General features: G+C 40.7%; 3 protein-coding genes, 2 long non-coding RNA genes, 1 other non-coding gene and 9 pseudogenes across 7 annotated transcripts; 7 read left to right on the forward strand and 8 right to left on the reverse strand.

Moving 5' to 3' along the window:
* Nucleotides 1-8,126: 8,126 nt before the first annotated feature.
* On the forward strand, nt 8,127-31,993 carry LOC149109600 (uncharacterized). The gene is made up of 2 exons (XM_089293866.1): nt 8,127-8,282; nt 30,905-31,993. The coding sequence occupies exon 2, from the start codon at nt 30,905-30,907 to the stop codon at nt 31,334-31,336; it is 432 nt and encodes a 143-aa protein (XP_089149992.1). The 5' UTR covers nt 8,127-8,282; the 3' UTR covers nt 31,337-31,993.
* On the reverse strand, nt 13,069-15,608 carry LOC149109601 (uncharacterized; annotated as a pseudogene). The gene is made up of 2 exons (XR_016208505.1): nt 15,181-15,608; nt 13,069-14,267 (listed from the first exon to the last, which is right to left on the reverse strand). The product of XR_016208505.1 is annotated as an uncharacterized LOC149109601 (transcript).
* An 8,912-nt stretch (nt 31,994-40,905) lies between the features above and the next one.
* On the forward strand, nt 40,906-42,018 carry LOC149109602 (uncharacterized; annotated as a pseudogene).
* A 973-nt stretch (nt 42,019-42,991) lies between these two features.
* On the forward strand, nt 42,992-45,198 carry LOC149109603 (uncharacterized; annotated as a pseudogene).
* Nucleotides 45,199-45,272: 74 nt separating this feature from the next.
* On the forward strand, nt 45,273-47,199 carry LOC149109604 (uncharacterized). The gene is made up of 2 exons (XR_016208699.1): nt 45,273-45,829; nt 46,619-47,199. It is a non-coding gene; the product is annotated as an uncharacterized LOC149109604 (long non-coding RNA).
* A 7,915-nt stretch (nt 47,200-55,114) lies between these two features.
* LOC149109605 (uncharacterized) lies at nt 55,115-56,149 on the reverse strand. The gene has a single exon (XM_089295049.1). The coding sequence runs from the start codon at nt 56,147-56,149 to the stop codon at nt 55,367-55,369; it is 783 nt and encodes a 260-aa protein (XP_089151175.1). The 3' UTR covers nt 55,115-55,366.
* A 1,059-nt stretch (nt 56,150-57,208) lies between these two features.
* Nucleotides 57,209-59,021, reverse strand: LOC110058027 (uncharacterized; annotated as a pseudogene).
* Nucleotides 59,022-64,421: 5,400 nt separating this feature from the next.
* Nucleotides 64,422-65,191, reverse strand: LOC149109606 (uncharacterized; annotated as a pseudogene).
* Nucleotides 65,192-65,811: 620 nt separating this feature from the next.
* Nucleotides 65,812-67,502, reverse strand: LOC149109607 (uncharacterized protein F54H12.2-like; annotated as a pseudogene).
* A 3,589-nt stretch (nt 67,503-71,091) lies between these two features.
* Trnam-cau (transfer RNA methionine (anticodon CAU)) lies at nt 71,092-71,164 on the reverse strand. Its single transcript has one exon. It is a non-coding gene; the product is annotated as a tRNA-Met (tRNA).
* An 11,172-nt stretch (nt 71,165-82,336) lies between these two features.
* LOC149109608 (uncharacterized) lies at nt 82,337-83,418 on the reverse strand. The gene is made up of 2 exons (XR_016208229.1): nt 83,286-83,418; nt 82,337-82,859 (listed from the first exon to the last, which is right to left on the reverse strand). It is a non-coding gene; the product is annotated as an uncharacterized LOC149109608 (long non-coding RNA).
* Nucleotides 83,419-85,658: 2,240 nt separating this feature from the next.
* LOC149109609 (uncharacterized) lies at nt 85,659-87,548 on the forward strand (annotated as a pseudogene).
* Nucleotides 87,549-96,752: 9,204 nt separating this feature from the next.
* On the forward strand, nt 96,753-99,543 carry LOC149109610 (uncharacterized; annotated as a pseudogene).
* A 6,071-nt stretch (nt 99,544-105,614) lies between these two features.
* On the forward strand, nt 105,615-111,891 carry LOC149109611 (uncharacterized; annotated as a pseudogene).
* A 4,396-nt stretch (nt 111,892-116,287) lies between these two features.
* LOC149109612 (uncharacterized) lies at nt 116,288-117,627 on the reverse strand. The gene has a single exon (XM_089294145.1). The coding sequence runs from the start codon at nt 117,549-117,551 to the stop codon at nt 116,607-116,609; it is 945 nt and encodes a 314-aa protein (XP_089150271.1). The 5' UTR covers nt 117,552-117,627; the 3' UTR covers nt 116,288-116,606.
* Between the last annotated feature and the right edge of the window lie 10,312 nt (nt 117,628-127,939).

Genomic DNA, 127,939 nt, shown 5'->3' on the forward strand with positions numbered 1-127,939 from the left:
TAAACGCACAAAACACATACACGACAATCAAGCGCTTCCACAAAATTGCTCACCCTTCCCCGACTGTCCTGCCGCTTTGGAAACGCTGCTACAGAGAGAAAGTGTGGAGAAATTTCAACAAGAGACTGAGCAAACTGTGAAGTATCTGTATTCCAAAGGTAACCGATGCTCGGGAGTGCCACTGAGTAATCGAAGAGAAAGGATTCGAGAAAAAGAGCACAAAAGGCAGACACGTCTGAGGGGGGCGTTGAACGTGTTTCGCAGCGTAATACCCGATTACTTTTTGAGAGGGAGTGCCCGGAGACAGGCTGTCAAGAATTCAAACTCTTAGACTGGCAAAAAAGTACATTGCTACATTACATGAATTGTTAGCTAGAGACATTTTGATACTATTTAATGCATTGTTGCCTTTGTTAATGTATTGTGTGCCGTTCTACAGTATTCACCAGATGTTCTACATCGCCAAAAATGTTAGCGACAGTAATTAGTTCTTTGTTCTTTTTTGCTTATTGGATTTTTGTTCATAACTTAGATTTAGTGTTTGAACCACGTTTTTCAATGATTTTCCACTGCACCTATCGTATCTACTAGATATACAAATGTATGTGGAAGTCAACATGTAATATCCCGCATTAACTCATCGGAAAAACATTTGGTATCCATACATGTCCTTACGCTGAACTGCTGCTCTCTTAAATATATATCTGAGCGATTTGGCAAAAACATGCCGGCTAGGTTTTCGCCAAGATTCGGGTGCAGCCCGAATCCAGGCGAAAATCCAGGCGAATCCAGCTAGCGACTTTACACCCAAGGAGCGGGTTCCGTAACGGCCAGGCTGGGCACATGGCCCAGGCTGACTGGCTTATCTGCTGGTGGTTTGCTGACGGCCAGCTGTCAAGAGTAGGGGGAAGGGAGGGTGTCTTGTACTGACATCCCCAGCTAGCTAGAGTTTTCAGCGTTAAGTTCCTATTTTTTCTATTTTTTTGAAACAAGAGTTTCCTATTTCCGTATTTTTCTAAACAACCATGCTGCTGCACACACTGTCAGTGTCAAAATTAAACTTATGCTATAATATTTGATTGATTTCAGTTAACTGGAAGTGCTTAATTGATTGATTGAATTGTTTATACTTCCTGGTCATTTTTATTAATAACATTAATATTGTCTGTGATCAAACAAATTGTTTTAATATAGCGCATTTATTAATAACCAGTGCATTACAACACAAGCTTTGCGTTGACCTACTACTGTAACAACAGCCATAAGCAATTATTAACTTACTTTAACAACACACGATTGAATAGTGCACCTTATCATGAAAACACATAATCAATTGCTCGAAGATGTTGAAGGATATATTAAATTATAATATTGTTTTTCCGGTACTTTTGTCAAGTGGCAAATCACTGAGCTGGATTTTTTTCTGGCGAGTATTGTTTCAAGAAAATAGCGAGGAAAACACAGGGCCAAACCAAAAAAGCTCTGAATGATTTCTAAATATCTCGGAAACTTCTGAATATCCAAACGGGCTATGCTTATTTTGCCAAATTATTGGAACGATAAAAGGATTCATTTACAGACTTCCTTACGACACGACTCTGTCAAAACAGACAAATGGTTATAAGTAATGGTAACAGGACTGAATGGAGTCCAATTCGGTCTGTTATCATAAGAGTGATAACAAAATCGGACGACCGCGCAATGGGAGTCCGAAATGTTTATCACGAGCATGATTACAGACCGAATTAGACAACACGAAGTCTTATTACCAATTAATCATAAAAATTACAATTTCTGAGAAAAGAAAAATAGCCAAGTTATGAAAGAAGGGGAAAATTTGCATTAAAATACCTACAAAGGAGGTGTAAACATTTTAAGGCCACCGCGCCTCCTACCGGCAATTAGGCGCCAAAAACACAAAAGCAAGCGCGCGCGCGCACGCACGTAACCACAACTTTGAATGTGACTGGTTGATTTAAACTACAACTTTGAATGTGATTGGCTTATTGAACTGCCCGATAACAACTTGGCATGTGAATTAGTGGAAAATAGGAGTTTTTTAAACCAATCGCAATCGAGGAAATTGTAATTTTTAATATTTTAATTGGTAGAAACAATGGAACGGTGAACAAACAATAACAGCGAACACGGTATTGCTAAATAAACACGATACTTTAGATGTAGACGTGTGCAAATAAAAAAGAACGTCTACCGTTCTTAATCAATATTTACGGGGAAGTGAGGCGGTGAAAATACTCAACGTGATCGAGACGATAAAGTGGGCGGTGTGTAAAAAGGTCATAAAAGCTATCGACATAACAGGTACGTTGAAAACAAAAAATAACATTTAAAAAAATATATAAAAAAGGGCAGAAGTTGCCACAACGGTCGGGCTTTATGTACGAAAAACTACCAATTAAAATCGTTAAAACTAGATGAACTATTAAAGCAGCTTGGTCACTGTAATTAAACAGTAGTCATTTACATGAAAGTGTAAAAACCATCAAAAAAAAATCTCGCGATAAACGTACGCGCAACTTAAGGACTGTGCCTACTTTTGTTAGTGCCCACACCTTCTGCGCATCACGCAAGCCATGGTTTAAGCGCCATGCGCGCGCTGGGTTGACATTGACGCAATCAACTATTCTACCAAGTACACGACTAAAATGAAAGCAAAGTTTTCCTACTGTGACCAAATCAAGCTTAATAAACCTGTACTTAAACCAAGAACACCAGAATAGCAGCATATCGCCAACCACTAACTGTTAACGTCTTCCAGCTGAAAACCTATCTGTTATCTGCCGAAAATTATACTGAAATCTAACTGTAAACATGTACCTGCAGATGGTGTAGTGCGCGTGCAAAAAAAGTGCGAGATACGCAAATGTCTTACTTACTGGGGAGGTGACAGGAAAAAATGTAATGGGCACCGTAAAAGTTTTCAAAAAAGATCAATAACTTAAAAAAAAAAAACGCGTGGTTACCCCTACATGTTATGTTATGAAATGGAAGTGGCAAGCCTATTTAGCACGTGATTAGTTTCTGGTTGTGAGCAAAATGTATTTAGAGTAGTTTTTTAGCTGTACCAGAGTAAGCTGTCAGAGACGCTAAAAGCGCTGTTGCAACGATTTGGTTATCAAAAACATACCAAAAATGGTCCTAATGTTACCATTTGCCATGTAGCTTAAAGATCTTTTTCAATGTGTTTGCTTTTCTGTATGTAAAGGCCACTTCCAAGGAAACCTGTGAAGAAATATCGTTTCCTTCTTTATTCAGAAAAATGCTGATGTCAGCATTTAATTGAGATTCAAGGCTAATTATCTCGAAAAAATGCGTGGCTACCAGCATTTTTCTTTGTGGATTCCAATAGCCCTCGCAAAGACCCACTTTTTCCGCGGGATCCTAATCTGGCGCAGAAATCTTTGTATATAGTAGGCATCGTTCTTAAATTCAAAATATTTCTGTGCACGCGCACTCTTCGCGCGTTACGCCATTTCGGAATTATCTTCTTAACATTTTCCTCCTCCCTACACTGAGGGTTCTAGTATTTTTTTCTAAATAACTGACTAACAATTTATCTTAAGCGGAATCAGTTTGGCAATTGGTGTCACGGCAGTCTTCAGCTACACGGGTGTGGCCATCACGTCCACGATACACTTCAGTAACTCGCTCCCCTAACGACAACGTCCTCTTGGAGAATCGGGCTGAATCACTAGAACTACATCGTCAACTTTTAGATCTCCGTTTTCTGAGATCCACTTCGGCCAGCTGCTCAGGACAGGAACACATTCTCTGAGCCATCTTCTCCACACTTGTGAAATAATGTCCCGAACCTTTCGCCATCGTTGACTTGGTTAAAAAGAAGCGGTCCCAACAGATGCAGGCGCCAACTGTGAGGGTCGTCCAATGCACACAAACAGAGTCCAGTGGAATGGTACTCAATCCAGTTGTGTTCCATTGGTGAAATGCATCTCATTATGGCCGACATTTTTTTTTTTTTTTTTCTTGCCATTAGAAAGTCTGGTAACCATTTTGTAAGAGATTATGGAGGGTTCTCTTTCACGTGTCATTCTAAACTGAGGATGGGAGACAATGGTAGCTCAGAATTCCATACATTCACATTTTTATCTGCATTTCTGTAGAGACAATTACTTGACAACTGAACTGGTATTTTATTTTGATTTTCAAACTGCTCGGGTATTGTAGGATTACCTTCGATAATCAATTGTTCCTGACCTTGGTGTATTTCAGGTGGTACTCAGCAGGTAACAGATCATCTGTTTGGCATTTATTTGTTGTTTGATATTTTGTATTTGTTATGGTATTTGTTATTTGGCGTATATTGTATTTAGCATTTGTTTGGCAGTTGTGTTCAATCTCTACAGCTTGTCGCAGTTGTGGCATTTAAGTCCCAGCGAGAGGGGAACTTGACGAAAGCTTCATCGATCTCCTTTGTCATGTGACATTTTCCGAACAGCTTCCTAGCGAATTGCGAAATATTAAAAGCGCATTTAATTTTAAATCATACGTCTGGCGAGTATTTTTAGAAAATTCAAAATGCAATACAGTAGAAGGAGGGCAGCTTACCTTTTTCCCCAGACCATAAAGCATTCATTTCGAATAGTTCGTTTTGTGCATTCTACTCCTCGTCATCCAAATGTATCTTGGAGACATCGTCACTTTTAAGACTTTAAAACCCATTTCTTTCCACTCGAGCTTTCTTGAGCACATTTCCTGTTCGTTTGTGAGGTCTTCAAACGTGTACTCTGATCAAAGATGGAGCGAAAGGAAAGAAAATTCGCCTTGACAATTTTTGCGCCGGGCTCGACACAACAGACGCCATTTTGTAAACATGTACTGCCACCTATGTCCCACCCGCTCCCCCCACGTATATGAACATAAAACAATGACACGACTTTGTGACAAAACCAAACCTAGTATGGGGGACAGGGGGAAACGTGTTTAATTAATGTTTAATGCGGATTTAATGCATAAATTAATTGTCTAACGGGAATGGAGTGACAAATCCAACCATCACTATACCTCATGGTATGAAGTACATACCATGAGGTAAAAATGAAACGGCTTTTTGTTTCTTTTTCCCGCTTCTCGTACCTGTTTACAGCCTCGACAAGACCTTTTTTGTACCTTATCTTTGGCCCAGTCAAGTAAAATATTCATTATCTAAATTCTGACAACTTTCCTCCATTTTAAAAAACAGAGGGAAAGTGTTTGTTATATTGACGTCATATATGTATGTCTGTTCTGTCCTCTAATAGATCATAGGTGAAAACCAATCAAAATGAGAGAATAATTTTGAATTATTATATAAATATTAATTGATGTGTTCATTGTAGTTTGTAAAAAAAAAAAAATGACGTCAGTTTTTCATGCGTCTGCTCAGTTATTGACAACGAATTTCTTCATAACATTGTTAAAGTAGTCTGCGGATCCACCGTCGGCTTATGGCCTGTGGATCCACAGCTACTTTGACAATGCTATGACCAGCTTCATGATCAATAATAGGACAGACGGATAAAAACTGGCGTCAATTTGTTAAACAAAACTTGTATCTGCAGAGCAAATGTTCACACACCATAACTCAGTCACTAGAAGTCTTCACACGAAGAACCTGTGTTCCAAGCATTCGAGCACTTGGTTTATGTTTTCAAGTTTCCTTCTGGGTTCAAAGGGCTCGATTGGTCTCCGAGTTTCACTTGGACGTTTGACACTTCCTGTTTGGTCGTTAATTGTACCAGGTGTAGTGCAGAGGGGAAGTGGGAGGGGCGTAATCAACACCACTGAATATCGATTTAGATGCGTTTACATGCGTCATGGTAGACTCGAAAAAAATACTCCTTGTCGTCCCAGAGCTAAACGGACCGAAGGAACGGAGATGCTCGTTGTTTTTCTTGGGGTGTGAAAAGGAGGTTTTGGAACGCATTAGTTAATTAATCAATTAGTTGGTGTTTCCTGGACAAAATGTCGCAGAGTATAATAACCGTTAAAAAGTCATTTTGAATTTCAGTTGACGTTTAATTTGTGATCTCCGATACCCATTGTGTTTGTAGGGTGTAACTCGATTTTGTTACGTTTGCATGCGTCGTGGAAGACTCGCCAGAATACTCCTTCTTGTCCCCAGAGCCACGAGGACCGAAGGAACGAAGATGCTCGTCGTCTTCCTTAGGGTGTGAAAAAAAGATTTTGGAACGTAATAGTTCATCAATTAGTTGATGTTTCTTGGATAAAATGTCGCCGAATATATTAACCGTTAAAAAAATCATTTTGAATTTTGACGTTTGTAATCTCCGATACCCATTGTGTTTGTATGGTGTAACTCGCTAAAAAGTTACTGACTTTAGAACCATCCTTTACTGTTTTGGACTGACGTTACACGAACCGCGCCTAGATAAGAGCACACCTGGTGAGGGGAACTAGGTCGAGGGGTAGCAGTTTATTTTCTTCCCATGCCCTTACCCTTTTTTTTTGTTTGTTTGTTTGTTTGTTTTTTACTTTGCGGCGGCAGGCTGTGATCTTTGTTGAAATTTTTATGATTAAAAAGTCAGTGAAAAGACCACAAGGTTGATCTTGAATCAAACCAGCTGGTCTGTTTGCACGATCAATTTGGTAAAAGGCCACTGGACCTTCGGGCAATCAGTAAGATAAGATAAGATGAGAACTTTATTAACGTGTCGAAGTCGCTAGCATACAATGTATACTAACTGGGGACACCTAACTACAATTCCTTATCTAATAATTAATAAAATATGAAATACATGTACGTATGTAACAGTTACAAATGTAACAGTTCCAAATTCCTACGTATGTAACAGTTACAAACACCTGGGAGAATTCAGTTCATGAACGAACAAACTGCTTTGAAAGTTGTATCTAAGGACTAAGTTTGCTGATCTCGCTCAGTTGCAACGTGGGCAGGGCGAAAAGACGGCAAAGGTTCTTCAATGTCTTAATTTAACTCTCATTTTTTATCTTTCAGCAAACGAACACACTTTATTAACTGTCCTAAGAGCGGATAAAACAAGAGCATTCAATTCAAGAAGCATTTGGCTATCCTCATGAGCTCGCCCTGGGTGTGAGCAGACCTGTAGCGTTATTCTCAGCACCTGCACGCGTTCATTTATTTATCCACGATAAAAAATATCCGGCAACGCTGAGAGGGTCGTGTTTAAGAATTGAAAACCAAACGAAACCCATTCATAGCCAGATAATGAGTTTTCCCACACAACACATTGTCTACCCCTCTCAATAGAACAATTGGTTGAAATTTTATGATTAAAAAGTCAGTGAAAAGACCACGAGGTTGATCTTGAATCAAACCAGCTGGTCTGTTTGCACGATCATTTGGTAAAAGGCCATTGGACCTTCGGGCACTGAGTTACAAATACCTGAGAGAATTCAGTTCATGACCGAATAAATTGCTTTGGAAGTTGTATCTAAGGGCTAAGCTTGCTGATCTCGCTCAGGCGCAACATGGGCGGGGCTAAAAGACAGCAAAGGTTCTTAAATGTTTTAATTAAACTCTCATTTTTTTTATCTTTCAGCAAACGAACATACTTTATTAACTGTCCTGAGATGCGATAAAAAAAGAACGTTCAATTCAAGAAGCATTTGGCAATCCTCATGAGCTCGCGTTGGGTGTGAGTAGATCTGTATCGTTCTTCTCAGCACCTACACACGTTCATTTATCTATCATGATAAAAATACCCGGCAACGCCACCACACCACATTGTTTACCCCTCTCAATAGAACAGAATAAGAGTCTGACCTTTTGAGAGGTTATGTCAGTATGGCAGACTACTGTTTTCAGGCATGCATCACGGAAGAATTCGCAAAATTCGTCCACTAGTATTTTCCCCCAGAAAAAGCCCTATAATGCCGCGGCAATGTAGAAATATTAAAGAATGGACCAACAAGGGCGAAAAAAAAAATAGCTGTGTACTCTGTAACCGTTCAGTTATACAAAACGGAAACCGCATTGTCCTTCAGGCTCTTAAACTAATGACCTGTAAAGAATAACTTGCTATTGTAGTACATACAACATGGCTGAGCGACTAGAAACAACAGCTGACAGAATAGCACAATATTACGTAAGGCCACTATTTAACCATACTAATTAATGTTGATCAAAATTTAATTTCACTTTATCGATCTGCAGTAACTGGCTTAAGTGGTTTTCGAGCTCCTCACAACAAGCTAGTACGGATACTCAGGCACCTTCTTAGCGACTGAGGGACAAAGAACAGTTTGTACGACAAGCGAAGGTGAATAACTTTGAAATTGTTGTTTTTAAAACATTCTTAACTAAATGCCCTGAAGTGTGAAATTTTCACATATTTTCGAGAGAAAGTGTTATTCAAACTTTTGAAGAGTGTTCTATGTTTTCTTGGAAATGCTAAGCAATTCCACAAATCACTTCGGTCTAAGATGAAATCACCATGTTCTCGACACTAAGGAAATTCATGGCTGGACTCTCAGAGAGAGACTATATGACAGTTTGGAGAAAAAGGCACATTCAAACGTCCTGAGAGCACCTTACGTGTATTAAGAAACGTCGGTTTATTTCTAGAATTACTTTAATATGTAGCGATGATAGACGAATCTTTTGAGCTGGGCATTCTATCAATTCGCCAAGTCCAATTCCGTCAGGCTCAAATGTGCTATACACGCGGCAGTCAGAAGTTGTTACATAATTGCCACGGAATGAATTCCTCAAACACCTGAGAAGTTCTGTAAGGAATTCTTCCCAGCTACTTGATGGGCATATAATCACTACATTGAACTTCATAGCCTCCTGATCGAGCAGTCCATATTTAAGAGCTAGAAAGAGATCCTGTGTTATGTTCCTGAGAAATCACAGCTTATCTCTCCACTCAGATATTTTGAAAATGGAAATTTCGTGGAATAGCAAAAAAACCAGTACAACTGAGCCCAGGAACTTTTGTGATACTTAGCCGCAACTAAAATAGCGTTTACGGTAGACTGTAATTCTCAAAGTGTGAAATAGTGCGTGTACGGGTGAACAGGTCTTGGACCATCTTCAATACGTCTTCAATAGCTTTTCTAACCCGACAAACCATCAATAAGTAAGTTAGTAAAGACTTTATTTAAAGGGGGTAAAAGTAGCTGAAAAGCAGAGCGAACAATGATGTCCTTGCTCCTAGTCTATTTATCTTAAAGAAAGTTCTACAATTTATAAAATATCGTACGGCCTACTGAATTTTTAACTTCTTCGCCTATAAGACGGTCTAAAAATACATTTTTCTTTAAAGGTTTGCGGCTAACTCAATAGCATCCTTCGTTTTCAAAGAGAAGTTTTTTAATGTAGTTCAGTGCACCACTAACAACATAACAAAAGCTGCAAGAAGGCAGCCATGTATGAATGTTAAAAAACTAATTATCCGGAGACGTTTACTAGTTTAAACAGTTAACTTGTTAGAACAAGAGTTTATTCTAGTTGTTCTTTTTGATTTCCGGCCACAATATTAGTGTCCTTTCGTAGAACACAAAGATGGCGTTTCAATACTGCACTCTTTACATTTGCTTGGATAACTTGAATACGGAATATCACACTGACCTGTCATGAAACTCCGAAAAAAGGTCATCTTTTAATATCTTATGTATTTCAAATTCCTGATTTCTTTTATTCAGTGGTTTAGATTTTGCTATTGTGAAAATGACGCTGAAAACCGTCAGTTGACCTTGACAAATGTACTAGCTATTTAGTTTTTGCCTATTTTGGTGAAGGTGAATGGGAATCTTTCATCAAAATCATTTTTCTCTTTGGTAGCTTGGTCAGTCACTTGAAGCAAGTACGTGTTTGGAAAAATAACGCATGCATCGCTTGTGCACGTTTAAAATTGCACGTGAAGCTATTCTTGCTCAACGATACATCAGGAGAAGAATAATGAGTTGAATTGACACGCCAATCTACCCAAAGCGTCGCTTGGTGAGACCCATGTCTACGTCTGTGTAATTTTGCACGAGCAATACGAGTTTGAAAAAGCGTCTTGTTCTTTGTAACGTTACCTCGTCCAGTACGTTAATACAGAGAAAGCTCGTATTATGTGCGGGAACGCTTATCTCGTAGGCTACGCAAGATCCTGTGTAAGAAAATAAAGCGCATGTATCGCTAGCGTGCATTCAAAATCTCACATTTAACTATATAATTGTTCCGGCGGTACATCAATAAGATAAGATAAGATATGAACTGTCATAGTGTCTTGGGTTTTGTCAGCAGACCTAACGAACGAAGCTCCTGAATGGTGCGGCATGGTAAAGTGTGATTGACAAATATGTCAAATTCGCTTGAATGATTTCAACAAACTGACATGGAAGATTAGTTAACTTGTGCTAGACCCAAACAAAGTTTTGTCTTTGAACTCAATGGTATCCAGTTTTACTCTGGACACCTTCCATTTTACGGTAAAGACGTGTTGTTGTTTTAAAACAATATCTGGAGTGTAATATCAACCAGAAGAATCTATTCTTCATGTGGATATAATTGTTAACACAAGGCTATATCCGGATTTATAATCATTGCTTTCTTGCAAGATACACGACTCTTTGTAACCTTCAAGGCACAGTGGAATCTGATTATATCACCTTTTTTTACCGAGCCACTGCTTGTTAACTATACTATACTGGCTGTATCACCTCTTCCAGAAATTAAATTAAAAATACGTCCTTAGCGCAGTGGGAGTAATTGTCGGCTTTGCTTGGTCGGATAGGCGCCCTTTTTGGTCAAGATTCAATTTGTTTTGCAATTGCACAGTGAATTTGGGCGGAATTTAGCTTATCCAACAACACAGAAGTTTGGTCAACGTTGTTTTATTGTTGGAGGTTAGAACTACACTTTGTAGAAGTATCATGTCATTTCTCGTTGTTTCTAGCTTGCAACAAGTTATCAAACTTGATGTATATTATTACCACAAATTTGAATACTTTTCATTGTCTGACAGGTTGATTGACATATCTCATAAACAGTAGACAGTTGAACCAAACCGTTTCACTTGGTTAATGTATTAGTGATGTTGTACAAGTGTGCCAAGTTTCAGGGGAATCAGTGATGTGCGCTGTAGATTTGCCTACATGGCCCTCAGGTGGAATCTCTCACATTTCTTCACAATTGCACCGTGAATTTAGGCGGAATTTAGCTTATCCAACAAGACTTCTGTGTAAATTGGACTGAAATATTCTTCACTTTGCCGCACTCTACTGCACTTGTTGTTTCTGGTGAAACACGCGGTAACTGGCAATTTTTTTATTTGTTTGTCAATGAATTTTCCTGCCAATGTTGACTCAGCATTTTACTGACATAGAGAAACGTGAAGAGAATCTTGTACGTTTCTCAACGATATACAATCATAGCCTGGGAGCTGGGGGATTGGGATGGGAACTCCACTTAAGTTACGTAACAGCGATACGGAGAAGACGTTGTAGCTTTTGGAGTTGAAAATTTGTGTCTGTTTCGCTTCAGTGGTTGATCAGTTTGATATAGTGTCCGATAAAGCTCGCCGTAAGCTGTAGTGGGCTACACTTTGTTCGCTAATGTGCCCTGAAACGGACCGGAACATTCGCGTCGGAAAGCAAGGTCATGTGCTTATTTTAACTGATTTTAAGAGGTGGTGTTGTGATGTTTCATCCCTGACATCAGTCTGTGTCAACAATTATTTTCAGACAAAGAAAAAATGGATTTTTTTAAATAAATTTATCTCATAAACATCTTGCTTTTTGGGTTTGCTAAATTCGAGACAAAGCAATGGTTTATTACCTTGAAGTAAGCTTAATTTTAAGACCAATTTTGTGTTTGGCTTAGTTTCGTTCGACTAAAGACTACTCGAGTCATTTTCTAGGAAAAGAAACTGCATTTTCTTTCTTCTTCCTGCTTTTCCAAGTTGTTCACAGCCTCGACAAGACCTTCTTGTACCTCATATTTCGCCTAGTCTCGCAAAATATTATCTAAATTCGGAAACCTTAGGGGAAGTGTTTCATTGGCGTCATCTATGCGTGTGTCCTCAATAGATCATAGGTGAGAACCAGTCAAAATGCGAGAATAATTTGACTTACTATTGCGTTCGACGCTAGGAGAACGCATACTAATCGCGTCATTCTCGCGGGTTTATGTCCCGCGATTTTCCGCGATGCCAGATGATTTCAGGGTTTGGACGCCATTTTGGACTGGCTTTTTGGCACACATAGCCTCGGTCTGATGTGATGCCTCGCTTTGAATAATAGTGAGGTCTTACACGAAGTGCTACCCGTGCATTTCCGTGTGCTTTTCTTCGCTCGTTGTTCTATGTAGGAATCGTCGCAGTTTTCCCCAAGGTTAGTGAAGTTTAGGCCTCACGGAATGGTATGCAGTACATCAGCAGGAAAAAATTTATGACATGCGCAGTCGAACGGTTTCTCGGAAACACTTGCTCCAGTCAAATTATTGTAAACTTCTTGGCTGAATATCGTCTTCCAACGCGAAGTTTTTGGCCCATAGACATGAAAAGAAGGAAGAATGGGGCACAGCTGAAAGTTCTACCGTTTTAATTTTTTCTCTTTCGTCGCGTAAGTGGCAGAAATACGTATTTTTTTGCTTTTTTGCCGTCCTCAGCGGGCAGAGGCGGTGATATCGAAAAACCGAAACGGTGAAATTCGAGATTTGCCTTCTAGTTTCCTGGATAATGAAGGTCTAGAGGCCTAGACTGATTGCTCTTGAAGTTATTTCAACTTTTTCCCCGCGCGCCCAAGATATTGTAGTGGAATAAATATCGAATGCACTAAGCGCACGGAGACAGCTTGGGAGACGTTAAATTCGAGGCTACGAGAGGTGAGTTCACGCTCCATTCTTTCAGGTAAATGCAAGTAGTTACCCCCTGCTAGTATTGATTAGTAAGCCACAAAAACTGTTTGGTATTCCAGTAATGATTTTTTTTCCAACATAATAGGCTCTTTCATTTTTAATGATCTGAATAAAGGTGGTCTTGTTTAGACATCCCGCTGTTGATAATATTTTCATGAAATTTTGGGAGGGAATTAAATTATTCAGTCTATTGTGCGTTTTATCAGGTACATGAGGTTTTAATAAACACTGCTCTGCTTTACATTCCACTATATTAAGTTACTTTCGATTCCTTTCAACCTTGTTACTGTGAAAATTATGCGGCTTACTTATCATGCTAGTTTTAAACAACAGCCCCATATGAATGATAATGAAAAACAATTATGTATGTTCAAATTCATTGTAAACTGCCGACTGTACAACTTTACAGCAATCATGCATTATAATCACTCAGAAGTATTTTTATTTTCACATTCACTGTAAACTGCTGACTGTACAACTCTACAGTAATCATGTATTACATTATAATCACTCAGAAGTATTTTGATATTTATGATCACTATTATTTACACTGCAATAATTTGTATTTTACAAATAGCTAAGACTCCTCACAAACTAATTACTTTACCTGAATCTCAGATAGAACATAGTTGAACCACATTTATTTAGTTTGAAATTCTTACAACTGAAAATAATCTTTTTACAAAAATACATTTTTAGAAAGAGCCACCCCATATTTGACTTTCATTCTTCTTGCATAGGTAACTGGGTGGTATTCATGTCCAAAGTGGATGGAAGATCAATGTTCAAAGACTGTACAATGTTGACAAACTGTTACCAAGGACATATGCCCTGGGTTTATTGATCTCTGGGCACCAGTTGTGGACACCTACAATGTGCTGCTCTTCGCCAGCTTTGTTGGAGTCATCACTCCATACATGGAAATCATATTGGCTACTTGCAAATCTTTTGCATAATATCAGTTTATTGGCCTCCCCCTATAGGATATATCAGTCGGCCAGTGTGGATGGCGAGACAACAACATTTGTTGGGGGGCTACAGTTGAATAAAATACTGAAAATTAGATGTAATGCAATGGGTGCCTTTTGGCTAGAAAGCAAACATGCATGCTGTAAACATCTCATGCAGGCCATAAACATGACTGTTCTATGATTTGTTCCATTTTTGCCATGAGAAAATGTATCCACGAGGGAATACCTAGGTTTCTTTACATTTTCATCATTTTCCTTTAATTGTCTTTTCAGCTTTGTGGAAGCAGATTTTGTCCATCGTAGTTTGTTACCGACTTGTTTCGTTTTCAATTCAGTAGACTTCAAAGTTCTTTCATGCTTCTTTGCTTCACTTTGTAACTTCAAGACATCTTTCCTTAGGTCATTGTTAATTCTTCTCAAAAATACTGTAAATATGACAATGTCGTTATTAAAAACTGTTCCTTACTATGATAATAGGGCCTTACAAGTTTTATGAGAGTACAAACTTGTATTTTGTGTTATTTAAATAATAAATTTAAGGATAGAAAAACTAAAGTATACAGTGTGTTTGTGTGGATTTCTGAAAGTTACTGTTTCCTCAGCGGTCCGCTTATATCGATTCGAGATGTTGACTTGCTAATTTACAAAACGAAAGGCAGGCAAACCCTTTGGGGGAAAATGCATTCTCACAAAATTTACGACTAAACTAAAATTTGTCGGTCGCTTTTGGTTAAAAGGCTGTTTTTTTTTTTAACATGAACCTACGAAAGTACCTGAAGTACTGGCGTAATATAAAATTAAAAATAACCTAAATATCTATCTAATTTTGAACATTTTGCAATGGTTCGAGCAAGCAGACTTTTTCAAAAGAGCATTTAGCTGCGATTCAAATCTTGTTTACAGCGTACCCAGCTATGAAGGAGCCTTTTTTTTTTTGTGAAGCGCTGATATCCAGTCCAGAGTTTGTTATTAAATTTTTGTCTGCCTCGGAACTCAACGTCCAACTCGATCGCCAAAATCGCCGCTTCAAGTTTGGTATTTTGACACAGCCGTGTCCTATGTGACCATACCATTTAGTTTGCTTCATTTTACAAACTTTTTAAAACTATTTTCCTTTTAAGTATTCCTTGAGCCCTTGTGGTGGTAATATATTATTACGTTAAATAAGTTTGAATTTAAAAATTTTAGTAACAACATCGAAACTCGCACTAATTGACATCGCCACGAATTTTTAATGTGTTTGTGGGAAAGCGGCTTTTACTGGCAATTCAAAAACTTTAAGAACCACTTTTTAGGAGATTTATAGACGGCTTGATGACTACTTGAGCAGACACTCACCTATACTTCGTCGTAGAGTTTGTATTGTCCTCTTCAGGCCGGGCACTTTCACACTGTAGGCGTTTACAGCCTCGCTCGAGTTTGTCGATTTTTTCCTCGCTCGACAGGTTTTTCAATTCTACTCGGACACTGCTTGCAGCTATTTTTTTCACATTTTCATTGGTAATTTAATTCTTTCTTCTTCTTTACTGATGGTTGATTTAACCGGGAAAAATGACTGCCGTGAACTCTTTTTCGTCCCATCAGCTCGACATTTTGTTGCAATTTTAAAATAATTTGCTTGACTGAGCTTGAATGTAAACATTAGCGAGTTCAGCCCGCGTATCCCTAAGAACAGCAGTTTCCCAAAAGAAAGTACTCTGCGCATGTCTCAAAAAATTGGGCATCAGGGGTCCAAGGGGGAGGATACCGTTCCGTGAGGCCTAAAGTTGTTTTGATTTATTCGAACTATTACTAGCTAAAATGCCTAAAGTTACTTATCTAAGCACCAGAAAGCTGTGTAGTGCTGTACTTTCTCCGAAACTGGGTGGATAACATCGATTTGTGATCTGTGTCGTTCTTCAGGAGTCAGCTGCTTTTCTCGGCGATTCACCTTCTCTGTGAGAATGAAGTTGCAACACTCACTCATCCTCATCGGACCCATGAGGACTCTTGAGGCCGGAATGAAGTTGCAAGGCTCGACCGTAATAGCTCGAATAAATCAACACGATTTCATTGATCATGGGAAAGACAGCAAATATTCCAACGTAGCACAGCAAACGACGAAAAAAAATGGCAATGCACCCCACTCAAGGGTTTCCACTGCAGGTCATCTTAATAGGCTCTGAATTGATGTAAGCCGGGTGTAAGCTTGCACATGAACTTAAGTGAAAAACGTTCATGTTTGGAAATAAAGTTTCATATACTGTTATTCTTTTCTATTGTTATACACAGTACCAGAAACATATTTAACCTTACTAAACGATGGGCCGGCTAGAGCTATGTGACATGTGATGCTAATAAAGGACACAAGAATTAAACAACACCCTGAAGAATACACAACTTGGAAAACCCTGAAAGCGGAAGGACATAAATGGGCTTTAGTATGCGCTGCTGTCAAGGGTATGCTTTTCCAGCAGTTTGCTTTGGGTATAGGAATCAGGATCTGGCAAAACAGTCGTGGATCTTGATATAAAAAGAATTGAGTTTCTGATTTGTTTTTATTAAATATAGTATGCAATATTATTTAGCATGAAATATTAATAGATAAGGTATTTCTGGTACTAAGCCTACAATTAGATGTCCAAATACTAACTGAATATCCGCTGCTATATCCCAATCAAAGGAGACCTATGGCCAAACTCGTGGATTAAGTAATCTAGGGATGAAACATGTTGGCGAACGTGCAATTATTGGTGTATTATTAAAGGTGGTTAAAACATGCTGGGTTTGTACCACGCAAGGTCACACTTATCTCACAAAGCGTAGGCTTTTTTCGTTGGCTTTTGTTGCACACATATTACAAACACATACGTCCAGAATAGCTAAGGTGGCAAAATTGCAGCTGAACATGAAGTGGTAAAGCTTAAGGGTTCTTGGGTAACAGAGGACACTCCTACCAAAAAATTCATAGAGTACTCTTTGTCTGTCTGCTGGGAAAATTTCCATGTATTCAGGTCGTACGAGCTTACACGCCTTTTTCATTGCATTTCACTCAAGGCTATAGGTAAGGTTTCTTACGAGAGAGCACTTCTTTTCCAATGTGGGACTGCTTGTCTCTCTATATATTGCATGTAAAATACATCAAAATAAGTAGCCTCTTTTGCAAGCATCTTCAGTGTTGATCCAAAAAATCTGTCGATCCATAAATACGTGTTCCAACAAGCTCACAGAGGGTTTCTTTCCCTTTGTTATATTTTCAGTCAGGAAGCAAAAGTATAAACAAAGGAAAGGGTAAAAATCATTTAAGCATATCAAAATTAAGTATTTGGAAATTTTTTCTCCAAGCCGGTTTATGTGCATTTCACATCCCACTCAGAGTTCAGGTCAATGTACTAAAATAAACAAGACAAGCATAGAGAACACAACTTTAATCTAAACTTAAGGTAATTCCTCTGAGATAAAAGTGACAATAGATTTTTGTTCAAACTTTGTCCACTGAATATTTGTCATATGATAACTTCAATTTTGAAATAAAAAGGGGGGGGGGGTGCCCATGGTCATTAAGGAGCAATGAGGCATTGAAAGTGCCCCATTTTGGCATTATTTAATGCTTATCATAAGAACGCATTCCCAGTAATTGTAACATCTTTGTGAGCCCGGACCCGGACACGCATTAAACTACGGTCAATACAATGTGTCGGACACAAATAAACGTTTTAAGTTTGATTCAGACGGAAAGCTAAATCCTTGATTAAAAATTTGAACCAAATTTCTTTACGTGGTTACCGACTGCAAAATAGAAAAGACCACAGTGTATCTGCTATTTTTCTTATTTATTCAATTTTCAGCAATAGAAATTAAATCAGTCTTTTCTCACGCAAAGCTTATGATTAGTTGATTACAATGACTGGAAAAAAAATTGGGGTGCCCGTGCTCGTTGGTGAGCTAGAGCCATTTTTCAACTGACAGAGCTCAATATCAAGGCAAATCCGTCATGTTTTCAATGTGCGCGTGCACGAGCCCGCGCTAATGACGCCATAAATTATGCGCAGTAAGGATGCGCAATGCAAATGTGAGGAATGACCTTAACTCGATGTCCGTTGAACATGGACAACTCAACATGAAAAACTTAAGTGCTATAAACTACAAAGCAGTGAACGAAGGTCCTGCTTGATTAAACGCTGGATCTCACAGGAGATCTAATCAGCCAAACTTGAAAAATAAGACGATAATACGTCAAAGACTACTGCAAGACTGGCTCAACGTCCTATATTCAAAACAATATTTCGGCAGGCCTCAGGTTTAGATGTTACTAAAATATAATCAAAGGAGACCTATGGCCAAACTCGTGGATTAAGTAATCTAGAGATGAAACATATTGGTGAAGTTCCAATTACTGGTGTATTATTATATGCTGTTAAAACAGGCCGGGTTTGTACCATGCAAGGTCGCAATTAGCTCACACAGTGAAGGTTTTTTTTTTCGTTGGCTTTTTTTGCATACATATTACAAGGAGATACGTCCAGAATAGCTAGGGTGGCAAAATTGCAGCAGAACGTGGAGTGGTAAAGGCTAAGGGTTCTTAGGTTACAGAGGACACTCCTGCCCAACAAATCATAGAGTATTCTCCCCCCTTCCCCTCCCCCCTTCCCTCACACCCAGATCTTGATGTTGATCTGCCTGCTGGAAAAATTTGCATGTATTCAAGTCGTACGAGCTCACAAACGTTTTTCACTGCATTTCATTCAAGGCTACAGCTAGGTAAGGTTTTTTTTGAGACAGCACTTTTTTTTCAATGTGGAACCACTTGCCTCTATATATATTGCACGTAAAATACATCAAAATAAGTAGACTCTTTTGCAAGCATTTTCAGTGTTGATCCGACAAATCTGTCGACCCATAAATATGTGTTCCAACAATAATAATAACAGCTTTATTGAAATGTCAATGCATTTAGTATTAACTAATAATTGGGGGCAAGCTCACAGGGGTTTTCTTTCCCTTTGCTATCTTTTCAATCAGGAAGCAAAAGTGTAGAAACAAAAACAAAAACAAACAAACAAACAAAAAACAAAAACAAAAACAAAAAGACTTTGTTTAACGAGGGTAACATAATTTACTGGTTGCCCAGTAGTTTACAATATGGTCCTCCCTAATATTAAGTGTAAACAAAAGACAGGGTAAAAATCATTTAAGCTTATCAAAATCAAGTATTTGGGGATTTCTTTCCAAGTTTATGTGCATTTCACATCCCACTTAGAGTTCAGATCAATGTACTAAAATAATCGAGACAACTATAGAGAACACAACTTTAATCTAAACTTGACTCGATGCCGGTTGAACATCGACAACTCAACATGAAAAACTTAAGTGTTTAAACTGCAAAGCTGTGAACGAAGGTCCTGCTTGATTGAACGTTGGATCTCACAGGAGATCTAATCAGCCAAACTTGAAAAGTGAAACGATAATACGTCACTACTGCAAGGCTGACGCAACGTCGTAGAGTTAAAACAATATTTCGGCTGGCCTCAGGTTTAGATGTTACTAAATTATAAAAATGAAATTACAATATTATACAATGGTGCCGATGTTTGTCCTGTTTTCAATAGCTGTTTCGTTCATTAAAAGTTGTTCGTTTCGCTCATATAAGTTCATTAAGGTCGAGGAATAGGACACATTCTCATCAAAACTTACCACATCAGCATAAGATTTAATCATTCTCAGGTCACTTTCCAGCAAACAAATGCACATCTCCTGGTCATTTTGAACGCCTGGACGACTTAAATGCTCATGAAATTCAGCCTTCAAGTTAGCCATACAGTACAGCCCAAAAATAATGCACGCGCAAGAACTTTTTTTTGCGTCCGGAAGCCGTCAACTTCTTGCGGCTTCTTGCGGGCCGCTTGCGCTTGGATCCTGCAAGACGCAAGAACTTCTTTGCGGTTAGGAGTTAAAACCGCAAGAACTTCTTTGCGGTTGGATTTTCGATACGCAAGAACTTCTTTGCGGTAGGATTTTCAACCCGCAAGAACTTCTTTGCGCTAACACTCTTAGCACGCGAAAATCCGTATCAAGACAGTACCGTCTTGGCGACGGGTTCTAAAAAACACAACTAACAGACACAACGAAAAAAACATAACTAGCGCCGCAATTACCGTAAGAAGCATTAAAACGACAAATTCTTAGCTCTTGACAATTTAGACTCTAAAGCTCAGTTCAGACAACGAACTTTTCATGAGTCTAACTTAATTCGAATTTGGACCGATCCCCGGGAACGACCAAAGAAAAAGTAATGAACGGATGCGCGTTTGATGAAACTGCGAATTCGTTGATCGGCGTGAGCTGCTGTTTACATCTTCCACAAAGCTGTATTTCAATCCATCAAAACGTAAACAAATATAGCAGAAGAAGAAGTTGATTCTCAGCCGTACCGGCTAACAAACAAATCGTCGACCTTAATACGTATACGGCTACCGTTACACAGGAGATCTTCGGAAGCTTCTTAATGATGTGACTAATATTATAAGTTCTAAAGTGTAAGCCATATAAAGTCTAAACGCTGTTGAGGTCGTCCTTGGAGAGAGTTTTCGTTCGCGAATAAATCAGTCGGTAGATTTTATCTCTGACAGTGGGAAGGTTTTGGTCACGTGCTAAGCAACCTGTGAATCGAGAGTGTCTCAAAATAACTTTTCAGATTGAGACAGAGATAAGGCCTTTGTCTTTTTGTTGGTCTATAATTATTTTCATCAGTTTAGTCACAGTACATGTTTTATCGGTTGGTTCTGAATTAGAAACTGGGTTCACTTTGTTTTGCTTTCCGGCGACATAGAGGCGCGAAATGAGTTTATTTGAAATGGCTTTTTCTGTCCGGGACAAAGGTTATAAAAACACATATTTCCTGGGGAGTAACTTCCAAGTGTAACTCAAATTTTGAAACAAGCAAGTTTCTCAGTCGGCGAAAACAAGCACAGGACTACATGCATGCATGACAAAAGCGTGACTTTTCACGCGTCAGTAATGTTTGAAGAGTTTATGCAAATTCAAGGCGTCACAACAACATGATTGTTATCAGTGCATGCTGTCTTGAAAGATATCGTTCAATGGGATTCTCTTCGAAATAAGAGGAATGCATAAGGCAAACTCATGAGATTTCGCTGTTCAGAAGATCATTTATGTGCTTATCACAACCATAGTTATACCGGTAGTTCGCCTCCATAGGCGACTTTCAAGTTTCCTTGATTACTGTTTGTTTAGAAACACAAAATATATTTTCTGCAAGGGCTTTTCGCCTGTAATACTAATTCTGCGAAAAGTTCTTAAAGAAACTTACAACATCGTAGTGCACACGCAGTCTTTGCGATTCAGTGTGCGATTTGAACGAAAGTTGTCTTCGCTCACATATCCGCAAGAAGAAGACAACACTTCTGAATGATAATGAATTTTGCATTCAGAAGCAAAAAGCGTTGGACCCCAGACTAACTACATCGTAGTTCGATTTTTCTACGTGGACTGTTTCTTCATGAGCTTCATTACTTGGAGACGTTTTGTGATTGTCGCATAGTCTGCCAGCAGACTGTTCAAGTGATCGAAGGGCTTTTTTCCCGTAGGTATCATGAACACGCGAGTGCGTTCGATATTATTTTCACAGTATAAGCAAACATAAATCCAGATCTGGTCTCAGCTGTTGGAAATATATCTCTTCCCACTGCAGTGACATATCTTATGGATAACATTGCGAGCAAACGCTGAGCATTTCGACCACCAACATGGCACTTATAAACGAACAGACCGTTTGACCTGCAACAACTTCTTGCGCCTTCTTGCGGCTTGCGGTAAGATTCATAAGTTCTTGCGGCTTCTTGCGGTTAGATTTTCAACTTCTTGCGGCTTCTTGCGGTTAGACTTACAACTTCTTGCGTTTCGAATGTTTTTGCGGGTAAACCGCAAAAACACGACATTTTTACTTCTTGCGGCGGTTTGCGTGTTCTTGCCTCGCAAGAACTTCTTGCGCCACTTCTTGCGCGTGCATTATTTTTGGGGTGTACTGTAGTACTAATTCGAACATTCGAAGTCAACTCCACTTCAATTTAGCGAAACACATAATATTAATGGTCGTGTAAAAGCTACAAAATCATCAATATTCGGGCTGGCACGATGCATGCATTGAGTAGCAGTCTCGCACTGACTGCACGGTTACTATTCCAATATGGCGTTGGTCTCGGGCGCTCTCGTTCGGGCCGACTAATTACGAACAGTGTCTAAACCTGAGTGAGTGAGTGAGTGAGTGAGTGAGTGAGTGAGTGAGTGAGTGAGTGAGTGACACATTTGCTTATCGGAGTCCCCGCAACAAACACGTTTCTACGCTTCGCGTAGCCACGAGTTTAAAAAATTAAATTCCAATATTATACAATGGTGCCGATGTTTGTCCTGTTTTAAATAGCTGTTTCGTTCATTAAAAATTGTTCGTTTCCCTCATATAAGTCATATAAGTTCATTAAGGTCGACGCACAAGACACATTCTCATCAAAGCTTACTACAATAGCGTGAGACTAACTCATTTTCAGGTCACTTTCCAGCAAACAAATGCACATCTCCTGGTCATTTTTAACGGCTGAACGAGTCAGATGCTCACGAAATTCAGCCTTCAAGTTGGCCATATTACTACTTCGAACATTCGAAGTCACCTCCACTTCAATTTAGCGAAAGATCTAATTTTAATGGTCGTGTAAAAGCTACAAAATCATCAATATTCGGGCTGGCACGATGCACACATTGAGTGGTAACCGCGCAAACACGATAGCGAGGCTCTCAGTGACTGCACGGTTACTATTCCAATATGGCGTCGGGCGCGGCGTCGGGCTCGGTTACTATTCCAACATGGCGTCAGGCTCGGGCGCTCTCGTTCGGGCCGACTAATTACGAACAGTGTCTACACCTGAGTGAGTGAGTGAGTGAGTGAGTGAGTGAGTGAGTGAGTGAGTGAGTGACACATTTGCATATCGGAGTCCCCGCAACAAACACGTTTCTACGCTTCGCGTATCCACGAGTTTAAAAATGTCACGTTCCTAGCAGCACACCCTATCGACAAATTGCTATAGTAACCCCTTCCTCCCTCCAGGTATCGAACGCACTTCACTAATCTCTGATTACTACTAGTATAAATATTAATTCAAGTGATCAAAACAAATTGATGTCAGTTCTTCATGCATCTGTCCTGTTATTGACAATGAAATTCTTCATAACATTGTCAAAGTAGTCTACGGATAAGACGGCTATCGCCTCGTGGAGGCCACAGCTACTTTGACAATGTTATAACCAAATTTATGTTCAAAAGCAGGATACTAATCAACAATGATTTAGATAAACATATACAGGCAAAAACTAACGATAGATAAATCCGACGTTTCGGCGACATCTTGGCGCCATTGTCAAGGGAAACTAATTAAATATGCGATTTCAAGGGTAACTAAGAGTTCAGAGTTTCTAATTTGCATAAGTTAGACAAAGACTTTAGCGCGAACTGAGTCTGATTGTACATTTAAACACGGTCGTAATTGTTTAATGAGTAACATCTCATTAATGAGACAATCAAACTTGTTGTGGCATTTTTTCAACACGCTAAAACAATTGCGAAGGTCATCCGGAATCCTGCCTGCGTGTCTACTATCATAGTGATTGCGTACTGACGAGGTCTTGCTTCTATGTCCATCAACGCGTACGAACAGATGGCCACGGGTGTAACCGACATAACCAGCATCGCACTGGTCACACTTGAAGTTATACACAACGCATTGTTGATCAATGAGTTGAGGCTTAGGTTCGCTTGTCGGGAACTCCTGGGCAATCTTGCGGCTCGTAAACACCGGTTGAACACTGGTCTGCAGCTTCACACTGAGATCTTTCAACTGTGTCTTCACGATATTAGCAGACTCCTGGTCTTTAAAGGGTATGACAACCCGAGTAGTGTTTTCTGTCGTAGATCTGGACCGTAATGAGGGCTGGTCAGCGACCTTTAAATTTAGGAAGGTTTTGACAGTGGAGTCAACAAGGTGCTTGGGATATTTCAGTTTAGAGAAAACAGACTTCAGTCGTTCGCACTCCTCAGTGAAGTAGGACCATGACGAAGACAGGCGATGTGCGCGATCGAGCATAGTTGTCAATAGTCCGCGCTTGTACCTATTATCGACATGACTGTGGTAATGGAGAAACAGACCACTGTTTGTTGGCTTCACAAACACTTTAGTTTCAATACGAGGCGCTCTGTTTAGGAGTTGAGTACCGAGAAAGGGAAGCATTCCATCATTTTCGACCTCCATAGTAAAGTTGATGGCGGGGTGAGCGTGGTTGAGGGTGTTAAGAAAGTCCCTAGCTGTAGACAAATCGGGCATCACAGTGAATGTGTCGTCAACATATCGACGATAGTAAGGTGGCAGTTTGCCGTCAACATCTAATTTCTCTTCAATAGACGACATGAATACGTTGGCTAGCAAGGGCCCAAGGGGGGACCCCATCGCTACTCCGTCGATCTGTTCATACAGGGATCCATTAAATTGGAAAAGCTGCCCCTTGGTGGCCACACCCAAAAGATCAATAAGGTCTTGCTTTGAAATGTTCAAATCATACTCGGAATTAAACCAGTTGTTTAATAAGCCAGTTGTTTTTTAAGCAGGATAGACGCTTAAAAAAAGTTACGTCAATTTGTTAAAGAAAACTTGTACATGCAAAGCAAAAATTCACATACCATAACTCATCACTAGACTTTTTCAAACGAAGAACCTGTGTTTACAAGCATTCGAGCACATGGATTAGGTTTTTACGTTTCCTTTTGGGTTCAGTGGGCTGGATTGGCCTCCGAATATTACTTGGACGTTTAATACTTCCTGTTTGTTCGTTTATTGCACCAGGTGTAGTGCAGAGGGGAAGTGGGAGGGGCGTAATCAACACCACTGAATATCGATTTAGATGCGTTTACATGCGTCATGGTAGACTCGAAAAAAATACTCCTTGTCGTCCCCAGACCTACGCGGACCGAAGGAACGGAGATGCTCGTCGTTTTTCTTAGGGTGTAAAAAGGAGGTTTTGGAACGCATTAGTTAATTAATCAATTAGTTGGTGTTTCCTTGACAAAATGTCGCAGAGTATAATAACCGTTAAAATGTCATTTTGAATTTTAATTGACGTTTAATTTGTGATCTCCGATACCCATTGTGTTTGTGGGGTGTAACTCGTTAAAAAGTACCGACTTAAGAATCATCCTTTACTGTTTTGGACTGACGTTAGACGACCCGCGCCTGGATAAGAGCCCACCTGGCGAGGGGGACTAGGTCGAGGTGGAGTTCTTTGTTTTCTTCTCATTCCCTTATCCTTGTTTTTTTGTTTTCTATTTTGCGGCGGTAGGCTGGGATGCTTGTTGAAATTCTTCAATAGTGAAAGGTCAGTGAAAAGACCACGAGGTTGACCTTGAATCAAGCCAGCTGGTCTGTTTGCACAATCATTTTAATAAAATACCACTAGACCTTCGGGCAATCGAATTCAAATACTCGGGAGAATTCAGTTCATGAACGAACAAATTGTTTTCATGATTTGTGTCTAAGGGCTAAGCTTGCTGATCTCGCTCAGATGCACCGTAGGCTGGAATAAAGGACAGCAAAGGTTCTTCATTGTTGTATTTAACTCTCATCTGTTTATCTTTGAGCAAACAAACACACCACATTACTTGTCTTAAGATCCGATAAACATAGAACATTCATTTCAAGAAGCATTTGACTATCCTCGTAAACTCGCGCTGGGTGTGAGCAGATCAGTATCATTATTCTCATTACCTACACACCTGATGAGGAGATTAATTACGTCCCCCAAAAGCGTCATTGATAAGTGACCACGACACTTGAAATAATACTTACAGTGGACATATATCGTAATGCTTCCAATATACAAAAGGGAAGGGAAAGCATTGGTGTCTTTATAGACGATAAAACTATAAAAGCAACACTGCTTTCTCACATACCACACGGTCTACCCCTCTTTAATAGAACAAAATAACAGTATGACTTTACGAGATGTTATCTCAACATGGAAGACTTCTGTTTTCAGGGTAACATATACAGCACGGAAGAATTCCCAAAATTCGTTGATTACTATATTCTCCCCCACAAAATACCTCTATAATGCCGCAACAATTAGGACAATTATATCATGGGCAAACAAAGCCGAATAAATACTAATCGTTCAGTTACACAAAACGGAGTATTGTAGCACATACCACACGGCTGAGCGACGACTCGAAACAACAGCAGGCAGAATAGCACAATATAACGAACTGCGGCTATTACCATATCAGTTAATGTCGATCAAAGTTCAATTTCATCCCATCGATTTTTTGCGATATGTGGCTCAGGTGGTTTTCAAGTTCTTCACAACGAGCTACAACTGATACAGATCAGAGTTGCCTTATTGCCGTTGAAGGACAAAGACCAGTTTGCATGACTAGTGAAGGTGAATAACTTGTTCTTGACATTTTGAAATTGTTATTAACATAATTTGAGCCTGACACTGACACATTACTATTTATAATACGTCTTAACTAGCTAAATGCTCTGCAGTCTGAAATTTTCCCAGATTATCAATAGAAAGTCTTATTCAAACCTCTTAAGAGTGTTTTATGGTTGCTCGGAAATACTAAGCAATTCCACAAATCATTTCGGTCCACTATAAAATCACCATGCTCTCGACACTTTCTCGACACTTTCTCGACACTTTTTCCCAACACAAATTTATAGCTGAATTTTCTGATAGAAACTTTGACAATTTCGAGAAAAAGACGCATCCAAATGTCCTGAGAGTACTCTATGTTTATTAAGAAATGTCAATCGATTCCTATAATTACTTTCAATTGATACGTAGTATTGACAAATCTTTGGATCTTGGGCATGATATCAGTTTGCCAATGATGTCTCTTTCGGGCTGAGCTTAAGAGTGCTAAATGCCTGGCTCTCAGAAATTGTTACAGAATTGCAACGGAGCAAATTCCTTAATTCTCTGAAAAGTGCTGTATGAAATTCACAACCATTTAAAGGGCTGTTTTGGTTTTTCCATTTGACGAAATTTCTAAGTTTTAGCATGCCATGCTTTGTGGTCAGACGTTTCCGAACAAACATAGAATAGGATAAGGGCATATGGTCACTGCGTAGAACTTCATAGTTCCCTGATCGAGAAGTCCATATCGAAGAACTATAGCAAGCACTCCCCTGTTGTGTTCCTGAGAATTCACAGCTTCTTTCTCCACTCAGAAACTTTCAGAATGGAAAATTCTTAGCATAACAAAAACCAGCAGAACTGAGCAAAAAAATATCATGTGATACGTGAAACTGTAATTCTCAAAGTGTGAAATAGTGCGTGTACAACAGGCGTGAGAGAGATATGTATATTTTTATTTTTAATTTTTTTTTTTTTTTTTTTTTTTTTTTTTTTTTATGGAGTTCTTGCACCACTGACAACATCACAAAAGTTGCAAGAAGGGTACCATGTATGTTAAAAAAAAACTAATTTTGCAATAACTTTTACTAGTACTAGTTAAAGATGTCCGAACAGTTAACTTGTTCAGAATAATTAGAACAAGAGTTCATAGCAGTTGTTGTCGTTGATTTTCGGCCCGTACATTAGGGTCCTTCCGCATGACACAAAGATGGTGTTTCCATACTGACCTCTATGAATTTGCTTGGATATCACAAAGACCTGGAACTTAACCTGGGAGATCAGCTTTTAATCATCTATAATATTTCAAATTCCTGACCCCTTTTCTTCAGTGGTTTGGATTTTACAGTTGTCAAAATGACAGTGAAAACCGTCAGTTGAATTTAACAAATACACTATTTAGTTGTGGGCTACCTTAAAGAAGGTGAAAGTAAGCTTTTAATGAAAATCAATGAGTTGATCGATGAATTGGCATCTCAATCTACCCAAAGCGCCGCTTGTGGAGACACATGTCTGAATCACGCATGGCTAATAATAATAATAATCACTTTATTTAAGTGTCGGTGTATTTTGCATGTCTGATACCATTTTGACAAAGCCCATGTTTCTTAATTACCAAAGAGCATGAGAGAGGCCACATCTCTCAGCACTTTTAAGACGAACATCAGAAATCTCAACAATCTTGATGCATTACTAGATGATGGCTGCAGAGGCTGTCCCCTCTGCTCCTCCTAAAGAACTTTTTTTTAAGTATGTATTATTGTATTATAAAATCCACTGTACATAGTCCCATAACATCTTTTAACTTGGATTTAAATTTTACTATTGTAAATAGCTATAGGTTTTTTTTTTTTTTTTTTCTAATTTAACTCGTTTTTGTTATGTCCCCGTATTAGTAGGGGAGTTTTTCCCCAGCTAGGTGGTTGATGACATTCTTAATAAAGTTTCTATCTATCTATTATTAAGCTCCTCAGTGCTCAGACAAGGGACGACGTAGCCTCGTCCAGCCCCTAAATACAGAGAAAGCTCTTATTAGGTGCGGGAATGCTTGCCGCGCGGGCTACACAAGATCCTGTGTTGTAAAATAGCGTTGTATCGCTTGCGTGCCCTCAAAATCGCACATTCAACTATATCCTTGTTTTGGCGTTTTATCAGCGGCAAATAAGATATCATAAAATATAAACATTCACAGTGTTAAGCTCTGACAGGAGAGCAAACGAACGAAGCTCCTGAATGGTGCGGCGTAGTAATGTTGATTAAACAGTATGTCAAATTCGCTTGAATGATTCCAAAAAATTGACGGTAGGGGAAGATAAGTTAACTCGCGCTAGAACCCAGTGAAGCTTTATCAGAGCTGAACTCAATGGTATCCAGTTTTACTCTGAAGACACCTCCTTTTCAAGGGTAGAGACTTCTTGTTGTTTGAACAGTATCGGAATTGCAATATGAGTCAGGTGATATCTTGGATTTAGTTGCAAAAGTCTAAATTCGGATTCATAATCGTTGCTTTCTTGCAAGATAAGGAGAAAACACATCTCTTTGTAATCTTCAGAGCACAGATGACTCTGATTATATCGCCTTTTTCACCAAGCCATCGCTTGTTAACTATACTATACCTGAGTGTATCACCTCATCCAGAAATCTCTTAAATATCCTCCCGCACTTGTTATTTCTGGTGAAACACGTGGTACCTGGCAACGTAGGATACGTGTAATAGTTTCAGGTAGGGAAGTTTATTTGGATTTTTTTGCGTTTTTCAAAGAATTTTCTTGCTGACTTTGACTCAGCGTCTTTATGGACATAAAGAAACCCGAAAAATAGATTGCGCGTTTCTCTGAGGCTTATAACCATGGCCTAAGAGCTGGGGGGGGGGGGGGGGGGAGATGGGAACTCCACATCAGTTACGTAACAGCGACGGAGGTAGTCGTCGTAGCTTTTGGGGGTTAAACTTTGCGCCTTGGTTTCGCTTATGGTGTTTTTAAAATCAAAAACAAATACCCATAGAGTTATCTTTAAGGTTACAGTATACCTTCAGATCGGCAATTTTCTTCAAATTTGGATTTTTGGTTCAAACTAATGGTTGAAGAGTAATCTCTAATTTCTGAAAACAAAATTGAAAAAAACCTAATATTGGCGGAGAAATGGATGTTTTACGTTATGGCCGGAAGTAAAAGTTCCCTCTTGATTGACAGCCCTATAACGTGTATGCAATCATCCGAGACTACTTTCGCGGGAATATTACCGATATTGATACCACGAATTGGCTGGCTACTCAGTTAATCAGCATTGTTAATCCAAGCATTTTTCGTGTTAGATGTAATTCTATTAAGTTATAAGTAAACATGGACCACGGAAAACTCCGTTTACCAGTTCGAAAGAGCGAAGAATGAATAAAAATACATCAATGAGTGAAGAAGCGAAAGTTGGCCTCGCGGATGAAGCTACGGACGTATCAAGCGGGCAAAAAGATCGAGTCAAGAGAAGAGAAAGGTTGTGTAAAATTTGGGAACTCGACAGCGATAACAGCGATGTTTACAGTGACTCTTTTGTTGAGTTCGATACCGATGAATCGTCCAACTCATTGAGATCCATTGTAATATTATCCATGCACATTTGCTCTTCCGCGCTTTCTTTTGTTTGTTCTCGTCGCCCAGCTACTCTAACGTTCGTATCCTTTTTCGTCTTCCCCATTTTGCCAAACCAGCTTCAAGAAAAACCCAGCTGCAGAAAAATTATCTCTCCGCCTTGAGCGCATTGCGAAACGCAAGGTTTTTTTTTTGCAGAGTCACGCGTAAATTTCACCGCGAGTTAATGGTAGTAAATTTTCCAAGCGCTGATTGGCTCAGTGATCTGAGAACCCAGTTGAAGGCGTTTGTGGGCGGAGTTTGTTTGCGAAGTAAGATATTTTTCTTAGCGCTGTTTTCTCGGATAAATTTTTTCACTTGAAGCAGACACTTTAAAGAGTTACAACTCAAACGGAATTTGTTTGTTTGTCCTCAAATTTGGACAGTAGCTAGATTAACATATCAAAAACAAAAACGTGACTGCGAATTGTTTATTTCGAAATATTTTTTTCTCCGAGAGCGATTTTTGTACGATCACTTCACATTTTTTTAATCCTATTTCGAAAATGTTCTGTAACTTTTTACTACAATTGAATATGGAAAAACGCAGACACCTTTTTTAGCGCTTTTTGTCCTGAAACCGAGGGAAAAAATAAATTGGCGAAAAACAAAATTCGCTTTGACTTGTAGCTTCCAAAAGGTGATTAGGACGCTTGCATTTGGTGACCGTGAAAAAATTGGCAATTCATTCTATTTCAAAATTTTTGGTATGGTTTGATAGCCAGCTCTATAAGCTTTAATGTGATATAGGGGCTGAGGTATCTACAGCTTAAACCGGACGCGCTACATCGCTTGGACGCGAGACACCCCTGAAGGTATACGGTAACCTTAAGATATCTCGGTACCTTCTGGGTCCACAAAACGACATTTTGGTTGCTTTTCAAGGGTCATTTATAATTATACGAAAGTCATCCCCGTCAATTTTATTTTTGACTCCCACCAAGCACTGTCGATTAATTTACTGATCCCTTCTCAATTCCCTGCAGATGCAGTTCAACCAAACGTCTGTTACCGACGAGGCACCACCACAAGTGAATAAACACATGGAACAAATATACTACAATCAAGTGCTGCTACAAAATTGCTCGCCCTTCCCCGACAGTCCTGCCTCTTGGGACACACAGCTACAGAGAGAAAGTGTGGAGGAATTTGAACAAGAGACTAAGAAAACTATGAACAACCTGTATTCCATACGTCACCGCTCCTCGGGAATGCCTTTGACTAATCGAAGAGAACTGAACCGAGAAAGAGAGCGCAAAAGGCAGACGCGTCTGAAGAGAGCGTTTAACGTGCTTCGCAGCGTAATACCAAATTACTTTTCCGAGAGAGAGCCCGGAGACAGGCTGTCAAGAATCCAAACGCTAAGACTGGCAAAGAAGTACATCGCTACATTACATGAATTGTTAGAGACATGTTAGTACTATTTTAGGCGCTGTTGCCTTTGTTAATACATTGTGTGCCGCCCTAAAGTATTCAACAGACACCAACGTAGGAGACAAGAAAATGACGATGTTTTTCGCACTAAGTTACACATTTTTAGGGGATTTAATTCGTTGTGCTGGCTTTAGCATTTTAAAATTGACTTTGCCATGGTAGGTAACGCTATTATTGTTAGAACATTGTGTCACGCTATAGGTTATGCTAATTAGGGCGCTTTTGTCATTTTAGGCGACTTGTTCACTTTAGGTTAAGCTATGTTCGACGATTTTGTGACTCTAGGTTACGCTCATATAAGCGATTTTGTAATACCAGGTTTAATTTTAAAAAGAACTCCAGGCCCGGTATTATAAAGGGTGGAAAAAGCTATATACAGATCACACACTATCCAGTACAGAAACGTTCATAAAATCAGCAATGTCGTCCATCATATAGTAACTTAGCTGGTGGAAAAGGCTAGTATCCATCGCTTGAAAAACGTTGCTTTTCTTAAGAGTGATCGCTTTTAAGCATGTTGGAGCTACTATAGCAGTTCCAACAAACAGTGTCGAGGAGCAGTTAAAAAGTCAAGAACTTTTATTAAATTGTAGGCTTTGTTATAAAAATACTTAAATAAAACATTCTGGTGTTTGCACCGATCATGGTTTATTTGGTGCGAATGAACAGAGCCCAATCCCTATCCCATAAGGCACATCAGGCTTTAATATCTTCTTTTCGTTCATTTAATTGTTGCTGGGTCTCCCAGGGCTTATAGAGCAGGGGAACAGGGACATTTATTTAAGTGGAACAAGGAATATTGTCAAACTACTTTCAGGGAACAAGAGATCAGAACTCCTGATTAGATTTTTGGGATCAAGGGAACACTAATCTACATTCAATTACTGAGGGATGCCCTTGACAAACAACTGCAATGTAAGTAAGCAAGCCGGCTCTAGGAAAGACAAATCTTGCATAGACCATGCTGCCACCCTAAGGATAAGATTTCGTAGAACAGTCTAATGAATGGCAGACGCCATTATAAATGAACTTTATTGATTTCGAAAACACATTGTTGACACAGGAACTTCATATGGAAGCATATACACCACTACAGAATTCCATTAAAGTTCATTAAGTTGCTCTACGACTTCTCCGAACCCTCATCTTGTCAAGTCAGCCACAGTGGAAAACAGTCTGAATCTTCGAAATGAGTACAGGAGTCCGGTAAGGCTGCTTGCTGTCCCTCATGATCTTTATTATCTTTGTGGACTAGATCATGAGAGAGGTGGAGGATAACGGTGAGACAGGGATACAGTGGACACTAACAACTCAGCTATATGACCTACATTTTGCAGATGACTCTATGCCTCCTTTCTCAGAAACTGCAACATATGCAAGCCAAGACCAATAACTTGGAGCTCATCGCAGAGAGCACTGACCTCAGGATAAGCAAAGAGAAAACGAAAGTTATGCAGCAAAAGGATAAAATCAAGTTGAGCGGCGATTCGAATTCGAAGATCTGGAAGATGTAGAAAGGTTCACCATATCTGGGTAGCGCCATCAAAGTCACCGGCGGTGCTTAGGAGGGTGTGAAGAGCAGATTAGGCTAAACCAGACTGGCCTTCAACACGCTTAGACCAGTCTGGAATGCCTCGTCGATTTCTAGCAAAATCAAATTGCAGATCTTAACTGCAAATGTTAAAGCTACTCTCCTAGGGATCGTTCATTTTTTATAAGGTAGGGGGGGGCTGGTGGGATTGGGGGGGGCATGCGAAAAAAAATGGCTTTCGAGGGGGGGCCATCCCAAAAAAATAAGGGAAAAAGGGGGGTCACGTGAAATATTTTAGAAAAACTTTAACATGACATAATGTTTGAATATCAAAACAATTGCTATAGAATAAACATAGAAGGCAGGATGCAAATTTATTACAAACTTTCCTTCTGCTTTAAAAAAACGTTTGGCGACAAAAAGCATTTGTAGCTACTGAAAAGAAGTATTTAACACTGTTATTTTCGAATGCAACTTTCACTGGCACTCATCTTCATCTTCGCTGTCGTCGAGTTCTTCGTCGCCGCTTGTGGTGCTATGGGAGTCTCTTTCACCAATGCTGCAAGAAGCAGCAATGCTTTCCGTCAGAGTGTACTCTTCAGGGTACATGAAGGTGTAAACATAATCTCTGACTTCCTGCTCAAGGTTTGTGGTGATTCTGCTTCTTGCAGCATCGGTGAAATAATTCCCTTCCAAGAGCTGTGCGATGTATGGCCCATCTCTTCTAAATAACGAAGTGGCAACATCCTCAACTTTAATACACTCTTCCGGGACGGCCGTTCTAGGAGGGTACACAAGGCATTGTGGAAGATCATTTCCTTGCGGGTTTCCAACACAGATTCCATAAACTCGTTGGACGTTGTTTTCAGTCCGCTTCCTCTTTCTTTCATTTGACTTTCTGCGGTTTTCTTTTTGCCTTCTCCTTTTGTTGATGTGCTGTTTGAGTATGCCCTTGAATATGCTGTTATAATTGCTCTTCTTATTTTCTAGTGCTTCCATGTCCTGCGTGACCTTCGTCAACTTAGCTTCTATACATTTGATCGGTTTTAGATTAAAACTGTGAGCAAATTCTTCGCCCTGCTTTAAAGCAAGCCCATTGGACTGAAAGAGTGTGGAATCGTGTTCCTTTACATCTTTCATCTTTAGCTTTTTGTTTTACCTGCACAGGGCAACATTTATACATGCCTATCACTAGAGTAGAGGTAAAAACCTTCCAAATAGAGACATCTGTAAATTAAATGTAAGAATCTGTTTCACACAACACATCAACAGATTTCCAGTTTTTTCACAACACTTCGTACTTGGTTCAGTATCACAATGCAGGATCAAGGAAAGACTGTTCCAGGCCACTGTTACTTCGGTAAGATTGAGAAGTTTATGAATGAGCACTATGAGGAGGGGGAGAACTACAGGGAGTTTCTAAAGTTGTCCTGTCAAGAAAAGCTAGGAGAAATTTGTTCTTTTTGTTGTGAATGGACTGGACCACCCATAGAAAGATACCCTAAACCAGTTCCTGACCATTCCCGCCTACCGGAATACCACTACCTCTCCTACCAGAAGACCCCAAAAGAAGGGCGGGATCCAGATGACTGGCAGCCAAGGGTCCAAGCGAAGAAAAAGCATGGAAGTGGCAGGCTGGTTTTATCTGACCCAGAGAGCGTTGCTCTATTTGCAGATAAGTTTATTGTCAAATCAAAGTTTGTGGTGGATTATCTTCAGCATCTTGATGCGCTGGAATTTAAAAGGAAAAAGAAGAAGAGAAGAGCAGAAGAAAAGGCAAAGTTAAGTAGGGACGCGAAAGGTAAATCATATGAGGATTATCCTTGGACTGAGTTGTGCGAAGATCTAACCAAGTTTAAAAAGCTACGTGTTCCAGAACTAAACAAGTACTTGAGCCACCACGGGCTGAAGCAGCATTTGAAAAGCAGCAAGAGTGAGAAAGTAAAGACAATTGTAAGACATTCATGCTTGCAGCAGAAGAGCCCTCTCAGAGCTGGCCAACCAACACTGAGAAATGCCAGGACATTGACACAAAATGACAACAGGGCAAGTGCTGACAGCAGTGAAACGGATGAAAGTGACAATGATGAGTATGACAGTGATGCCATTGACTCTGGGGGAGAAGATGACTCAAGTGACGTCATTCTTGCATTCATCAATTCAGATGAGGAAGATGCCAATGAGAGGCCAAATGCCACACGCTCAGGGTGAGCCATAACTAGGAGATCCGAAATTGACTTCTCTTTCTTTTGATTTGTTTTTTAAGCAACAGCTGTCTGTAGTATAGGGATTGTAAATATTGTCATCATAGTGAGCACAATAACGTGAAGTAGGGGGATAATAGAGAAATTTTCAAAAAGTTGAAATCTAAATATTGTTTGTTCATTTTTTTTTGGGGGGGGGGTCATCCCAAAAAATGACCGCTATAGGGGGGGGGGGGCATGTGAAAAAATTGGTAAGCTGAGGGGGCATCATGCGATTTTTAAATGGTACTTCCCAAATCCCACCAGCCCCCCCCCCCCCTCCCTCATAAAAAATGAACGGTCCCCTATGTGGATCAGATATCTGGAAAGTGACACAAGCTCTATCGAACCAGCTGCAAAGCTTTGTTTTTAAATGTCTCAGAAAGATCCTTGGCCGGAAAAAATTAGTAACCAGGAACTGTGGACTGACAGTACGGGACAAGAGCACTGACACACCAACCGACATAGCAAGACGGAGATGGTTTTGGATACGCTACAGGCTGCGAAAACGAGCCACTGAAACGACTAAGCAGGCCTTGAAGTGGATTCTGTTAAGACATGGATAAGGTCGACTGAGGACGAGATGAAGATGGTACAAGACAGAGTCCGCTGGCGGTGCACTGTCGAAGCTCTTTGTTCCGCTAGGAGCCTAAAGGATTAAGTCAGTTACCACTGAATACAGCATTAAACGTCTTTTAACGCTTATTGTCGAAAACAGATTTTCAGAAATGAGAAGTGGTACCTGTTTGAACTATCACAGATTCAGCAGGGCAACCAAGGAACGGTTGAAAAGGCAATGTTTTACACCATTTGCTTACTTCACAGCACCCAAGTCCTACTACCCACAGGTTTTCATTTCACCACATTACAAGGATTTACCCAGGTTTCGCCCTCCAAAGGCGCTTTAAGTAACCATTTGAGCACCAATGAGTATTACGAGGAATTTTACACAATTTGGACTTCATTTCAAGGAGGTAAAGTGAGCAATGAAAAGACACCCCAAATACAGATTATAGAGGACTTTATTTTGATTCAATGAACTCTTGGCTTTGCAAGGACGGCCGGAAATTTGGCGGAATGCTCAAGTGTGTGTCGTTTGCCAATTCGTGTTTTATTCTTTGTGTAGAGCCCCTATGAAGTGGACCGATGAACATGAAGTGCACACACGTGTATAATGGTGACTCTGGATCAAGGAAGTCTCGGCCTTATAAGACGCCTCGCTTTGCTCGGCGTCTTAGAGGCCCAGTTGTTTGACTCCAGAATCACCATTATACATGTGTGTAAGGCGGGTGTGATTGCTGATCCAGAATTTTTTTCCAGTTGAACATACCGTGTGCCTTGGTATAAACAACCATGGCCGCGTCAAGTTTTTCATCGATCTGACGTGGTGGAGATGTTCCATCGCCCTATCCCGCGTGAAGAGAACGTGAGAAATGGCAGTCCCAGAAGCCTATAAATTCAAAGCCGACCTTCTGAAATTCGCACAAAACACGAAATCAAGATTTGCCGAAGTTGTAGACAATGAAATCCGCTCGAGCTTGTCAATATTCTCTTCTCAAAAGAAATGTAAACAGAGGCACAGGTAATGCAGTCACACACAACTGCATATATAGAACATTCAAGAAGGTTATTGCATTCCTGAGCGCCCTAAGAAAATCAGTCCTTGAGTTAAAAATTTTATTTTTTCGATTTTACTTTTTAGGGCGCAAAGGAATGCAGGTTGTTAAGGCGCACAGGTATGCAATCTATTGTTTTACACGTACACACCTATTGTTATTTGACGTAAAAAAATTAATAGGCGCGTGATATTCGTCTTTCCGTACCAACCAACATTAAATTACTGCGTGCTTGAAACGTGAGGAACTAATGTATTGAAACAAGGGGGTTTCCCAAGAAAGACAAAAGCCTCTCTCTTCTAGCATGGCAGCGACGATCTCGCGTGTGATATCAAGTACGTTTCTCTGCCACTCAGGCGTGAAATATCCATTGATAAGAAACGCAATCAAGGGAACACCTGCAATCATGTTTTTATAATATACAAACGTAGCCATGAATTTTCAAATGTTAATTCGAACGGGCGACGAGAGCAGTAATTTTTTGAAATATATATACAAGACCTGTCAAGGCGGCGAGAATGCAGTTTGATCCCAAGGCTGTAAGAGAAATAATGTGGCAGGGGATGACAGAAGATGAGTGCAGAAATGCACAAGAGCCTATTGAAGAGGTGTTTGACGAGGCAGGAAGATCGTGCGTGCGGTTGTTGTGGGCCGCGTTGGCAAGCGAGTTTGGTAAAAAAAAAGGCGCAGGTGGCGAACACAACGTCGAATTTAAGTTTTATCGAAGCCGTCATCAACTTTTTTTTCTATTAAACGAATGCAACTCTTGGGGTTAACAAAATGGACCGAGGACAAACTTGCGACATCGTTGACACACCACCAAAAGATAGGTGCTACCGGCCAGCAATCGAAGACTTCCAAGAGCGAGAAGAAGTCATCAGATGGCGCGATATCCAGCAAGGTATATACAAGGTGCATGAAGTCCAAGATCGTGGACGCAATAAATACGGACCATCGGTCGTGTTGAAACTGGAACATGAAAATGGGCCAATAATGTTCCTGTGGGCGCCGCCTTCGCTAGCGTACGCGTTGCAAAACAGACAGCGCACGGATTATATCTTCAACATTGGAATGGGACAATCAAAAAATGGCAACATGTATTATGATTTCAAGCTGTTCTAAACAACAAAACGCTACACTGGAATGAGACAACAAGAAAAAGGCAACATGTGTTACGATTTCAAGCTGTTCTGAACAACAAAATGCCTACTTTGGCCTGAAAAAATTTGTGAACCGAGAGTTGGCAGAAAGCAAAGGTTTTATTTTTTGTAACCCAAACCAAGTTTTTGTTTTGAATTGATAGCGTTTCGCGCGAGTGCATGCTCCCGTTGTCTTTTTTCCACGGAACAGAATCAAGAGACTTGACCATTGTACGGTCTGCGGCGTTTATGCATTTTCTCTCGTTTTCACCATATTTTTGTTTACGAAAAGCGCAACTACTGTAATCAACGTCATGTTGCATAGCTACAGCGTCAGTAGAGCCAGTGGGCTGTTGATATATTTCACTGATTTCTCCTGTTTCTGGATTATATTTCAGTTGTTGTTCAAGATGATTGTATGGGCCGGTATAATTGTGCCCAGGCAAGGTTCAACCGGCAGGGAGCTTTCCACTCGCCGAATGAATTTCAAAACCCACGCCATCAAGTTCAGCTCTATCAGTCTTGTATCAGTGGTTTGGCCTCACTTTTGGTGAAAGCTGGTCAAGCAACTCGCGCCCAACTTTTTCAATCGCAGGCCGAGCTTTTTTTCATGCCATAGTTTATTGCTTTCTTTTGCAACGCAGGATTTCTCATTGCCTCAGAAGCATAATATCTGCCAGCCTCGACGCCATTTTTTGCGAGAAAGAGGATATCTTTTGAGATAAACAGCTCGAGCCCGGTGTCGGCGACGCTGCTTAAGATTCCAGAGCCCTCTGCGCGAGAGGGCACCGTCAGTTTCCCGACAAAAAAAAACGGGTATTGGTGATTCCGCACACAGCGCACTTGGCTTTGAGCATTTTGCGATTGTTTTTTGTCAAAACTATTTTTTCTGTACCTTCGACACTCGGTGTCACACGCCTGTCTTTCTCGCAGTAGCCATCCATGTTCGTATATTAAGAGAAATAATTCTTACAATTCGTTCGTTTTCATGCACGTTGTCAGAAAACATGCCGAGGATGTCTTTGAAACTTTTGCTTTTGTTTCTTTCATTCAGAAAAAGCAAACAATAATATCCATATCTTACGCTCCCAACCCACTGCAGCTGGTTGTCATTACGAAGAAAGGTCTTCTTTCCTAATTTTTTTCAGCTCTAATTCCCGCTCTTTCGGCGGCGGCAGTCCGGAAGAGTCGAAATATTCATGTTCACCGTTTTTCGCACGCCAGCAAAAAACCCAGTGTGTGCCCATGCTTCCGAAATCGTCCAGGTTGATGATACACGGTGAATGGAGAAGACGTGTTTCCTCATTGCGCGAAAACACCCCTTTGACAGGGATTTTTAAGGTATTTGCACCAGTTTGTTAAACCAAAATTGGAAAGCGGAACGTCTTCGAACATCATTTTCTTTATAATCTTCCCAACTGCCGAAGAGAGGCGAAGGGTTTATGTGCATCCCTTTTCCACTTTTAAGAGGAGGTAATGAACGCCGCTGCTGTGGAGGGAGCCCGGCCTGCAGCCCTTTGCCGAACATTTTGCTTATCAAGTCAAGGGCAATAGGCACGCCAATGGAAGCTAGTATTCCAAGAAATCCACCGCATTACGCTGTTCCGCCGCCACGAACCATCCCTTGCCCAATAAGAACGTTTTCAACAGCCTTTTTCTGTTCTGGAGACATCTTCTGAACAGGTTTGTAGAGCTTTATTTCTCTTCCCCCGTAACCGTTGCCGAAGATTTTCTTAAGCGCTTTTTCTGCACTAAAACTAAGCCCCGCGCTTGCCAAAGCCTTAACCGTCGGCTTGATTAAGGGTCTAGCCAGCCCAAGCAGAGTGGAGAAAATGCTGCCGCCACGTTGGGCGGTTTTTTCAGTCTGTGTCTTGCTCATTTTGAGATCAGCGCCTTTTTTCTCACTGGCTGCTTTTCTTAATCGGTTAATTTGAGTGCTGGTCAAAAGGAGCTCGTCTCCTCGGCCGATTTGATCTGGCTTGACGCGTAGTGTTACAGCCGATTTTTTAGGGAAATCGTTTTGAAATTTTTTGTTTTGCCAGTCAGTCAGTGCAATCTCGTGCGGAGGGTAAGTCGTCGCCATCTTATATCAAGGTACAAAAATTTTCCGTTTTTCAGACAACGACCAGTTCATTTCCAATCTGTTTCACCACAACGTCTTCGTCGTTCAGGACCACAGCGTAGATCGAGTAATCTTCAGCATTGGCTGCTTCGTTTAGCCAGTAATGCAAAGTCAAACTCTTGGGATCACCTGTTACACTTTCTTTGACTGATCTGAGGTCAAAGTAAACGATGGGGTAAATTTTTGAGAAGTTGGCGATTTGTAGCTGGGTACCCGAGTTGTAGTCATTTTTTCTGTATCGGAAGTTTATCAGATGGTTGAGGATTCGCAATTTGAAGTCGCTTTCACAGTCCAGCTTGGGGTAGTAACTGGTCCCATACTGCAGGCGGCAAGAAGACAGATTTGCTGTGCTGTCTCCATCGAGGTCAAAAGTGTCGAAGATGTAGGGATTGTGTTCTAGGGATTTTTTGTTTTTGAGTCTGCTGAAAGAAGACGAACACATGTTTGGGGTTTTTGACGTCCGAGGTTATCAAACAAGAGCCCACTGCATCCTTTCGGCTTGAGCTAGGGTGCAGCGTTTCTTTTAAATAACTCCATTGAGTCGGTTTTAAGAAATTTTCGTTGACTTGCTTTTGACCTTCAGATGCCAGCGTCAGCTGTGGAATCCACAATTCAAACTTTCGGACAACAATCCTACGCCCCGTGCCGTCATTTCGAAAAATCATTTCTTCGTCATCTTGCAGCATAATCTCAAACTCAAGCTGCATTAGAGACAAAAGTCTGTCAGACAGTTCTTCAAAGAACGAATAGCGGTTGAGAAGAATGATAGTTTCAAATGTAGCGCCTCCGTGTGAAAACAGCCCGCGCGCACAGATTTCAAGGTTTGTTGCGGCGACGGCTGTTACATTTGTAGCATCGCTGTCAAGATACCAAAACTGGCTTTTCGCCACACTTCTTGCATAATGGTCAGAATAATCCAGCAAGTTTTTGATCAATATGACGTTGTGTATGTTGTCAGCTTTGTAAAAGGAGTTTACCAGCAGATTTGACGGTCAAGCTTTTTATCAGAAAAAAAGCACCGTTGATTGGAGCTGACCGTGTGTCGCCTGCATCATTAGCGCCATCTGCGAGGGGCTCAAAGGTGAAATTAACACGGAAATAGGCGTTGTACCAGTCATAGATGTTGTCCCTGTCCTTCACCGAGAACTTCTGACCGCTTTTTTGTTGGTGCTGATTGTTGCCCGGAAACGTGAGCGGTGTATCCAGATTGCTTTATATGTAATTTACCTTTTCGAGAAAGCGCGGTGTCCTGAACATCGTAGTTCGTACATTTGTTGAGAAAAATTTTGCTAGTTTTGAATTTAAGGTGGCTCTATATAGTTTTTTTGGCGCGCGAAGCATGGGTACGAATGGCGCGAGCGCGCGAGTTTAAAAGAAAAGAAAAAAACAAAAATAAACATGGCGGCGAGACTTTTATCGCGAGTCGCGTTCCACTTACCGCTATCCTTTTTGTCCGGAACAAGTGTTCATAAAAAAACGCCTAGAAATGTGTTCAAAAATACACTTCTTTCGTCTTCTCCTGACGTGGTTAAACTGAGAAGCCAATTCGCAGCACTTATCGCGCCGACATCAGAGAGAGAAGACGGTCGTGATCGCACGCGAAGGAAGTCGCAGAGTGGTCACGGTGTACTTTTTATGGTCGGAGGCTTCGCTTTGAGTTCCCTGGACGAAGAAACACTGAAAACAGCTGGACTGTCTGTAGAGGCGCAACTGACACCGGAAACACAACAACCATTGAGTGACGAGAAGGGTCGGTTCTCACGAAAGAAACCACTCAAAGTGGAAACACGGACGACAGGACTCGTGGGATAAAGGAGTGGAGGGCAAAGAGGAAATCAGAGTTTCAAGGAATGGTCGATAATTAGTCCCCACCGAAGAGAAGAACTATATGCATAATAAATGTATGGGGTTACACGGAAATCTTGCCTCAAAATCTTGTTTTCGCCATACGTGGCACTATGCAATTCCCTAAAAGTTTTAAGACAAGTGCTTCATCAAGACTTTCTTTGCTCTGAAATAGTTCTCAATTTGAACTTTTGTATTATAGCACAGGTAGTTCATAGCAAATTGTCAACATGATTGTACCTGAACATTTTGACATTTCATTTCAAAATTCCAACAAATTTTTTGTTACAGTTACAACCTAATAATTACCATTTTATGGCAAGTACACACAGCTTTAAGGCTATAAAGTTAACAGGTTTCCAAAAAACAATTATGAGGTTGATTATACATGTATATCTTCAATACATTAAAAAACATCTCATATGCAATCAGCCATGAAAAGCCTGGGGTTGGTCCTTAAATTTTTGGGCAAGTTCTGAAACCCTTACCCTCATAATTACCCTATAACAAGCGTCACACAATTGTTTGTCTATTGTTAGAAACAAAAATGTTTTCGGTAAATTTGGAACAAACAAGCAGTTGTAAATTTTCCACAGACCACAAATTGCATTCGCTGCATTTTGAAATGCTGTTAGTTTTTGCAAATATTTACTTGTGCTCATTTACTCCAAATTAAAGGAGAAAACACACTGCCAGAATTAAGTATCAGATCTTTCTGAGTATCAATATATTTACTTTATTTTCAGCCAATTTGTCATTGTTGAACATAACAGCAGAAAAAAAAAATGTGGGTTAGTCTCAGTGTTTATTTTCAGTTACCTGTGCAGTGTGTGGTACAGAGAATGTTGTCAAGACCTCCAATGAACACAGGAGCGGTCAAAGAGGTCCACTCATTCAGGATGTTAATTCAAGAGCTGTTCTTGGGTGTCTACATACAGCAATCGGTGAAACCCACCTAAATAATTTACTGTGTACATTAAATATTCCCTCTATGAACCAGTAACTTTCAAGAGTAGAGAAAACGAGATTGGGCATACAGTAGAGCAAGTAACAAAGAAAAGTTGCAAAACTGCAAAGTTAGAAGAAAGAAGTGCTGCCATCGAAAAGGGTGTAAAAGCAGATGACTAAGGCTGCATCAATATCCCCTGCTCATATGACATGGGTTGGCAAAAATGGGGAAAAGGGCATAACTTGTCAACTGGTCATGCTGCAGTCATTGGTTTAACTTATGGGAAGATTATGGATTATACTACGAGAACAAAATCCTGTAGGGTTTGCACAAATGCTAAAAAAAACTGGAAAACAAGCCAAGCAACACAATTGTCGACTCAATCATACAGCATCATCAAAAGCAATGGAGCCTATGGCAGCAGTCCATTTGCTCACTGAAAACCTAAATTCTAATGTCAAACTATCTGTTTATGTCGGGGATGAAGACTCCACAACAGCTGCACATATAATAGAGAAGGTCCCTTATCCTGTAGAAAAGTCGACAGACATTGTGCATGCCAAAAGATCCCTTACTACGAGGCTGTATAACCTAAGCCAACGTGGGAAATTTGCAAATTCATCAACTCTCTCACAGAAAGTTATCCACTACTTGGTCAAATGTTTTGCTTATAGCGTGTCTCAAAATAAGGGAACTCCAACAGCCCTTCAAAAATCCTTAAAAAGCATTCTACCACATTCGTTTGGACACCACAAAAATTGCAATGAATCATGGTGTGGTGCCAAGAAAGACCCTATTAACTATAAACACTCTGACTAACCCTATGGCAAAGATCTCTATGGCGATGACTTAAGGAAAGCTTTGGAGAGAACTTTTGATGAATATTGTACTGACATAGCAGTTGCAAAGTTATCACCTGGGTCAAATTTGCAGAGAAATGAGGCCCTAAACAGTGTTATAGGCTCAAAAAATCCCAGAATTAGATACCACGGTGGAAGTAAACGTAATGACTTCCGAGTGGCCTGTGGCATCTCGCAAGTAAACCTTGGATATCAGTACATTAGTCAAACGCTTGAGAGCCTCAACATTGAACCTGGCATACACTGTATCAGCTACATTGAAAGGATGGATCACAAGGCTACCCAAGACAAACTAAGAAAAAATAGCATTAATTTCAAACGCCGAAGAGTTCAGCTACATAAGCATAAGTTAAATCTTGATGGTTAAAAACAAGCTAAGGAAGGAAACACATACCAAAGTGGACTAGAACTTAACCTGGATCCAAACAATTCTATCAAACTGATTCAAGAATTCGACATCATCAATTTGAAAATTTCAAATGAGGAGCTGAAAAACGTTGAAACATGCATTCCTGAATTAACGATCAGACCAGTGGCGGAGGAATTTCCCTATGACAGAAACACTGTTTACAATTTCATCATTTACGATATTGAAACAAACACGTCTGGAAAAACCGCAGAAATATGGCAACTTTCAGCAGTTGATCAATCAGGTTTGCACTGTTTCAACGATTATATATTGCCTTTGAGGGATGTAGATATTCATGCTACAAGGGTAAATGGTTTAAGTGTCCGAGCAGTCAGAGGCGTCAGGACCCTGTTCAAAGACAATCAACCAGTCGAAACTGTGTCACTTGGAAAGTCACTCGAAAATTTTCTAATCTACTTTAATAGAGAAAACTGTCAGGCGTGTGGAAAGCGATCATAATATTTATACTGCTTTAATCGGGCACAACTCTCAGGTTTTCGATAGTCCAACTCTTCTTCGTCAAGGGGGACATCAACTTTGTGAAAGACTTTCCTGTCTTAACGTTTTCTTTTCTGGCACTCTCCCTGTGATGAAGAACTTGGTCAAACGTCCCTCTCTGGTCTTACCGGATGGTTCCACAGTTAAATTAAATCAACAATCCATTTATCAGACACTTTTCCATAAACCTTTCCCCGCACACGATGCAATGGAGAATGTTAGAGCTTTAAGAAGAATAGTCTTTGACTCCCGTTTGAACATATCAGAGGACATGTTGACAGAGAACATGTCAACAACACAGTACGCAGAAAATGACATGAAATACCTTGATCGTCGCTACGAACTCCTGCAGACGTTCCGAGAACTCTTTATCATCCAACAAACGCGGAATTCCCCATCAAGCAACAGATTGCTGAAAAAATAGCCGGAAGTGGCATTTCATATCGAGATCTTAAGAATGTTTTCGAGAAGTTCGGAGCAAAAGGGCTTGTTGGCGTATTGTCTCTGCCTCCATCTTAAGCAACTAGCAAGGCCCGCGAGTGACAAAAACAACCCGTATTCTAGCCAAGATCGTTGAGCACTTCAAAGCAGTGGAGGAAACCACAAGTTAAAACGCATTTCCATAAGTATTACAACACTTAGGTATACTTTTCGCCGTAGTGGGGAAAAATAAGCTTCTACATCTCGACTAATTTCCAAGTAGCACGTCATTCTCGTCCCCAGTGCTACTCGTCTTAAAATGTCGTTGACGAGTAGCTCTGGACGCACCCAAAAATTCGAATTTTTTCATTGGCTGACAAAAAATGAATGCGCAGCAGAAATGAAAATTACAAAGCTCGACGCATTCCATTTTACTTCCGGCCCGGATGGCGGCACCTTCGCTCAGTTGACACAGGCGCGCTTTACGAAAAAAACAAATGGTGACCTTTCCCGTTCGATCCGAAGGAATCGTTAAAGTTTCCACATAACCAAAGGAGTACGTCGCCTGCAACGATGTCATTCACGATCGTAATCATCGTCCTTTGTTGTAGCAGCGGAGAAGGTGGGAAGAAACGTTTAGAACTCTGAGAATCAACCAGCTAATACAACAATTACTTTGTCGCTGACCATACCCCAAGAAATCATAAAATTAACTTCGAATCGGCAGTGGGTTTTAAGAAACGTTTGTCTTCCTTTATGAAAAGCTCAAAAGGAAACTTAGAGCCAGGTGAAAAGACGAAGAAATACCACTCTTGCTAAGCAAATGTGGCACTGGAAATGCGAAGGTGAGTGTGTTTTTCTCTCTCTGAAAGATCCAGGAGATCAGATTCTAGCAGTCCAAAATGTATTGATATTAAATTGATAAAATGAGTCAAAGGTCCGTGTTATAATACTCTGCTACGTACCTGGATGATGTAGCAAATGGTCTGAACATGAAGTTTGGTTTGTTTCTTCCACATATTGTTATGTAGTATCTTTTACTATCTGTTAAGAAGCTTCTGCTGTTATAGATATATATAATATCTTTTTTTTTAGCTCCCCTTTCTTTATTATTGAGACCTCCCCTATAGTCTCCCCCAAAAAAACACGAACAAACCTTTTGTGGTCAGGCAAGAGTTAAGTTTCCTTTAGAGCCTTCACCCAAATTTATTTATTTTTTTATAATTTACTTGTGGAAATGACGTGTAAAGGAAAATAACCATAGATAACCATAGCTGAAATTTGAGGCCCTTTCCTCTCTCCCCACTTTAGTTAGGAAGCAACTGCAACTGGCAAAACTTTATTCCGTCACAATAACATTAATCAGTAAATAACAATAATTTATCATCCATGCAAATAACTGTGAACAAATATAAGAGACAATTATTTATACATGTATAACTGATAACGAATCATCAGGACTAGTGGGTTTCCAAATGTAATGTGGGAATTATCTCTACTAAAAACAAATAAAACATTAAAGGTGTACAGAGTTACATTAATATCCCCATAAGAAAAATGTCATAATCTTTTTGTTAGCCTTTGAAAGATAATTTATTTCCTACCATTATTTACTATTCTTTGTTAATTTTCAGACCATAATAGTGCTACATAAATTCCTCAAAGGATGACCATTTATGGATAATTCAAATAGGAATGTTGCTCTTGCAGTTAAATAAATAATACTGGAAAAAAAGGAGATGGAGAAAGAACGATTGTTGATAGTAAAGCTATGTGGCTGATGTTCTGATCAACCACAAGACGTAGAAAGTATACATTGAGATTTCTTGTTGCACATGGTTGTATAACAGGCTGAAGAGCCTTATTACCATGAAGTAACATGAATTGTAAAAGAGCGATGACATTGCATTGTTTCCCATTCATTTTGTTCATGCAGTTTCCTAAAAAAAAATCTTCCTTAATGTACATTGAGGCACACCAATATGAATCACTCTCTTCACATCAGGAACCTCTACATGTATACTAATGCCAGATACTAATGTTATAGTTACATCATTTTAGCTGTATTATATTTTTGGTAACACTATGTACTCATATGGGAATACTGAAATAAATTGGTGTTGTTGTTGTTGTTGTTGAAAGCACCCAAAAGATTAAGCTTTATATAAGCTGGTTGAAAGGTATAAAATGAACAAAAACAATTACATCGACAAAAGCAGTGGGGGATGGGGGACAAAATGGTGGAATAGCCCTATATCTAGTTTTGTAATGTCTACAGGCTTTTCTCAAGCCTGAATGTACAAAAATCATCATTAGATGTTCCAGATAAGCTAATTAAAATTGCTGCAGAGCCATTATGGAAGCCCCCAGCACACATATATAACCACTCGATAACAACTGGCATAGGACTTTTATTTTTTTTCTTGGCGTTTTTCTTAACAAGGTAGTAACCACTTCAAAAGGCCAATTGCTACCCTATACCCTGGTTACCACACACATATTTTTTTTATTCTTTCCATAGCCATATGCAAAATAGATTTCTCTTCTCATATTTATTTAATTATAATACTGATGTAAATTAATTCTGTAAATAACGCACAATAAAAGTTGATCGATTGATTTAATTTGACAGTTTAATGATCTGTTGATTGTGTAAGACCCTTTTTTGTAAAAAAAAAAAAAATAGAACAGAATGGGGTTACTTGAAAAAATGAGGACATGAAAGATCATATGAAAGTGAGCACCTTTATTACATTCCTTGCAAGGAAACACGAGCAAAACTCCAATACAACAAAACTTTCCTGAGTTCAACAGATTTTTATTCTGCTGCAGCTTACAAACCTATGTAAATAACCAGGAAGTAAACAGTTCTTACCATTAAAAAAATTTTCCCTTCATCTATCAGCACGGCTTATATTTAAATCCTCTGGTAAGTGATGCAATTTCCACGGCTGATTTCCACAAACACTTCCGTGTGTCCATAAACAAATTTTACCGTGACATCGATAGACGTAATACATGCCGTATCCTGATTACGTTGCTTGAAAGCTTTCGCAACTGCACCTCGCTCTTTAAACTTCTCCTTTTTATCGAATATGAAGAGAAGAAACAACAAGAACACAGCTATCGATTTCTGAATTTTTCTAGACGGTCCACCACAAAATGCACCGCGAAACCCGTTGGTAAAATATTACACAAGCTAGCAATCGTGTTTGAAGCGGCGACGGCATTTAAGGCCGCTTTCTACTCTCTTTTTAACTCTAAATCACCTAACTTCAGCGAAGTGAAAACACATGTCAGCGTTCCGATCTGTTTATATCTGAAGAATACTCTCTATTCCTCTCTCCCCTCCCTCAGGATTAGTTTCTGAGCATGAGCAGATATGCAGGCCAAAATTACGTATGCGTTACCGGATGTCCGTGATTTACGGACATCCGGTAATGGCTGCTACCAGAGCCCTCCGTTTCTCCGACCACGAGACCAAAAGAAACGGAGGCTCTGGGGACGAGAATGAGTAGCACGTGCGAAGAAAGCGAACCGTGAGCATGCGCAGTACCGTAACTTGAAGAAATTCTATTTTGATGACGTCACGAAAAAACAGAGGTCTTTGAGTGATCTAAAACGCATATTAAGCGCGTTCCAGACGGTGAATTTTTTTAAAAATTGGCACATGGATAGGATTTTTCTTTTTCTCGCTGTTAAGAAAAAATCATCAAATTTTATACATACATTAATGTAATACGCGTCAAAAACGAAAATTGCGAATTCCTCCGAAAATTATGTACAAATTCTCTTGTAGCTTTGTCGGTTGAAAATCCTTGTATGTTTACTCTGTTTCCCCCAAAACAAAGAAAATTCACCGTGTAGAAACCTAGAAACACCGTCTAGAAGTCAGGTAGATTAAAGAAACAAGCAAAGCATTTCTATCAGTAGTTGCCATAGCAACAACATTTAGGTTCTGAAAGTGTCTTCCATACGTAGTCTAAGGCTGTAGGTTTTTATTATTGACCTTCTACCGGGTGCTATGTTGTAAACATTTGCCAAGGGAGAAATTAATTGTGCATATGTAGTATCCAAAGCTTTGTGAAATACTATTGTCGTGAGCCCAAGTACCAAACTGATTCCACTTGAAACAAATTGTTAGTCAGTTATTTAGAAACGTACTAGGCCCTCGATGTGGTTAGGAGGAAAATGTTAAGAACACAATTCCAAAGTGGCGTGACACGCGAGTAGAAATATTCAGAAATATTTTGAATTTAAGTTGCGCGTACGTTTATCGCGAGATTTCTTTGACAGTTTTTACAATTTCCTATAAGCGACTACTGTTTAATTACGGTGACCACGCTGCTTTAACAGTTCATCTAATTTTAATGATTTTAATTAGTGGTTTTTCGTACATCTATCCCGCACCTGTTATGTCGAAAGCTTTTATGGCCCTTTTCCGCACCGCCCACTCTATCGTCCCGATCACGCTGAGTAGTTTCACAGTCTCACTTCCGCGTAAATATTGATTAAGAACGATACACGTTCTTTTTTATTTGCACACGTCCACATCTAAAGTATCGTGTTTATCAGGCAATACCGTGTTCGCTGTTATTGTTTGTTCACCCTTCTGTTGTTTCCACCAGTTATTAGAGCCGCGATCTGTTTTGACAGAGTCGTGTCGTAAGCAAATCTGTAAATCACTCCTTTTATCGTCCCAATAATTTGGCAAAATTAGCATAGCCCGTGCGGATATCTAGAAGTTTCCGAGATATTTAGAAATCATTCAGAACTTTTTCGGTTTAGCCCTGTGTTTTCCTCCTTATTTTCTTGCAACAATACTATGCCAGAAAAAATCCAGTTCAGCAATTTGCCACTTGACAAATGTACCGGCAAAACAATATTATAATTTAATATATCCTTTGGCATCTTCATGCAATTGATTATGTCTTTTCATGATCGGGTGCGCTATTTTAACCGTGTGTGGTTCAAGTAAGTTAAGACGGAATCCACCAGAAATTCGAGTAACGAGTGGACAAAAACCTAGTACCAAGATTATTTACATCGTATTGCAAACTTCTGTACGACTGTTTTAAATATCTTCTCAAAAAAAAAATCATTTCTAGCAACACCAAACGTCGAAAATGAATGTTGAACTTCGTATGAAACACTTGAAAGTGCTGACTGGTGAAATGAAACTGATGATGAAATTTTGCCTGTGTTTGCACAATTTCTCTGAACTTTGAAATTTATTTTTTCTCGTTCCCATGGGAAATTGTTTCCGGTGTTATTTCAGGCAATTAGTTATGTATTTACCTTTAAGAAAATGTAAAAATGACTGTAAAATACTTAAAACTATTCTGGGACCAAATTTGTGTCTACTAAAACCTGAAACTGCTCGATTTTCTACTGGATTTCGTCTTAATAATTTGCTTATGCCTGTTGTTACAGTTGTAGGTCACCGCAAAGCTCGTGTTGTAATGCACTGGTTATTAATAAATATGCCATGTTAAAACAATTTGTATGGTCCTAGACAACACTAACGTTATTAATGAAAATGACCACGAAGTATAAACATTTCAATCAATCAATTAAACACTTCCAATCACTCAACTGAAATCAATCAAATATTATAGCATAAGTTTAATTTTGACACTGACAGTGTGTCCAGCATCATGGTTGTTCAAAAAAATAGGAAAATAGGAAATTCGTGTTTCAAAAAAATAGGAAAAATAGGAACTTTCTCTCCAAAAAATAGGAAAATCCTTGCTACATGCAAATGTAGCATTGTAAATGTGTAAGTTATGTACATACATCTGTATGACAATACAAGCATTTATTTTTTAAAGTTTTTCTTAGCGCTCATTGTGATAACAACATCAGTTTATTTAACAATAGATTTTAAAAAGAAAACAAATGATTGAAGGGAAATCGGCAAACAATAACTGTCAAATTGAAATTTGAATATTTTTTTAGAAACAAGACTAGTGATTCCACAATGAATTAATCCACTCGAAATCCCTGGTTTTAACGGTACTTCAGTAACAACTGAACTACGCCACCTTCACCTTGTTCAGAAACTACCCTGGCTTTTCAAAACTTTAGCATCAAACCAGCAGATAATGGCAAACAGAACAAATCCATAGTGAAGACTAATAACAACACTTCACTCTTAACTTCACTTAAAACGATAGTTCACCCTTAATTTGACTTTAAAACGACAGTTCACCCATAATTATTGGATTTAAGACAACAGTTCACCTTTAATATGGCTTAAAAACGACAGTTCACCCTTAATTTGGCTTTTTATTTCGTTGAAGGAGAAGCAGAGATATCATTTAATTAGTTAGTGCTTTTTTTTCCGGTAGATGATCATATTTATAATATACAGTGAGCAGCCGTTCAGCGGCGTAAGGACATGTATGGATACCGCAATGTATTTTCGATGGGTTAGTGCAGAATATTATCCATTTAGCTCAACATAATCACCTGAACTAGAGTTATATAACTAGTAGATACAATAGGTGCAGTGGAAAATCATTGAAAAGCATGGTTCAAACAGTAAATGTAAGTTTTGAACAGAAATCCAATAAGCAACAGAAAACAAACAATGAATTACTGTTGCTAACATATTGTTGATTTAGAACATCTGGTGAATACTTTAGAACGGCGCACAATGCATTAGCAAAGGCAATAGAACCATGTCCCTAACAATTCATGCAATGTAGCGATGTACTTCTTTACCTGAGTTTTAGAGTTTGGATTCTTGACAGCCTGTCTCCGGGCTCTCTCTTGGAAAAGTAATCGGGTATTACGCTGCGAAGCACGTTAAACGCTTCCTCAGACGCGTCTGCCTTTTGCGCTCTCTTTCTCGGTTCAGATCTCTTCGATTGGTCAATGACATTCCCGAGGAGCGGTGACGTTTGGAATACAGGTTGTTCATAGTTTCCTTAGTCTTTTGTTCAAATTCCTCCATACTTTGTCTGTGTAGCAGTGTGTCCCAAGAGGCAGGACAGTCGGGGAAGGGCAAGCAATTTTGTAGCAGCACTTGACTGTTGTATATTTGTTCCATGGGTTTATTCACTTGTACTGATACTTCGTCGGGAATATACGTTTGGTTGAACTGCATCTGCAGGGAATTAAGAAGGGATCAGTAAATTAATCGACAATGCCCAGTGCGAGTCAAAAATAAAAGTGACGGGGATGAGTTTCGGATAATTGTAAATGACCCTTGAAAAGCTACCAAAATGTCATTCGGAGACCCAGAAGGCACCGAGATTAAGGGCGACTTGTCTTAGTATTAACACCTTAAGCAATAAGCGAAACCGAGGCACAAACTTTAATTCTCAAAAGAAACGACGACTACCCTCCTCGCTGTTACGTAACTGATAGGGAGTTCCCATCCCCTTTCCCACAGCTCTGAGGCTATGATGAAAAGCCCCAGAGAAACTCCAGACAAGCCTTTTTTCAGGTTTCTCTATGTCTGTAAAACGCTGAGTCGAAACTGGCAGGAAAATTCATTGACAAACGCAAGAAAAATTCCAAATAAACCTGCGAACATTAAAATATTTGTGTCCTAAGTTGGCAGTTACCACGTGTTTCACCAGAAACAACAGCTGCAGTAGAGTGCGGCAAAGTGAAGAATGTTTCAGTGCAATTTCTAAAAGGGCCAGTACTGTTGGATGAGATAGTTATAACATAGCGCGTGCGCTGGTCGCACCTAATTTCTATTGAGCCATCATGAAAACAATCCCTATTCACGCACGGCCTGTGTAAATAACATGACGTGTGTAGGTTCATTTTAGCTGCAACATTTCCGTGCAGTTAAGACGCGAGTTCCTTTTGTTAAAGTTTCCGCAATGTGAACATCATTCTGAACAATCCAAACCCTACTTTGAGTCTTTGACTTTTGCCAAGCTAAGATGGTTATTAAAACTTGAGTATTTTGACTTTGTTTGCCCACATTTCCATTGTGTATTTCTGAATTTGTTTTCGTATATTTTCATCAAGTCGAAGAAGCGAATGTTTCATTGAGAAGTTAGGAACCAGATAAACGTTTCGTCGTTCTGAACTGTTGCTCGACTGATTGTGGCGTGTTTTTAACCAGCCAATAGGATCCTTTGTTTTCCTTCACCGTGCATTGTGAGAACTTTGTAGTTAATCACAAAAAAACAAAACAAAACAAAACAAAAAAAAAACATGTTCTAGCGTTCAATATGTTGTCCCTATGTTATAAAAGAGTTTGTTCACGCTTTCATTAGCTGTGCGTATATCGAGTTGTGGATGCACTTGGGTAGTTTGGAGAGCACTCCAGAAGCTAGAGTTACTGTCGGCTGCACCTCTAAAAACTCTTGCGCCTCCCTCGTGCTAGTTCTCGAAACTTCCCACGTGCATCCATAATTCGATGTACGCACGCTAAGCAGCAACCAATTCTTTAATGTGCCCTGAACATTACAAAGAGTCGTGTTTTATCCTGTATCTTACAAGAAAGCAACGATTATGAATCCGGATTATAATTGTTTTGTAATTAAATCCACGTGGAGAATGGATTCTTCTGGTTGATATAACTCTTCCGATATTCTCTTAAACAACAAAAAGGCTGGACCTCAAAAGATGGTGTCTTCAGAGTAAAACTGGATACCATTGACTTCAACTGTGACAAAATTTTACTTGGGGCTACCACGAGTTAACTAATCTTCCCATGTTGTGACTGATCTTCCATGTCAATTTGTGATGGAATCTTGACATATTTGTCAATCAACATTACCAAGCCGCACCATTCAGGAGCTTCGTTTCTTTGGTCTGCTGACAAATATCAAGACTGTGACTATTTATTATTATCTTCTTTGTCGCTTGATATACGCCAACTGCAATAATATAGTTAAATGTGCGAATTTGAACGCACGATAGCGATACATGCGCTATATGTTTTCTCACAAAGGATCTTGCGTAGCCTGCGCGGCAAGCGTTTCCAGACGAAATACGAGCTTTTTCTGTGCTTTGGCGGCTGGACGAGATAACGTCGTCCCCTGCCTGAGCATCAGGAGTCTAGTCACAAAGGAACAGACCCTTGCCAAGGTCGTATCGCACGTGCAAAATTAGACATTCGTGATTTAGTCATGTGTCTCCACAAACGACGCTTTATGTAGATTGGCATGCCAACTGAACTCATTGTTGTTCGCCTGATGTATCCCTGAGCAAGGATAGCTTCCTTCATGTGCAATTTAAACGCGCGCCAGCTAGTACTAGTACAAATCTCAGAATTATGCATCCTTCCTTCTTGCGGCTATTGTGATGTCGTCAGTGGTGCAGCGAACTCCATATACAAATTTTAAAAAAACCTTTTCCTCAAACACACAGGATGCTATTACTAATAGCATCCTGCGTTTTTGAGGAAAAGGTTATCTGAAAAAACTGGTTAGAAAATGCATATTGAGGGCGTCTTATAGCGTCTTCAGACATCTTATAAAAATTTTGGGTGAGTTTTTGTAAAACTTTAGAATATTCTTTAACATAAAAGACTGGGAGTAAAGAAAACATTCACGGCTCGCCGCACTTTTCGATAAGCTCTACCCTCTTTAAATAGTCTTTACTTATTTACATACTTACTTACTGATGGTTTGGCACTCTCTGACTTTTGTCGGGTTAGAAAAGCCATGTAGGCTTCACCTTCGATCTTGGCCCCTCTTCAGTGTTGAAGACACATTGAAGATGGTCCAAGACCTCTCATGCCTGTTATACATGCACTATTTTAAACACTTTGAGAATTAAAGTCCACAGTAATGGCTAGTTTCGTTGTATGTCTCACAGAGCACATGAGGCTTTTTGCTCAGTTTTACTGGGTTTTTTTGTTATCCCCCCAAATTTTCCATTTTCAAAGTGTCTCAATGAAGAGATAAGCTGTGATTTCCCATGAACATAACAGAGGAGCTCTTTCTAGCTCTTAAATATGGACTGTTTGATCAGGGGGCTATGAAGTTCAACGTAGTGACCATATGCCCGTCAAGTAGCTGGGAAAGGTCTTAAATTGGCTAAATTCCCAGCAGCCTAAAATTTCCATCGATTTTTAAATTCAAATTCTTTTCAATGTTTGCACCGGAAATGTCTGACCACAAATTTCTCAGAATTGAAGACAAGCAATATATGGCAGTAGTATAGGGGGGCGGTTTGAGACCCAACCAATCAGAGCGCGTTATTTTGTTCACGTGACGCGTCTGGACCAATCAGCGTGCAGGATTTTCGGCTCAGGTCAGCGGTTGCACTAATGCTTTTTAGCGAGGTCTGGGGCGAGCCCGGCCAAACGTGGCCGCACGGGGTTGGACGCGAGGTCGTGAGGGTCTGGGGACCGGAAGTGACGTCACACAGACACAGACCACGTGATCAGATTTCAAATTTTTTATTTACAATTCTAGTAAATGATTGACATTGTCAATGTCGATATCATCGATGTCGGCTCGGGTGTATCCGTAAGGATACGATAGGAAGGTGTCGGGATCCACGACGCGTTTGTCGAAGACGACTTTGTATCGTTTGTTTTCTTCGATCGTTTCTAGTGTTTTGGTTTGGACATTGCGTTTAATCTTGTGTGGATTGTGTACGCTGATTTCCCGTGGTTCTTCGCGGGGCTCCGTGACCTCGTTGATGACGTTTTCTTTTAACAGGTCAAAGTTCAATTGTGCTTGACCACGTGTGTTGAAGATGAAACCGCGTACCTTGCATTCGACTTTACCGTCGTTGGTTTGGTAACCGTAATTCTTGGGGCCAGCGGCAGCAAACTCCACGATGTGAGTGCCTGGTTTCAATTCGCTGGTGTATTCGCCAAGATGATCGCCTAAGGGTGGCATGGGTTGACCTTCTCGATGCGAGAAGATGATGGAGTCTGTGTCGAAGTACATGACTTGTTCGGGTTGGAGTTGACTGAGTCCTTCTCGGTAGAGTTTGAGTCTGGCCCAGCAGGTGGTGAAGCACGCCACGAAAATGTTGATGTTGACTTGAACGGCTTCTTCGTCTTGGACGTGTTTGTAGACCAATTCGATCATCTCGTCGTTCATGACACGAAGGGTTTGAATTTCTCGACTGTCATCGGTCAGCAGGGCATGAAGTCTGGCGGGTGATGAAATGGCTTCGACTTGGCTCTTGTTACCTTGTTGACCGTACTTGCCCCAGAAGCTGTTTAGCATCATTTTGGCCAGAGACCGTCGACCGGGATTTTTTTCAATTTTGTCGGCCTCGAGTTGAATGCCTTCCTTGGCTAGGTAGTCGTCTAGTTACTGCTGGCGTTTCTCGACATCGTCACCCACCCAATCGGGCCAGCCGCTGGCTTCTTGCTTGATCTTGAGAAAGGTGTTTACGTAGAAAGAGAACAAGTCGTTGGAATTGCGCGAGAAGTGCCAAATTTCGTACACGTGTTGGATGGCGTACCCTTGATGAAGGGCTTCTTGCAACTCGGGGGTGGGCCACGTACCCACAAGACATCGCTCATGCTCGTTGTGGATGCAGCGATGACTGCGTTCGGTCAGCGGTTTGGGTTGCTCTGTTTCCACGCAAGTTCTGCAAAGTGGAAAGGTGAGTTTGCCCCCACTGCGGTGGGCTAAGACGGGGTGATACAATCCAAAGGGTGGTAGGATCTTGCATTTGACCAGACCGAAGTAACTGGAAATGTCGGTGCCTTCGGGTTGGTGAATGATGACGGGATGACCCACGGGGTAGGGACAGTTTTTGTTGGTCCAGGGGTAGAGAGAGGTGAAATCCAGGTAATGGACCTTTTCTCCGTTGTCGACTCGGTGGTAAAGTTTGATGGCGTTGGTGCGTCCACCGTAGAACGCGTCTCTGGGTTTGAGTCTGAAGACCAGGTCAAAGGATTGGACCAGGCTCCGCAGGTGCTCGTCGTCTTGCTTGAGTTGTTCCCATTCGCATTGCCACATGACCACGACGCTGTAGCCAGCAGCCAAGAGACTCTCTTCTTTGAGTTTGGTGGCTTCGTAGACGTCGCGCATGGTCTGATCACACATTTTGTGACGTGTGCGGTCGCGGTCGGGGTAACACTTGGGACACCCGTGCCAGAAGCAACCGTGAAATTCGTACACGGTACGGGTGACTTCGTCGTACCCATCCACGAAGAAGGTTTTGTCTCCGCGTAGGATCACGTGTTTGCCTCCGTTGAGGGCGTGTCGAATGTGGTGATCGGGTTTTCGGTTCAAGTAGGTCAACCATTCAAGGGATGCGAGGGAATGCAGTTTGACTTAGGCATGCCATCCGGCGATGGGTTTCGAGGCGATGGTACGTTCTGGCATGTGTTTGGTGCGGTAGAAGAGATTGCAGGCGGAGGCGATGGTGAGACAGCGTTGGAGAGGATTGAAGCCGCTGATGGCTTCGAATTCTTGGCAGAACACTTCGCATGCACCTTTGAGTAACAGCACGTCGGATTCACAGTAGGCCCCGAGTTCTGCTTGGAAATCGAAGATCAGGCCGGACTTGGCGAGTTGTTGGGCATACCATCGTTCGAACTCTTGTGCTCGTTCGGTGGACATGCCTTGGGGGTCGTAATGTTCTTTAGCGGGTAGAGGTCCCATGTAATCCTGATGGTCGGGGGTGTTGAAGAAGTGGGGGAAGAAACCTTTCTTTTGTTCGATCAGTCCGAAGGCTTTGGGAAAATTGGTCAGCGGCATTTGAAAGAAGCAGAGAGAATCTTTGAAAACAATGTCTCCTCCGTTGATGGACAAAGACATAATCTTGGCGCATTTGACCACTTGCTCGGGCACCACGTATTGTTGGTAGAGTTCATCCAGTATCAAGTAAGAATCGAACCCTTGGGAATTGTGGGCTAGGACGGTGAGGGTACAATCCTGAGCTAAAGCTGTCAACCAATCCAAGAAATCTCGAATGCAGGTGGTGCCTTCAAAATGAAAGAGTGTGTCGCAGTTGGAAGTGGCGGCGCATACCAGGTTGGGGACGTGGACACCCGTGTCTTGCATGGTTTCGCTGTCCCAGTAGACGAAGAGATGGTCTTTGGTGTGCACGCTCTGCGAACCGTCAGCCTTTCGTTTTCTAGATTTCAACATTTTTCGCTTTTCTTCCAACTTGGTGGGATTCTGTATGAAGCATTGATGTTGGTAGAGATTGTGATACTCCTTGCAGGAGGGACATTCGGCGGTGCCGCACACGTGACGCATTTCCATTTCGAGAGGTCTGAGTAATCTATTGCACCGAGGACACTTGCGTAGGGAACTGCAGACATTTTTTATTTTTTTTGGCGGCATTGGCTTTGGTGCCATCCGTCTTGGAGTAAACGTGGTGATTGGCCAAGCACTGTTCTCCGAAGAATGCACGGTGACAACGAGGGCAGGTGTGTGTGGTGTCGCTGGATCGAGGACGATCTTCACACTGGGTTTGACAACAAGCGCGACATTTCTTACCGTTGCAGGGATGGTGAGAGATGTCATCGGTCTGGTAGCTTTTTTCACACTCGATGCAAAAGTTGCTTTGTCCGAGGAAGGCTGAGAGAGAATTGCAACCGTGATAATGTTCACCCGCTTTGATGAGGACGATTTGTTTGTTACGTGGTGGACCTTTGAAAATGATTTGATAATTATGATCTAGGGAAAGCGCCACGATCTGATAATCGGTGAGATGACGTTGGAAGGTGTGGAGTTCGTCGAGACCGCAAGGTCCTTCGGGGACACCCGCAGCCTGATGGAGTGCCTTGGCCTTTCTGGCTTGAGCGGGTTTACCTTGTCGTAGGTTGACGTAGTCGGGATGTCTACTGCCTACATCGCAGTAGGCTTGCATGGTGACCAGGGCCCATGCACAACAGAGTTCATCGTCGTTGTTGATTTTGATGACGCTCTTTTTGAGATCGAGTAGCTTGTCGAGCGCTAAGCTGGCTTTGCGAAGTCGCTGTTTGCCGCTACCACGTCCAGGATCTCGGATATGTGAAATGTGTAACGAGAAGGTGTCATCCAATTGGAACTGTTCGTTGGAGTTTAACATCTTGGAAATTTGTTGCATGATTTCTTGAGCTCTGAGATCATTGTTCATCCATTCTCTGACGCGCATGCGAGCCGAGTGATAGGAGTGTCTCAATCGGTTGGAATTGATGTTGATGAGAAAGTGATTGTTGGGATTGACTTCGGGATCTTGCAAGACTTGCTCTCGTATGGCGCGTTGGAGGGCTTGTTCTATTTGACGCGGTAAGATTTGTCGTTGGCGGGTGGAGAGAGGTGCGGCGCCACCGCGTTGCATTAATCGTCCCACGTAATTTCTGTGTCTGACGCCTAAATGGCGAACGCGCCGATCCAAGTGAGGCGTTACGAGAAAATCGAAGCCTTGTTCAATGTCATCCAAATGTTGGGCTAAGAGGGCGTTGTCTTCTTCGTCATCCAGGTCGAAATCGTCTCTATGGAAGCGAAACATGATGAGACTGATGGGATGAGCAGAGTCGACTTGGTTTTAATCGTGTGAGTCAACCAATGAGAAAAAAGTACTTTTTCAACACGGGAAAAATTGCCCCGACCAGGAATCGAACCTGAGTCTTCGCGGCCACAACGCGACGTCTTAACCACTAGACCATCGAAGCATGAGTTCGAGGGATCGACGTTTATAGGGTGGGTGTTCCCGCCCTTTTTTTAATGACGTCAGGACTGAGGGGGTACCCCTCATCCCCCCTCTGGTGACGTCACGTCACGTGTCGTGATTCAACGTGTATAAAAATGGCGCGCCTTGGCGGCGGTGGCTCGACTGATGAAGCTTGAAGTGAGTGTGTCGTTTGTGAGTGTCACTTTGGAGGTGGACGTTTTTTCGCTTGCTATCATCGGAATAGTTATCATTGAAGTTTTCAAGAAATAGTGGAGGTGAGTTAGAAATGGATACCTTGAGTAGATGTAACGAGAAGATGGTAACTTTGTTAAAGTGTGTCAACGAGTGGAAGGAGAGAGAAAAAGAAAATTGCGGGAGTTTTTTATACAGTGACTTGCGGAACCTGTCGGGTTTCATTGGTGTGGTGCTGCATGACACTTATCGTTTTTTCCTGGAACAGCAGCTGGGCTTTTTGAGGGAGATGGATCTCAAAGAATTGCGAAGAGACGTGAACTGGGCACCTAAAGCCTACAAAAACTTGTTTTAATTTGTTTTTTAAGTCATGTTCAGTCATTGCGATCGTGTACCGTTTGAACTGCAATGTTACATTATGGACTTAAAGTATAGACGGGAACGAATGGACGCGTTGACAGTGCGACGAAAGGGATTGTGTCAAGAAATGAGATTGTATCATGTTGTGAAAGATAAATGGAGTATAGGTCGTGTGGCGTGTGAGCCTCATTTTTGTTCTCTTTGTTATGCTTTTCATGCGAAAGTGTATGGTCATTATCGCGGTCAACGCATTATGTTAGGTTACTCCTTAAAGCAAGCTATAAGCAATGTAGTAGTTGCCAAGCAGGTTATGTTGAGGAAGAGAATCAATTTTGTTTTTGTTTTGTAGAATGTTAAGTCATTGGGATTGTCTTCCGCTCGAAATTCAAATGTACATTCTCGATTCGAAGCTGCGACAGGAACGAATTGACATGGTGACAGATCAACAAAAAGAGCTGTGTAAATTGATTCGAATGTATCATCGCGTGAAATGTAAATGGAACCTAGGTCACGTGAGATGTCGACCTTTTAAGTGTTTTATTTGTAACGGAGTGAATTGGAAGTACGTAAATGTAACGTCTGACACCGTCTATCATGAAAAAGTGTTTGGTTGTTATAACGGTCGAGCGGTGATGTTAGGTAATTGTTTGCAACAAGTTTTACATTTTATAGATGACGTTAAAGAAAATATGACAATCTTTCTTCCTTAGAAAAATGGATCTGAAGACCAAAGTAAAATTGAGTCGAGAAATTGACTTGGACCGACTAGTCGGTTTGACTTTTGATGACTTGTTTCAACAAGTTTTCCAAGGGACTGTCCAGGGCTTCTTCATCTGGCGCAGGGGCACCCACACCAGCCCGTGGGGCACCTCCTGTGCGAATCCGTTTGGTCAATCGAGTCTGTTCACGAGCCAGGGGTTTGGCCATCTTCACGGCAGTGGCATCGGGAATGGTGGGATTCCCCAAGATCAATTGTTTTTCGGCGCCTAGTCGTGCTGCTTTGTTTAACAGTGCACTTTGGGAAATTTGTCCTTTGTAGTAATCTTGCAAACGTTCGAATTCACTGACCGGAACCATCATGACCTCTTCCGTCATATTGCAACGCGGTTTCAAAACAGTCTTGCCAGTAACGGGCTTCTTGGCGGGCTTTTTCCAATTTCAATTGCAGACTCTTGATGGTCTCCTCCGGGTTGGCATAGGTCTTGCAGGGGATGATGACGTCTTCCACGTCGTCTTGGACTCGTATGCAATCGTCGCACCTGTTATCGTATTTTAAAGCCAAATGTTCCTGTTCGAGAACTCGATATTTTCTTAACAGACGCTCGTGGACTACTTTGAGTTGTTCTTCTCTATGATTGGCTTCTTGTAACAATCCAATGAGCTTAGACAGGTTGTCTTTGATTTCGACTAGTTTTCTGTTCTCGCTCACGCATTCAGGCACCACATCGATGCCCTGCAAGGGGTAACCGTCTGCGTCTCGAGTCTTTAATGACATACTCCGTAACACTCTTTTAAACCTTGCCAGAATCCACTCCCTGTTTGATCCAACAGATGTTGACGCCTCGTCTTCAGTGAATTTCTGCGCTTCCCGACTTCGCGCAACACGTTCTTATGGCGTTGAAGTTTTCGAAGCGTCTGAGGCTTGACGGGAATTCTCTTTTTCAACAAATTCAGAACCATTTCACTGACGGCATTGATCTGGTCCGCGTTGGCGTGTTCCAACATCTCTTGACGTTTGAAACGATTGGCTTCTTGGAGAATACTGGTCAAGAACGGACGTTGTCACCGTAATCGATTCATCGTCTCTTTCTGAATCGGTAGCGAGGGTTAAAGTCTTTTATGCCTTGAATCGACTCCACCACTTTCGCACCCGCTGGAACACGGAACGCGGTCTTGCGTTTTTTCTTGACAGGTTTGAGGGTGGATTGATATGGTATTTTGCGAATGGCACGTTCCAACTTGGGTCGGTTCTTTTGAATCTGTTTGTCCACAAACTTCGCTGCAGCACCCAGAGGACCGAGTGCTGTGAAAATATCTCCACCTCGATGCAGTATCTTGGGTCGGGAGAGCCTGGATAGTTTACCTCGTCGTCTTGCCATGTTTTGAATGTGGGTGGAGTTTTTTTCTCATCGCCTTTTATAGAGCCAAGGTTGTTTGCGATGACGATAGGTGCTTTGAGCCGCGCCTGTCAAACCCATGCGTCGGTAATCCTTACGTTTTCCCAAGGTGTAGCCCATTTTGGCGGCACTGGCAAAGATGTTCCCTCCACTTTGTCGTTTCTTTCTCTTCTTCTTACCAATGGCTTGCAAGGCTCTTTTGGCTCCGTAACTGGCTGCTCCGGAAGCCGTCCCCAAGCCGACGGCTTTACCCAGTGCCATACCCGCTGGTACTAGGGCGGCCAAAGGCAGGACACCACCTTTTTGTTTCTTCTTCTTCTGACGTCTTCTTCTCATCATGAGCGCGATCCCCGCGGCCGGGATGAGGGACGCAGGTAGGTTACCACCCTTCTGTTTCATGGTGAACAATGAACCCTAATAGGCTTAGGTCCTCTAATTTATGCTCTTTTTGGTATGGAATGTAACGAAATTTCAGGTCATACTGCTTGACGTAGACATCCTTGATGGGTTGGGTCAAATCCGTGATGGTGTCGTCCATTGTTTGTAACTTGATGAGGAAGCCTTCGAACTCATCCAAGGGAAACCCTCGCACATAGGTTCTCAATTCGATCAAGGTCTTTTCATGCGTGGTGAAAACGAAACGACTCATGTCCATCTTCATGGAAAAATTCTTGAAATCATTCCATCCCTTGACAAAGGTTCCTAAGGCGGTTAAGATGGCCACGACGACATGTTGTTGTTCCCAAAGCAAGCCTATGATCATGCTCAAAGCCATGATGAGTAAGGCCAGTCCATTGAGAAAACAGAACTACATTTTGAAATGGTAAAACATTTGTTTTCGATACCACCATTGTCGATGATAATATTTGTATAATCCATCCACAATCCAACATGTTGTTGTTCCCAAAGCAAGCCTATGATCATGCTCAAAGCCATGATGAGTAAGGCCAGTCCATTGAGAAAACAGAACTACATTTTGAAATGGTAAAACATTTGTTTTCGATACCACCATTGTCGATGATAATATTTGTATAATCCATCCAATCGCGACAACGATTCCTCTTCCACACTATTTCTGTAAGCACCGTTGAGTAAAGTCACGTCGATCGTCATGACTGTTCAGTTCGAGACACTGGTCGAATTGCGAGTCACTTGGGGTCTTCCTCCGTCTTTGTATGTGGTAGTGATGGTGTTGGTGGTTGTGATACCAGCGATGCGTCGTCCCCGAGCGGTTTGACGTTGATCGTTCAACAAAATTTGCAATTGACGTTGTAAACTGTCTTGATCCATGCGTCTGGGTGTGGAAACGGCACTGCTTTCGTCGTCATCGTCATCGTCGTCATCATCCTCGTCATCGTCTCCATCACCACTACCTCCACCACCACCACCTCTACCAGGACCGCCTCTACCAGGACCACCTCTACCTCTACCCGGACCGCCGAAACCGCGTCTGGGTTGCTTCCCACCTCGACCTCGTCTGGGTTGCTTGCCACCTGTCCTAGGTCTGGCTGGTGTCTTGTATCCCACGGTAGACCTACCGGTGGTTGTACGAGCCAGATACCCTCGTCCGGTCGGTGTGGGTGCTCTACCTGGTACGTCTCGACGAGTGCTCAAACCTGAGGGACCCGCTCGGGCTGGGGGAGGACTTGCACCGACTCCAGCCACACTACCCGTGGAGCGGGGACTACTTTGAGCCGATGCACTACGTCGTGGCGTACTTTGAGCCACAGCACGAGGTCCTGCGGTGCCTGCCCCAGCGGGGGGTGTATTCATTAGGGGTGGAGTGGTGGATGTACCCACTCCCGGACTCAAACTTTGAATGTACTGAGACAAAAAGTCGTCGTTGTAAGCGTAGGCCAAGTCGATGTCCTCCAGAGGTGAAAGAGGTGAAGGTAATGCTTGAGCGATGATATTGGGAGCGGTGCCCACGCCAGCTGGAGAGGTATAATAACTACTCATCGTAGATAACTAGGATCTTTCTTTTCTCGAGCCACCAGTCTTTGTGCCAACAGCAGTTTATATTTAATATGATCTGTGAAATTATCGTCGTTATATGCGTTTAAAAAGGCTTGCACTTCGCGTTTGCCGGTGCACTGCAAGACCTGTTTCATGGCTTGGTATTCGACATCTCCCTCACTCATGCACCAGTCCAATTGCGATTGACAAATGTCTATGAATCGCTGGAACCATTCGACTTCACTGCGTAGCATCTTCACTTCAACTGATGCATTCGCATGCAACCCTCTTCTTTTAGCAGATGACTGAGGATACGTTGATCGTCCCGGCTTTTAGGGTGTAAATCCAACAAGAGATAACCAAACGGTCGATCGGTCACCTTTCGAAAGGTGTCTTACACATCTTGCCATCGCGAAGGAAAGGCTTGTAACAACAAATTTCGCATCCCCAGTTGATCTCTAGGGTTCTTGAATCCCACGATATAATGGGCGTTTCTTGAGATACTCTTGGAAAATTTACCGGGCGGAAAAATGTCTTGCGATAAATAGATCACCGTGATGTTTCGATGGTGAGAATCTTTGGTGAAGAGATCCAAAACGCGTTTATCGTTGCCTCCTTCTTCCATCAGATCATCCAACACCAGTAAGCCACCCTTAGGAAACCAGATGGGTAAGAGATCGGAGTCGGGAATGCCGTGATGGAATTTCACACCATACTCTTTCATGAGTTTGAATCCGTCTTGCCAGGAACCATAACAGTAATAAATGTGTTTGGGTGGTGTCTCGAACAAATGGAGATTGTCCACCAATAATTTGGTGGTGAAAACCGTTTTACCCGATCCCGACGGACCCACCACCATTATGCTAGAAGGCGTGTTAAATCGAAACGCTTCGCGTCGTTCCATGGTCAAGTCCCATATGGATGAGAAAAAAGGAGTTCGTTTCATATATAAACCACATGGGGTACCTTATTGAAAACCGTGAGGTCCGGATAGACAGGATTCCCTTTCCTGCACGCAGGAGCCATAGATCAACACGCACTTGTCTTGACACCTTGACTTCACATTTTTCAAACTTTATTACAATAAATGTCTTACACCGCAACGAGATGTACAAGTGTCTTGCTCGTAATCACAGCGACATACTTCATCCCAATTCAACTCTTTGTGTATCAATTTTTTTAACATTTGTCCCACTTTATGATCATTTTGTACGTAATCGTGAGGACTGAAACGACGTAGAAACGTGTTCATGTCATGACCTTTCGATCGATCGATCAAAAACATCAAAGCGTAATCACCGCAACTCTGACTGTAAAGCGATTGCAGACTCTTGCCGTTGTGTATGTTAAACTTCCAATGTTGATCCAACCACCTCTGTAAAGGTTCAGTGGTCATGTAGGTATCCAAGGGAAGGGCGTAACTGTCCATGATCTCACAAGAGTCCTTGAACGTTCATAGCGCAATCCAATGCCGACCCGGTTGGCCTTGAGGGTCCGTGTTGACGATGTAACCCATAGGTCCTTTCTTGTTGGGTTTCTCGGGTAAACGATCGCAAGGTACCGTGCCGTAAAAATAGGGTTTCAAACTGGGTTGACTCCTGGCCAACACGTCCAACTGCACGTTGTTCAAACTGACTTTTTCCATTTTAGACTTGGTACACGTCGTATTGCACGGTCTTGTTGCTGTTGATCTCCAAGAGATTTTCAAATTCAGCGTAGATGATGGCCGTGACGTTTGCACCCTGATCGGCTCCAAAGTCGAACACCAACCGCAACTCGCCGCTCAGCTTGGGGTTCAACACTGGACTGTTGAGGCAACCGTTGGCTGCGTTCTCAAATACAAACAGAGTACATCCTTTGCCTCGTCCCCAATCTTTGGCTCTCACCATGTTTCCTTTGCTCTTACACAAACTTCCTGTGGCTTGTAGAAATTGTCTGTAGCCTCTAAGGTCTTTACTTCCATTGGTGTGTATCAATTCCAAGGCTTCATAGGGATAGGTTTCTCCTCTCACCACTTGTTTGATGCTGGTCAGATTAAATTACTGGAAGGTGAAGGGATACTCGGTGCCTGCACCGTTGAAGGCTGTGGAAGCTACCAATCCCACCACCAGCATGTTGGGTAACCGGTTCTGGAACGGGTTGGTAATTTCATAATGTAACTCATTTCGGGTGATGTTGTAGGTCCGGATCTCGCTTCTGACCGTGGGGTAACTGACCATGTTTCTTCCACTTCCCATGTCATTCATCAATTCTCGGTAGACGGACGGGTTGAGTCTCACTTGACAAAGATACAATTTCACTTTGTTATCCGCAGCGTTGAGACGGAAGGCATTGACACCTTGCATTTGCAACATCCACACATCCGGTGAATTGAGGTACATTTGGATACCAATCTGCACATTGGGTATCAAGAGTTTGCTGAGGTGAAACACTGCGATGTGGGGTATGAAGCTGTAAGTGCGCGGGACACCTCCAGCAAAGTCAGTGGCTTGTGATCTGAGCTCACGCACTAGGTCTTGTCTTTCCGGAGTCATAGCTTTGAAATCATCGTGTCCCAAAGTCAGTTGATTAGCTGTCAAGGCATTTGGCACATCGACAAAATTGAACCAACCTTGAGGTTTCAAGATGGTGTCTCCATCGTCTCTGTCAAAATTCAGTAAGGTTTCGATGTAAGCTTTGTAATGGTAGGTATCAGTCTGAGGACTGATGAGCGTACCATTGAGTCGCACGCTGATCTGTTTGAAGAGGGAGTGTGCAATGTTGCATTCCAGTTCGAAGTTCGAAGTAACTGCGAGACAAATCGATGTAATCTTCTTGCGGATCGATCTGAAAATCGATCGGGTTGATGCCCGTGGTGAAAGGATGAATGGGTACCATACGATAACTCAAGATACTCAGATCCGTGGGTGGTACCCGAAACAAATTCAACATGGGGTCCTTGACCCCAGCCGAACCAGGGAGAGGGACAATGTCCGTCATCGTCGTCGTTTAGGTCCTCGTCGATGTCTTCTCTTGAGAGCGCTCCGTACCCAAGTGGGGTCTAGACCTCGTCTGCGGTGGGGTAAGAAGGCTCCTCCCTTTTGTACTCTTCTCCTTCTTCCTCGAGTCAACTCACTGACGATAGGAGGAATGCGTCGAACGCGTCTCGAATAAATGGGATTCATATTCATTTTCCAAAAATGTCGTCCAACTTGCGTTTGGCTGCTCGGTTGATTTCGCTCAAGGCTTTGCGTTTAATGGCTCGTTTCCCACCGGCCCTCACGCCTCGAATGCCACCTGCAATGTTGGGTAATCCCATGGGTCCACCCTTTTTTAAACCTTGCCATCCTTCTCGTAAACTGGATCCTGAAAAGTCTCGTAAGAAACCTCTTCCCATTTGACCATGGAGTTTGAAACGCGTCAAAGCACCGCCTCTCATTCTTGTTTGAAGTGTAGAGTGACAATGGTATTGCCTGCTCCGAATGCAGTCAATTCACCAGTGGTCTCCGCGACTTGTGTTTCTATAATGTCGATGTAATCTTTGCGTACCGGAATATATTGAACATGGATTGGCTCAAAATACTGGAATCCTTTGCCTTCTCGCTTGTAATTCACTTCTGGCAACAGATCCGCGACTTGATTACCCACCACCCCGCTGCTCCCCACATCCGAGTAAATCATCAACGAACGCGAGCTGGAGCCCGTCACGTTCTTGAAGGAGGTGTTGAGGTTGATGAACCGCCAGTAAAAGGTGGTGGTCAACTGAACTCTCTTTTTGTCGGGCGTGAATTGCCAATAGGGAGTGCCTGTACTTCGGTTGATGTCGACGGCAGCTGGCACTTTCAGTTCTTTGTTATTCAGTTCCATGGACAGATTCGGTCCCAACTCTACATTGTTTCCATTCATCTTAAACCATCCCATGTCGATACCCAGTTCAAGGTTAACGTAGATTTGCGGATAATAATGACCTTGGAAGAGTCTCATGTTGAGTTCCGTGTTGTCGATGACAAAATCTTCCCCTTAAAATTGGAAATTCAAGAGATTGCTTTTATGGATATTTTTATCTGCGAATAGGTAACCAGCTCGAAGCCTCTTCTCAATCACTTTCCTGTCGAAAAAACTCTTGACAGTCTTCATGAATTCCACACCCGTCAGATTGGACAAATCGCCCGTCCGAACGTCCTTGGGTTTGAAATCCGCACCGTCGGCATTGTGTCGGTTGCTAAGTTGCGCTATGTCTTTCACAAACCAATAGCCTTCAAACATCACATCGTCTCCTTGCAACAAGGGAGGCACTTGACTCTTGGGGTCTGGTAACGAGCTACTGCTGAGTCCCACTTTCCAATTCGCGCCTTCCATTTTCAAAGGATGAGGTAGACGAATCTTGAAACTATTGGATCGGTTCTCGGGATACTCGGTCTTGCTACTGTGGCTCGGTAGACTCACGTAAAAATCCGTCATGTTTGAAATGGAGCGTGACAGTCGTAACTCCCGAAGAAAAATTCACCAACTCTCCGTCGTTCTCAGCCACTTGCGTCTCGATAATGTCAAACACGTCGCTGCGCACCGGTAGATATTGGATGTGTGTAGGTTCAAAGCTCATTGTGTTCTGCTCGTGTGGGACTTCTCTCAAGAGATCGGTGACTTGATTTCCCATCACCGTACTTTGCGCCACGTTGCAATAGACATACATGGGCGTACGAAGCTTCTCACTTACGGTCACGTCGCCACCATAGTGCTCATCATAGAGCTGGTCCAGATAGTCGAAGCGCCAATTGCAATAGGGACTGAGCTGTAAGGACCCATTGTCCGTGATGTTCCAAAAATTAGTGGAATGCGCGTTGTGTTGATTGACCCAATCGAGTTTGAAAGCGGGCACTTTATCGTCTTTGAAGAGTTTCACCACGTGATGACTCAATTTGTAATCGTCAATTCCAGTCTTTTCCACCCACTTCAGTTTCTTGACCAACTCAGGACCAAACCAGATTTTGGGACGCAATCTAATGCTATCACTAGGATTTTCATCGAGGAAGGTATCGCTGTTGTCAATAATCAAAGAATCCCCTTCCCAACGAAACACAGCGTAGTATTTTTTACCGTCGTGAGATCGTAGAGTTTCATTTTCACGTTCCATGTAGTGAGTCAGACGCTGTTGGTAACGATTGACCAAGTATTTCATGAGCGATTTCCCACTCGTGACTTTGACTCGGTCCTCGTGCAGGTCGGACCCCATGACAGAAAAGTTGTCACGGTAGGGCGACGGAAACCATTTACCATCGGAAGTCCGTTGGAAAGTTTCAATAGTCCAATTAAGTTGCAACAGGACGTCATCATCTTCGAAGAGGTGGGGTCGATGAGCCAATTGTTGATAACGTCGAAATGGTGGTGGTAGGGAAGAAATGGTACTCAAACCCACTTTCCATCCTTCCTCCTTCAATTGGATCTGGTAAGGCAAACGGTTCTTGAAACTGTTGGCTTGATTGGACGGGAATTCCGTGGTACTTGAACTGCTGATCAATTGGACGTAAAACTCCATCATCTCGCCTTGACCAATGCCCCTTTCTCAATCCATGTATCGTATTTGTTTGGCCAACCTTCCCATCGAACCAATACTTTATCCCCTTTTCGCTTGACGATCTTTTCCACGCGAAACAGATCGTCGCTCTTCACCGTCACTTTCTGCAAATCCTGTGCGTAAAATGTGCCACTCAGAGGCGTTCCGTCCCACTCGTTAATCTTACAGGTAGGAATCACACCCGGCACCACACGAGCCACCACAAACGCTTCTTCGGTCCAACCCGGTAAATACCCTTTCTTGAACATGCGATATTTCTTATTCAATCTCACCCGATCCCCCACTTTCAACTCGGGTGGCACGCGTTTGGCTTGCAGTCGATCCGCGTACAGATTCTTCCACACCTGCTCTTCGTTACCCAGGTTGACTTTCTCGGGTGCCATCTTGATACTACGGTGATAGGAATGATTGTATCCCAACACCAAATCCTTCAAGACGGGTAAATAACTCAACGTGTTCTTGACCGTAAAATATCGATACATGCGTTTCTTCAAAGTGCGATTGAGTCGTTCAATCACACTCGCTTTGGTATCGCCGCTGGTGGAAAAGTGACGAATGTCTTTTCGCGTCATCAAGGCTTGAAAGGTCTCGTTGTAAAATTCTTTGCCGTCGTCGGTTTGCAACTTGCGAGGGATCCTGCCCTCACTGCGTTTCAAAATTTTCTCGAAGGCTGCCGTCACGTCCTTGCCAGTCTTGGGCTTGACCGGTTCCACCCAAGCGTACTTGGACAACACGTCCACCACTGTCAAAAGATACCTGTACCCTCGATTCGATTTGGCAATGTTACCCACCTCGATGAGATCCGCCACCCATTGTTCGTCGATACCGTAGACCATGACCGGTACAGTACGAAAACGACGACGGGTGGGTTTGTGAAGCGTGTAGCCCCAACTGGCTTCCAATCGCTTGCGTACCGGTCCAATGGGTAATCCTCGGGCTTTGGCGAAACGCGTCACGCCTCCCAGACTTCCCGGGACACTGGGATCCTCGTACGGCCTCACCAAATTAACGTACCGATCCACCTTCTTCTTCTTCTTCTTCTTACCTTTCCTACTCATAACGTCGACAATCTGCACAGAGCTTGTCTAATCAGCTCGGGGTGTTCTCGTCTTATGATAGAGTACCACGCGATTGGCATGGGTTGTCGTTTCAACCACAATATGAAGACCACGAAACGCCAGACGTCCTCTTCGACATGCGTCTCCAAAAACACCTGTTCGGGGTCAAATCCTAACAACGAGGGAATGGGATATTTCTTTTCATACTTGGCATGTAAAAGCTCGCAGCGCTCGCAGAGACTATACCACGCACTAGCCATGCTGGCAAAAAATGAATTTTTTATTTCACATCACTGTTTTTTTATACAAAAAAGGGACTAAACCAGGATTCGAACCTGGGACCTTTGGGTTATGAGCCCAACGCGCTGACCACTACACCATTTAGTCATCCTCGTTCATCAAACAGTGATTAAAACTATTTACAAGGTCGCACTGTTCTTTCTCCGTCATCAATTCCACCAGCAAGTCCTCCATCTTTTCAGTCAGTTCCCTGAAATAAGCGGGAGTCCCCAACGAAATCGGTCGATTCAGTTTATCGCTCAGTCTGACAGAGATATCTCTGGCATAGGTCAGGGGCTCCACTACCTTCTTGATCTTCTGTCTCATCATGAAGGTCAAACTCGACGTGGCCAACAAACAGAACCTGTCCTTCATTCTGACCGGCGGCACAACAGCTAGCACAAAACGAATCACATCCAATTCCTTGATGTAGACCATGGAGTACCAATCGATGGTGAACAGAAAGGTTCTGTGCACTTGAGATTTCAACAAAGGAAGAATCTGCCATCCCCACTCAGGACGTCGACGAAGTAGTTCAGGAATGGTCCAGTCGTGCTCAGGTTTACCATAAAACAAAATGTCAAACACCAGTAGGTCATCGACCCCTTCGTCTTCATCGATGCAACCCAAAGGCGATACGTGAAAGCCGCACACCGACTCGATCAAATGAACGATCTCGTTACTGTTACTGTACAACACGGTCAACATCTCGAATCAAATGATAAAAATAAGAACTGCAACGCAATGTTTTATAGTAAAAAAAGCCAAGACGCTCATTGGTTGATAGCGCAACACGCCACCCCAAAAGTACTGAATCACGAGGTAAACCAAAGTTCATTGTCCACGGCTCTCATGAACGTGTCAAGGGTCACTTTGTCATCCCCACTTGTCTTCCACTCTTTCCACCCAATTCGCATGGCGTCCACCAACTTATTCAAATTCACGCGACTTCCCGCCGCATCCACCTGATCCGCCACTTTCAAAATCCCCCCAGCCAAAACGCCTCGGAACTTATCCATCTTTTTCCCTACTTGAAAGGCTTCCTCCAGCATGATGGTATCAATGGTCTTTTTGATCAACAAGATCAGAGCATCAGGTTCCTCTTCTTTCTCCTCTTCTTCCACCTCCATCTTAACAACAGGTATTTGCTCCCTGGGAAGTGGCTTCGTTTTCTTCCTTCTCTTCAAGGTGGTCTTGTCTTCAACCAGGGGAGTCTCCTCGCTGCAATCCATCGTGTCAAGTGAACTCCAAGCAGTAGAAGCGCGTTTTTTATACACCCATACCTGTCAATCAAGTAAAATCACTTTCGTGATGGAAAAGTACTGACCACGTCATGGGAAAGTACTAGCTCTTGATTGGTCGATGCAGAACCCTATAAATACAAGGACAGAGTTTCATTTTGATTCAGTTTCAGTCGTGATCAGCCACAGGAAGCATGGAGCCGCGGACCCCCAGTCCAGATGAATCCCCCACACGTTATATGTTACCAGACACAGCGCATGAGGATGAGGGTAAAGGTTTCGTAGATTATAGTCTCAATCCTCATTCGCCCTCTAAATATCCCATTAGTACCAAGAAGAGAAAGAAAACGGACAAAAAGAAGAACAAGAAGAAAATCAAGCAGGAACCGCCTGAAGGTAAACGAGTTCATTTCAATTCCAAAGTCTCGGTCAAAATCATTCAGGATAAAAGTCACCACTCCATGCAAGAAATAGAATTAACCTGTGAAGACGATTATCCGTTAAGAAACAGTGACTTCGCCTTAAAACGACAAGAACAAAAACTCATCCTCAAACTTCAGCACAAACGACGACCCTTAGGTCCTAGACGATTGCGCATACTCGAACGGTTAGAAAAAGAACATAACTTGTCCTCTGTTTCTTCGACGCAGATAAACCCCCAGCCATCCACACCTTCTGGACCGTGCCAGAGGATGAAGTCAAGCGAGACGAATTCGATCCCGATGCTTTCCTCGACGGTATGAAACAAGAATGGAAAACACCGTACAGGAACCCTTCACCACCCCACACACACTTTCCTTGCCCTAGACACCCCAAGCAAGAATTGAAGAAGTGAGAGACGACCACGGCCTACGGACGTTGGTCCTATTACAAATGTCCCGTCCCCGATTGTTTTGCCTGTGTAGGCGTCGACAATATCCAATGTTATGTGACTTCAGGCCAACGTATGCTGAACGACTACTATGTCCAACTACCCGTAGAAAAAATGAAATGCTACTGCCAAAGACCTCTCATCATGAGCATGTCCAGATCAGAAAAGAACCCGGGCAAGTTTTGCTTCAGGTGTTCCAAGCGCCAATGCGACATCTTTCAATGGGCCGATGAATACCCTCAAACAAAGGTCAGAGCCTGGTTAGAAGAGGGTCGAAAACTTTGGTTAGAACCCCACCCACTTCAACCAAGTGTAGAGAGAAGAGATGCTCTGGGTTCCTTCGAAGGGAATTGGGATCGACATGATTTGAGCCCGCGGACCAAGTTCAATCTAGACCGACTACTCCGAGAAAACACCCCCCAAGAATTTCACCAACAGTACATGTATGACTAATTCACCCCCAAAGAACGTTTGTACCTGGAACAAAGGGGTTTGCCTCCGCCCAAGTGAACGTAGCAAGCTTTCATTGGTCACCCATTTTTTCATAAAAAGGCAGTCCAAAAAAGTCGACCGTCAGTTTCAAACATGGAAGGGATACAGAACAATCTTTGCTTCATTTTGGATTTAGAAGGTTTTTTTCATCAACAAGACCTTTCAAGTCAGAGAACTGGGTTATTACACTTGGAACCGAGAGAATGGAAGACACGCTTTCAGCATCCCCATCCCTTACAAAGAGTTGAGCGTCAAAGACAAACGAACGGTGAATTTTGCGATAAAGAAGATCCATGGATTGAGCTATCAACCCTTCAAGGCAGAAGGTTTTCAACCCCCCGAAGTCCTCGAATACCTGATCCAGAATATCTACTCTAGGTACAAAGAAGGGCAGAGAACAGTGGTGGGGTACAAGGGAGGACACGTGGAAAAAGATTTGTTAAAGAAACTGAATATTCCTTCGCTCGATCTAGAAACATTTGGTTGCCCCAAATACGACAAACTCAGACACATCATTTCAAGTGAACGTTTATTACCCAGCTGCGGTTTTCATCAAGATGAGACTATCCATCATTGTCCTGTTACAGAATGTCATGCTTTCTGGTTTTGGTTGACAAACATTTTTCAATAAAGTTCTCTTATATCACATTGTGTCTTCAAAATCTACGGAAGTACTCAAATAATTTGTCCATGTCCGACAGACGCACTTCCATCTCTTCTTTGGCCCTCTGCCTCTCAACACTATTCCCATACTCCTCGTCAATCTTGACCAAACGACCTCGACACTTTTGAAATTTAAGGATGACTCTCAAGATCAGATTCATCTTCCTCTTCAATAAGTTCTGCGCCTCGGCACTTCTAGCGCGTCGTTTCTTGGACTGCACGCGTTCCCATTCGTCACTCAACCGTTCCAAAGTCACATCCAGCTCCGCCAAAATAGTACAGTACGATCGCGTAATCGGCATCTTGAAAAAAGAAAGAATCACGCGCCGCGCCATCCTCTTTAATCAACACCTCCACCAATCAAAATCATCCTTCTCCATGACGGCACCGGAGGGGGATACCCCCCATCCCCCCTCCACTGGGCACACCAAAAAAATCACATGACACCCCTCTATTTAAACGAGCGAACTAGAGCACATGTCGTGATTTTCCATCATGGCTTCCAGGCAAAGTCTACGATTGCAAGACATGGGACCCGAACTCTCCCTGTTCAAAGACCTATGTTTCATCTGTTTATTGGAATTAGACATCCAATCCGTCGTACGTTGCCGCGTCATGCCATGTTGCGGAAAATGTCTACACAAACGATGCTTCAAAAAGGCCAACGAACAAAGCTTCCAATGTGGACATTGTCGACGTCCCTCCCTCGACGATAGTAATGATACCATCAGCGTTGACGACGATCTCCGAGCCAACGAACACTTGGCGGACAGTCCCGACAACCCACCGATTTGGGTGTTACCCCCCGACCTCGCAGGTCCCGCGCCCTTGGAACGCGCCCGAAACGCCAACAGCGATCACCGAGCCAGTGCCATGGCGCACACCCTTCACCAAGAAGGGATGAGCTCCTGGGACGCTCTACCTTTTCCCATCGATCCTTTAGTTTGGTACATCTTCTGGGTCCAACTGGATTGGTTCATCTCCACCTCCCCCGATGGTAGAAACCCTGTCTACATTCACGCGTCGGTCAACACCCCCATTGAAGCCACCCAAGAAGTCAGAAAAACATTTTACCGATTGGTCAGCAAAATCATTCCCGGGGCCGTGTATCCATGCCTGCAAGAAATCGTGCACCGAGAACACTTCACTCACATTGCGGATTACGAAAGGAATGGACGAAGGTACCCTTTCAACAGAAACGAAGTCACCGTCACGAACATTCGTATGACGCGATTTTGGTCACCCGAATACCATGACGACGCTCCCTACACCAGCAGATTAACCTGGACGCAAGTGGGATTGTAAATAAAAAAATTTGAAATCTGATCACGTGGTCTGTGTCTGTGTGACGTCACTTCCGGTCCCCAGACCCTCACGCCCTCGCGTCCAACCCTGCGCGGCCACGTTTGGCCGAGCTCGCCCCAGACCTCGCTAAAAAGCATTAGTGCAACCGCTCACCTGAGCCGAAAATCCTGCACGCTGATTGGTCCAGACGCGTCACGTGAACAAAATAACGCGCTCTGATTGGTTGGGTCTCAAACCGCGCCCCTATACTACTTATGGCATGCTAAAACTAAGAAAATTTTTAAAATGGAAAAACCAAAACAGTCCTTGGAATCGTTGGGAATCTCCATCAAAACTTTTCAGGGGTTTAAGGGATTCTTTCCGTGGCAATTACGTAACAATTTCTGACTTCATGTAATTTAGCGCTCTTGAGCCTAACCGAAACAGACATGGTGAATTGATAGTATCCTTAGCTCAAAAGATTCGTCTACACTACATATTAAAGTAATTCTTGAAATGGACTGGTATTTCTTAATAAACATAGAATACTCTCAGGGCGTTTGAACATGTCTTTTTCTTGAAATTGTCATATTCTCTACCTGAGAGTTCAACCATAAGTTTCCTAAGTGTCGAGAACATGGTGATCCTATAAAAGACCAAACTGATTTGTGGAATTGGTTGGCATTTCCAAGCAAACACAGCACACTCTCAAGATGTCTGAATAACGCTTTCTATCGAAAATCTGTGACAATTTCAGACTTCAGGGCATTTAGTCAAGAAAGTTTTATAGTCAATAGTTAGTCTAGGCAGAAAAAAAATCAACCATGTTATGCCCAAATTATGAAAAGAATTAAGACATGTTAATGTCAAGAACAAGTAATTCACCTTCACTTGTGGTGCAAACTGTTCTTTGTCCCTCAACGGCAATTAAGGTAACTCAGTATCCGTAGTAGCTCGTTGTGAAAAGCTTTAAAACCACTTAAGACACTTAACGATGAAGTGAAATTGAATTCTAGATCACGCAAACCAACTTCAGACTAACTGGTATGGTAATAGCGGCATTACGTAACATTGTTCTATTCTATCAGCTGTTGTTTCGAGTCGGTCAGCCATGTTGTATGCACTACAATAGTTATTCTTTTCAGATTATTAGCTATAAGCCTGGAGGAGAATGCGGTCTCGAATTCTAACTGTATAATAAAAAACTACACAACTATATTTATTCGGCTTTTTCTGTCCATTATAATATTTATACATTACTGCGGCATTATAGAGGTATTTTGTCGGGGAGGAAAAAGTAGTAAACGAATTTTGCGAATTCGCTGGTGTTCAATTAGCCAGAAGTCTATCATATTGAGATAATATCTTGTGACATAACATCCATTGTGTAGTATGCGGGAAAACTCGTGTATGGCTATAACTGGATATTCAACACTAATTAAACGGCCACCCTCGGGGAAATGGATAGTGTCCGCTTAAGGTGGCTCAAAACAGTTTCCAGCGGTTAGATTTTGATGGGTCATTGAGCCACTCATTATCACTTGATGCTACAACCATGGTATCAGAATAGTGCCCAATCAGTGGTGAACACGTTGTTGTCATTTTCGTGACACAGTACGTTACCATAGCAATAGTATGGCCTGCTAAAAACACTTCAATTTACGGCTTTAGGGGCTCATAATTCATAAACAGCATGGTGATTTTTTCTTATCAAATGTTAATAGGTATGATAAGACGCAACTTTGGGCAAAGTTTAAAAAACGTCCGTATAAAATATTGAGCCACCTTAAATTTTCGAGACTTACATTACCTTTGACCAAAATTGGCACCATCTATACTCAAGTTCTGCAGAATGTAAAAGATATTTCCAATGATACCCAGATCGGAGTGATCGGCTCAATGGAGCCTGAAATACGCACGAAAATGTTCAGAAATTTGCGTGAAAAACTTGCAGCAAAATTTCCTGCCACTAAACTTAACTACTCCATCTTAACAGTTGCCCGTCTCCATGATGCTTTCTCAGAAATTTTCCACTGGAGGCAAGTCCGGTAGAAGGTTAATCACTGCAGCAAAAGGAAAAGAAAAAGACAGAAAGGAGAGGCGGAAAAAAATAAAAAATAGAAACCGAAAAGCCTAAAGTTGAAGGTCACTTTCTCGCCCAAATCTCGAAATTTTAATCTCTGTGCATGCCCGAGCAAAAATGTCGTAAAAACGCGATGCTAGCGGAGAGAAAGGCATACTGCCATTTTGCAAATACTTTTTTGAGTAAATTGGAGCTAATTTGGCCCACATTTAGGCTGAAAATCTCCAAAATGTCCAAAAAAATACGTTTTTGGCAAAAAGCTCTGGGAGTCATTAGGTTAATAGAGGTAACACATAAGGACCAAAAACTGTTCATTTGGTTTATTTTATGAGATCTGAAAAGTTTATGCAAGTCTCCTAAATTGTCTTGCGCGCAGGGTTGTCAAATTTGAAATAGCAGGTCTGGAGTATGTAAATTTGTTATCGTTCTTATTATTTTGTATAATCACAAATAAACAAATGACGCTGAAAGATATCCTTTCTTTGCGGAGGCGATGTCATCCACTATTGCAATAGACCTATTAGGAAAATTCTTTCAAATAGTATTGCTGCAACGTTTTCATGAATATGATCTTGAACATGATGACACTTCAGTCATAGTCTAAAACTGAAGAGAAAGAGTAACACTTGTTTAGTGTCTAAAAAAACTGTTTGCATTCCATCTAGGGGCGTTCCATTTAAAGGGTTTTCTTTTGCTGTCCTTAGTCTATATTAAATGTCATTCAAGTCAAATCGATACATTAAATTTATCGGCTGAAAATCGTGGAAAACGCACTTAAAATGCTTCAGTTTTCCAACATTTTCTGGGGTGACCCCCCCCCCCCCCCCGCCTAGTTAAATAAGCCCTTCAGTCCTATGTTTGCTATTGGACGGTCACTCACAGAACCCTAGCTTAAAACCTGATTCACTGCATGGCTACAATGAATTTTATTACAAGGGTAATAAATCAATAAAATTGATATTTCCCTAAACATCAAACCAAAATAGCAATGCAGCCCCATTTAGGCAATAGCACTTGGATGCATCTGATAATTGGCTCTGTTTCCCCCGAGTATAATTTTGACAGGAAAGCAAAACGACAGTGTAAAAGTTTAAAAAAATATATTTGTTTGAACAGGCATTCAGATTCTGGCGAGGGTGTCAAGATTATGATTGCTGCTGTACAAAAAAAATTGGTGCAATGGACTTGCCCCCTAAAAAAACAACATCCTGCTGATGCAGTGGACGTGAAAGAAAATTCCTGCGATCTGAAAGACCGTCCTTTATAATGTAGGCTTCCAATAATAATTTTCTAATAATTAAGTGATGTGTTTTTTCTCCACTGAGACTGTGTACTACAGGAACTGGGTGAGCCAATTAATTATTAAAATTGTTATTAAATTACGCCAAAAATTAAAAATTAAGCTTGAAGTAAGTTATATGATGTACATCATTTTACCTTCACTACACGTAGAAAATCGAAAACACACGCAAGTTTTGATGCATGTGTGCATTTGGTCAGCCAAGCAAGGATATGTTTCAATTGACGTATAAATAACATTACAGCTGAATGGATAAACAATTTATCCTACATGTACCAAAGCTGAACACGTAAACCCCTAAAAAGTTGGGAAATAGGGACCATGTATCCCTGGCCATTAACATTAATGCAGTGGCACTAATGGAATCTAAGAGCAAATCAAAATCAATGTAGAGCTTTCTTTGCATGTAGCTAGGGTTACTGATCGTTGCAGAAAAAAAGTTCATGTTGCAAAAAGTTGTTGGGAGGGCTGGAGGCCCTATTACCAATTTCCCAGTATTTTGCCTCCACTACTCAGCCGGACACACATCGTGATTAAATCGGGCGCGTTGGACAGCCAAGCCATCATAGAGTTAAAAAGAAAGGGCTTGAGTTAAAGTGACAATTATTTTGAAACCCCTAATCTGCTTGCTAGAGAGTCTTTTACGTTAGTGTTCTTGGCAGAGACTGAGGCCCAACGGACGACCATGACGTTCCAGATTCCTACCAGACACACCAGAGTTCGCTGCCAAAGTCGCACCACCTGATCTGGCAGAGTGTGGAATATAGAAATATCTGGTACAATGTTGCGAAAAGGTTTCTTAAAGCACTCTCTATAGGTGGAATAACTAATGGCTTAGTGAGTGAAACGAGGCGCTTGCGATTATAAGAAGATGGTATAGGTCTAAAAAGGTAACCATCGGAATCAAAAGAAAGGCGAGAATTTTCCATGTATAATTTAAGCAAGGTCACAGGACAAATATTAGAGCCTGACTCCGCAATGACCACGGACTGACCCTGCCTTAGCTGATCGGCTTTACTCTTTTCGATGAAGACAGAAATAAAACCTTCACCAAAGTGAACGTCTTTGCTACGAATAAATAACAACTCGGAAAACCTAATAAAGCTCGAAAAGGCTAGAACAAACACGATCTAGTTAGGCAGCTGTAAAAGATCATTCATGTCAGTTTTTTCAACTAATGTCCTGAAATGTTGTCTCAAGAAGTTCCTTTGGGCGCTTAGCTAGGACAGACGCAAGACGAGCGGCACCTTCTTTTACTGCTATGATGGTGACGTGGTTTCTTGGCGAACACAGGCCTGCCAGTTTCGAAATGTATTTAAACATACCGAGAGCCGAAGCTCCCATGTTTGTAATCAAAATATCGAAGAAGACATCCCCACAGCATTGGAGGTTTTCCTTTGCTTTGAAACGAAACGAAACGAAACGACATGAACAGATCCTCCACGAAAACATCCACGCAACGGGCGAGTAATATACGCGGAAGAACCGGGTACAATGTCTAAAACTAAACTTAAGAGAGATTACCTTAGGTATAAGGCCTATATGGAGGATTCACTCTGTGGGGGATTCACTCTCTTACCTTGATAATCTCTTGAAAGTAGTTAGTAACATTAGCCTCACACTTGAGGAGAAGGAGACTCAATCCTATTGACTTTTTCTATTTCATTGGATATTTCCAGGATCTTTTATGTATGCAAGCAAACTGGTGCGTAAAAGAGTTACAGTTCTTCCATCGCAAAATGATCGGCACAATGATCTGCACTCAATTAACCGTTATCTACACTCATAGAGTAAAATAGATATGAATACTAGAGCAAACGGTTTTAAGTAAAAAATTTTATCCTGAGTGATACCGCACGAATCGCCGCAACAAGGTTTCGTGACTGGTTGTAATATTCCCATGCCCCGAGAAAACTTCAGAGTGATCATGGGAGAAGAGACAACTGTTCTAAGCCGAACAACCTCACCTTATGGACATCTCATAGCTGTAAGGTACTCAGTTACGGCAGCATTACACATGAGGAGAAGGAGACTCGATCCAGTCCTGTTGACTTTTCCTATTTCATAGGATATTTCCAGGATCTTTTATGTATGCAAGCAAACTAGTACGTAAAAGAGTCATAGTTCTTCCATCGCAAAATGATCGGCACAATGATCTGCACTCAATTAACCGTTATCTACATTCATACAGTAAAATAAACATGAATACTTCAGAAAACGGCTTTTGAAATGTTATCCGGAGTGATGCCGAACGAATCGCGGCAAAACCCCTTCGAGATCAGCGGCCTTCCGTTAAAAGGGAAGAGTCGGCTTAAAGGAAATTCGTCGCTACGTGAACTTTTTATACGTGTTTCTATTGAATTATAAAAACACTTGTTCCTGAACAATGCCACATCTTGAATGATGCTGTAGCCTGTTCCTGGTGCTCGGTCAGTGGGCATGATCGAAAAAAGTGGCCAAGCGGGTTCTGGTAGAAAAAGTGAGCAAGAGCCTGGAACAGGCTGATGATGCTGCAACTGTCCTGCATTGCCATGTTGTAATGGCTCCTATTTCTTAAGCCTCCAAGAATTTCAAGGCTGCATTATAGTCTTTTCATCTCTTTAAGTTCTCATCATATTCCAACTAAAAAACAACCCTCCACTAAATGTCACCAAATAAATATTGCAGCATAGCACTCAAAATAAATGACAGCAAATGCTAAAAAGTATGTTAGAATGCTGAAATGCTGTAAAGACAATCAGACATTTATTCTATTTAATTAAATTTTTTTAATTTTCACAAGTTTTATTCCTATTAGCTCTTTTTATTTATTCTGCTTTTATAATCATCTCCTGCTCTTCACAGGTCCACATCAGCCTATAGTTTCTATTATGACTCTATGTGCCATTTAGGCCATCAAATATTTTTGCTTGCACATTTGTCCTTGGACATTATCTGTTCCTATCTTCTCGGAATGGATGATGTCAATGGAGTGGACACTGAATGAAGGCTACTTTTCATAAAACCTGCTTTACCAAATAAAGGAATGATTGATTAACTGAATCAATTTCTCCCTCAGACTCCAGAGGCCTATAAGCTTCATCCTCCTCCACTGTGCTTAGCAGCTATGCTCTCATTCTGACCATATATGGCCACACATGTCGTGCCTGATCCATTGTTAGTGGTTTTATTTGTGGTTAGTGTGAAAGCAGTCAGCGCTGAAAACCTTGATGTTAGCCCCAGAGAATTTTCCCTCTTTTGCTCTGTTTTGTGTCTTCATGTCTCAAAGTTCAGTTATCCTTGTGTAAAAATGGTTGAATTTCACCAATCTAGCTTTTTCTTCATTATGGTGTTTAAGTCAATAAGGTTGGTGACATCTATTTTAGTTGCTGATATAACAGAAAAGTCACATTTTTTTAACTTCACACCAATTAATTGAAACTATCGTAAATTTGGGATCTCAAATTAATTCCAAATTGAACTTGTCAACTGATTTACACTGACAATCAAGCTGTGGTAAGCCTTTGTATGACTCTGTGCCTTTAAAGAAAATATCTTGGGCTGTTAATCAATGGGAGTTTAACTAGAGGTGTGGAAAAGTGCTTAAGGGGGTGCAAAAATGAAGCAGGAACTTGTAAATTTGACAGCATGATTAAACATATGAAACAAATCGTAGCTGTCATATGCATGTCTTGACAGGTGATAAAGAAACTTTTAAAAATCTAAACTAAGGTGAGTTAAAAAATCCATGCCAGTTCATCATCTGGGGAGGGGGGAGGGGGCATTAGCTTTCAAAGGGAAAATGTTCATCAGAATCCCTAAGTGCTGCCCAGTGTGGCATTCTGGAAGGAAATTTGTGCATTATGATATGTTCCTTCCAGTGACATTCCCTGCAAAAAAACGAGAAGTGTCTTTGTGTGGACTGCGACTTTTAGATGAATAGATAGGGACTATTAGCTGATTATGACCTTGCAAATCAATAGATTCTGATGGATCTATTGGATTAACAGCATTTATCAATTTTTAAAATATCGAATTCCAAACCAAAATCAGGGAAAAGTTAGTCACAGTTAGGTCCCGGCAAGGAACTAAGCTGAGTTTTTCATGTAACACAGCTATGTATGATCAAGAGAAAATATGGTCTCTTGGTATAATATTTGCTGCATACCTAGCATATAAAAGAAAATTAAGGCTCCTCTTTCTCAAATAAAACCAAAATAAAATAGAACCGAATCACTAATCAAGCCATAACTATTAACCAAATTACGGATATTGCTCTGAAGGTAAACTGTAGTACGACAAAGGTGAAAACTTACCTAATCTGGCTATCTGAAACATGGCTGTTCTTTCCACACAGCCATTATTTGCACTTTGAAGGGATTGATGAGACGAACCACGAGCACCCAAGAACTGAAATTCCACATACAAGAAGCCAAGTATACTCTCTGTCGAACCTCCTATTCTTGGGTCAAAATAGCTCTGCTTCGCTATGCAGTGGCCCTCGAAAGGTCAACCAGCTAACAGTTTTGCTCGACAAATTGGCTTCAAAACAGAAAGTTCTCGATCAAATTATCTACCTTTTGAATATTTTGGCCACCAAAAAGTACCAAATAAAGATTCCTCAATGTAATATAAACCACATATTAACGAAACTAAGAAAATGGAGCAGAATATCGGAGCGAAATTCCGCATTTTTATTAACCTCTTGTACTTCACCCATTGGGCGCCATTTTGAATTTCATCCAAGCGAAACGTGACGTCACACTGGCAGTGATGATTCGACCAATGTTTTGCTTGGAGACGCCCCCTCCCTCCTGGGTAAAGTATTTAAAGTGTAAACTCAATTCGGTTCAATTGACTTTGGATGACCATATTTTTACTGCTCATTGTAAAAGTGACTAGAAAGAATTGAGCCTTAACCCAGGAATCTTTCTGTTTTTTTTTTTTTTCTTTTCATCTAGAGGATCTGGAACTCCTCTCACTGTTGTTGTTTATTAATTATACACCGTAGGTCTTCGGAAGATTTGATTCAGAAATATCGTACAAAAATTGATAAGCTTAAATGAAGTTATTGCAGTATAGTCATTTGTTATATCCTTCCACATTTAATATATTTCCTGATGACAACACAGAGTGTCATCTTAATTATTAACTCTTTTACAATGAAATACAAGAAGAAGAAAAAGAAAACTTAATAGAAATAAAAAGCCATCTGTGAGAGAGTATACATCAGACTGTCATTCCTATTTAAGTGTTGTCCACATGTAGAAATTATTCCTGCTAACATGGGGGCTAGAGAGGTGCAAGACTACAATAATATTAGGTTTTTTTATGTATAAGAGAGCCACGGCCTTGAGACATAACAGTAATTGTCGGGTCCTCAGCTTCTTAAAGGACCCTAGTCAGCCTCTGCTATTTTCGATGCCATCAAAATTATTGATATTGCATGGTGAGGCAAAGTCTTGTTGCTTTACTGTAAGTTTTGTTCCTGAAAGTATGTCCCTTTATCTTTAGTAGCTTCACAGCGATTTTCTTTGCTTTGACATGCTCCGAATAAAGCATAAAAGCCAACCTCTTGTATGTAAACAAAAACAAAGATGTGGCTGACTAGGGCCCTTTAAGGGGGGGGGGGGGGTTAGATGGCTCCAATGCATTGGGAACGAGTGTTAAAGAAAATTAAAAGCACAACTATCGAGGTTACCTCTGCTGCACCCTGCCCCCCCCCCCCCCCTGTTCCATATCCAGTACCCATTTATACATCTGGGTGAGGAGAGGCACTATGACAGTATGAACACAATGCAATGATCCACAATAGGGGTCCATTGCACCAACCATTGGGTCATCGTGCTTCCTCCTCCATAAGGTTAGAGTGGAGGTTACCCTAACATGACAGTTACAAGTCTAATAACCTTCTACAGGGGCAATTTGAGTGTGTTGAAACCTTTTTAACATTGCGTAACCGATAGCAACTTAAGGCGCCTTTAGGCGACTTAGGGCGACTTAACGCGACTTAGGGCGACTTAAGGCGACTTAAGGCGACTTAAGGCGACTTTAGGCGACTTAAGGTCCCAGAGTAGGTCTCCACATGGTCGTAAGGCCATGCATGATTTACAATCCTTGTGCCTTTAGCAGCTGTTTTGAAGTTCCTTATATGTTTAAGTTCCACTGTTATCCATCGTGGATGTGTTCTCTCCATGCTTTGCAGGTCGAGATACATTCGCAAAATTTGGGAGACAAGCATGGGAGCAATTATTAATGACATGAATAGTAAATAGAACATGACATGAATAGAAATAGCCGCAAGCAGCAAGCTGTTTTATTCTGGCTATAAGGTCTCTAATTAAGGTGTTCCGCGTACCTTATATACTCGCTCAACGCGCAGTGAACAAATATACCAGTTATCTCTCCAAGTAAACTGTCAAACCAATCGATCCATAGATCTATTACTTAGTCGAGTTACATAACCACTTTTGTTGAATTTCTTTGTTGTATGTTGGAAACAGTCTAAACGCCGACTACTGGCGCCAATTTTGGTTTTTATTGTCAAATATAAGAAAGCAATTAAATGTGAGACATGGAAACTGCAGACTTAATTCTATTCGTCGATTTAACCCGCTGTATGTAAAAACACGCCAATGGTTGTTGGAAAAGTCACAGCCCAAGAGGCTGGATGGAAACTCTCTGATCCACGGCTGTGCAATGGGCAGTCCAGTTAGCCCCATTGTTGCTAACCTCTGTATGGAAGTGATCGAGGATTTAGCTATCAGTACCTCACCAGTCCCACCAAGGGTTTGGAAACGATATGTTGACGACAGCTTTGTGATTATCAAGAAGGACGCCGTTTCTTCCTTCCACGATACTCTCAACGCCTGTGATCCCAAAATCTCTTTCACAATCGAACTTGAAAACAACGGCTAAATTGCCTTCTTAGACACCTTGGTTTCCAGAAGAAATGGAGTTGCCTTTATTGATATATTTCGGAAGCCAACCCATACTGACCGTTATTTGGATTTCTCTTCCCATCATGCAAAAGAACACAAAATCAGCACGGCCTCGACCCTCCTGTTCCGGGCATCCAACCTCCCTAGTAGCTTTGAAGGAAAAACACGTGAAACCAATCATGTTAGGGCCGCGTTAGAAGCTAATGGTTACCCACCGGCTGTTATTTCTAACATCCTCAATAAGAAGCCACTCCCATCTACAGTTCCTCCACCAGAAGAACTGGTTTCTATGTTCTTCAAATGGGCTGATCCATCTAATACGTACCAGGGTTTTACATGTCTCTCTTACATCAGCGGCCTAACCGAGCCCCTCACAAGACTACTCCGCAAAAATGATATCCGAGTTGTCAACAAACCACTTAAAACCCTTCAACAAGAATTCCCGTCACCAAAGTTCAGACAACCCTCAGATTTTCAATGTAATGTTGTTTACAAAATTCCATGTAAAGACTGCCCTTGGAATTACATAGGAGAAACCGGAAGATGCTTCCAAACCCGAAAAAAGGAACATCGACGAAACTTGAGGAACTATTCAAATGGCTCTAATGTTGCCAACCATGCGTGGCAAAACAATCACTCCATTGATTTCGACAATGCTTGTGCCATTGACAAAGGCAATTACCGCGTTCGAAAAACACTAGAATCTTGGCACACAGCAAAAACCGTCGACGCGGATAACAACTCAAAACCGTTGCCTAGGCAATATTCTATTTTATTGTAATCAGGCCTCATTTACATTTTTATCTTCTAGCTTTTTTCACGCTTGTTTTTATCCTCAATTTTTCGCACCCCATTCGTATATATTTTCGCTTCCGCGCCACATTCTTCATTCGTTAAAGGCTATAGACTGATAGCCGAAAGCTTATGTTTTTAATATATTTTTAACCAGAGAACGTTTTTATTCCAATATGTCTTATCCTGGTTACAGTTCTATTTTTACTTGCATATATCTAGTTTGACAAATAGAAGAATACTCTCATTGTTTATTTTTCATAATCATTGAGATAAAATAACAACCATATGTCCGGCTTAGATGCCCCATGCGGTTATAGATTTAACTTGCTTTTATTTTTCTTTAACGCGAAATAAACGAGTGATTTCCCCCTTTTTTTACCCTCACAGTGATTTTCTAAACTATTTCATTTAGGATGTGTATATTATTCATCGTGGTGTAAATCGTGGAATGGATTAAGAATTTCGCCAAAGGCAACCTTGTGATATCTCTTGCGAGTCGCACTGCTATTACTGAAGTAATCGAAGTCTGGTTCGCGTGTTTGGTTGTACATGTAGCGGAGCGGAGTATAATAACATCTAAACTGACGTGGCTTGTTGTTATTTCAGAACAGTGTTCTCCTTTCAATATCATTATGATTAATAGCCTGTAGTAGTTGAGAAGAATCAAAAACACATTATGAACCAAGTGAGTCAGAAAACAGCTGTTCTTGTGACTAATCTAATCGGCCATGACTTCAGTGCTATGCTCCCTGGTTTTAATTGGTATAAAACAGTTTCTATAAAGTGTCTACTCACATGCGACCCGCAGTGAACCAGCTACCGCACGGTATTGGCGGTGTTATTTCGTCGTTATTTCGCATGTTGCTTAGCAAGCTAGCTTAGCGAGGTAAAACTCGATAAACATTGCTTTGCCGCGACGCATTGTGCGTTGTAAACGTACTCGTTGTCGAACAATTTTCGAGCAATGATGCAAGTAAACAAATGACGTTTGTTTTGACATTTCTCTTATAACTGATGAATCATTCTCAGGCGCCTTTGCTTTTGACTTTACAAAAAGAACCGGATCTAGCTATTGTCCTCATGCAACAGAATTGCAACGGAACAAACAATTTAAACCCCTGAAAAGTTCTGTTAGAAATTTCCAACGATTCGAAGGACTTTTTTGGTTTTTCCAGTCTACGAATTTTCTAAGTTTTAGTATGCCATCAAAGGGATGTTTTAAACGCTGAAAAATTTGTAGTCAGACTTTTTCAAACAAACATAGAAAAAGATAAGACTTTTCGTATTGTTATTATTATTATAGTAATTTTTTTTCTCTCCCGCAGACTCATCTGTTTGTTATTAACTATTAGTCTTGTTACATATTATTAGATACCAGTCTTTTTCTTTTTCTTCGCGTTTAAATTTCGATTGTAATCTAGTTAACGGTCACTTCTGAAGATGTTTGTTGTACATACGAAACGTCAAGGAAATTAACTTTGTTTAACATGCGTTTTGGTTCCATGTTTATCACCGCGGTTTGTGTTTTGTTTCTTCTAAAGCTACGATGGCCAAGGAAGAGTGTTTACTGAATCACATTTCACCCTGGATTTTTATTTTCATGGGCTGTAAGACGCCCTCGATATACATTTCTTAGCCAGTTTTCAGCTAGCTCAATAGCATCCTTCGTTTTTAGATATAAGTTTTTTTTAAAATTTGGTATGGAGTTCAGTGCACCAATGACGACATCACAATAGTTGCAAAGAGGGGACATGTATGTTAAAAAAACTTATGATCGTGCAATTTTACTAGTCTAGAACAAGAGTTAATTGCAGTTGTTTTCTCTGCTTTTCGGCTCCAATATTTGTGTCCTTCCGTAGGACACAAAGATGGCGTTTCCATACTGCACTCTATGAATTTGCTTGAACTTCAACGCCCACTCCCCGCCCGCCCCCCATCACGAGCCAGGGCTAACCGGAAGCTCAAATATTCGCCAGGTCTGGTTGCTCTGGGGTGACGTCATTTATCTGCTAAGTTGCTGTCATCCCAAGAATTTTGCGGTTCTATTGTGGTTTTGCGATAATTGCTTTCAATGAGAGAAATTAATAGTGTACAAAAGTAACCTGGTTATTTTCAGATATGATCTGGCCACACAATTGATATTTTATAACAAATTTTCACAACGCGGGAATATTGCGCCTTCATATATACTAAAGACTTCGACTTCGAATGAACCCATCATCGTTCGTTGAAAACGGACACAAAACGAGGTTTGTCTCTGAGTTAGAAGATATGATATTTCTGCTGACGCATTTGTGCGAAATTGAGCCAGTTTCCAATCGAATTTGCCTCGAGGAGTTTCAGAAGATGCGCGGGTTTTCTTTTTCACGGGAAGGGCAACAAAGAAGCGGCCCTGCCTGTTCATTTGGATTGGTTGTCGCTTAAACCATAAAACAGTCGTTGAAAGCCAAACGAAATCGCCTTCCACGATTGATTTATACATGAATTCATTCACCCAAGAGCGACAGAGAGAACCGAGAAAGTGTCTTCAGCTAGCGCCGACCGTGACCAACCTCCTAGAGCATCAAATCAAGACAACAGCTTCAAAACTCAACAAGCCAAACGCACCAAGTTAAGTCATCCGATTAATCCTTTATTTAAATCACAACTTACCGTATTGTCATGCTTTTAGATTGTACGGGGACTAGATAGCTACTAAAATGTTAAATCACTGTTTTTATTCGTGGGTTAGACCCTAGACTGAAGTCCCTGGTACACTAGTTTTCTAATAGACAAAAATCACCACATAGCCACATATTATCCTCGCAGTATTTCTACGTTGCCGAGTGCTACAGGATATTTTACAAAAGCCACAAATTTTCAGTAATGCGTGACATTATAGGAACATGTTATATATCCTCTCTGGTTCATCCAGGCTGAAGTCCATGCAATACAGTTGCTGAGTGCTTCGGGATAAGTAACAAAATCGTCATAGTTATTTTTTCCGTCGTGCGTGACATTATAGGAACGTGTTACATATCCTTTCTGGTTCATCCAGGCTGAAGTCCATGCAATAGAGTTGCTGAGTGCTTCGGGATATGTAGCAAAATCGTCATAGTTATTTTTCCGTCGTGCATGATATTAAAGGAACATGTTACATATCCTTTCTGGTTCATCCAGGCTGAAGTCCATGCAATAGAGTTGCTGAGTGCTTCGGGATATGTAGCAAAATCGTCATAGTTATTTTTTCCGTCGTGCGTGACATTATAGGAACATGTTACATATCCTTTCTGGTTCATCCAGGCTGAAGTCCATGCAATAGAGTTGCTGAGTGCTTCGGGATATGTAGCAAAATCGTCATAGTTATTTTTCCGTCGTGCATGATATTAAAGGAACATGTTACATATCCTTTCTGGTTCATCCAGGCTGAAGTCCATGCAATAGAGTTGCTGAGTGCTTCGGGATATGTAGCAAAATCGTCATAGTTATTTTTCCGTCGTGCGTGACATTATAGGAACATGTTACATATCTTTTCTGGTTCATTCAGGCTGAAGTCCATGCAACAGAGTTGCTGAGTGCTTCGGGATATGTAACGAAATCGTGATAATGATTTTTCCATCGTGCATGACATTATAGGAACATGTTACATATCCTTTCTGGTTCATCCAGGCTGAAGTCCATGCCGGGAGTCCATGCAATAGAGTTGCTGAGTGCTTCGGGATATGTACCAAAATCGCCATAGCTATTTTTTCCGTCGTGCGTGACATTATAGGAACATGTTACATATCCTTTCTGGTTCATCCAGGCTGAAGTCCATGCAATAGAGTTGCTGAGTGCTTCGGGATATGTAACAAAATCGTGATTGTGATTTTTCCGTCGTGCATGACATTATAGGAACATGTTACATATCCTTTCTGGTTCATCCAGGCTGAAGTCCATGCCGGGAGTCCATGCAATAGAGTTGCTGAGTGCTTCGGGATATGTACCAAAATCGCCATAGTTATTTTTTCCGTCGTGCGTGACATTATAGGAACATGTTACATATCCTTTCTGGTTCATCCAGGCTGAAGTCCATGCAATAGAGTTGCTGAGTGCTTCGGGATATGTAACAAAATCGTGATTGTGATTTTTCCGTCGTGCTGTTTCCAGAATCGCTTGGCATTTCTCGTAAACAATTAGATTATTTACTCGAGATTTCTATTGCTCTTAAGAGCTTTGTCACAATTTTTGAGATAATTTCCTGACTGTCCATAACATTAACTGATTTTCAAAGTGTCCGTGCACATTATCTTCGAATTCGACTACTAGAAAATTCAGATTATTTTTGGAATCGCTAAGCAACAAACATGTATGCAGAGAATACCCTAAACAGGTTTGAATCAGGCTTTCCGTGGAAAATCTGAGAACATTTCTGACTCTCGGGCATTTCTGGGCTGCAGGGCATAGTCACTTCGCTTACTGAATAGCAGTGATAATTGAGATTAGCGAAAACGTTTCATCTATACGTGCTCCGTAGCTTCACAAGAGTAAGAAATGTATCAAAGCGTCTAAGTTTTGAACTGGCGGTTGCGCCCCAACCTAGAAAACACATTGTTTCAACGTTATTTTTTCTTTTAATCCAAATTCTTCTCGTCAGTCGCGCGATTTCCCAAATCGCCGACTATTTAAATATTTTGTATCTTTGTGACACGATGAAATTGTGTTACAGTAAATATAACTTCACACTTAAGGATTATGACACATTCGTGCAAAACGTGACGCGTTTTGTGGAACATAAACGATCACCGACAAGGATATGATTACACTGGAATGTTGTAAGAAAATTGAACATGAATGCGAGAGCTGTGTTTTATGTAGCACATGATCTACTTACGAATGAATTATTTTAGAATTGTTGGAATTACTGTAAATAATGTAGTTAAATTTTAGTCTCTTTTTATTGTAAATATCAAATTTAGGTTTTTAAATTTTATAATTTATTCTATTTATTTTATGTGTCCCCTATTAGTAGAGGGTTTTTTTTATCCTCGGCTAGAATGCATTTGACACATTAATAAAGTTATTGATTGATTGATTGGATATCCCGTGGAGATGTAGGACTAAAAGTTCTACATCTCCACGGGATCCCAGGTCTGTTTTTTGGTTGCTAAGAACGTCTGGCTCGTTATGGAATAACATAAATACGGAATATCACACGAACCTGAAACTCTGAAAGTCCTAAAACAAAGATCATCTCTTAATCTTCTGTGGTATCTCCAGTTCCTGGCTTCTTTTATTCAGTGGTTTAGATTTTACTGTTGTGACAGTGGCAGTAAAAGCCATAAGTTGAGCCGTATAAATACACTATTTAGTTGTCGGCTACGCAGTTGTCCGTTTCGTAAACGGTCGATGCCAATTTCGCGACACTAAGAAATGTTTTAACTATCAACGAATTTTTCTCTACGAGATTTAAAAAAACAGAAAATTTGTAAGTAACCTCCTGGTATCGAACCCGAAACCTCTGTTTCTTTTCATCCCTCTTCTACCACTACACTACCAGGTTGACCCGCCAAATCTCCGCGAAATGTAATTACAAAACTTGACTTTCTTAAATATTAATGATAGAGTTTCCCCAACCATCAAACAAAAGCTAACCGCAAGCAAACCAGTGTGAATATGAACAATCAAGCATTTAACGAGAGCGTTTTACTCAACCAAAAAATTAAAACCAGTTTCTACCTTGTCCAGGCCTATACTAAAACAAATATGGCATCGTCCATTCTGACAGGCTTGGTTACCAATGATTGCATCGACCGTTAAAATGGCATCGACCGTTTACGAAACGGAAATCAGCGTCGGCTACCTCAAGCTTAGAGAACGTGAAAGAGAAATTTTTAATCAAAATCATAATTTTTTTTTTTTTTTTTCTCGCTGGTGGTTTGTACAGCCATTTGAAGCAAGTACGTGTTTGGGAAAATAGCGCATGCATCACTTGTGCCTGTTTAAAATTGCACTCGAAGGAAGCTTTCCTTGCCCAAGGATACTTCAGGTGAAGAACAATGAGTTGAATTGACATGCCAATCCACCCAAAGGGTCGCTTTTGGAGTCTAATTATGCACGTGCAATACGATTTTGGCAAAGACTCCTGATGTTCACACAGGAGACGATGTTACTTTCGTCTGGGAACGCTTGCCGCGTAGGGTACGCGAGATCCTAGAAAATATATAGCGCATGTATCGCTAGCGTGCGTTCAAAATCGCACATTTAACTATCCTTGGTCCCTCGTTATATTAGGCGACAAATAAGATAATATAAAATATAAACAGTCACGATCTTAGGTTTTGTCAGGAGACCTAACGAACGCTCTTGAATGGTGCGGTGTGGTAATGTTGATTGACAAGTATGTCAAATTCTTTTGAATGATTCGAACAAATTAAAAAGGAAGACTCAATCAGGACAGGGGAAGATAAGTTAACTCGTGCTAGCTCCAAGCAAAGTTTTGTCAGAGTTGAATTCAATGGTATCCAGTTTTACTCTGAAGACACCATCTTTTCATGTTTGGGTTCAAGACTTTTTTGTTGTTCAAAACAATATCGGAAGAGTTACATGAACCGCAAGAATCCATTCTCGACGTGGATTTAATTGCGAAACAAGTATAATCCGGATTCATAATCGTTGCTTTCTTGTAAGATACAGGATAAAACACGATTCTTTGTAATGTTCAGGGCACAGAGGAGTCTGATTATATTAAAAAATTGGTTCATGCTTAGCTTGCGTACATCGAACTGTGGATGCAAGCGGGCAGTCTCGAGAGCTAGCACGAGGGAAGCCCAAGAGTTTCTAGAGGCGCAACCGACAGTAACTCTAGCTTCTAGAGTGCTCTCCAAACTACCCAAGTGCATCCACAACTCGATATACGAACAAATAATAAAAGCATGAACCAACTCTTTTATAACATAGCGACAACATCTTGAACGCTAGAACAAAGTCAGAAATACACAATGAAAATGTGGGCAAACAAAGTTATAATTAAAATACTCAAGGTTCAGTAACCATCTTAGCTGGCTTGGCAAAAGTTAAAGGCTTAAAGTAGGGTTTGGATTGTTGAGAATGATGTTCACAGTGCGGAAACTTTAACAAAAGGAACTCGCGGTTTAACTTCACGGAAATGTTGCAGCTAAAACGAACCTGCACACGTCATGTTATTAACACAGGTCGTGCGTGAATAGGGATTGTTATCATGATGGCTCAATAGAAATAAGGTACGACCAGCGCACGCGCTATGTTGTAACTAGCTCATCCAACAGGACTGGCCCTTTTCGAAATTGCACTGAAACATTCTTCACTTTGCCGCACTCTACTGCACCTGTTGTTTCTGGTGAAACACGTGGTAACTGCCAACTTAGGACACAAATATTTTAATGTACGTAGGTTTATTTGAAATTTTTCTAGCGTTTGGCAATGAATTTTCCTGCAACTTTGACTCAGCGTTTTACAGACATGAGAAACCTGAAAAGAAGCTTGTCCGGCGTTTCTCCGGGGCTTTTCACCATAGCCTGAGAGCTGTGGGAAAGGGGATGGGAACTCCCCATCATTTACGTAACAGCGACGGGGATAGTCGTCGTAGTTTTTGGAGGTTAAAGTTTGTGCCTCAGTTTCGATTATTGCTTAATGTGTTTAAACTTAAACAAGTTGCCTTTAATCTCGGTACCTTCGGGGTCTACAAATGGCATTTTGGTACCTTTCAAGGGTCCTTTTTTTATGCAACAATTATCTCCGTCACTTTTATATTGTATTGGGCTTTACTTGGGCATTGTCGATAAATTCACTTTCCTTCTTAATTCCTTGAAGATGCAGTTCAACCAAAGGTATGTTCCCAAAGAACCATCAGTACAAGTAAATAAACGCACAAAACACATACACTACAATCAAGCGCTTCCACAAAATTGCTCAACCTTCCCCGACTGTCCTGCCGCTTTGGAAACACTGCTACAGAGAGAAAGAGTGGAGAAATTTCCACATGAGACTGAGCAAACTGTGAAGTATCTGTATTCCAAAGGTAACCGATGCTCGGGAATGCCATTGAGTAATCGAAGAGAAAGGAATCGAGAAAAAGAGCACAAATGAAGGGGGCGTTGAACGTGTTTCGCAGCGTAATACCCGATTACTTTTGAGAGGGAGTGCCCGGAGACAGGCTGTCAAGAATTCAAACTCTTAGACTGGCAAAGAAGTACATCGCTACATTACATGAATTGTTAGCTAGAGACATTTTGGTAATATTTAATGCATTGTTGCCTTTGCTAATGTATTGTGTGCCGTTCTACAGTATTCACCAGATGTTCTACATCGCCAAAAATGTTAGCGACAGTAATTAGTTCTTTGTTCTTTTTTGCTTATTGGATTTTTGTTCATAACTTAGATTTAGTGTTTGAACCACGTTTTTCAATGATTTTCCACTGCACCTATCGTATCTACTAGATATACAAATGTATGTGGAAGTCAACATGTAATATTCTGCATTAACTCATCGAAAAAACATTTGGTATCCATACATGTCCTTACGCTGAGCTGCTGCTCTCTTAAATATATATCTGAGCGATTTGGCAAAAACATGCCGCCTAGGTTTTCGCCTAGATTCGGGTGCAGCCCGACAGCTAGCTAGACATCCCCAGCTAGCTAGACTTTGAGTTTTCAGTGTTAAGTTCCTATTTTTCCTATTTTTTGAAACAAGAATTTCCTATTTTCCTATTTTACTGAACAACCATGCTGCTGGACACACTGTCAGAGTCAAAATTAAACTTATGCTATAATATTTGATTGATTTCAGTTAACTGGAGGTGCTTAATTGATTGATTGAATTGTTTATACTTCGTGGTCATTTTTATTAATAACATTAATATTGTCTGTGGTCAAACAAATTGTTTTAATATAGCGCATTTATTAATAACCAGTGCATTACAACACAAGCTTTGCGGTGACCTACAACTGTAACAACAGCCATAAGCAATTATTAACTTACTTTAACCACACACGATTGAATAGTGCACCTTATCATGAAAAGACATAATCAATTGCACGAAGATGTTAAAGGATATATTAAATTACAATGTTGTTTTTCCGGTACTTTTGTCAAGTGGCAAATCACTGAGCTGGATTTTTTTCTGGCGAGTATTGTTTCAAGAAAATAGCGAGGAAAACACAGGGCCAAACCAAAAAAGCTCTGAATGATTTCTAAATATCACAATAAGTTATCTTTCAAAGAACACACAAATGTAATGCTGAAAAGAGTATACGCTAAGATTGCCGCACTTCGTCGCCTCAAGCACTTAGTACCCATAGATACTTTATTACTTTTATACAGGAGCTTTATAATACCGCATTTTGAGTATTGTAATTCTTTACTGATTGGTATAGGTAAAACGCTCAACAAAAAAGTGGAAGACGCTAACTACTACGGTCTACGAACAGTAATGAACACGGGGAAAACTTCTAACTATGAGTCATTACTCAAACTGCTGGGCATGAGAACGCTAGAACACAGACGTATTGAACAATCTCTGATAATATTTTTTAAGTGTTTTAAAGAAAATGGCCCACGTTATATCACCAACTTATTCAAGCCCCGGGTCACGCCATACAATCTTAGAAGCAGCGGGCTAAACGTAGAACAACGCCCTTACAATAGTAGATTCTTCCACGGCTCGTATTCTTATATCATCTCTAGAATTTGGAATCAGTTACCGCCGGCAGCAAAAAATGCAGCAAACGTTCCAGCTTTTATCAATCATCTTAATACAACAAACTTTGGTGGCTGCCAATGCAGTTCTTGTCTTAAATGATTCCTTTATAGACATGTTGTATTTTTATCGTTTTTTAATATTGTATTTTCAACGCATATTTTTTAAGGTATTAATAGTATGATAATTTTGTATTTTTTAATATATAGTTTTTAAATCTTTTTTTTAACATGTATGTCAAACACTTTTATCATGAGCCCCTGGCTTGGGAGACTTGGGCAACCACTCCCCGTGTTCTTGACGTAAAATAAATTACCTTACCTTACCTTACCTTAATATCCAAACGGGTTATGCTTATTTTGCCAAATTATTGGAACGATAAAAGGATTCATTTACAGACTTCCTTACGACACGACTCTGTCAAAACAGACAAATGGTTATGAGTAATGGTAACAGGACTGAGTGGACTCCAATTCGGTCTGTTATCATAAGAGTGATAACAAAATCGGACGACCGCGCAGTGGGAGTCCGAAATGTTTATCCCGAGCATGATTACAGACCGAATTAGACAACACGAAGTCTTATTACCAATTAATCATAAAAATTACAATTTCTGAGAAAAGAAAAATAGCCAAGTTATGAAAGAAGGGGAAAATTTGCATTAAAATACCTACAAAGGAGGTGTAAACATTTTAAGGCCACCGCGCCTCCTACCGGCAATTAGGCGCCAAAAACACAAAAGCAAGCGCGCGCACGCACGTAACCACAACTTTGAATGTGACTGGTTGATTTAAACTACAACTTTGAATGTGATTGGCTTATTGAACTGTCCGATAACAAACTGTCCAATAACAAACTGTCCGATAACAACTTGGCATGTGAATTAGTGGAAAATAGGAGTTTTTTAAACCAATCACAATCGAGGAAATTGTAATTTTTATTATTTTGATTAGTAGAAACAATGGAACGGTGAACAAACAATAACAGCGAACACGGTATTGTTAGATAAACACGATACTTTAGATGTAGACGTGTGCAAATAAAAAAGAACGTCTACCGTTCTTAATCAATATTTACGCGGAAGTGAGGCGGTGAAAATACTCAGCGCGATCGAGACGATAAAGTGGGCGGTGTGTAAAAAGGTATCGACATAACAGGTACGTTGAAAACAAAAAATAACATTAAAAAAAATATATAAAAAAGAGCAGAAGTTGCCACAACGGTCGGGCTTTATGTATGAAAAACTACCAATTAAAATCATTAAAACTAGATGAACTATTAAAGCAGCTTGGCCACTGTAATTAAACAGTAGTCACTTAGATGAAAGTGTAAAAACCGTCAAAAAAAATCTCGCGATAAACGTACGCGCAACTTAAGGACGGTGGCTACTTTTGTTAGTGCGCACACCTTCTGCGCATTACGCAAGCCATGGTTAAGCGCCATGCGCGCGCTGGGTTGACATTGACGCAATCAACTATGCTACCAAGTACACGACTAAAATGAAAGCAAAGTTTTCCTACTGTGACCAAATCAAGCTTAATGAACCTGTACTTAAGCCAAGAACACCAGAATAGCAGCATATCGCCAACCAGTAACTGTTAACGTCTTCCAGCTGAAAACCTATCTGTTATCTGCCGAAAATTATACTGAAATCTAACTGTAAACATGTACCTGCAGATGGTGTAGTGCGCGCGCAAAAAAGTGCGAGATACCCAAATGTCTTACTTACTGGGGAGGTGACAGGAAAAAATGTAATGGGCACCGTAAAAGTTTTCAAAAAAGATCAATAACTTTAAAGCGTGAAGCGTCATCATGGCCGCCGTTCATTTTGGCGCGCTGATGAAGTTTGAATGAAACAGAGACTAAGACACTAAATTATGCTGCTAGAGACTAATCACTCTACCAAGGGACTAGGAAGGATAAGATCATGCAGGTAGATGAACTACGACGAATATGGAGTGAAGAGTTTTTACCAAGTATTAGACAAGAAATCAAGATGGAAATGCAGTCGCCCAAAGCAAGTATCGTCTTGCTAACAGAAAGATGCAATACTTTGGAGAAATCCCAGCAGTTTCTATCAAACAAATATGATACCGTTGTGCAAACCTTGCAAAACGTCAAAGAACAGGCAACTAAGCTTGATAAGAAATACAAGGAAGCTATTGGCTCGCTCGAAGCGAAACAAACAAAGATGGCGGACATGGCTGACAAGACTGCAGAGTCTTTATATCGAATCGAATGTTCGCTCGACGAAACACAACAGTACTTGAGAAGGGATTGCTTAGAGATCACTGGTGTCCCGAAAACTGGTCATGATAACCCTATACAGCTTGTTAAAGAAATTGGCACGTTAATTGGGGCTGAGATCGACGACAGCCATATTGCTGCTGCTCACAGGCTTCCAGACTCGAAAAATGTAAAAAATCGAATGATTGTTAAATTTCTCCAAAGGGACAAGAGAGAAGAAGTATTTAAGAAACGCAAACATCTTGTTGGAAAGAATATTCGACATTTGCCTTCTTTACAAACTGAAATAGGTGAATCCATCTCTCGAAGTAACAAGATCTACCTAAACGAGTCCTTGACCGGCTACCGTAAAAGGCTCTTTGGACGAATCAAGGAATACAAGAGGAAGAACAATGTCAAGTTCCTGTGGACCAGTAATGGCAAGATCATGCTGAAAGTTAGTGAAACGTCTGCCACAAGCTTTTACTACGCATGAAGAATTTGAGGACGACCTCGACCAGATAAGCAATACTTAGAAAATAATCTCTTAATGTACCGCTCTAAATTGTCAAATTCTATGTCGTAAACACTCTGCAATTTCTTCCCTTCTATAATTTAGACGACAGGGAATTTAGCTTTATTATTAGTAATTGGTCTAGGAATATAAATCAATTAATCGAGCTTGATCTTTACAACCTTCTACCAAATCCAGATAAAAATGATGAAGCTGACCCTGATCTAATGTTTATAAATACTCAGTCTGAATACTATGATATCCCTAAGCTTGATAATATCTTATGTAATGCTCAAGGTAAAGGTATTTCTCTTTTCCATTGTAATATTAGAAGTTTGCCAAAAAACTTGACCTTACTGAATGACATGCTGTACTCTATTGATTCAATGCCAGACATAATTGCTGTCACAGAAACCAGATTAAATCCTAATTCGATCTCAAATGTAGACCAAATTACAATTTTTTTCATAGTGATTTACCAAAACTTGCAGGAGGCACAGCTATTTATGTCAATGATACTCTTAAAACTATCCCCAGGCCTGACTTGATAATAGATCTTTCATCAGTAGAATCCTGTTGAGTTGAAATTGACCCTGATAACAATAAGAAGCATATTATGATTGGCTGCATTTATAAGCACCCATCTGCAAATGTGGATGAATTCACATCGATACTCAATGAATTCATGCAAGAATTAAATATGAACAGATATGAAGTATATATATTAGGGGATATGAATATTGACCTTTTAAGAGCCAGTTCCTGTAAATACCGAGAATGAGATGACAGTCGCAAAATTTTCGATTTCTTCATATTTTGCCAAAATAATCTCTGTAGTGAGTTGTTTTCGAAAATACCATTCAAAGGTCCTGAAGCGCTTTAGTTTTTTCGAAATCGAGGAAAGTTTGAAAATCGCCATTTTAGCTGCCTGACGCCGCCGAAAATGGCCGAAAATTGTGCATTTTTTTTTCGTTCGTACAGATCAACGGGATGATATCTATCAATATACTTTGGGTAGCTCATAGTGGATGTCTTGCTGTTTCTAAAACATTAATTTGATGAGTAAAAGCTCCAAGTTTAATAATATTTTAGGCCGATACAAGTACCTTCATCGAAGCTCATAAGCGAAATGGCTAATTTTAGCTAATTTCGATACCATCAAAAGCCCACTGGTACATTGAATTTGAAGTCGAAACTAAAATTTTCTGAAAGCCCATACTCTATATTATAATGTGTGAAAGTCTCTTCTGCGGCCCGAAAAAAATAACCCGTCGAGAGACATAAACGTGTGGTACTTTTTTGTAAATTCGTCATTCGTGAAACCAACATGGAACTTGGCCAGCTACCTTCATCAAGAACAAAAATAAGCGAATGGAAACCTTTTTCGTCAATAAGGATACTTGTAATCTGTGTTTTTGTTTTCCTTTTAGATTAACCACATGATTAACTTTTGCAAACATTTGCAGTTAAATAAAAATAGACGCTGCTTTTGGTACATTGTAATGTTATGCAAATTTATTTCGATCACCGGCACGCGCATATCGCCCGAAACTGATTTTCCTTCCGCCTACTGTATGTTTCTTTTTGAAGGTTACAACTGTAGCACACATTATTCGTTCAATATCGGCACTTTTGATTTATTTGGAACACCCATGGCTACAGCCGAACTTGTCTTTAAGTAAAAATAAACATTTTGAAACGTGAAGTTTGAGTAAACAATCGATTACAGTTGCATCCATCGTGTTTGGTGTAAATATTCGAACACAACCATTTCATGTAAACAGGTACACTCTACTTTAAAAATAACCGACTCGTCGCAGCATTTCTTGAAATCCTGGTCTGAGACCAGGTAATGCCGATAACAAAGCGCGAGCAGTTGACGAAACTTCATGATCAACTGTCGAAACGTTGTACTTGTGGAATAAGCAAGATGATTCAACCTTTGTATTTCTTACCCGTGTGCTTGCAATTCTTATGGATACAATTGCCCCTGTCTGTTACCACCAGATTTATAGATGAATCGTCCGTTTCCTATCACTTAATATGGCACATACCTCTGAATAAAACACATACTGTGGCATCATTTTTCTTGGAGTGTTTCAACAGGCGTCCGCCAATTGCAAAACGTAAGCAGCGAGACAGAAAACTACAAAGGCTTCTTCGTCAATCGGACTACGCTGTCCAGATTTCTTTGTTACAAATTTTCCAGACTTTGCTCTCTTTTAAAATTCCAAGACTTCGCCGTTCTGTTGGCCAGTCCGAATAACTGTCATGGCGTTAGTTGAGTAAGTACTTGACTTTGATAAGCTAATAAAGATGGTGAAAGATGGTAAAGATGGTGTTCGGGAGGTCATGGGTTCGATTCCTGTCGGGGACTCAGAATTTTTCTTTGTCCCACGCTCGTGTCATGTTGATTTATTCACCTTTACTTGACTTTGTTTGGTGGTCCCGGTTCGGACAATAAGGCAAATGTGGATTGCGTGACAATCGGCCACTGTACCAAATATGTCGATATCTGACGTTTTGCAAAGTGAGTGAAGATGGCGACGTGGACCTCGAGGGGAGGGGTCACCCATATAAGAAGGACGGGGGTGCTCCTCAAAAATCTCGATCCCCTAAGATCCCCTAAGAGGTAGTAAGATCCTGTTTTTTCTCCTCTAAAAGATACCAATTCTTACATAACACATTATCTCCCCGCGTCATATTTTTTTCGGCTCAATACCTTAAAAGACATCGCAAAAGCTCTCACTTTGGACCTTTTGAGGCTGAACACCCTGAGGGCTACTAAAACTTCATTTTTAACCCCTAAAAGGTACGACGAGCTCCCCCGCCCCGGGCGAGGGGGGGGCGTGGACAGGGAATCCAAACTGCTCCTTGCTCGCCTCGTGTAGGCAGGGTGTTTTCTCTTTGTCTGCGTGAAAAAAATGGAAACTACAGTCGAACCTCCACAGCCACCTCTCCACAAAAGACCACCTCTCTGCAACGGCCACTTTTTTCATTCCCGCGGACGGTCACTCTTATTCTAATCTATCTACAACGGCCACCTCTCCACAACAGTAACAGCCACTAAAACACGTCCCAGCTGCCAAAAAAACCTCTTCACAACGGCCAGTTAATCAACAGCTGACGAACGCTGTCCACAAAACCCCATTTTTATTGGACATGGTCACGAAGCTTGATCCATGCCGCAGGTCTTTGGTCTCTATTTCTGTTTGGATTCTGTCCTATTGATATATTTTGATTGTGTTACGAATTTACATGTTACAGTAAGCCTTTTTTAAGATAAAAATGTTGAAACCCAAGAAAATATCGGTGTCATATTTCACCCCTACTGATACCGCTCCATAACGGCGACTTTCCTCTGTCCCCAAGGTGGCCGTTGTAGAAAGTTTCGACTTTCGACTCTCTTTCGACCGTTAATAGAAAACACACTCTTCCTATTGAACTTTAAAATACAAGTATATTGCTCCAGGTTTTTGGTATAGAAATGCACCAGGGACATGACTGGGATGGAAAAAGAAGGCCTAGGAGGGACTAGTCTTAAATGGGTAAGACTGTTGAAAATTTACGTACATGTTCACTCCTGTTACCGGTTCTTTTTTAAACCTATATAAACTATACAGTTGAACCTCCACTAACGGTCACCTCTCCACAGTGAACTCCTCTCTACAACAGACACATTTTTTGTCCCGGTGGACAGTCCATACATTCGCTCTTATTTTTGCCTCTGAAATGCGCAAAATAAGGCTACAATAGCTGGTTTTCAGTGTCACGCCATTCAAAATAGATCAAAATAAAAATCAAAACCGTTCAATAGATTAAGTCCAGAATCTGGGAAATGAAAGAAAGTAAATATGCAAAGACTCTCGCCAAGATTCTGGTCACAGCAATTTTTCTTATGCAAGATATACGGAGAAATTTTTTATCCAAATTTAAAGAGATTTGTATGGAGACGCCATGCTAGTGCCCATCCGTATGGGCACCAACATGGCGGCCGGAAACCAACAGAAACATCTGTCACTGAGTTTTTCTACAAAAGCGTAAATTTATCCCTCGAGGAACTCTAAAACATTAAAATAACACTTTTTCTAAGACGTGAACTGTTCAGATAGCCAAATTCCCCGAAATAAGTCACTTTTTTAACCATCATGACGCCGCCATGTAAATGCCGCGTCACGCAAAAGCTTCGAAATTCAAGAGTAGTGTATCACAAAACCAAGAACCCATTCGGAGCGAAAATTTGTATGAATATTAATTTTCAGCTGCTCTTATACATCATTAGAGTAAAATCCCAGGAAGATCAATAGTTTTGTAGTTTGAATTTTAGTGACGTCATGTGAAAACCAGCTATACATAATGCCTAACTATTTCACACCGCCCAATTATTGATGGGAAGTTCGCTAGGTCAATAATTGTGAATTCTCAAGGTTAAATAAAGGAAAATTTTAGCTCTTCTGAGTATCCGATTTTTGGAAAGCGCCCATACACAAATACCCCTGGACTTTGTTCCAGATTATGTCAAAGTACTGTAGAACTGGAAAAATGGACAGGCAATAACCGGTTTAAGCTGAACATGGCCAAAACAAAATCCATGTTCGTAACCGGTACTAGACTGCGTGCAAAGATGGACCACTGCGACCAGATGGAAATCCGTTCCAGCACGGGAGATGTATTGGAAACTACTACAAGCTATAAACTATTTGGAGTATATATTGACCCGGACCTTTCTTTTAACGAGCATGTTGAACATTTATGTAAGAAACTTAGTAAGCGCATCGGTATCTTGAGATCAATTAGGCATTATTTACCTTTAAATGAGCGTATACTCTTCTACAATGCAACCATAAAGCCCCTTTTTCTGTATGGCGGAGCAGTCTGGAGTATAACATCTAAAGCAAATATCAGACGAGTCTTTCGACTGCAAAAGAGAGCGGCCAGGGTAATATTGCATGTTAAAACAGCAAGGGATGAACGAACTGTTGACTTATTTAACAAGTTGGACTGGTTGCCCTTCTTTGAAGAAATCAATGTTAATAAGCCATGCCTTATCTTTAAATGTCTATATGGTCAATGCCCAGAATACATATCTAATAAGTTGATACGTGTGAGTGACATATCGGTAAGATCCTCGCGTTATAGTCACATCACGCTACGATGCCCTAAGAGCAACAGAGCGACAGAAGGAGGAAAAACTTTTGCTTCTACATCAACTTCACTATGGAATTCCCTACCTCCTAACATAAGATCCTGTGATAGCATTAACGTTTTTAAAGAGAAATGCGTCAAGCTTATAAAGAAGGGGTATGCAAATATTGAACATTTCAAAATTTCTTAGTGTCCTCTAACTCTTTGTATCGCATGCACCAACAAGATTTTAGTCCATTTTATTGATGCTAGTAATTTTACCAGTTTTATACTTATTATTATTCATAGTTCGATATTTTTAAAATCATTGTGATTTATATTTTAATTGTTTAAGGGAGGGCCACGAGTTTATCAGTCAATGACTGTAAAGTGTTTTTACCCTCATTAAATAAAGTTACTTACTTACTTACTTACTTATTATTGTCTATATAGTTTAACAGAAGGCAACAGGGGTGAATATGTATGTAGACTCACACCGCGTATCTAAAATCTGATGCCCTCTAGGCCTCCTTTGTCCTTTTTGTATTCCAGCCCTATCACCGGTGCATTTCTATTCAAAAAGTAAGAACGACAAACACGTATTTTAAAGGTAAAGAGGAAAGGTGTTTGCACAACTTTTGTGAACAAGGTAATACTTTCCATTAATCTACGTAGACATGCCGTGATAGAAGGACCTGCGGACGGCTGTCAGGTCGTCCAGTTCTATCCTCTTGCAGAATTAAACAACACCCCCTTCCCCCTACATCCTTCTATTTCGTCCAAAAATGTTTATTTAGGCTGACAGTGCGAACCACGTTACTTGCACGCGTAAACAGTTTCGCTGGCCGTCATCTTCACCCACTTTGGACACTTTGCAAGTGGCCGTTTGTCACGCAATCCACATTTGCCGGATGGTCTGAACTGGGACCGCGAAACAAAGTCAAGAACTTACTCAACTAACACCATGAATATTATTCGGACTGGCCAACAGAACGGCGAAGTCTTGGAATTTTAAAAGAGAGCAAAGTCTGGAAAATTTGTAAGAAAGAAATCTGGACAGCGTAGTGCGATTAACATATCTTTTTAAACAAGCTTTTTAACTCTTTTAATTTTTAGATTATTTTTTTTATTATTATTATTTTCTCCTCCCCTTTTCTAGCTTTTTAAATATATTTTTTTTATTTAATGTAAAGCGCCATGGACAAATAGTGGATTGGCGCTATATAAATACTTTATTATTATTATTATTATTGACGAAGAAGCCTTTATGGTTTTTCTGTCTTGCTGCTTACGCTTTATAAATGGCCGCGGACGACTGTTGGAACACTCCAAGAAAAATGATGTCACAGTATGTGTTTTATTCAGAGGTATGTACCATATTAGCCAAAGAAACGAACGATTCATTTATAAATCTGGTGGTAACAGACAGGGGCAATTGTATCCATAAGAATTGCAAGCACACGGGTAAGAAATACAAAGGTTGAATCCTCTTGCTTATTCCACAAGTACAACATTTCGACAGTTGATCATGAAGTTTCGTCAACTGCTTGCGCTTTGTTATCGGCATTACCTGGTCTCAGACCAGGATTTCAAGAAACACTGCGATGAGACGGTTGTATTTAAAGTAAAGTGTACCTGTTTACATGAAATGGTTGTGTTCGAATATTTACACCAAACATGATGGATGCAACTGTAATCGATTGTTTACTCAAACTTCACGTTTCAAAATGTTTATTTTTACTTAAAGACAAGTTCGGCTGTAGCCATGGGTGTTCCAAATAAATCAAAAGTGCCGATATTGAACGAATAATGTGTGCTACAGTTGTAACCTTCAAAAAGAAACATACAGTAGGCGGAAGGAAAATCAGTTTCGGGCGATATGCGCGTGCCGGTGATCGAAATAAATTTGCATAACATTACAATGTACCAAAAGCAGCGTCTATTTTTATTTAACTGCAAATGTTTACAAACGTTAATCATGTGGTTAATCTAAAAGAAAAAAAAAACACAAATTACAAGTATTCTTACTGACGAAAAAGGTTTCCATTCGCTTATTTTTGTTCTTGATGAAGGTAGCCGGCCAAGTTCCATGTTGGTTTCGCGAATGACGAATTTGCAAAAAAGTACTACACGTTTATGTCTCTCGACGGATTAGTTTTTTCAGGCCGCAGAAGAGACTTTCACACATCATAATATAGAGTATGGGCTTTCAGAAAATTTTAGTTTCGACTTCAAATTCAATGTACCAGTGGGCTTTTGATGGTATTGAAATTAGCTAAAATTAGCCATTTCGCTCACGAGCTTCGATGAAGGTACTTTTAGCGGCCTGAAATATTATTAAACTTGGAGCTTTTGCTAATCAAATTAATGATTTAGAAACAGTAAGACATCCACTATGAGCTACCCGACGTATATTGATAGATATCATCGCGTTGATCTGTACGAGCGAAAAGAAAATGCACAATTTTCGGCCATTTTCGGCGGCGTCAGGCAGCTAAAATGGCGATTTTCAAACTTTCTTCAATTTCGAATAAACTAAAGCGCTTCAGGACCTTTGAATGGTATTTTCGAAAACTACTCACTATAGAGGTTATTTGGGGAAAATATGAAGAAATCGAAAATTTCGCGACTGTCATCTCATTCTCGGTATTTACAGGAACTGGCTCTTAAAACATCACACACACCTGCAAACAGGTAGATACCTTGACATGATTTATTCCCACAATCTATTACCAGTGATAACAAAACCCACTAGAATCACCAGTCATACTGCAACCTTAATTGATCATATTTATACAAATACAGTTAATAGGTTGATCTCAGGGGTTATAGCCGTTGATATCTCAGATCATTTACCAATTTTCTGCACAGTCGAAACATCACTTAGAAAACAAAATGGGCAACTTTACTTCAGAGACTACAGTAACTTCAACCCTGAATCATATCTTCAAGACATCAGTGCTGTGGATCGGAATTTCATCTCTGGTAAATGTAATAATTTGCATGAAACAACAGCTAGAACTATTAATACACTCAAATTAATTGTCAATAAGCATGCACCCCTAAAACAAGTGTCTAGAAATAAACAAAAGCAATTAAGAAAACCTTGGATCTCAAAGGGAATGCTCAAATCCATTAAAACTAAACATGCTATGTACAAAACCCATTATCTATCCAATGACCCAGTCAAAATTTGTGAATTTAAAAAATACTCAAATAGATTAAACCATCTCAAAAACATTAATAACAAAGCCTATTTTTGTAAAAAAATTGACTTGTGTAAAAATAACTTAAAGGCTACATGGAAAATATTAAAAGGAAGACAAAGGGACAGACCTCACCTCAAAGAATAGTAAGGAACAACAAGACTTTCACTAGTAATGAAGATATTGCTGATCAGCTTAATAAACATTTTGTCAATGTTGGCCCAAGCTTGGCCAGCAGAATTGAAGATAGCTTTGAAAACCCTACACAATATATCCCGTCATCTCCAGCTAATAGTTTTGTTATGTCCACTGTTACAGAAACCCAGGTTTCAAACTTGTTTAAGACATTAGGTAAGAACAAATCATCAATTGATACACCTAATAATTTAATGAAAATAGCAGCTGAACTCTTATCAGTACCTTTTACTCAAATCTATAATCAATCAATACAAACTGGTGTTGTACCAAATATTTTGAAAGTCTCTCGAGTTACTCCGGTTTACAAAAGTGGTGATGTTACTGACCCAGGAAACTATAGGCCCATTTCAACTCTTTCACCTTTCAGTAAGGTACTTGAAAAATTAATTTATAATCAACTATATGATTTTCTGGGAAAACACAACATTCTATATAGATATCAGTTTGGTTTTAGGAAAGGGCACTCAACTGAGCAAGCCATTTTTGAGATCATTGACACCCTCAAACAGGCAATGGATAAAAAGCTGGTTACCTGTGGTGTTTTTTTAGATTTTTCTAAAGCATTTGATACTGTGAACCATAATATTCTTTTATCTAAACTCTACAACTATGGCATACGAGGAATAACCCTTAACTGGTTTGAAAACTATCTACATAATCGCACTCAGTTTGTTAAGATTGGTAGCATCCAATCTAGTCCTGAAACCATTACTTGTGGAATACCACAGGGATCAACTTTGGGTCCTCTTCTATTCCTGCTTTATATTAATGACTTACCTAACTGCTCAAAAAAAACTATCCTTCCGTATATTTGCTGATGATACAAATATGTTTTATGCAAGTGATAATCTGCATCAGCTTGAGTATGTCATGAATGAGGAATTGAAATTAGTTTTTAAATATTGTATCATCAACAAACTATCTATAAATCTTACCAAGACTAATTACAAGATAATTTCATCTACAAGACTAAGACCGTATATACATATTCCTAACATTGCACATAAAAGTCAAATTAAGTATTTAGGTCTTTATATGGATCAAAATTTACAATGGGGACCGCAGATCCAGCACATTAATAATAAATTACAAAAAATATAGCAATTATTAATAAATTAAGATATTTTGTTGATCTTCATACATTGAAACAATGGTATTATTCTTTCATATATCCTTACTTATCCTATGCTATCATAAGTTGGGGTAGTGCATGTAAAACTAATTTACGTAAAATCATAACTAAGCAGAATAAATGTGTCCGAAGCATATTCTTTGCTTATAGCAGGGAAAATGCTTCACCATATTACAATCTTTTAGGAATTCTCAAATTTGAAAATGTGTACAAATTAAAAGTGGCTCTATTTACTCATAAAATTTTAAATGACTCAACAAACATTCCAACCATATTCCATAGAACCCTTACTCAGGCATCTGAAGTCCATACCTACAATACAAGATTTGCTGCGAATTTGAATTTTCATAGGCCAAAAGTAAATAATAACTATGGATCCTCTACTTTCTCTTTTGTTACATCAAAACTTTGGGAAATTATTCCAACAGAATTTAAAAAACTGCCTTACACTTCCTTTTATAAGCAATATAAACTATACCTTTTAAATACTCAATATTACTCTTCAGCATTATGATTTATTCATTTAACTTGTTTATTTCGAATACTTTTGTTATTCACATTTTACTTCCTTTATTGCATTGTTTCTATTAATTGATGTGTCTTGTCTTTTATTTTTGAACGTGTCAGTGACCAACACGATAGCATATGCTTCTTTGGTCACTGAGCACATTTTGTTTTGGTTTTATTATTATTATATTTTCTTATTTTAATTAATGAATTTTTTGTAATAGTGTGCGATAGTGAAATATGTCTGTAAATAGTGTCAATTAATAAAAGATCTGAAATCTGAAATCTGAAAATCTGAAATCTTAAAAAAAAAAAAACGCGTGGTTACCCCTACATTTTATGTTATGAAATGGAAGTGGCAAGCCTATTCAGCACGTGATTAGTTTCTGGTTGTGAGCAAAATGCATTTAGAGTATTTTTTTAGCTGTACCAGAGTAAGCTTTCAGAGACGCTAAAAGCGCTGTTGCAACGATTTGGTTATCAAAAACATACCAAAAATGGTCCTAATGTTACCATTTGCCATGTAGCTTAAAGATCTTTTTCAATGTGTTTGCTTTTCTGTATGTAAAGGCCACTTCCAAGGAAACCTGTGAAGAAATATCGTTTCCTTCTTTATTCAGAAAAATGCTGATGTCAGCATTTAATTGAGATTCAAGGCTAATTATCTCGAAAAAATGCGTGGCTACCAGCATTTTTCTTTGTGGATTCCAATAGCCCTCGCAAAGACCCACTTTTTCCGCGTGATCCTAATCTGGCGCAGAAATCTTTGTATACAGTAGACATCGTCCTTAAATTCAAAATATTTCTGTGCACGCGCACTCTTCGCGCGTTACGCCATTTCGGAATTGTCTTCTTAACATTTTCCTCCTCCCCACGCTGAGGGTTCTAGTATTTTTTTCTAAATAACTGACTAACAATTTATCTTAAGCGGAATCAGTTTGGCAATTGGTCTCACGACAGTCTTCAGCTAGACGGGTGTGGCCATCACGTCCAAGATACACTTCAGTAACTCGCTCCCCTAACGACAACGTCCTCTTGGAGAATCGGGCTGAATCACTAGAACTACATCGTCAACTTTTCGATCTCCGTTTTCTGAGATCCACTTCGGCCGGCTGCTAAGGACAGGAACACGTTCTCTGAGCCATCTTCTCCACACTTGTGAAATAATGTCCCGAACCTTCCGCCATCGTTGACTTGGTTAAAAAGAAGCGGTCTAAACAGACGCAGGCGCCAACTGTGAGGGTCGTCCAATGCACAACAGAGTGCAGTGGAATGGTACTCAATCCAGTTGTGTTCCACTGGTGAAATGCATCTCATTATGGCCGGGTCTTCCGATGGCTTTGGGCTGGAGGAGTAGGGGTGCATTCTACTCGTCCATTGGCACCAATCGTACGATAGCTATCAATGGGACTCAATTCATTGGTATTCCATTGGTAAAATGCATCTCATTATGACTTCAAATGGCTTCAAGCTGTTCTACTTGTCCTTGTACCAATGGAATGGCACTCGATCCACTGGTGAGATGCATCTCATTAAGGGGACTTAGAATATTTCCAAAGGCTTAGTAGGGGTGCATTCTACTCGTCCATTGGTACCAATGGTATGATTGGTACCAATGGTATTGCATTCAGTCCATTGGTATTCCATTGGTGAAATGCGTCTCATTATGGGGACTTATAATATTTCCAATGGCTTCAGGCTAAGTAGGGGTACATTCTACCCGTCCATTGGTACCAATGGTACGATTGGTACCAATGGAATGGCACTCAATCCATTGGTGAAATGCGTCTCTCAATCGGTACAAGGGAGTGTAGGTAGGTTTAGCCTTAACATCTTCCAAAAAATCACTCACGCCGCCAATGCCCTGTTCATCAAACTGCTCATAAATCTCTTCTTCTGCCTTTGCTTTTCCAATTTTTTGTCGAAGTTGCTTCTTGCTTCTGCTTCTGCAGCCTTAGCCTTCGCCTCAATTAACTTTATTTTAGCAGGCAATGATCAGAAAAGAGAGCCCTTTGAGTGGCGACATGCTTAAGATTTCACTGAGCTCGTGTCACGTAAACAGCTGCGAAACTTCTTTACTTCGTGCAGTAAGTCAATAATTCTTTGCTTTGGTCGAAACATCATTATCACGAGTGTCATACCATTGATGAGTTAATTCAGTTTCATTATCGTCATCCAAAACATTGAGATACATATCATGTGCTTCTTGCATTTTCAAAAACAGTTGATCTAACTGAACAACCTCAATATGCACTTGTTTTTCGTTCTCAAAATCCGCCAGCAAGGGCAACTTACGTTAATCTGTTTAGTTAAGTTAGCAAGTGCAGTTTTTCGATCTTCTTTCAACCTTTGAATCTCAAATTGCCTACTCTTCTCTGTAGGAATCCGTTTCTCGCGTCCACAGCCGCGTCCACATGAGTTTCTTGAAGGTCCACGATGCCGGTCAGCGGAGATATTGCACGTGGTGACAAGCTGTGAAGTGTCTCGACCTCCATATTCACTTGGCGTCCAAACTGTAAAAGCCGTAAAGTTCATCGGTTCTTCGTCTAGATCAACGAGGGAAACACTCGACACTCCTGTTTAAAATACGAAAGTCATTAATTCACGAGTGTTCGTATCGCTCGATACTTTCGTTTCCGCGAAGTTCCTTTACGTTGAAGAAAGCTTAATTTCAAGACCAATTTTGCGTTTGGCTTAGTCTCGTTCAACTGCCAACTGACACTGCTCGAGTCACTCTCTAAAAAAATGAAACGGCTTTTTGTTTCTTTTTCCCGCTTCTCGTACCTGTTTACAGCCTCGACAAGACTTTTTTTGTACCTTATCTTTCGCCCAGTAAAGTTAAATATTATCTAAATTCTGACAACTTTCCTCCATTTTAAAAAACAGAGGGAAAGAGTTTGTTATATTGACGCCATATATATGTCTGTTCTGTCCTCTAATAGATCATAGGTGAAAACCAATCAAAATGAGAGAATAATTTTGAATTACTATATAAATATTAATTGATGTGTTCATTGTAGTTTGTAAAAAAAAAAAAATGACGTCAGTTTTTCATGCGTCCGCTCTGTTATTGACAACGAATTTCTTCATAACATTGTTAAAGTAGTCTCCGGATTCACCGTCGGCTTATGGCTATCGCCCCGTGGGTCCACAGCTACTTTGACAATGCTATAACCAGCTTCATAATCAATAATAAGACAGACGGATAAACACTGACGTCAATTTGTTAAGCAAAACTTGTATCTGCAGGGTAAAAGTTCACATACCATAACTCAGTCACTAGACGTCTTCACACGAAGAACCTGTGTTCCAAGCATTCGAGCCCATGGTTTATGTTTTACGTTTCCTTCTGGGTTGAAAGGGCTTGATTGGCCTCCGAGTTTCACTTGGACATTTACCACGTCCTGTTTGGTCGTTAATAGCCCTTTTCACGGTTAATTTTTCTCATTTGCATTACAATGTAATCCAACGTGGATGCGAAGCAATTTTGGCCTAAAACTACAAAATAGCCCGAAATTGCCTCACACACATGCTAGATTTTATTGTAATGCAAATGAGCAAAGGTAACCGCGAAAAGGGCTATAGTACCAGGTGTAGTGCAGACGGGAAGTGGGAGGGGCCTGATCGACACCACTGAATATCAGTTTAGTTACGTTTCCATGCTTCATGAGAGACTCGCCAGAATACTCCCTCTTGTCCCCAGAGCCACCCGGACCGAAGTAACGAGGATGCTGGTCGTCTTCCTTAGGGTGTGAAAAAAAGATTTTGGAACGTAACAGTTCATCAATTAGTTGATGTTGCTTGGACAAAATGTCGCCGAGTATATTAATCGTTAAAAAATCATTTTGAATTTTGACGTTTGTGATCTCCAATACCCATTGTGTTTGTGGGGTGTAACTCGCTAAAACTAGTACTGACTTTAGAATCATCCTTTACTGTTTTGGACTGACGTTAGACGAACCGCACCTAGATAAGAGCACAACTGGTGAGGAGAACTAGGTCGAGGGGTAGTTGTTTGTTTTCTTCCCATTCCCTTATCCTTTTATTATTATTATTATTATTATTATTATTATTATTATTATTATTACTATTATTTTGCGCTGGCAGGCTGTGATCTTTGTTGAAAATGATTAAAAAGTCAGTGAAAAGAGCACGAGGTTGATCTTGGATCAAAGCAGCTGGTCTGTGTGCACGATCAATTTGGTAGAATGTTGCTGGACCTTCGGGCACTCAGTTAAAAATACTTGGGAGAATTCAGTTCATGAACAAACAGATTGCTTTGTAAGTTGTATCTAAAGGCTAAGCTTGCTGATCTCGCTCAGATGCACCGTGAACGGGGCTAGAAGACAGCAAAGGCTCTTCAATGTTTTAATTTAGATCTCATTTTATTTTTATCTTTCAGCAAAAAGCACACTTTATTATTAATTGTCCTGAGAGCCGATAAAACAAGAACATTCAATTCAAGAAGCATTTGGCTATCCTCATGAACTCGCGCTGGGTGTGAGCAGATCTGTATCGTTATTCTCAGCACCTACACACGTTCATTTATTCATCCACTATAAAAATATCCGCCAACGCTGAAAACTAAAACCCAATTATAGCCATATAATGACTTTCCCCGCACACCACATTATCTACCGCTCTCAATAGAACAAATAAGACTCTAACCTTGCGAGACGTTATGTCAGTATGGCAAACTACTGTTTTCAAGCTACCGGCACGAAAGACGAATTTGTTTATTAGTTTTCTGCCCCAGAAAAACCCCTCTTGTGCCACTGCAATGTAGAACTATTATAAAATGGACTAACAAAGCCAAAAAAAAATAGCTGTATAATTTGTGATCGCTCAGTTACACAAAACGGAAACCGCATTGTCCTTCAGGCTCTTAAACTAATGACTGAAAAGAATGTCTATTGTAGTGCACAGAACATGACTGAGCGACTAGAAACAACAGCTGACAGAATAGCACAATATTACGTAAGGCCGCTATTACCATACAAATTAATGTTTATCAAAGTTCAATTTAACTTTATCGATAGCCATAAGTGTCTTAAGTGGTTTTCAAGCTCTTCACAACGGATACTGAATTACCTTCTTTGCCGTTGAGGGACAAAGAACATTTTGCACGACAAGTGAAGGTGAGTAACTTTGAAATTGTTGTTAACATGTTTCCTATTTATTTTTAAAATTTGTGCCTGACGCTATTAATTTTCTTATCTACCTAGAGTTGATTGTTGTTGTTAAAACATTCTTGAATAAATGCCCTGAAGTGTGAAATTTTCACAGATTTTCGAGAGAAAGTGTTATTCAAATTTTTGGAGACTATTCTCTGTTTGCTTGGAAATGCTAAGCAATTCCACAAATCAATTCGGTGTAATATAAAATCACCATGTTCTCGACACTTAAGAAATTCGTTGCTGGACTCTCAGATAGAGACTATGACAATTTAGAGAAAAAGACACATTCAAACGTCCTGAGAGCACTCTACGTTTATTAAGAAACGTCAGTTCATTTCTAGAATTACTTTAATATGTAGCGATGATAGACGAATCTTTTGAGCTGGGCATGCTATCATTTCGCCAAGTCTATTTCGGCTAGGTTCAAATGTGCTATACACCCGGTAGTCAGAAGTTGTTGCATAATTGCCACGGAATGAATTCCTCAAACACCTGAGAAGTTCTGTTAGAAATTCTTCCCAGCTACTTGACGGGCATATGGTCACTACTTTGAACTTCATAGCCCCCTTATCGAGCAGTCCATATTTATGAGCTAGAAAGAGCTCCTCTGTTATGTTCCTGAGAAATCACAGTAAAAAAAAACCAGCAGGTAGCTTGTACAGTCATTTGAAGCAAGTACGTGTTTGGGAAAATAGTGCATGCATCGCTTGTGCGCGTTAATTTTGCACATGAAGTAAGCTATCCTTGCTCAAGGATACATCAGGAAAAGAACAATGAGTTGAATTGACAGCCAATCTACACAAAGCGTCGCTTGTGGAGACCCATGTCTATGTCTGCCTTATTTTGCACGTGCAATACGATTTTGACATAGCGTCTGGTCCCTTTTTGTAACAAGACAGGGGACGACGTTACCTCGTCCAGCCCCTAGATACAGAGAAAGTTCGTATTATGTGCGGGAACACTTACCTCATAGGCTACGCAAAAAAGATCCTGTGCAAGAAAATAGAGCGCATGTATCGCTAGCGTGCATTCAAAATCTTACATTTAGCTATATAATTCTTCCGGCGATATATCAGGCGACAAATAAGGTCAGATATAAACAGTCACAGTGTCTTGGGTTTGCCAGGAGACCTAACGAACGACGCTCCTGAATCGTGCGGCGTGGTAAAGGTGATTGACAAATATGTCAAATTCGCTTGAATGATTCGAACAAACTGACATGGAAGATCAATCACGGCATAGGAAGATTAGTTTTAAATTCGTGCTAGACTCAAGCAAAGTCTTATCAAAGTTGAATTCAATGGTAACCAGTACAGTTTTACTCTAAAGACACCTTCCATTTTAGGGTAAAGACGTTTTGTTGTTTAAAACAATATCTGAAAGTGTTTTATTGGCGTCATCTATGCGTCTGTCCTCTAATAGATCATAGGCGTGAACCAATTAAAATGCGAGAATAATTTGAGATATTATATAAATATTAATTGAGGTGCTCAAAACAAATTGACGTCAGTTTTTCATGCGTCTGTCCTGTTATTAACAATGAACTTCTTCACAACATCGTCAAAGTAGTCTACGGATAAGACGGCCATCGCCTCGTGTAGCGGCCACAGCTACTTTGACAATATCATGACGAAATTCATGTTCAATAACAGGATAGACGCGTAGAAAATAACGTCAATTTGTTAAACAAAACTTGTACGTGCAGAGCAAAAGTTCACATACTATCACTAGACGTCTTCACATGAAGATCCTGTGCTACAAGCATTCCAGCGCATAGCTTTGGTTTTTACATTTCCTTCTGGGTTCAAAATGGCTTAATTGGCCGATCTTAATGGGCTGATCTCACTCAGATGTACCGCAGGCAGGAATAAAAGACAGCAAAGGTTCTTCATTGTTGTATTTAACTCTCATCTGTTTAATAATAATAATAATAATAATAATAATAATGGCATTTCGGGCAGTATATCCACAGGGTGGCTCTTCGCCTGCCCGATGCTAACTAAATTTACAATTGTAAAAAGGTTAAAAGGTATCTAAAAAATTTATATCTATATGTAAACGAGATAAAATTGTGTTGTAAGATATGCTAAAATAAATAAATGAATAAATAAATGAATTAAAATTATGCCAGATGTTCTAAAGCTCTCTTAAAAATAATGTTTTTGGTGTCTTTACAAAATTTAATATAGTCTTGGCAGCACCTCACGTTGCTGGGCAACGTGTTAAATAAACTTGCAGTCTGGTCCTGTAGAGTATTATTAATTAAAGATCTCTCTAACTGAATGCTGTTACTAGATCTTAAGCGTCTTTCGTGTTGAAATACATTAAGTTTCAGATAACTTGGCCAATATGGGTTGTGAAGGGCTTTGTGAGTTGCCTTAAGTAGGTTCCATTCGCGTTGTTCCTTTACGGGAAGCCATTTGAGTTTCGTAAGGATGTCTTCGGATGACACAAATCTACCAAGCACAAAACTAGCTGTAGCCTTTTGTACTCTCTGGAGACGTTTCATTAAATAATCCGGGAGTGAGTAGTATACTATGTCATTATAATATAGCTTGCTTAGAACCAGTGCCTGCGCCAAATTCTTTTTGATATGGAAAGGCAGGATGTTGTTTAACTTCCTTAGGGTTGTTAGAGTAGCATAGCAGGACGCTGCTACTTGTCTGACATTTCCTTCCCAGTTCAGATGCTCATGAATGTGAGACCCCAATAATTTAGTGGTGGTCACTCGTTCCAAGGGGATGCTGTTAATTGTGATGTCGAACTTTTCAGTGTTTAAATGATGGACCTTTGATAACTGCGGAGTAGATAATAACATCAGCTTAGTCTTGGAAGAATTAATGACTAAGTTTGATTCACGTGACCACGCTTCCAACTTGCCTATACTTGCAGAAAGTTCAGTTAGAGTTGATTGAAGATCTGCTGGTTTGCAGTGTGTGTACAATCTGGTATCATCAGCATATTGATGACATTTAACTCCGCGTACATATGACTGAAGGTCAGCGACGTAGAGATTGAAAATGAGTGGCCCCATGATAGAACCTTGAGGTACGCTGAAACTCACCATACAAAGCTCTGACGTTTTGTCGTCGACTTGCACAAAGTGTTTCCTTCCTGTAAGATATTGGATCGTCCATTTAAGATATTCCTAAGCTTTTCAAGAACAGTCTTGTACTTGGTGGTATCAAACGCCTTAGAGAAATCGGCTAGTACCATGAGGGTAGCTTCTCCTCGCTTCATGGCGCGAATAATGTCATCTCTGATCCCTAATAGAACAGTAGTCGTTGAGTGTCCTTTCCTGAAGCCTGAGATATTCTCTTTTAACAGGAAGTGAGAATCAATGTAATCGATGACTTGGTGATGTACGAGTCTTTCAAAAACTTTTGAAAGGACCGGAAGTATTGATATCGGTCTCATGTCTGATACAATGAAGGTAGGGCCACTGGTCTTAGGGATTGGGGTTATCCTCGCAACTTTCCAAGCGTCGGGAAATGTTGATGTGACAATACAGGAATTTATCACGTTTGTCAAAGGTCCTGCAATCAGGTCGGCTACAGACTTTAGGAGCTTAGCTGGTATTTGGTCAGGTCCTGTCGATGTATCGGAACGAATTGATTTGATTTCCTTGAGGACCTCTTTATATTTAACGTGGCGCAAAGTGAATGATCTTTCCCCCACCGGGCATGGCTGCAAGCTATCAACAACGTTCAGTAGGTCTTTTTTTGCGTCAACGTCTGCATTTCCGGTGGTGCGTTGGGCAACTTCTGCAAAATGCTTGTTAAGCTCATTGACATCCAGACGTAAAGGCTGTGGACATGGGTTCAAAATACGGTGTATAATACGCCAGACCTCTTTCGGTTTCGTTGATGATTATGCCGTATTGATGAACGATCGTTTCGCCTCTTTGATCGTTGTTTTCAGACGATTACGGACGTCACGAAAAGCTTGCCAGGCATCGGGTGTTTGTAACGAGTGTGCCTTGTGTCTTAGTACATTTCTCTGATTTTGAAGACCTACAATTTCCTCATCATGTAACCAGGGAGCTGGTGGCCGTGTGACCTTTGTGCGTGTCAGTGGAGCGTGTCGCTCAATACAGTCAGAGATGAGTGTAGTAAACACCTCTAGCTTTTCTTCAGGGTCATCTGTTGCCTGAATGACACTAAATGGAAGGGATGTAAAGTCGCGAACGAACTCTTCTTCCTTGAACCCACGCTCTTTTCGAATCATTTTAAACCTTGGAACAAAGCGCTCAGCACGAATGTTGAGGCACGCGTAAGGTGCATCATGGTCGCTCACATTTGAGCATGGAAGAACATCAACATGTGTAACACGCTTAGGATCATTTGAGATTATGTGATCAATCAAGGTCTCACTGTGAGGTGTAACTCTTGTTGGCTTTTGCACGTGCTGTGTTAGGTTAAACGTGTTCAATAAATCTGTATACTGTTCTGTATACTGTTTTGTTTATCTTTGAGCAAAGAAACACACAACATTAATCCGATAAAACATAGAACATTCAATTCAAGAAGCATTTGGCTATCCTCGTGAACTCGCGCTGGGTGTGAGCAGATCGGTATCGTTATTCTCATTACCTACACACCTGACAAGGAGAATTATTACGACCCTCAAAAGCGTTATAAGTGATAAGTGACCATGACACTTGAAATAATACTTGCAGTGTCCAGATATCATAATGCTCCCAGTAGCCAAAGGTAAGGGAAAACATTTATTTCTGTATACACGATACAACTATAAAAGGAACGCTGTTTTCTCACACACCACATGGTCTACCCCTCATTAATAAAACAAAATAACAGTATGACCTTAAAAGATGTTATCTCAACATGGCAGACGTCTGTTTTCAGGGTAACATGTAAGACATGGAAGAGTTCGCAAACTTCGTTGATTACTATATTCTCCCCCACAAAATACCTCTACAATGCCGCAACAATTAGGACAATTATATCATGGACAAACAAAGTCGAATAAGTTCTAATCGTTCAGTTACACAAAACGGAAACTGCATTGTCCTTCAGGCTAATAAGCTAATGACCTGGAAAAGAATAACTACTGTAGTACATACCACACGGCTGAGCGACGACTTGAAACAACAGCAGACAGATCGAATAGCACAATATAACGTATCGCCGCTCTTACCATACCAATTAATGTCGACCAAAGTTCTATTTCACGCCATCTATTTTTGCGATAAGTGGCTCAGTTGATTTTCAAGTTCTTTACAACGAGCTACAACTGATACAGAGTTGCCTTAATTGGCGTTGAGGAACAAAGAACAGTTTGTACGCCAAGTGAAGCTGAATAACTTGCTCTTGACATTTGAAATTGTTATCAACATGTATTTTCTTCATTTTGCCATAATTGGAGCCTGATACTGTTGATTTCTTTTCTCTGACTACAATTAATTTTTATAATACGACCTTGACTAAGTGCCCTGAAGTCTGAAATTTTCCCAGATTATCGATAGAAATTCCAATTCAAACCTACTGAGAGTGTTCTATGTTTGCTTCGAAATGCTAAGCAATTCCACAAATCATTTCGGTCTACTATAAATCAGCATGTTCTCCACACTAAAGAAATTTATAGCTGAACTCTCTGATAGATACTATGACAATTTGAAGACAAAGACGCATTCAAACGCCCTGAGAGTACTCTATGTTTATCAAGAACAAATTCCTAAAACCCCTGAAAGGTTCTGTAAGAAATTCCCAACGATTCAAAGAACTCTTTTGGTTTTCCAGTTTAAGAATTTTCTTTTAGCATGCCATAAATTGCATGTTTTCGACGCTTTATGGTCAGACGTTTCTGAACAAACATAGAATAGGATAAGGGCATATGGTCACTGCGTAGAACTTCATAGCTTCCTGGATTGAGAAGTCCATATCGAAGAGCTGTAACAAGCGCTTCCCTGTTGTGTTCCTAAGAGATCACAACTTCTTTCTCCACCCAAAAACTTTGAAAATGGAAAATTATTGGCAGAACAAAAAACCAGCAGAACTGAGAAAAAAATAATATCATGTGATACGTGAGACTCACAAAGATAATAGCGTTTGGTTACGGTAGATTGTAATTCTCAAAGTGTGAAATAGTGCGTGTACAACAGGCGTGAGAGAGATAATAGTTGCAGGAAGGGTGCCATGTATGTTAAAAAAAACTAATTTTCCAGCAACTTTTACTAGTCAGAACACTAAACTTGTTATAATTAGAACAAGAGTTCATAGCAGTAGTTGTCGTTGATTTTCGGCCCGAACATTAGCGTCCTTCCGCAGGACAAAAAGATAGACTTTCCATACTGACCTCTATGAATTTGCTTGGATAACTTGAATACGGAATATCACACAGACCTGGAACTCAACCTGTAAGATCAACTTTTAATCATCTATGGCATTTCAAATTCCTGACTTTTTTTATTCAGTGGCTTGGATTTTACAGTTGTGAAAACCGTTAGTTGAGCTTTACAAATACACTATTTAATTAGTTGTCGACTACATTAGAGAAGGTGAAAGCGAATTTTTAATCAAAATCATGGTTTTTAATGAGTTGAATCGACAAGCCAATCTATCTGAAGTGTCGCTTGTTGAGACACATGTCTGATTTTTCTTCTTTTTTTTTTTCTTTTTTTTTTTCTTTTTTATTAATGGAGTTCTGGCACTACTGACGCCATCACAATAGTTGCAAGACGGGTGCCACGCATGTTAGAAAAGTTAATTTCCCAGCAACTTTTACTAGTACTAATAAAAGACGGCCGTGCAGTTAACTTCTTATAACTAGAACGAGAGTTCATAGCAGTTGTTGTCGTTGATTTTCGGTCCGAACATTAGCGTCCTTCCGCAGGACACAAAGATGGCGTTTCCATACGGACCTCTATGAATTTGCTTGGATAACTTGAATACCGAATATCGCACAGACCTGGAACTAAACCTAGGAGATCAACTTTTAATCATCTATAATATTTCAAACAGTTCCTGACTTCTTTTATTCAGTGGTTTCGATTTGACAGTGAAAACTGTCCTTACAAATACAATGTTTAGTAGTCGGCTTCCTTAAAGAAGGTCAAAGTGAATTTTTAATCAAAATCAATGAGTTGATCGATGAATCGACATGCCAATGTCGCTTATGGAGACACATGTCTCAATCACGCATGTCTAATTTTGCACGTGCGATACGCTTTTGACAAAGCGCATGTTGCTTTGTGATTATGTGATAATAGGTTTTTGGCCTGGGAAAGCACTTCTGTAAAAACCTGGGAAACTCTCTTGCTGCGGGGATCAGTACCGGATCTGTTACAGGGAATTACCTTGAGAGACGTCAACAGTACTCAGAACTTAGGTCCAATGATATCGTTTTAATCCAAGAACACAACCAGAATGCAACCGGAACATAACCGGAATGCAGCCAGAATGTAACCAAAGAATATTTCACAAGGCACGACTATTCAAGCCGAAAGCGCAATTCTAAAGGATTACGTAAAGCTATTAAAAATTCTTAACTAAATATTATCTAATACATTTCAGAAAGCTCGATTGGCTATAACGGAATTCGACGTTTACAAGATTAATAACTTTCAAAACAATACAGGTAGATAACAGTTTAACAAAAGACTATCGCAGGTAGCAATTACAGTTGAACGCTTATTACAGTTATGATCCTACGACAAACTAGCAGGTGTCCATTACGGTCAATGAACTGGAACAGTAACCTGTAACTCAGAAATGCAAAACGAACTAAAACGAATATATCTATGTTGGATTTCTAGATTTTCCGACAGCGAAAGCGAATATGTAAAACGTACTTAATTACCTAATTCTCTCTCCTCACATTTAGACTCCTGATGCTCAGACAGGGGACGACGTAGACTCGTTCAGCCCCTAAATACAGAGAAAGCTCGTATTACGTGCGGGAACGCTTGCCGCGCAGCCTACACAAGATCCTGTGTAGACAAATGGAGTTGTATCGCTTGCATGCCCTCAAAATCGCACATTCAACTATATTCGATTCGTGTTTTGGCGTTTTATCAGGCGGCAAATAAGATGACATAAAATATAAACAGTTACAGCCTTAACTTTTGCCTAGAGAGCAAACGAACGAAGCTCTTGAATGGTGCGGCGTAGTAATGTTGATTGATTAGTATGTCAAATTCGCTTGAATAATTCAAAAATATCGACATGGAAGATGAATCACGGCAGGGGAAGATAAGTTAACTCGTGCTAAAACCCAGCGAAGTTTTATCAGAGCTGTACTCAATGGTATCCAGTTTTATTCTGAAGACAATTTCTTTTTAAGGGTAAAGACTTTTTTTTTTTTTTTTAAATATATCGGAATTGTAATATGAACTAGAAGAATATCTTGGTTTTAATTACAAAAGTCTAAATCCGGATTCATAATCGTTGCTTTCTTGGAAGATTGAAGATAAAACTGGACTCTTTGTAATCTTAAGGGCACAGAGATGTGTGACTATAGCCTTTTTTAGGAAACCATTGCTTGTTAACTATACTATACCTGGATGTATCACCTTATCCAGAAATTAAATTAAATATCCCCGCCCCCCCTTCTCCTCCGCACTTGTTTTTTCTGGTGAAACACACGGTACCTGGCAAGCTAGGATACTTGTAATATTTTCGTGTATGGAGGCTTTTTTGGAATTTTTCTTGCGTTTTTAAAGAAATTTTCTTGCCGACTTTGACTCAGCGTCTTTGCAGACGTAGAGAAACCCGATAAAAGGATTGTGCGTTTCTCTGAGGCTTATAATCATGGCCTGGGAGCTGGGGGGAGAGGAACTCCACATCAGTTTGTTCCTCGGTTTCGCTTATGGTGTTTTTAAAATTAAAACCAAACACCCTTAGAGTTATCTCCAGGATATCTCGGTACCCTCTGGATCCAGACAACGACATTTTGGTAGCTTTTCAACGGTCATTTATAGTAATTATCCGAAACTCATCCCCGTCACTTTTACATTTGACTCGCACCGGGCATTGTCGATTAATTTACTGATCCCTTCTCAATCCCTGCAGATGCAGTTTAACCAAACGTATGTTCCCGACGAAGCACCACTTCAAGTAAATGAACCCATGGAACAAATGCACTACAACCAAGTGCTGCTACAAAATTGCCTGTCCTTCTCCGACTGTCCTGCCTCTTGGGACACACTGCTACAGGGAGAAAGTGTGGAATAATTTCAACAAGAGATTGAAAAAACTATGAACAAACTGCATTCCAAACGTAACCGCTCATCGGGAATGCAATTGAGTAATCGAAGAGAACTGAATCGAGAAAGAGAGCGCAAAAGGCAGACGCGCCTGAAGGGGGCGTTTAACGTGCTTCGCAGCGTAATACCCGATTACTTTTCCGAGAGAGAGCCCGGAGACAGGCTGTCAAGAATCCAAGCTCTAAGACTGGCAAAGAAGTACATCGCTACATTGCATGAATTGTTAGAGACATGTTAATACTATTTTAGGCGCTGTTGCCTTTGCTAATGCATTGTGTGCCGTCCTAAAGTATTCACCAAACACCAACGTAGAAGACAAGAAAAATGGCGATTTGTTTCGCACTTAGTTACGAAATTGAAGGGGTTTTGATTCGTTGCACTGGCTTTAGCATTTTTAAAGGGACTTTGCCACGTAGGTTACGCAATCATTGTTAGAAAATTATGTCACGCTAGGTTATGCTAATTACGGCGCTTTTGTCATTTTAGGCGTCTTGATCACTTTAGGTTAAGCTATGTTCATCGATTTTGTAACTGTAGGTTACGCTCACTTGAGCGATTTTGTAATACCAGGTTTAATTTAAAAAAAAAATCCAGGCTCGGCTTATAAACGGTGGAAAAAGCTATATACAGATCACACACTATCCAGTACAGAAATGTTCATCAAATGAACAATGTCGTCCAACATATAGTAACTTAACCGGAGGAAAAGGCTATCCAACGCTTGAAAAGCCAGACTTAACTTTTCTTAAGAGTGATCGCTTTTAAGCATGTTGGAGCCTCTATAGTAGTTCCAACAAACAGAGTAGAGGAGCAGTTACAAATTCAAGAACTTTCATTATATTGTAGGCTATGATATAAAAATACTTAAATAAAACGTTCTGGTGTTTACACCGATCAAGGTTTATTTGGTGCGAATGAGCAGAGCCCAACCCTATCCCATGAAGGCGCATAAAGCTTTAATATCTTCTTTTTATTTACTCTGATTTAATTGTTGTTGGGTCTCCCAGGGCTTATGGAGCAGGGGAACAGGGGCATTTCTTTTAAGGGAGCAAGGAATATTATTAAAATATTTTCAGGGAACAAGAGATCAGAACTCCTGATTAGATTGTTGGGATCAAGGGAACACTAATCTACATTCAATTACTGAGGGATGCCCTTGACAAACAACTGCAATGGAAGCAAGCCGGCTCTAGGAAAGACAAATCTTGCACAGGCCATACTGCCACCCTAAGGATAAGATTTCGTAGAACAGTCTAATGAATGGCAGACGCCATTATAAAATAAACTTTATTGATTTCGAAAACGTAGTGTTAACAGGAACATCATATGGAAGCTTATACACCACCATGGAATTCCATCAAAGTTCATTAAGTTGTTTCAGGACTTTTACGAGCCCTCATCTTGTCAAGCCATCCACAGTGGAAAACAGTCTGAATCTTTGAAATGAGTACAGGAGTCCGGTAATGCTGCTTGCTGTCTTCATGATCCTTATTATAGTTGTGGCCTAGATCACGAGGGAGGTGGAAGACAAGAGTATTTAGTACCCTTCTTTTAACAAGACAGGCATGCATTGGACACTAACAACTCAGCTATATGACCTAGATTTTGCGGATGATATATGCCTCCTCTATTAGAAACTGCAACATATGCAAGCCAAGACCAATAACCTGGCGCTCATCGCAGAGAGCACTGGCCTCAGGGTAAGCAAAGAAAAAAAACAAAGTCAGGCAAGGCAATAACAAGTAGAAAGATAAAATCAAGTTGAGCGGCGAATCGAAGATCTGGAAGATGAAGAAAGGTTCACCATATCTAGGTAGCGCCATCAAAGTCACCGGCGGTGCTTAGGAGGGTGTGAAGAACAGATTAGGCAGAACCAGACTGGCCGTCCACACGCTTTGAGGGTCCACAATAGGGGTCTCAGATGCCGCTTTCCCGCCCATTTTTTCCTATTAATCCCGCCATCCCGCCCATTTTTGCCTGGAAATCCCGATCCCGCCAACTTTTCAAAGACGTTTCTGCGTTAAGTATTAATTTGTTAAATTATGATTTAATTATTTACCCAGAAACTTTTTCAAAATAAATATCCCATAAAAGATCAGAAAAGAACTCAATGGGTAGCAGATAAGCAAGCACAAATGATTATTAATAACGTTTCTTTCTGTAAACAGCTTACTGTTTTGTTTTGTTTTTTCTGTCCACGTATCAGTGAAAGAAAATGACTGCTCATTCCCATATCCAAGAGAAGGCCCGTAAACACACTTGACAATTTCTTTCAAAGCTTTCAGTGTCTTCACTTTCCTTGAAATCTGGCCTCAGAACTTTTCTTTCTGAACGAAGGCATTGCTGCTCGCTCATCCTTTTCGTGATATATTGTGACGCAATTCGTAATGTCGCATACTTCGTTCGGTAAATGACTATTAGACCTATTATCACAATTCGGTGTGGCCATCCTGGCCAAAACAAGCCGGGCACTCTGGAAAAGGTCGAAAGACTAGAAAAACTGGAAAGGATTGGGGGACCAAGATTACAGATGCAAGCGTCAAAAATGTTCGAAATGGACAGATGTCATTGATGTCAGATTCCAATAGGACTCAAAGACCTCGTCAAGTGTCATGATACTAACGTAGTCAAGCGATAATGGATAGATACGTTTCACAGAACCTGACAGGGTACAGAGCCGTTGCTATTCATTACTTGAAACCTGACACAGCTTACCCTGGGTATCTGAGGTTTTTCTTCCGCCGCGCACGAGAAAAAACCTCTGGTACCCAGGGTAGACACAGCTATGTGCACAAAAGGTTCGTTTCTGCCAGCTTGTGGCTTTTGCGCTGGTCAATAACAATTTATGTGGTCATGTAAGAATTGAAATCCTGTATCCCGCTCTGTTCCCCTTGTGGATCGCACATCCCAACCCCATAAAAATACTAAATCCCGCTCCCGCTAGTAATTGTAATTCCCCTTCCCGCACGTGTTTTCAGCTCAAAAATCCCAAATATCACAGCGAAAAAACGCCAAATCCCGCATCCCGCCAAACCTATTGGGGACCCTCCGCTTAGACCAGTCTGGAATGCCTCATCAATTTCTAGCAAAATCAAATTGCGCATCTTCACCTCTTCAAATGTTAAAGCTCCGCTCCTCTGTGGATCAGGGACCTGGAAAGTGTGACAAGCTCTATCGAAAAAGCTGCAAAACTTTGTCAATAAATATCTCAGAAAGATCCTCAAGACACATTGGCCGGAAAAAATTAGTAACAAAGAACTTTGGAGTAGGACGGGACAAGACCACATACCAACCAACAAAGCAAGACGGAGATGGCCTTGGGTAGGCCACAGTCTGCGAAAACGAGCCACTGACACGACTAAGCAGGCCTTGAAGTGGATTCTGTTAAGACGTGCATAATAACGTCGACTGAAGAACAGATGAAGATGGCACAGCTGAGAATGTGGCACAAAACAGATTCCGCTGCCGGAGCACTGTTGAAGCTCTTTACTCCACTAGGAGCCTAAAGTATTAAGTCAGTTACCACTAAATACAGTATCTCAACCCCTTTTAACGCTTATTGTCGAAAACGTATTTTCAGAAATGAAAAGTGGTACCAACGACATGCCCCTACAGCATGAACCGATTACAGATTCAGCTGGGCAATCAAGGAACGGTTGAAAAGGCATCGTTTTACACCATTTGGTTACTTCACAGCACCCAAGTCCTACTACCCACAAATTTTCATGACAACACATTACAAGGATTTACCCAGGTTTCGCCCTCGAAAGGCACTCAAACTATCTGAAAAAAAAGCAGATTGCAAGCATCTCTGTTGACGAAAAAAGCTTCCATTCGCTTATTTTTGTACTTGATGAAGGTAGCTTTTCAAATTCCATGTTGGTTTCACCAATGACGAATTACTCAAAATATACCACACGCTTATCGCTCTCGACAAGGTACTTTTATCGGGCCGCAGCAGAGACTTCCATACATCATGATAAGGAGTATAGGCTTTTAGAAAAGTTTAGTTTCGACTTCAAATTCAATCTACCAGTGGGCTTTTGATGATATTGAACTTAGCTAAAATTAGCCCTTTCGCTCACGAGCTTCGATGAAGGTACTTGTATCGGACTAAAATATTATAATACTTGGAGCTTTTGCTAATCAAATTAATGCTTTAGAAACAGCGAGACATTCACTATGAGCTACCCAAAGTATATTGATAGATATCATCGCGTTGACCTGTAGGA

This window comes from Orbicella faveolata, unplaced genomic scaffold (genome assembly GCF_042242905.1).
Source record: "Orbicella faveolata isolate gen_17 unplaced genomic scaffold, um_ofav_v1 contig_25, whole genome shotgun sequence".
Taxonomy (NCBI): domain Eukaryota; kingdom Metazoa; phylum Cnidaria; class Anthozoa; order Scleractinia; family Merulinidae; genus Orbicella; species Orbicella faveolata.

Bases quoted from the DNA above. Each gene is read 5' to 3' on its own strand.
- LOC149109612 (XM_089294145.1), bottom strand. From the start codon at position 117,551: ATGGTGAGTTTCAGCGTACCTCAAGGTTCTATCATGGGGCCACTCATT.
- LOC149109600 (XM_089293866.1), top strand. From the start codon at position 30,905: ATGCAGTTCAACCAAACGTCTGTTACCGACGAGGCACCACCACAAGTG.
- LOC149109605 (XM_089295049.1), bottom strand. From the start codon at position 56,149: ATGATGCTAAACAGCTTCTGGGGCAAGTACGGTCAACAAGGTAACAAG.